General features: G+C 38.8%; 1 protein-coding gene across 1 annotated transcript; it reads left to right on the plus strand.

Annotated features, from left to right (window-relative positions):
* The first annotated feature begins 17,283 nt into the window (after positions 1-17,283).
* ODF2L (outer dense fiber of sperm tails 2 like) lies at positions 17,284-64,953 on the plus strand. The gene is made up of 17 exons (XM_043999631.1): positions 17,284-17,400; positions 20,790-20,891; positions 22,197-22,369; positions 24,456-24,588; positions 26,627-26,686; positions 26,816-26,887; positions 27,552-27,668; positions 36,348-36,533; positions 38,198-38,307; positions 39,707-39,842; positions 41,381-41,491; positions 42,013-42,117; positions 46,798-46,956; positions 48,668-48,750; positions 48,842-49,004; positions 60,059-60,184; positions 64,338-64,953. The coding sequence occupies exons 1-17, from the start codon at positions 17,284-17,286 to the stop codon at positions 64,464-64,466; spliced, it is 2,082 nt and encodes a 693-aa protein (XP_043855566.1). The 3' UTR covers positions 64,467-64,953.
* The last annotated feature ends 79,226 nt before the right edge of the window (positions 64,954-144,179 follow it).

Raw genomic sequence — 144,179 nt, forward strand, 5'->3', positions numbered from 1 at the left:
ATTATGCCCTTTTAACAGATGAGGACACTGAAATAGACAGAGGTTAAATGACTTGCCCAAGGCCACAAAGCTAGTATCTGAGGTTGAATTTAAACTCAGTTCTTTCAATGTTAACACATGGTTAAGAGCTTTGGAGATTCTGTCACACACTTAACTGAAGGATGTCAAAAATATAAGATTTTTTACATTTAATGTGTATTTTTTAAAAATAATATTACTCAAGATGGAAAAATAAAGCCTTGAAATCTATCCTCAATCATTTAGACATGCATACGTGCATAATATAGGCATATGTTAAGACCTTTCAAGACTTCTTGCTGGATGTAGCCTCAGAGATTGCTTTGTTCAAGTCTTCTGAGTATCAATATCAAACCAGGAAATAGGGAGTTGTATCTTTGCTGGAGTTATTCTCTGTTGTCTCTGATGATATTCTGCAGAGTCTAAATAGTAAAGGGATTCCTTATAGATGATCAATCAATCAATCAACAAACATTTCTTAAGCACTTACTATTCACCTGGCACTGTGCAAGGTGTGGGGATGGGAGAGCAAACAATGAAAATAATCTGTATTCACCATTCTAATGCATAATGGGGGATAGGGATGAAGTACACATAAAATGTATCCAGAATCAATATAAAATGATATTCTGGATCAAATATATGCCGAGTAAATACAAAATAGTTTGGAAGGGAGACCTCTGGCAGTTGGGGGCATTAAGTAAGACTTTGAGCCAAAGATGGCAGCCGAGTTGTATCTCAGAGGAAGAGAGGGAGTCTGATGAGGTAGACCTAAAGTGGGGTGGGGCAGGGGCTACATTTAAATCATGAGGGAGAGTTTCTGTATGATGCTACTTGTGAATGGTATCATGCTGATTTCCTAGTGCTCCCAAAACATTGCAGACCCTTCTCATGTAGTTATACAAAAGATCAGCCAAGTGTCATGATCCACCTTGTAAACATCAAGTATACCTATAATCTAATTATGGGAGGCATCAGGGTCAGCAGTCCTTTTAATGAGTCACTCTGTACTCTTGGACAGGCACTGAAGATGGACAATGAGCTGAATTTCAAATTGAACAGGAGAAAAAATTTGGGATCCCACGTTGTTCTCTGCCTAGTCTTTAAACAAAAGGCTTTTCCTGGTGGATTCTGTATATAGCTGTGAATCATGGAACATCATGTTCTAAGAAAAATCAGACTAGCACGTAACTCATCAGGAAATGGAAACTTGCTTGATGTGTGTAAGCATGCGGCAATGTACAATCCATGATGACTCAAACTTCATAAATGATACAAACAATTCTCTGATACCTATGACTTGAAATGAGGGTAGAAGTCAGTAATGTAGTATAGCTAAAGTAAAGGATACCAAATGCATTGTGATGGTGGCACTGGCATATGCAAATTATCAAAAAGAATTAAGTCAGTATACATTTATTAAGTACCAACTATATTCTAGAGATTGTGTTAAGTGCTAGGGATAGGAAAAGAGGCAAAAGACAGTACCTGCTTTCAAGTTAATAGTCTATTGAGGAAGACAACATGCAAACCATTAAGCATAAATAAGATACATAGAGAATAAATTGAAGACAACTACAAAGGGAAGGTACTAGCATTAAAGGGAGTCGGGAAAGTATCAGAGGAAAAACTATAGTACGCTGGAGTAAGATGAGGGATGATGAAATTCAATAAAATCCTTAATGATGTTTTATTGACAAAACTTGGGACTGGATGAGAGAGCATGGCTAGTGTATGTAATATTGGAGGAAATGACCTCATTAATGAGATCACTGGCTCTGTTAAAATATTGAATTGAGACTTAAGAGAAAATATATTACAGAGGAAAAAAAAGGAAAATTAAGTGATACTAAAACATTGGAAGGTTTTAAAATTACAAAATGGCATTGTAAAATAAGTTTTAAATGACTATTAAAGCCATGTCGGACAAAAGCTTAAATAGCTTTCTTTTAAAATCTGAAGTTTAAAAAGGAGGAGGACAAGGTGATTATCTTTTGCTTAAGTTCACGTGAATGTGGATAAGTTGGACCAACTCTGGACAAAGTTTGGTTCCATTAAATTTTGGAAGAATTTGTCTTAAATCTGCATCATAGTGAAGTTGGTATAGTATTTCTTTTCTGAAAAATAATTTATTTGTTCATTTATTTATTTTATCATAAAAGTATCTTATTATTTTCCAATTACATGCAAAATAGTTTTCAACATTTGTTTTCATAAGATTTTTAGTTCCAAATTTTTCTCCTTCCCTCTCTTCCCTCCCCCCTCCCCAAGACAAAAGGCAATCTGATATGGGTTATATGTGTACAATCACATTAAACATATTTCAGCATTAGTCATGTTGTGAAAGAAGAATCAGAAGGGAAAAACCTAAAAAAAGAAAAAAAAAACAACAAAAATGTAGAAACAGTATGGTTCAATCTGCATTCAGGATCCACAGTTCTTTTTTCGGATGTGGAGAACATTTTCCATCATGAGATCTTTGTATTTGTCTTGGATCACTGCAAAGCCAAGAAGAGCCAAGTCTATCATAGTTGATTATCACACAATGTTGCTGTTATTGTGTACAATGTTCTCCTGGTTCTGCTCACTTCACTCAGCATCAATCCACTTAGGTCCTTCCAGGTTTTTCTGAAATCTGCCTGTTCATCATTTCTTACAGCACAATAGTGCATATTACATTACAGTCATATATTACATATTACATTACAGTCATATATCACAACTTGTTCAGTCATTCCCCAATTGATGGGCATTCCCTCGATTTCTACTTCTTTGCCATAACAAAGAAAGCTGCTATAAATATTTTTGTACATGTGGATCCTTTTCCCTTTTCTATGATCTCTTTGGGATATAGACTTAGTAGTAGTATTACTGGGTCAAAGGGTATGCACAGTCCCATGGCCCTTTGGGCATAGTTCCAAATTGCTCTCCAGAATGGTTGGATCAGTTCACAACTGCACCAATAATGCATTAGTGTTCCATTTTTCCCCACAGCTTCTCCTTTATTATTTTCCTTTTTTTTTATCATATTAGCCAACCTGATAGGTGTGAGGTGGTACCTCAGAGTTGTTTTAATTTGCATTTCTCTAATCAATAGTGATTTAGATCATTTTTTTCCCAAGCTGATGGCAAACAGACACCCAGTGCCCCTCCCCACCCATACTTTGGAATCCTGAAGGTGATGACCTCAAGCCTGGCCCTAAGAGAGTGGGACTCCACTCAACAATGTTACCTAGATAAATCTCGCTAAAGAACAAAGTATGAACATATTTCAATACTTGGGGGTGGGGTGTTCTATAATTTCATCAGTGTAGGTACTCCCATCGCTGTTGAAAATTGTAGCTCCCTAAAAATGTAGCAAATGGTCTTAGAGAGTTGCTGTGGCTGAAAAATTCATTTGCTGCCAGGCTTGTGAGGAGCCTCTAGCCCCTTAACCAGGCTGCATGATGGAGACAGGGTCCATCACCAGGCCCACAACTTGAACCCTTCTATCGTGACAACATCCTAGACTTGGGCTATACCATAGCAGAACCTGTGTTCCACTGGTGTGGCCTCCCAGAACCCAGGATCACCTCCATGCCATGGCAAGCCAATGGAATAGGATTTCAGAGGAGTTGGCTGCAGGCAGCAAAAATGAGGTCCAGTCGAAGAAATTCAGTTTGAAGGTTGGGCTTAGATAGGAAAGGGTTATTTATAAATCACAGCATTAGCAACTCTTATTCAATTTCCTAAAATAAATTATTCACCCTGAGACATCCTCTGGTTGTATTCAAATGGCCTCTGGGTGAATGTCCCATAGGACACTATGCTTTTGAATGGACTGAAATGTTGTCTCCACCAATGGGATATAAACTCAATGGCAGATTGTTTATTTTTGTCTCTGAATCCCTAGTGTGTGGCACATAGGAGGTGAATATGTTGATTAGAAATAATGATAACAATAACATAAATACACTTCATAATAATAACTAACATTTATATAGAACTTACTACGTGCTAGGCTCTGTACAAAGAGTCTTACAATTATTACCTCATTTGATCCTCACAACAACCCTGAGAGAAGGAGCCATTCTTATTCCTACTTTATAGATGAGGAAACTGAGGCAGAGATAAAGAGACTCAAGTCCAGCACTCTATTCACTGTGATGCCTAGTTACCCTTATCCTAAGATAACTCAGCATTTCTCCCTCCTTCCTATATTTTCTGAAGATCGTTAGAAATAATGAAGGTGGGAACTTGGAAGGGAGGGGGGCAGAAGCAGATTTCACTCCCCTACAATTTCTCTTACAAAGTTTTGTTCTGGCCCATTCGTTTTCTGGCCTAGTAGATATCTGGCGCAAACATATTGCTAAAGATCTCTTTCTTTTCCACAGTTAAGCCAGAGCTGGAGGTAGGAGCCTCAACTTGGATGAAGCTTCTTATTTCCACTATAAAATCTGATTGCTTACATTCCAAATCCCAATAGCTTGTTTTCGACGGCCAAATCTTGTTAGTTTAATTTGCACAACTAAATCTCCTATGACTTTTTAACTTTTGAAATTGGTTTATACCTTGGCTACATCTTACTCTTGGTTACTGAAAAAGCATGATGCAGATATCCTGGAAAGGACAAGATTCCGTTGTCCAAGTTTACTAAAATGGAAAGGTAATCTCATCTGCAGTGATCCAGATTGTAACTCATTCATTCTCCTTTATGCTTTAGGATTCCTAGTCTATGTCCTTCCACAAATTCACCACAGGGTATCCGCCCAATGTGCTGGAGGCCTCTCTCCTGTGAGGGTGTGTGACAAAGCCCTTTTCACAGACATGGAGCAGTTTGATTTACAGGATATTATGGGGCCAGTAACAGAAACAATGAAATGTAAAGATGTGGCACTTTTAGACATCTAGTGGCCATGTTTATGTAAGAAAAGCTCAGGAATGGGGTTAAAAAGTTAGTAGAAACAATGAACTTGCCCCTTGGACATACATGGACTGTATCTTTTCTATACATATTCATTTTCATGGGTGGAGAGACCAAGAGTTGAAAAAATTAGGGAATCTTCAAAGCTATTTGTTAAATTTGGGGCCAATGGCCACTATCGATTTTATTATCCAGCTTGCAAAGATGAGAATTTAGAAAGTCACCCTACTTCCTGGGTGAGTCATTAGGGAAAAATGCTAAAGTCCAAAACCATTAACTTTATTCAGAAAGAGCCTGGCTCCTGGGGCTGAGAGTCTTGGCTGAAGCCAAGACTTTGAAGGAACAGAAATAGGGAAGCTTTTGCTAAAAATCAGATAAAGAAGGATTTCTACTCTTTGTAGATGAGGAAAACGATACCAAAACTAAGCCAAGGATTTTAGCTGAGCTGGCAGCTAGAGATGGTAGTAAATTGTTAGCTCCTTGAAGGCAGGGACTGTATTTTGCCTCTTTTTGTACACCTGGTGTTTACCACAGTGGATGGCACATAGTAGATGCTTAATAAATGTTTATTGACTGGTGAATACGGCTAAGCAGGGAAGTAGCAACCATTGCAGCATCATCTTGGAGAGATAGTGGGAACAGTACAAAGACATCAAGTCTTGAAGCATTGAAGGCTGTCACTTTCTTCTGTTAGCATGAGGAAATCAAGTCGTAACTGAATGTCACATATCTCACCAGGACCCATGATGTTTTTCCAATCCTACATTTCTCTAACAGCGTTCTTTAATCCTAATCTTTGACGTTCCTTATTTGTTGTAGGTTGGAACTTGCTTTCACCTAACATGCGCCTCTCCATTGCCTTCTGTGTGATACTCATTTTCAATTCTCTAGAGACTATACAGCGCTCTATGCTCCATGCTCCATGCCTTACAACAAAGCTGGTAGAATACTGATGTTTAAAAAAATAATAATAAATATGGACTTTTGTTTCTAGAAGAGGTTTAGGGTCATTGAAGCATTTTTGCATTTTGCTAAAGGTGATCCAGTCTGCTCTTTTTTTGGGGGGGGGGCAAGGCAATGAGGGTTAAGTGACTTGTCCAGGGTCACACAGCTAGTAAGGGTCAAGTATCTGAGGCCAGATTTGAACTCATATCCTCCTGAATCCAGGGCCAGTGCTTTATCCACTGTGCCACCTAGTTGCTCCTCCATTTGCTCTTTTGTTTAATTCTGAGCCCCTTACATATGTGTAGCATTTTGACAGTAGTGGTTCTCAAAGGGTGTGCTGCAAAAAGACAATTTTAAGCAGTATTTTTAATGTAAAATCTTTGTTCAGTTGTGTCCAACTCTTCATGATCCCATTTGGGGTTTTTCTTGGCCAACATACTAGAGTGGTCTTCTGTTTCCTTCTCCAGTTTATATTACAGATGAGGCTGAGGCAGAGTTAGGTGTCTTGCTGAGGGTCACACATCTATTGTCTGAGGCTGGATTTGAACTCATGAACATTCCAAGCCTAACACTCTACCATCACACCACCTACCTGTGCCTAATTTAAGTTCTACTTAACCAGAATATGTAGTATGGTGAGCATACTAGTCACAAACTAAATAATAAAAGTTGCCTTCTACAAATATAATCTCGAAACATTGCAGAACCTGAATTTGCAGAGAACTCAACAAAAACACCTGCACTTATTAAAAGGAAACTGTTCATACATAATTCTGATTCTCCTATATTGCTGCCAAGTTACATATTCATTGTGCCACAATTCCTTATGGCAAAGAACATTTTACCATGAACAAGACATTTGAGAACCACTGCTCTCTAGGCTGTCCATCCAAGTACATCTGTGCAATGATATTCTTCTCTCACTTTGTTTTTCCTTTTGGACACTATTGAGTGGTTACAGATTTCCTGCATCAAGCTCCATGTCCAGAGTTTGATTATCCTTTGCAGAAAGGAGCATGCAGAGGACCTGACCATGCACAAGGAATGAATCTTCAGCTTGGGCTTCACATCAGATCTCCTCCTTAACAGTGGAGAACATCTTTGGCTACCATTTGCTTCAATGATTCTGATGTGTTGATGGGATATCAATACTGTTAGAAGAGGATCTTCCAAATTTATTAGCTGGGACTCCCCTTTTTAATAGAGCTAGCTGGCCTCACCAATTTTGAATTAGGTACATTTTAAAAAATTGAGTTATGAGATCTTTAAACTGAGAGCCCTCCCTTCAGCTTCACATATTTCAATTTCTTTAGTTCCCTTCTAAACTGAAGCCATGGCTATGGGGTTACTTCTAGAAGAATCCCAAATGTTGGGACAATAGCAATGTCCCTGCTGCCCAGGCCAGTAGGTGGCACAGCAGATAGAGCACTGGGCCTGGAGTCAAGAAGACTCATCTTTGTGAGTTCCACTCTGGCCTGGGCAAGTCACTTCACCCTGTTTGCCTCAGTTTCCTCATCTGTAAAATGAGCTGGAGAAGGAAATGGCAAACCACTTCAGTATCTTTGCCAAGAAAACCCCAAATGGGGTTACAAAGAATGGGACATGACTAAATAACAAAGAGGATCTTATGGTCTGCAGCAATGAAGTCAAATTCAAATATCCCCATGGAATATGTGTGTACATGCACACGTGTGTATGAGTGTGTATCCCTCTAGACTTAGAGACCCACAAATACAACTTTTAAAAAAAAATACAAATATTGCGTTGTTTTATTGTATCTTTACTGGAGTTTACAGGGCCATGCTGGCCTGGTCACAGGAGTTTGACACCTTGTGCACATTCTAGACAGTTCAGTTCTGAGGACCCCACCCCCCAAATATCTAAGTGAACCTGAGGAATATGCCTATCTACCCAGGAATTCTCTTGGTAGGAGCCTAGAGTAATGGGGAGAATTGAGGGAATAGGAAGCCATTCATTTTTTATTTAGTATTTCCAGTACACATAGTAAGTGTGTAATAAAGGTTTGCCTAGTTGTTTGTTGAAAGAAAGAGTAGCTTACAACTCCTTGCCAGTCTCTGCAAAGAGGAAAGATGATGGCTTATATAAAGGTATGGTAGCCCTTAAGGCCAAGCAGGGAGAGGATCCCCTGGGAAGGTCATCCCAGGACTGAAACCTAGATGAAGAGGTGATGATTAATTAACAAGTACATATTCATCTTAAGTTATTAGTCTTTGATAAATTTTGGTGGTAATGGGTAGAAAATGATTCTGTATATAAACATATAACAATTAATGAAGCACTGAGGTGTGTACAGACTGCCTTCTTATCAATCAGACTTGGAGTAAGAAGACCTGAGTTGGAATCCTACCCCAGATATTTACTAGCTGTGTGCCTCAAGGCAAGACACTTAACTTCTGCCTCAGTTTCCTTATCTATAAAATGGGGATAATAGCATCCACTTCTCAGGGTTGTTGGGAGGATCAAATGAGATATCATATGTAAACATATTTACATTGTATTTCAAGGCCTATTAAGCCTCTTTCTTCACAATGCACCTGTGAGGGTGGCAGTATTATCATCACCATTCTACAGATAAGGAAACAGCCAGCCAGTAAGACAACTAGCATTATTAAACCTTACCACCTATTATATGCCTGGCACTGAGCTAAGTGCTGGGTACACAAAGGCCAAAGAAAGTCAATAGTACCTGATCTCACAGAGCTCACAGTCTAAAGGAAAGAAATACCCAGAGAAGTTGCCCCCAAGCCAGCAAACATTAGAGCTTAGAAAATGGGTGTGTAATAAGTTAATCATACTGTAGCTAGTAACTTTACAAACTCAAAAACAGACCATCTGTCTCATGTCTGCTTTTTATGCCTTGGTTTGCTACCTGGCAAACATTTCTTATAAATGAGAAGGCACCATTTGAAGTTTCTCTTCTGTCCGTTGAGGCACTATAACTTGTCTGTGTGAGGTGAGGTGAAGGGAATTGTGGAACGATGAATGCTTTATGTACAATTTGGAACATTTTATAGGGGCAGAATCAGTGTTTACTAACACATGTAGCATCTGCAAACTTTTTGTGAAAGTAGGAGAAAAGTCCAAACAATGCTGCAAATGAAAATTTCCCAGAATCAAAGAACCCTCAAGTTTGGATGGGACCTCAGAGGCCATTCCACACGTGAACAAAACCAATCTATACCTCAACAAAAATCCCTTCCAGGACATACACATACCCAACTGGAAGACCCAGGGGTGGGGAAGTGCTCAGGGGTGCAGAAGTGGGGGGCAGTGTGTGTGAATGTGAGTGTGCGTGCGTGCGTGCGTGTGTGTGTGTGTGTGTGTGTGTGTGTGTGTGTGTGTGAGAGAGAGAGAGAGAGAGAGAGAGAGCACTTAAAGAACAAAACCATTTGAATGAGTGCATTTGTAAATGAGTACACTAACTACCTTGACTTGCTTGAGCTCCCTAATTATCCAGGTAACCTAGGAGAGCTGTATGGGGACTGGTTGTATTGATTAAGGAGCATAATTGCTTGAAAATCCTCTGTGGTGAACCAGAGTAAACCTAGCTGAACATGCAGAAAAATAGTGACTCTGAAGCCAATTAAGCTCATACCAGCTTTGAAGCAGATTCTGAGCCATTTGGTGGTGGTTGGTTGGTTTATGGACCTTCAAGAGTCATCCCTATCTTAAAGACCTACCTGACTGGAGCAGCTAGGTGGCACAGTGGATAGAGCACTGGGCCTGGATTCAGGAGGACCTGAGTTCAAATCCCACCTTGAGACACTTGACACGTACTAGATGTGTGACCTGGGCAAGTCACTTAACCCTCATTGTCCTGCAAAAACAAAACAAAACAAACAAACAAACAAAAAACCCAAATGCTTATGGGGCAGCTAGGTGGCACAGTGGATAGAGCACTGGACCTGGATTCAGGAGAACCTGAGTTCAAATCCCACCTTGAGACACTTGACACGTACTAGATGTGTGACCCTGGGCAAGTCACTTAACCCTCATTGCCCCCACACACACACACACACAAAGACCTACCTGACTGCAAGTTATGAAACTATGCACATATCCTATTTATGATCTTTTTGGAGACAACCTTATCTTCAGCAACTCCCCTAACTTTGGTTATGGGGCTCTCAGAATTACTCTACTTTTTTGAGAGCTCTCCTTATCAAGACATCTCCTAATTCAGCCTTGGACTGTGAACTGCTTATCAGTGATTTGGGGTTTAGGATAACTCAGAAAAAGTTTCTCCCGTGAGAAGCAAAACTAAAGATAACCAGATAACAGGACAGCCATAATGAGGAATCAAGGGATTATTAAAGTTTGGACTGACCAACTAGATATCAGAACAGACACACCTAAGAAGGGGTGATAAAATTCTATAGCAGGAAAGTCACTTAGGTGTGGCTACTACTGGACTTCATCTAGGAGACAAAGATAATGCCAGAGGTCAGGACCATCACCGCCCCGCCCCCCCAAAAATCCCTGACTCTCAGGAATATGACAAACATCCAAGATTTCCCCACCCCAAAAATGAACTTTCCATTTTCAGGTGGTCATCCCACCTATCCTCTATAAAAGCTTTTGCCTTCCTTCTGTTCTGGGAGGAGGATGTTTCTAAACCACCTTCTCCTTGGGAGTGAAGTCTTTGACTTCCCACTTGGTCACTTTCTCTAGAACCAAATGAAAGACCATTTTAATTCTAATTGGACTGTGTGCTGCAGTCTAATTCTTTACAGAGGAATACCTAAGGACCCTCACCATTTTCCCTGTGACATCACCAAGGATGCCTTCTGATTTGTGTATCAAAGGTGACTTCCTTGACTCCTGGAATTCCTCACTCCCCTTCTCCTTGGGAATGGGACCCACTGACTCATTCCTAAACCCATCTTTCCCTCCCCAATTCCTTACCTGCCTTTGCTTAAAATGTGCATAAACCCATGCAATCTATTACTTGGTGTCCTATTCAGCATAGGCTGGATAGTACCCAGGTACACGTTAAATTTTTTTCTTTCCTGCTTAATAAAACCTTTAATTTCACTGATGTCTTTCTCTAGTTTCCTTCCCTTTTAGAGAAAAAGGGATTTAAATCTCAAGAACTGCTCTTTGTCTTCTCTGGTATCTAAAATCCCCCAAGAGAGCATCTGCCTCGATTTACACATTATATCCCTCTTCTAGGGGCCAGCTAGCTCTACAAGTTGTTTTAGACAACCTAACTCCATTCTTTAAAACCACATACTTTTCCCCCTGTATTTACTTATAACTGCCATCCTTCAGGGATTTCAAGATGGTGCACTATTTTACTCTTGTTAATTTCTTAACTTACACATTCTCCCATTTGGTTCCATAAATCTTTGGCTCATGGTCCTTATCAAATTGTTAGAATCCTATCAGATTTAAGAGGGACCTCAGAGACCACCCAGTATTACATATCACACTCTCCCCTCTGAAACAAGGGGTTATGAGCCTTTAATTATAGACTCCAGTGAGTTGGGAACCCATCCAACCATTATGTCCTGAAGCAATTCTTTTGAATAGCTTTAATCATTATTTATTTATTTATTTATTCATTCATTCATTCATTTATTTATTTATTTTTCGCAGAGCAATGGAGGTTAAGTGACTTGCCCAGGGTCACGCAGCTAGTGTCAAGTGTCCAATGTCAGATTTGAACTCAGGTCCTCCTGAATCCAGGGCCAGTGCTTTATCCACTTTGTCACCTAACTGCACCCCCCCTCCCCCATTGAATAGCTTTAATTATAATCGAGTATTTCCTTACAACAAAGCCTATATTTGCTTCTTTTCACCTTGTTCCTGGTTCTGCCCTCTAGGATGAAGTCTTCTTAAACTTTTCTCACTTGTGACCCTTTTTCTCCTGAGAAATTAACACTTTATATAAAATAGGTACATAATCTTTTACTGTTGCCACATTTTTCTTAACCCCCACATTCAGTTACTTGACCCCATCTGGAGTTGAGACCTACTGTTTAAACGACTTTGCTCTAGGATAAGGAGAACAAGTCTAGTTTGCATATTTAGATCCTTCCTTCTATGGCAATCTTGAAGACTATCCCTTGGTTGTATTTTCCTGAAAACTCTCCAGTTTTATCAATATCAGTCTAAAAAAAAGTGACATTCCAGATGAACACAATAGATGTGAGCTGATACAAGTGGGATTATTTACCTGCCCTAATCCTGGATACTGTTTCTCTTAAAGCAGTCCATGATACTTAAGATTTTTTTGAATGTCTTAATCACATTGCTGACTACTCACTTGGAGCTTGCTAGAGTCCCATCTTTTTCAAACTTGTGTATCTTATGCTTCTTCCATTTTGTACTGGGAAGTACCATAATGTACTAGATCTAAGAGTTTGGTTCTTCCTTGCATTCAAATCCTGCCTCTAACACTTACTAGCTGTTTGACCCTGAGCAAGTCATTTTACTTTTAGTCTTGAAGTTTACTACCTGCAAAATGGTGTTAGCACTTGTGGTACTCAGGATTGTAATAAGGATCAACTAAGATATGTAAAGTTTTCTTCAAGTCTTAAAGCATGGTGTAAATTTGTTAATATTTCTTGTGAATTTAAGTTTTGAACCCAAGTAAAGCACTATATTTATTCCTGTTAAATTTCATCTTTTTCTAAAGTTCAGCCCAATATTTTAATCCGAGGTCCCCCCACCTTTTCCCACCCTCTCCCATTTCTGGTGTCATCCAATATAATTGATTATCCCTGCATATACATATTTGATAAGGAGATGCTCTCCATCTTTATCCAACTTGATAAGTGTGGGGGCCAAGATTTGATATACTGAGCATTATTTGGGTGACTCGCCTTAATATTGGGATCCCGGAAATATGAGGGACCTTTAAGGTTTATTCTCCCCTCTGAACTACCCTTTTTAGATCTTTCTCCCACTCCAATAAGAAAAGAGCCTCCAAGCTTTAGTTCACAAAAGGATCAGATTTTATTACTTGTTAATTAATTAAAAAACAAAGGTGAAACTAATAAAAAATCAAAGATAAGGAAATAGGAAAATAGAAATACAGAGAGATGCTCTTAACTCTAAACTTAGCTTAAGCTGGTTCAAAGGAATTTAGGGTTTTCAGTAAGTAACTCAGCAACCTGAACGGCCCGCCAGTCTAAGGTTGCTTGTACATCACCAGGACCTCTGCCACCAGCCAGAGAGAGCAAACTTGAGTTCTGGAAGTCACTCTAGAGTTGGCGTTCTGGAAGTGCCCTTTAACCTCTCTTCAGGGAGCATTCAATCTTTTCTCCCCCAAAAGGGGAGGTCCTTCAAAAGCTGCCTATACCACAAATAATTTTTACCACAATAAGTATCAAAACCAATTCCTGCACTTCTTAGTTTTGATTTATTTCGTCTAATAAGTAATTACAACTACACCATTTATTCCCCTAAGAACTACTTAAGTAAAAACTACTTTAAAATCTTTAGAAAGGCCATAGCTCTTTTATTTAAAACTTAGCTTCTTATGTAAACATGGCAAGACTGGTTCCCTGTCCCCAAAGGGTGGGAGCATGTGGTTAGGAACTTAAATGAATGTATAAGTATAAACTAACACACTCAAGGAATTTCTACCTGGAAAATGAAGGCTTTGGTCCCTCCCAGCATGGTCGAGAGGATAACAGCATTTGTAAAGTGTTTTGCAAATCTAGTTATTACTATTGTGATCCTTTAGGCAAATCACTCATTTCCTTATGGTAAAATGAAGATGGGTGCCTTTGAACTAGTCAACTTTCTAAATGCAAGGTGCTATCTAATGTAATCATGGTGGTTGTATACAAAAGGTGTCAGCGCTCTTAGATCGAGGCATTTAGAAAAGCCAGGCTTTCTTCACTCCCCTTGCCCTCCTAGTAAGTTGCTTCCGGTAACTTTTCCATCCAAAGCTGTCTCTTCCCAGGCCATCCCTGGCTCTGCGCCAGTGGTTCATGTCATTAGGTAAGCTCTTTGAGGTCTGCATTTGTACTGAGTGTGCACCTCCAGCTCTTGGCACGTGGCAGGCACATAGGCTACTAAATGCTTTTGCATTCATGCTTTTTCCATTCAGAAGCCTGCAGTTGGGGGCCAGGATAGTTTTTGTGGAACTTGTGCTACTTTTTTTTCCTATCAAAAGCCATGATGGATAGCTCTGAAAGAGATTGGTAAGTACATGCACAGGGTGAGGCAAAGTGCTACTGCACTAAAGACTTTGGGGACATCCTGTAGTACTTATGGAGGTGCTTTAGGTTCATTGCCAAAGTACGGACAACTGGGCACATGTACATTTTTCATAGGTGCCCCTCGGTGGTCCTATCAATGTGCATTTAAGGTGTGCATTTCATATGTGCAAGTTTGTTAATGTGCCATTTTTTCAAAACATTTTTTTCTACTCTTACTATCTCCATCTCACCATGTCAGGGAGGGAATGGGGGGAAAAAGAAACAGGAGAACACTCATACACAAGCTGATGTTAAATTTGTAAAAAACAGTTTTTGACTTGCTTTCACCTATATATAATCTTAACAATTCTCATAAGAATAGAGGGGGCAAGATGGTATTATCCTCGTTTTCACAAAGAAGGAAAATGGGGCTCAGAGAGGAAAGGGAACTTGCCCAAAATTGCCGTGTTAGTTATGGGACTAACCCCAATAATTTCTTCCAATTAACCAATTAACTCCTGGTACTGTACACTTTTTGCATGAATTAAGTTGTATTTCACCCTAAAGTACTTATCAAGTCAATAGAAAAGGCCAACACCAACCACTAAAAGTTAACTGCTATATTACCCTCCTGACATGGGGCTTAGGATAACTCAGACTAAGTTTCTTCCATGAGAAACAAAACCAACGATGACCAGATAACAGGACAGACATAATGAGGAATCAAGGGATTATTAAAGTTTAGATTGACCTTCTGGATATCATGACAGACATAAAAGAAAGGGGAGATAAAATTCTAGAGCAGCAAAGTCAATTAGGCATGGCTACTACCTGACTGGAGCTAAGAGACAGAGCTAACTCCAAAGGTCAGGACCATCATTTCAAAAAAATCCCCCTAGACTTTCAGGAATATGACAGCATCCAAGCTTTCCCCACCCCACCCCAAAAGGGAACTTTCCATCTTTCAGGTGGACACCCCATCTATCTATCCTCTATAAAAGCTTTTGCCTTTCCTCTGTTCTAGGAAGAGAATGTTTCTAAGCCCGCTTCCCTGAGGGGTGGTCTTTGATTTCCCACTCAATCACTATCCTTAGTGCCAAATAAAAGACCAGTTTAATTCTAATTGGACTGTGTTCCAGTGTGTAATTCTTTATTGAGGAATACACAAGAATCACCACTTCTTCCCTGTGACAACACCTCTTCAGGAAGCTTTGGGCATCCGGTAAATGAAAAAGCTTCAGCCAGAACCTAGACAAATTGGATTTGGAGTTTTATAACAGCTTCCCAAATTGTGGATGCCTTTGATAGAGAATTTCCAGCTTAGTTGTCAGTGATCTGCAGCTAATTCCAGGACTAGGGAGTCAGGAAAATTTCTGCTCAAATCTCACATTAGATACTTGGTAGTTGTGTGATTGTGACCAAGTCACTTAACTCTACCTGTAAAATGAGCTACAGAAGTGGCAAACCCCTCCAGTATCTTTGCCAGGAAAACCCCAATGCAGTCAGACAGGACTGAACAACAAAACTTCTAAGTGCCTCACTTTCTTCAATGGTTAAATGAAAGGCTTTGGTCCTGAGGATTCACAAATACAACTGACTGAGAACTGACTGATCCAAAACTGATTTCAGTGGCCAGGCTAATGAACTTCCTGGAGCTGACCAGACATTGCCAACTTTGGTCTCTGATTATTTTGTAGATCTAACCAAACTTCCCCCTCCTCAGATTCCCAAACTTTCCTCACTGACTCTTGCATGGTATGGAAAACAAATTATCTGGTTAAACTGTGAGACACCTAACCCTTCCCACAGGCAACCTAGTCATTCTCTCTGCTTTGATACTCTATATAAAATCTGTTCCCAGCCTCTCTCCTTGGGTACTCCAGTACTCACTTAATTTTTATGGGGCTGAGTTTTCTCATCTCTCAAGGGAAGGGGCTCTATTGCCTTTTAAGTCTCTTCCAGCCTTACATCTATGGCCCAAGGAGCTAATCACAGGATTGTGGTGTTAATGGAAGGACTGCGGGATTTCAAAATACTCATTCCTGGGGTCGCTCAAATCCCAGCAGTGCCATGTATATGCATGATCTCCAGTTCTCTTACTTGACCTCTCTGGGCCTCAGTTTACCGGGAATTAAGGGAGTTAGGCTGGACGAGCTTCAGAGAAGGGTCCCTACATCTGATCCTCTGAAGTGTGGTATCAACAAACAAGAGAGGGGGCACCCAAAAGGTAGAATCGATCTAAGTGGCCTGACCCATAACTTTTAGGAAGTTACAGAAAATCCCCGGTTAAAAACAGAAATGAAGCGGCGACCTTGTGAGAGAACGCCGGCCTTTCGTATCCAGGGCTTTGTAAGTCAGACTGCTTGCAGAAGCAGGGGGAAACTCCAGCTGGTCTGTCCCTATCACGGGGGTTTCACCTCCAACTCCACCCCCCTTTCTTTTTAACCTTCCTTCTCCCCAAGAAGAACAAAGCAGTGCACTCCCACTGAGACGGTATTACTGCCTTTAAGGTCAGGCAGCCATAAGGGACGAGGACGGCTTTTTCCCTACGAACACTTCCCCTCCACGTGGAGTAATTTTGACAGACACCCGGCTTCGCCCGGGCCCGCCCCGTTCCCCAAGCACACCAATAACATCAAGGCTCCGAGAGCCCGCCCCCTCCCGCTGTGAGCCAATAGGGTAAGGCGGCTACAGGCGCGGCGGAAGAGGCGGAGCCTGGTGGTTGCCAAAGGAGCCGCTTTCCTTCGGTCATCAACGTCGCTTGCGTTCGTCCTACTTTGTCCGGTAACGGCGACTTTTCTGCTAGCGAATCCAAGGAACACGCTTTCTCCCCCCGGGCCACCCACCAACCAGCCCTTAGTCCTCCTCACTCCCTACTTCCCGCCCGCTTCCTCCCTGCCCGCTGAGAGAACAACGGTACAGTAGATAGACCCTTCCGCTTCTGCCGGGGCCTTGGCGCCCGCCATCCCTTTTATATAGGGGCGACGCGACGTGACGTGACGTGACGTGCCGACGCCAGCGTTGGCGCGTTGACGTCCGTGGCGCCATTGTATCCGGGAGGCGAGATCGAGGCGCGCTGGTCGGGCTTCCGTTTCCGACCCCTTTTCCGAGCTTCCGCGGCCTGGGAGGGAAATACCCCAGCGCCCTCCCGGGACCGCGGCGTTTTCTTTTTCCTCCGTGTGCGTTTACGCCGTAGCCTAGGCCCCAGCTGACCCTAAGCCAAGGGGCGGACGGGGCAGCCTCATGCAGGAGCCCCCAGTGCCAAGCTCGCCTCTTTTGGGCGGTGCCGCGGCGGCCGCCCGCCCCTCCCCGAGTGTGCTGCCCTACGAAGGCTTCCCCAGAACCGATTCGTGGACTAGGGTACGGTCTCGGAGGGAAGGGACCTCGAGAGGCCACCGAGGCCAACCGCCCCATTTCCCGCCGGGGAAAATGGAATCCCAAAGGGGGTGGCCCAGAAAAGGAAAGCCTGAGTTCAAATTCAGCTTTCTAAAAGTCCTAGAGGTGTGACCCTGAACAAGTCACTTAACCCCGTTTTCCTCATTTGTAAAACGAGAATACCGTCTACTTCCCAGAGTTGTGAGGCTCAAACATGATAATTGTAAAGCGCTTAGCACGGTTCCTGGCACATAGTAGACAATATAAATGTTAGACATTATATTAATGTTATTTGTCATTATCATTATTGTTATTAATTAGCTCAAATTCAGGAAAGCACTTGGTACTCCGGGCCGCTACACATCTGCTGATCCTGGATCTCCTCAGTAAAATCCAGGGGCCTGGGGGGTCTTCACATGCCGCGACGGGAAGGCAGGGATGGGGAGTTGTTATTTCCCTGTCTAGGAGGACCCTAGGGGCCGCCTTCCCGAGCCTCAGAATTGCTTTGCCCCCGTGGAGTCAGCCAGGGAGCCCAAGCCCAGGGCCCGTAGGAGAAAACAAGCTCTACTTCCTTATAAACGAGCACTAGTAAGAAACATTCACCCAGGAATGGTTGAACTTTTTTGGATTTGCCTGATGCTGGTTCTTTTCTGTGGCCTACGCTTGATTGAGAAAAAAAAAATAGGATATTTTAAAAGTCGCTCGAGTGTTTGTTAAGTGCCTACTTTGTGCCCAGCCCTGTGCTGAACCATTCACAGATAGTCTGTGGGGGCATTAGGCCAAGCCCTTGAAATGGAAAGAAAAAACAGCCCCTGCCCCCTGGCAGCCTACATCTTAAGAGACCCTTCGAGTAACGATGTACATAAGGGACACCTCTATGGGGTCACTGCGGAGGGACAGCGCTAGCAGCACCGCTGCTCCGAACAAAAGCAAAAGACAGAGAAGATGAGGACAATCGATTGTCAGGTGCATAGGCCGGCCAGCGGAGCTGGTTATTCTTCCAACTGAGCTTGAGGTTTAATAGGACCATTCTCTGACCATGCTATTTTTCACCATTAATGGCTGACATAAACAATATGCTCCAACCAGCCTCTGTCCTCAAGCAAGTTAGCCCTTCCCTACATGATTTGGACTTGGTATAATGGTCCCAAATGCTATCTATCTATGTTCAGAGAGCTTTGGATCGATTGACACTGCAAGTAACTTAGGTGTTTTTAAAAGTATCTGGTACTATTTGGCTTAATCAAGGAATGTTACGTTTGTAAAGGAATTTGGAAATTTCTCCTGTATTTTAATTCTCAGGGGAATAAGTTCATAGATTCTAAGTTGTAAAAAGAGACATTGAGAACAATAATATCTTTTTCCCTGCCTGAACATCACTGTTTTTGGCCTAACACTGGAGTTCTGGGAATCTGTACCTCAGGGCAGAACATGTTAAACTCAGCTTTGAACAGTTCCATAGGAAAGCAGGTATAGGTTGTTAAGTTGAATCTGGCCTCATCTAAGGGAAAATAGAATTTCCTGCAGCTCTTCTTTTAATACTTAAAATTTAAACTAAAATATGCTGCGTTTTCCTGTATTTTAGCGGTAATAGATTGAACTAAGGAAATGTTGAGATAAACTAGTTAAGCACTCATAGTAATAGTCATTTTTGTAAATTAAAGTTGTATTTACTATTCAGAATATAAAGAATAAAACGAGTATTTGCCTGGAAGAAGCTAAAAGCAATTTAAAAAATGATTTTGGGGAAGTTCTGGACATGTGATTTTATTGATAAAGGAAACTTAGAAAAGCCCCTCTACTAATGCAGATAGGCAGCTAAGGATACTGGGATGTCAAATGACCGGGCCAAAGTTACACATCCATTAGAGAGAGAGAAACTGTGTCTTTCTGAATCTCTGGCCAGCTCTTTCCATGATGTCATTATTAGTGTCCATTAAATTATTAGTAAAAATCTAGCATTCTTTTTGAAAAACAACCTATTCAGGGCAGCTAGATGGCGCAGTGGCCCTGGCCCTGGATTCAGGAGTACCTGAGTTCAAATCTGGCCTCAGACACTTAATACTTACTAGCTGTGTGACCCTGGGCAAGTCACTTAACCCCAATTGCCTTACTAAAAAAACCAAACCAAACCAAAAAAAAAAAACCCAACCTGTTCTATGTTAGCATTTCTCTTTAGTAATGAACAACAAAACAGTATATTTAATTTTGATGTTTTAATTTTTATACTGTGGAGAGCCAATGTATTATAGTAAGAAAAGCACCAAACTGGGATTCAGTTTCAGATTACTTGCGTTATGACTATGGGTTGAGCCACTTACTCTCCTCTGAACCTGTTTCCTTATCGGTAAGATTAAAAAAAAATACTTGACTACTTAACACCATGTGTTGTTTCAAGGATTAGGGGGTCCTAAATTTACAGAAGGAAGGGACCTTAGAGTTCATCTAGTCTGGCCAGCTCTTGAACAGACTAAAGAAAGAAACCCAGACCTAGACAAGTGAAATGATCTGCCTGGGGCCAAGGTAGGGTTCAGTCCTAGGTCCCCTCCTTCCATACCAGATAAAAGAAAGGCATTGTTATCAGCGATCATAATGAACCCTTCGCTTATCTGGAGTGTATGGACTTGGCATCTACCCATCTATTGACTATTTGAGAATCAGGAAGCCACCCATTCTAGAAGTAGAAAACCGGCTCCTCTTGTCCTCCCTTAGAACCTATTCTTGCCTTGAGAATTCAATAATCTCACTTTGCTGACAGCCTGTCTGAGGACTCTAGAGAAGAGGAGTGGTCGGGAGAGGGCCTGTTTGCTCCAGGGACATTGCCAGGCACCAGAAGTAGCAGCTTGCTAGGGAGCATTGGGAAAGCTTTGGAAATCCGTGGTCTGGGGCCACCTAGTGTGGAGGCCAGTAGCCTTCAATAAACCTCATGTGCCTCAGTCCTCATCATACCAAAGACCCATTTCATTTGTTCCCCACAGTAATCCTTTAAAACAAGATATTATCCTCAGTTTATAGATGAGGAAGTGGGCTCAGGAGGGCATATATATATATATATATATAATTATCCCTATAACTTGGAGGCAATTAGGTGACCATATTCACCAGACTAGTAATGGTGCAAGCTGGAACCAGACCAGGAGGTTCTAATGCCTATTCTGGTGCTTTTTCCCTTGTACCACATTGAGTTACCTGAGACATGAAATTAGGGGATGTGTTCGCCACTTAAGGAGAGGGAATGCAACCGTATATTTTAAACATTTCCCTCCAAGAGTGTGAAATACATTTTTGGTGTTGGTTACCTTCTTTTTCTGACTTTCTCTGATGCCCTCATCTAGACACATGACAATAGTGAAGTTCCTTCACATTTTCTACAGGAGGAATGTACTGGGATGCCGGCACCTCTCTTTCAGTCTGACCAGGGTGATCCATCTCATTCCAGAAATCAAAGACAGGCATTTCATCCTCATCCTTTTCATGTAAGTTTGTGAATTTGTTGTTGTTTTTTAAAGAGGAAGGAGGGTACTAGGGTTTTACTAGAATGTTAGTATTGGAAAGGTTGTCAAAAACAATCTATAGCTTGTGTAGCAGAACTGTTACCTTCCAGATTGTCCATTTATCAGTCCAAACAAATATTTACTAAATGCTCACTATATGTCCAACAATGCAGTCAGACATTTATTAAATGCCAGCCATCTTCCAGGCCCTTTGTATTGTGAACAGATAGCAGGGTATAAACAAAATAATCTCTGCCCTTCAGGAACTTGAGGTGAAGACACAAGTATATTTAAATGGTTTAGTTGCTGTAGTAACCATACAATGTTTTGGTTGTATCCTTCTCTGTTGATAGTTGGAATCACTGGTATCAAACAACATTCCTTATTCTAGTTTAGGAAATATAAAATGTGTCAGTCTTTCCTTGGGTCATATCCCTATTTGCCTCACTATAGGGTACAGAATGAAATCCCAGACTAGCATTGTTTTTTATATTTTTATTTATAACTTTTGTTTTTTACATCATCTTTCCCAATATATATTCCTAATCCTTCTACCTTCCAGAACCATCTCTTAAAAGAAAGAATAAAAAAAGGGAGGGGGGAGGGAGCAGTTTGACAAAACTAACCAGTACATTAACAGAGTCCAACATTGTTCCACACTCATGCAAAGAAGGGAGGGAGGTACAGTCTTATAAATCTTATTTACAACAAAACTTGGTCATTATAATTGCAGTTTGTTTTGATTTTATTGTCATTTTAATTTACATTGTTGTAGGCATAGTGTGTAGTGTTTTGCTTGCTTATGTCATTCTGTATCAGACCATGTAAGTCTTGCAGTGTTTTCCTGTATTCTTTAATACTGTAGTATTCCCTAATGGTTACTTTTACAATCAATTTGGAAGATCTTTTTTGTTTGTTTGCTTTTAAAATTCATTGATACAGCTTTTCATAGTATTTCAAACCTACTTAAAGTTATTGAGTGTTGGACAACAATAACTGATTTATAATGCTTTAATGTTTCCAAGATGCTTTATTCACAGTTCTGAGAGGTAGTACAGATATCCTAGTTTACAGATGAGCAAATTGAGGCATAGAAAAGATAAATGGCTTTCACAAATAGTTAAGTGTATCTGCCTCTCAATTCCCTTCTTTTTCCACTATACAACTTTCTCATAAGGAATTACTTAGAATGATAATTTCTTTGGTCTAACTAGATTAGTGATAGAAGTCAAAAGTATATCCTAATTCAGAAGAAAGGCTAAAATTTAAAAATGAACTATTTTCAAGTTTGCAGCTTGCCTGGAAAAGGAACTCCCAAAGCCAAATCTAGATTCTATTATTGGGTTTATGGATAAGCCAGAAAAACATGAAAGTCGTTCTGAAGAACTGCCATCCCACCCTCCAAGTAAACCACAAGAAAATAATCATCCATGGAGTACAAGTGAAAATGACGTGAACTGGTACGCTACTTAATAGGGAATTTTAAATATCTGTCAATCTGTAGATTGTTATATAAATGATATGCAAATATAATTTCTATAACTTGTGTTGATAAACGTTTCTCTTACAGTTGTTTACTGCTACGTTTCCAGTAAAACACCCAATTTTATTCTGACAATCATGCATTCATAGCGGATTTTATGTGTTTTCATTTGCCAGAATTGGATTAGGTTTTGTAGAAACAATAATAAAAACCTTTCATAAAATGTTTATGTAGCAAAGGCTTTTGGCCTCTGTAAATATAAGCATGAGTACTTCAGATAAATAGAATCATAGTTCATAAAGAATAATTTATGGACTCCCTCCACTAGGGACCTTTCCACATGATTTGTTTTGGCAAAGGGATGATCCTTGGTTCTTAAAAGGCTGGCTGGTACAAATTTTGACTGTTCTTACCATGCTGAAATGTCATCAGGTGTGGAATGTAATCTCAGGACTAGCACTGTTAAGTTAAGAGAGACTTATCACTCAGAAGTTGGATAGAACAGGATGGGTGTTTCCACAGCAATTCAAAGGAACCTCTGAGGTTTGCAGTATACATTGTTTGAGGGGAAAACCATACCAATGAAATGATGGATCATGAAGGTTTGCAGTTACATAGAAAGATGAATATATATGATAATTATGATACTGCACAAAAATTATATTGTATGGTTTGGTAAATATTACTGGAAAACATTTAGCTTCATGGGTAATTTATTGTAAGTTGGAATCTGAGTTGGAAGGAATTGTTTGGGTGGAGGTGATGAATTCCAGCCCAAGACTTCCCTCTCTAGGAAAATCAGTTGGGCCGGCCTCCTGCCTGCCAAGGTAGCCTCTGCCACTTTCCAAGGCTCTGATAGTTATCATTTCCTTATAGCAAAAAGCCTAAATCTGCTTTCCTATTGTCTTCTGCCTGTTGCTCCTGGTTCTGCAAGACAAGTCTAATCCCTCTCCCACATGACAGATATTAACAGATTGATTATTTGGTCAACTCTTAAATTTATGTATTTTCTTTGCGACTCATTTTTATCTCAGCCATTTTTCACTTTGATTAGTAGATATAAGCCCATCATAGACAAATAGGAAGGATTTTCAGATGACTTTCATTAGTTGGAATGGTGAACAAAAGCCTATCAGTCTTTTGAAGATGAGCTCTAGATATTGTCAGGCTGGTCCTCAGATGATAGATCCATTGTTTGTCTCTGGGCCCATTTGAAAACCCTATGTAGCGTGGTAGTACCTTCACTGCTGGTGAGTATTCATTCTCCCTAGAGGCAGTAGACCATGTTGGCCTGTAATTCGGCTCCTCAAAATATCAGTGCTTTAAGGATATATGGATGGGGCAGCTAGGTGGCGCAGTGGATAGAGCACCGGCCCTGAAGTCAGGAAGGAGGACCTGAGTTCAAATCTAGCCTCAGACATTTAACACTTACTAGCTGTGTGACCCCGACAAGTCACTTAACCCCAATTGCCTCACTTAAAAAAAACCAAAACCCAAAAACCAAAAAAAAAAGGATATATGGAGACCAAAAACCTGTCGTGTAGTAATAAGGAGAAATGTCTTGCTTCAGGACTTACACAACACCTTCCTTTTTCTCTGATGACATAGTGGGAAAATGTCTTATTCTTATCTTCCTTTTCCATGTGAGCAAACAGCTTTAGAGAAGATCAGGGATTTGCTGCTGGTTACAAGTAATAAGTACCAAGGCAGGGTTTGAATCCAGCCCCTTGCAAGTTCTTGGTAATGAGTCCTGCTGCCTCTGTTGGCTGCTGTGGCCAAGAATTTCATGCTGTGGCTAACCAAGTGATGAACCTTTCAAGCTCATCTAGGTTTATTCTTGAATGTCAGAGACCAGGCTTATAACAAAAACACAACGTTTCTCTCTGAGAAATATGTTTTGCTGGCATAACTTTTTAGAATCCAGGGTTACTCCACACCCCAAAGAGGTACCAGGGCAGGTCTTCATTTCTGTCTATTGAAAAGAAAATTTAACTTCAGATATTTTTTTCTGCTTTTGTTGTGTGTGTGTGTGTGTGTGTGTGTGTGTGTGTGTGTGTGTGTAGGCTGAAACAAGATACGCTAAATGAACAGACTGAACTGGAGAGAAAACTTCAGGAAGCTGAGATTGCTGCTAACTCTGTAGTGTCACTGATACCATTATTTAAAGACTTCCTTGCTGGGTTTGATAGTGAAAGTGTGAGTAATCCGAATTACATTTTCAAAAGTTCTAATTCATGTGACCATTTTCATATAAACTATTTTCTTAAGAAAAAATAGGATAAAAAGCTAGTTTGGTAATTAGCTTGCAAATGTATAAAGACTTCCTGTTTGGCTATTTAAGCTGGATACTGAAAAGCAAAGTGCAGTTATTACAGATGTTATATATGGGAAGAGGCTGGGCTCATAAGTCCTTTAGATTCACAGGAGACAATCAAATTCCCTCATAGATAGAAATGAAACGAAGAACTAAGGACATAAGTCTTACATTTTAGCTTAATCTTTGGTGTCTGGCTTGGCTAACAATTGACATGTAGCACTTAACATTTTAAATTCCCTCTGGGGAAAAGTTAGACTTTCCTGAGATAATATGTATTCATACTTAGAATGTTTTATATCATTGATAAATACGTATCTTCAAATTTTCAGTATTTGCCAAAGCTTGAGTTGGGAGGAAGGTTTGACATTTTAGCCCATCACCTTTATTCTCCAACTTTAAGTATTGTAACTCTTAGTATGGGGTTATTAAGGTTAATTTAGGTTCACTTTTCCTTTATGATTGCTCTTGGAATGATTTATGCTAGAAAAAAAGGACTTTTCTGGTAGAACTGCAAAAAAGCATTGATTGTGGAAGAAACCCCAAATAAATAGGCCCAGGTAGTAGTAGTTATATGTTTTAGTAAAAGCCGTAGCTAATGCCACATTTTTAATGCCTTCATGGTTTTATAATTGGTCAGATAATAGAACCATGATGATCCCTAAACAGAAGCCTGTATTGCCAAATGATGTGGAATACTTTACATGTAAAATAAGTTTTGGACCACATTGTTAGAAAACCTCAGGATAAACAAGTCAGATAACTCCAAACATAGATAGCTAGTCTGAAGGTGAGGAATAATATAGGGGATCTTTTTTTGGGGGGGGGGTTGTTTGGTTTGTGTTCAAAGAGTGATTCTCATTGTTCTCATTACTGGAAGATAGTAATTTCAATGGAGACAAGATTTTTTAAAACTCAGTTTTATAGAACAAGTGAAGATGATTATTGCCATGGCAACAATTATGTCAGAGTATGAAAATACAAAACACTCCTGTAGAATTATATTTAATAGAAATGTTGTCATGGGCAATTTCAAGTAAGAAGAGAATAAATAAACTGGTTTTACAACAGCCTCAAAACCAGCAGTCAGTGGTCAATGGCCACACTTTGAAATGATTTATTTTTTTATTTTGGGTGATGGTCACTTCCTGCAAAACTGTGACTAAAGGAACATTAGAGAACCTAAGGGATGAAGATCAGAACTCAGTCTTTTGCCACTAAAACCATCCCATTGAGATTTCCTAAGAATTTTACATTTAAGTTAAGTTTCTATTAAGCTCATTATGGTTATAAATTACAGAAGATAAGGGATAGTGACTGGACCTGTGATTTCACTTATGTAGGGAATTCTTACAGGAGAACACTCCCTCTAGCAGTGCTTGTCTAGTACCTTCTCTGCAACCTAGAGTTTTCTGCAGTATAGCTGGGAAGTGTACTTTGCCCAGGGTCATTAGCCATGCTGTGGCAGAGGCAGGGTTTGAACTTATGTCTTCCAGAGATACATACATATGTATATGTGTGTCTAATTGTACAATACATTTGTGTACAAACATGATGCTTGTATATATACATATTGATATGTGCATGCATGTATATTCTATATACATACAGATCATTATATTTATATTTACCAATCACACGTCTCATTCACTTATCAGATAGAGCATGTCAATTATATATTACTAAGACATTTACATTAAAATATTAACTATGCAGCATTTTTGAAATAGGATAATTTGGAAACAATAAATGTCTATATAGATAATTTAGGCAGAAATAGATTTGTTGAAGAAACATTTAAAAACAACCAAATAGTCCTAACAGGTTATATGATAATTTATTGAATTAATTGCTCAACTTTCCACTACTGTTTGTGTATATTTATCTTTATCTTTACTTAAAATTGCCTTGAATTTGTAGGTGAGCAGTTCAATCGACATATTGAAGGCCAAGTTAGCTGATAATGAAAATGAAAATAATGTAAGTTCTTTTCTACTACCTTTCCTTTCCTATTATTTTTCTGCCTCGTGTATTATTTCATTTTAAAAATATATATATAATACTACCCCATTTGTGATATTTCTGATTTTCCAATTTTAATTGCTTTAGGCTCTTAGAAAGAAAGTTCTGGAAAAGGAGGACTATATTCAGGAGCTTTCTTCTTTTATCCAGAAAGAAAAAGTAAGTGTAATTTGGTATAAAACTCCAGTAACTATAGCTTTTTCTGGAAACATTTTAAAAAGAATTCTCTCCTTAATTTTCCTCTACACATAAATGCTAAAATAGTCTCAGAAATAAAAGCATGTATATTTTCAACTCTGGTTATTTGTAAATTTTAAGAGGTGTGTGTGTGTGTGTGTGTGTGTGTGTGTGTGTGTGTGCGTGTGCACGTGCATGCGCGCGCGCTCTTTCTAGTTGCCATTGCCCCTAAATATTTTAGGGAGGAAATGTTTTAGGTTTTATGCAAAAACAGAATTTTATGGTTTTCATATAAAATGTTACAAATCATGAACTATACAATATTTTTTCACAAATTTGAAAGTGTAATTGAGCAATGAAATAATTTTGTGGTTTGTCAACTGCATGTTTGCATAGTCTAGGATTATATTCTAGGGAAAGGAGGAGGTTTTGTATAGATAAGTATTTGAAGTCAGACATTAGGAAGCAAAACAAAAGGAAATTCCTATAGCATCATTTACAAGACACATTTAATAATGAGAAATAAAAGATTATGTAGTCTGATATGGTATTTTTACTACATTCAGAGAAGATTATAGCTGAATAGAAATAAGAGGGACTTATCAAATATTAATAAGCTCAATGTTTTTTCCATTCTTTTTCTTAGGCAAATACCTTAAAAACAAGTCAGCTTTCACATTCAGTGAAATCCGTACAATCTCACCTGCAGCTCCAGATTCAAAAAAAAGAAGCTGAGAACGATCAGTTGAAATCACACCTGAAGGTTAACATATATTTATTTTTTTCACTGTTGCTTAAAATGGCCAATTAAATGAGAGACTGTTGAAAATAGAAAGCCATTCCTTCATATTGACAGTTTTTAAAGGGACTGAAATCAGGAAATGTATTTAAACAAATCTTGAGTGTTGGGATGGTCCTGTCCAAGAGTGATTTCCATTCAGTATACATTAATTAAGTCTCTGGTCTTCTCAAGTGCTAGGTTAACATAACATTGTTAGCATAAAAGTTACTCTACTACCACCTTCTTGTGGAGGTACTTTAGTCTAGAAGAAGGGAAATCAAGATCTCACTTTCCTTTGTATCAAATTTAAGTGTTAAGTAGAAGCTGAAGTGGAAATCTATGAGAAATTTGAGGAAAGAGATTTCACATTAAGGCAGCAGAGTAACTCATTTTCAGGCAATTGGATTTTGTAGGACTTCAGCAAAAAAAACCCAAAAAAACAACCAATGGGAGAAAAGCAGTTAACTTTCAGACATAGTGATAAAGGACCAAAGAAACAGAAGAAAACTGTTTTGGAACAAAATGAATAGCCATTTAGTTTGGCTAAAACTTAAAGTATGTGAAGCAAGGTAGTATGAGGTCAAAGTGATATTTGACATTTACAAAGCACTTGACATGCATCAAGGAATTGATCTTTGATTTATTGAACTTCTCCATCTCAATCCACTGGATGAAAGTATAGGTTATTAGAGGCAGATCAGACACAATTAGATATAAGGGCATGGTCTTTTCAGATCTTGATTGGTCTATTTACACATATGGAAACTAAGCTGAGTTTGGGCCACTCTCTAGTGGGCTTGCTCATTCTCTTTTTTTCTACCTACTTATAGGCAGGGGCAAACATGAGGGGCCAAGACCGAGAGGTCAGCCCTGCTGGTAATCAGGCCTTAGTTGAGAAGAGGACCGGCTCTGTCCCTAAGAATTGAGCTCTTGGGAGTTGATTTTCCACTTTCTCGTTTTCATCTCCTGGAGGGCACAGTAAGAAGAGAACATATATTTCTCTCATATACCTGCCTAGTTGGGTGATCAGGGGATAAGACAATAGAGTGACATCTGGAGCTAGGAGCTCAGGAGATGACAGGCCTCAGAGCCAATCTCTTGTTGGTCCAGTAGTGTGGACTCTGGTTGATTACCTACTTACCTACCTACCTACCTACCCACCTACCTACCTTGCCCAGGGTCACAGCTTGTGTCAAGCATCTGAGATCAAATTTGAACTCAGGTCTTCCTGAGTCCAGAGCTGGTGCTTTATCCACTGCACCACCTAGCTGCCCCCTGGTCCAGCTACTTTGAATCTCTGAAACCTTCAGTGTCTGCTGCTTGCCTCCTGGACAAGTTAGCTCTGTAGGAGCTCTCCTAACTCTGGCTCCACTTTCTTCTTGCAGCTTTGTTTCAGTGATCGTGTGCAACCCTCTCCTACTTTGGTGCTTTTACTCTTACCCAGTGCCTGTCCCTTGGTTGGAATGATTCCGGGTCCTCCTTCCTCTCTTCCTCAATCACAACCCAACTTGGTGCTCTATTCAAATTGCCCTTGTGTATCCAATTCTTAACACACTGCCTGGCATGTAATAGTTTAATTGATGCTTATTGATTAATTAGCAAACTGCTTTATTTATCAATACTTGGCATGAAACATTTTTGTTCTCATTTAAAACACCTTTAACTTTAGCCTGATATTTACCAAAAGCATATTGATTATTGGTATGGAAATCATGAGTGATAGAAAATGTCCAGAATATTAGGAACAAATCAGACAGTGTTAAATGAATCTCTGTCCATTGGAGGAGGATAAAAAAGGAAAGGAAATATGCCATAGGTGATTGTTTCTTGAGTTTTACTACTGCTGTTATTCATGGAGCAGCAGTGACATCCTGTGGTTTATTAAAGGAATAACAGCTGTATTTCCCATGGATTCTCTAAACTATTTCAACATTAAGTATATTCGACATCTTAAACATAGAATAGGCTCCTTTCTTCTTTCTCCTGATTTCAGTCATGGAGATAGTTTGCAAATCTTGTTTGTGAGACCCTTTCCCTATTTTTTTTGTAATTTTAAAATACATTTACATGTAGTAGGCAACATACATGGTCCCCAATTTATTTATATCAAGGGGTTTGTTTTTGGTAATGGAATAGTTATGGATTAGTTAAAACTCAATTCTCATTGAAATGGAATTTAGGAACCACCTTATTAACATGTGTAGTTTGACAGAAAGTGTGTTTTTTTTGTAAAACTCCTCTGGAGGGTTACTCTAAAATAATTATTTGAGAAATGAGAGGTTAAAATCTAGTATTTTCATGATTATTACATAAATCCTCCTATGCTACTTAAGAGAAAGAAAAAGTAAATGACAGTATGCTTCATTCTCATACCATAACTAGACGAAAACGCATCTTGATTTTGTAGCTAGGCATAAACAAGGCCTGGATGACTGCTGAGTCAATCAACCAACCGTAGTCTTTAGACCGAGTGAGAAAAGTCCTTCATCAGTTGAGATACCCTTGAAAGCCATGGGATGACCTGGAGTGATGGTTGCACAGGAAGGACGTCAGTTCCCATTGGTTGAGGGACTCAGCCATGCCTTGCATGCTCCTCCAGAACCAGGGAGCTGGTTTGGAATGGGAGCTTGGAGTGTGGGCTGCCTTGGGGCCTGAGCCCCCGAGTGCTTGTGGAGGGAGAGGAGAGAAGCAGGAGGAAAGCTTGGTCCCAGCTGCAGTCTTGAGCTTCCGTGGCTGGAGGACTCCATCCACATCCCAGCCTCTCCTGGGATTGCAGCAGCCTGTGGCATCATCTGCTGAGGACTGCCTAGACCCGATGAGGAGAGGCAGGCTCGAGAAGGAGGCCAGCAGAAAAGCTGTGCCATTCCTCAGGGGAGTGGCTTGAGGAGTTTAGCCAAAGGACGTCCGGGAGCTGTGAAGCGCTCCTGACCACGTGTTCTCTCCAAGCTTAAGCCACGCTCCCCTGGACTCTGGGTGTGCTGCTGGGAGAGCAGGCCACAGCTGTAAGGGGGCAGGGTATACACCACCATAGCAATATCCCAATTCTAAAAGCTAATTGAGGCTGCCAAACGACAGTCATAGGGAGAGGCAGACCTGCCAGGGATCATGGCAATAGCACTGAAACATTTACCTCCAAGTGCTGCCCTGAAGGGAGATGTAGCAGCCTCCTTCTAGGGACCTTCTCCCCCCCCCCCCCAGGTGAGGGGGGTTTGGGAGAATAAGTTCAGAGCTGCGTCATGTGCCCCCTACCAGATTATAAATTCCTTGAAGGTTGGAACTGCCTTAATCATCTGAATATCTTCAGCACCTAGCATAGTGCTCTCTACATCTTGGGCTTGGGAAATGTTGCAATTAATTGGGCCAGCTAATTTGTGATGTGCATTTAGTTTTATGTTCTATGACTGCAACCCTAAGGGACTTAGGGTGGGGTTGTACCTCTGAACATTTAGTTTACCATCATAATGTGCTTTGAGTCAGCCACTTATATGTTTACTTAGACTTTTTTTGAAGTTATTATTTCAGCCTGTGTTATCTTAGTGGAGTCATTCATTAGTGCCTTAAGTTTTACTCCTTGCTATGTAAAACACATCTTCTTTTGTCCTAAACTTACATTTTTTCAGGTTAAAGAATGATTGTCCAAAAAAAAAAAAAAAGATTGCCTAGCCTTATTACAGAACCGTGTGGTGCGGTAACTAAGTGCATTTTCAACCTGTTTTTGATTTTGTCAACTTTACTGCTTTACATCTTCAGCCTTAATCCTTGCTCCATATTGTGGAAAGCACGATGAATTTAGAATTCTAAAATAGATTCAAATCCTGGCTCTACCCCTTATTCCTGCGAGACCTGGCAAGTCGCATCAATCCTCTGGGCTCCATTTTCTTCATTGGTAAAACGAGAGAATTGGACTAAGTAACTTCAATCCCAGTATCAGAAGCAGTGTGATCATTTTGTGACTTTCTCTCTATATATATTTTAAAATCAGAATTTAATGAACAGCAACAAAAGAACATTTCTGGGGTGGCTAGGTGGTGAAGTGGATAAAGCACCGGCCCTGGATTCAGGAGGACCTGAGTTCAAATCCGGCCTCAGACACTTGACACTTACTAGCTGTGTGACCCTGGGCAAGTCACTTAACCCCCATTGCCCTGCAAAAAAACCCAAACCAAAACAAACCAAAACAACAACAACAAAAAAGAACATTTCTGTAGCGAAAGAGGAGGAACTTATGTAAGAATCAAAAATATCTTATGCACAGCTTGCTTTAAAAAGTATGTAAAAAATTCAACATGCGAATTTCAAAGGAATCTTGCTTGCCTGTTTTTTTTCTGAATTTCCTTCTGTTCTTTTTTGTGCATCAAAACCAAACATAAACACAATCTTCCATGACCCTTTTATCTTTGTTTTCTTCTTTGTGGGGAGCAGCATTGCTATTGCTAGTTCCCTCTCCCTTTCAATCCTCTCCTGCAATAAAAAAAGAAAACACAGTCCTTGTAACAGATCAGAAGTCAAGCAAAACAAAGCTATTGACCTTCTCGTTTTCTCTGCTTTGATTTTGTTTGTGCAAAAGCTTTTGTTTTATCTAATAAAAAGTGCCCATTTTATTTCCATTGATCTTTTCTATCCCTTATTTAGACAAAACTCTTCCTCCATCAATATGTTGTTGTAAATGGTTCCTCTGATTTGTTTATGACGTTTGTGACCTTTTATATCCAGGTAATATATCCATGTGGAGCCTAGTGTGGCATTGTGGATGTTATGGTAGCATTGAGGTGTTGGGCTAAACCTAGTTTTTGCCCCTCTGATCTCTAGTTTTCCCAGCAACTTTTCTACACTTTTGTCTGATTGTTACCATGGCCATTGTCTCTTTGGGTTTATCAAACAGTATGTTACTATTGTAGCACATGTACTCTCAGGCTGGGTCCTCAGATCAGGAGGACAGATTCCTTGAGACTTTGATGTATATTCTTCTTCTTTTTTTTTTTTTTTTTTTGCGGGGCAATGGGGGTTAAGTGACTTGCCCAGGATCACACAGCTAGTAAGTGTCAAGTGTCTGAGGCCGGATTTGAACTCAGGTACTCCTGAATCCAGGGCTGGTGTTTCATCCGCTGCGCCACCTAGACGCCCCCTTGATGTGTCTTTCTAATACTCTAGAATTAACACTTAGAATATTATGTATTGTCCCTTCCCTCCATGATTATCAGTTTTCATCAGGCAGCCAGCCAGATTCAACTAGCTTTTAGAATTGGGTATTTATTTGATATTTACTACAGTGCTGTAATTGGTACAAAACAACCCCGCAAAAACCTGAGATAACTCTCCCTCCTGCAGATTGCAAGGGCAAAGTAGACTCAGGTTTATAGAGCAAATGCGGCCAAGGGGTTCAACAACTCTTGGTTGCTAGAAGTCCTTTTCTCCCTTTTATGGGGTAGCCTCTTGTGGTGTAGTCCTGAAGCCTTTTCTTCTTTTTGTATAGTTTATCCTGAGCTCCCAAGGAAGATACCTGACTTCTTAGTGATCCTCTTTGGTGTAAATCTGTAATCCTTTAAAGTTCTCAAGGTCGTCCTGTGATGAAGGGGGAAAGATGACTTTTCCAAAGTAATGTTTTCTTTCAGGATTTATCTAGAGGCTTCCACTGCCAAGGTGCTAAAAGCTTGAATACTTGATTCAGAATCATATTGCTGGTTTCTTATGAGACCCTGTGAGCTTGGCATGACCAAGTGACTTCTTTTTGTACCTTGTCGAAATGCTTGTAAGGCTTACTGATTCAAGCAGTTGAAATGCCCCTAACGTAGTTTTTCAGTGAGGTGGCCTTGACTAAACATCGTTCACACCTTGCCTTGGTTTAATTGCAATGTGTTCTCACCTGATAAAAGTATTAGGGCTAAATAGATTAGGACAATTGACAGTCAGCCTCCACCTTTATACTGTATTTCATTGTTTCTATGTGTTGCACCTCATCTTTTCTAATCAAATAGTTTTTATGCTGATTATTGCCTTACATTTATATATAAATATATTATTTAAATATATATTATATTTATTATTGCTCCCCTCTCAGTTTGAGATCTGGTACCATCTCAAGGCTCCATCCTTACCACTTTTGTTTTTCCATTAGTTCTCTGAAGAATCATGACATTTTGTTCCTCCAGATTCTTTTTCATTGGGGGGACAGGTAGGTTTGTTATCTTTTTCTAGCTCCCTAAAGTAATTCTTTGATAGTTTGATTGGTGTGGCAATGAATAAATAAATTAGGGGATATTGTTATATAATTTTAAATCATACTGGCCTAGATTAACTCTGAGCAATTGCTATTTTTCCAATTTTTTAGGTATGTCTTTATTTCTGTACAGAATATCTTAAGGTTGTATTCATTAAGTGCCTGTATTTATCTTGGTAGGTGGACTCCTAAGTATTTTATACATTCTACAGTTATTTTAAATGTAATTTCTCTTTATCTGTCTTCATGCTGGGTTTTGTTGGTAATAATATAGAAAGCTAGTGATTTGTGTGGGTTTATTTTATATTCTCCAACTTTTCAGTTCATTTTTATTTGACTCTCTAGGGTTTTCTGTTTCAGCTGCAAAACCAGATAATTTTGTTTCCACTTTGCCTATGCTCATTCTTTTGGTATCTTTTTCTTGTTTTATCGCTATAGCTAGCATTTCTAGCATAGTGTTAAATAATTATGGTCATAATGGACATCTTTGCTTTTCTCCTTAAATTTTTAGAAAGGCCTCTAGTTTACTTTTATTACATAGAACACTGGCTCTTAGTTTTAAATAGTTCCTATTAATCATATTAAGGAAAGGTCATTTTATCTCTGTGCTTTTTAGTGTTGATATCAGAAATAGGCATTGTGCTTCATTGAAAACCTTTTCTGAATGTTGATATTATCATGTGATTTTTTAAAAGTGGTTTTTATATTAATATGGTCTGCACTTTTCTTGATACAAAATAGCCCTCTATTCCTGGTGTTTTCTACTTAATCTTCACAGAATGGTAGGATTTAAAGTGGGAAAGGAATTTAGAGGTGATCTTGGTGTGGTCCCCTCCCTTGGGAGCCAGTCCCCTCTCAGCTGAGCAAGGCTTCAACTGAGCACCATTAGCTCCCATGAAAGTCAAGACCAAGACCTGGTGACTGTTGTAGTTGGAGCTGTGCTGGGGGTCTGCCAAGTCTGTGCATCTTTTTTTTTTTTTTTTAAATTTTTTTTTTAAAGTGAGGCAATTGGGGTTAAGTGACTTGCCCAGGGTCACACAGCTAGTAAGTGTTAAGTGTCTGAGGCCGGATTTGAACTCAGGTACTCCTGACTCCAGGGCCAGTGCTCTATCCACTGCGCCACCTAGCTGCCCCCCAAGTCTGTGCATCTTACAGGCAACCTTGTTAGAAGAGTGGTCACACACTCTGTTCTCTGTCTCCTCCTACTATTTAGGCCCAGTGCCTTGCACATCTGTAGCTGACAGCTCTTACTACATCTCAGGGTCGGCCCCAAATTCATGGTAGCAGTTCTGAGCTGCTCTTGGGAAGGCTCTCCCCTGAAAGAGAGGGAAAGCCACAACTCTGAAAAACCTGGTGTGTTGTGTGTGTGTGTGTGTGTGTGTGTGTGTGTGTGTGTGTGTGTGTGTGTGTTGGGGGGGGTGGGGTTGCAAATCTTTCCACACATCAGGGTCATGGTCTGACGTGGCAAGAGTAAAAGGCACCTCTGGGACACTAATGTTGTTAGTAAAGAGGCTGTTTATAGGCTAGTGTTAGGTACATGCAGGGATGAAAAAGACTTGGGTTCTGGGGGTGAGATTTGGTGGAAGGCACGTGGAAAGAGCGGCAGTGTGCCCTGAGGCACAGGCACCATTGCCATTATCTCTTTTCCCATACCAGGGGCAGAAGGGGTAGAATCCAAAGTTAGTGATCCTACTTTTGTTTCTAGTACTAGAGTATTTAAAAACGCTAGCAAGGGGCAGCTAGGTGGTGCAGTGGATAGAGCACCGGCCCTGGAGTCAGGAGGACCTGAGTTCAAATCCGGCCTCAGACACTTAACACTGACTAGCTGTGTGACCCTGGGCGAGTCACTTAACCCCAATTGCCTCCCCCCCCCAAATGCTAGCAGATTTTTTCTCCCCCTTCAAGTTTCACCTACAAATACTCTTAGGATGATGTGGTTTAGCTGATTCTCTGCAGCCTCATAAACTTTCCCTTGTTGCTAGTATTTATTTTTTGCATTTTAAAATTTATTTTTGAATGCATTGATTATCTGTCCTCCCATCCCCCACTTCCCAACTGAATAATAAAAATGAAATAAAAACAAACCCCTCATGATAAATATTCACAGTTCAGCAAAACAGATTTTCATATTGTCCATTTCCTAAAATGTATGTCTCATTCGACATTTTAAGTACTAGTATTAATATTTTTTCCTAAAGAATTTGCAGTTGATTGTGACTTTGATAATTAGCAGTAATTGAATTATGAAGTCATAAACATTTAACTATGTTTCTTTCATACTGTAAGCTAAAAATATTATTGAAATCATATTTCTCCATTTGAAGTTGCTTTTGTAGTGAAACTTTTAAATTGAAGTACAGCCAGACTTTTCCCCATGCTTTGAATTATTTCAGTTGTTAAATATTGATATTTTGTGTATCAGTTATTGATCAACCTTTTTGCAGAGCTTAAAAGCTAAGATAGCTGAGTGGAAGCTACAACTGAAAACATATGAGCAGCAAGTTGTTACCCTGAAGCAGACAAATGAGCAAAAGAAAATTGCCCTGAAAAAAGCATCTAAAGTTTGCAAAGAAAGAGCTGACTCTTTTACAACAAATATTGAAGATCTGACTTCTCAGATTAGAGATCGGGTAAGTGACAGTGATTTTTAAAAAATTCAGTTTACTTCTTTAAAACCATGTTGAAATTGCTTCATGGTGATGACCCTTCCTTTTTGATGAGCTGGTTGGATTTGGCCATCTTCAAGCCTGGAACAGTTTGCATTCATGGAAACACAAACCATCTTCTGGCTTTTTATTTCACCATTTCTTAACAATATGAAAAACCAGAGTACTTCAGTATTTTTCTTCAAATTTTCTGTCTTGGTCTTTTTTCTTTTTAAAAACTTGCCTAAAAATCCAGGCTAATTATTGACTGACCTTTTTAGATTATATTTCACACACGGTAGTTCACTTCATTTGGTCTCTAGATCAACATAATATTATGCAGACATCAAAAACACCACAATAAGAAAGGTTTCTGTGAAGAAATGGACTTGGGACTGGGCAGTTCTTTTGTTTGTTAGTATGTTTAAGCATTTGTTATTTAATATTTGTAATTTGTTATTTAGTATTACAAAAGTTTCATGATGTGTTCAGTCCCTCTTTTCAGTGATTAATATTAGAATCATAGTTCATGAAAATTTGATATAGTGGGAAAAGTCGGCAGACCTGGATTAGATCCTGCCCTTTACCAACTGTGTGGTCTTGGGGAAGTTCTTTTACCTCTTTGTGTCTCAGTTTCCTCATCTATAAAATAAAGCAGTTTGACTGTATGATCTCGAAGGTCCCTCATATGTACCTCTGTTTCTGGTAAGGTTATAAGGATAGGGAGATAGTGCATGATAATCCTGATTAGCGTCATTCTTTATGATGAGATAAACCACAGCCCCTGCAATGGACAAAAAGATCCCTGTCTGTTTAGTGTTGCTTGGCCTTTAGTTGATATTTCCTGTTATTACTACAGCAAAGCTGAAGGGACTTCCAGTGGCCTGGGTTACTTGCCGGCTTCTGAGAAATGCAGTCATAGAACTATATTGCTGTAATGGCAGGTAGATCAGAGATAAGCTCACCAGCCACTCCCATGACCTTTCTTCCCGTGGTAGTCTTAAACCATGGGGCACACAGGGTGACAATAGGACAAAGTTTGAAGCCAAAAGAGCTGGAGAATATCATCACGTATACAGACCACTGCCCAGTCTTCCCTGTGCCATAGGAGGTTCCTACTAATTAAAAAAGAAATCCAGGTAATTATCTATTATTTATTCCAAAAGAACATTTATATATAGTTCTTTACAGTTTACAAAGCACTTTGCATATGATCTCAGATGATCCTCATAACAGTCTGATGAAGTCAGTTCTGTTATTATCCATATTTTAGAGATGAGCAGTCTGAAGCTCGGAGAGGCCCCAGGTCACCTGGCTGTTAAGTGTCTGAGGCAGGATCCTAACACTTCTTTAAAATGTGATTTATTATCTGTGTTAACATAAATAAACATTGACTTTTTAAATGATAGGTCTACACTCAGAGGAAAATCCCAAGGTAGATACTTGTGTTGTATGGTGTTTCTGTTAAAGTTGGTTTTAAAACCCCCGTCCAAAGATGATGTATACTGAAATGGATAGTTTTACATTCTAAAGTTTGATACTTCATAGAATGAATTTATTTCCTTAAATTATATTTCATTTGTGTTTAGGGACCTGAACGAAAAACATAGTTCTTAAATTACATAATGAGTACTTTGTGCATTTTTTAGGAAGCCAAATTGTCTGAAGCACTTTCAGCTTCCCTTGCCTGGAAAAGTCATTATGAGAAAGCTATAGAAGAAAAGACAGATTTGGAGGTCCGGGTTGAGACTCTGAAAAAGTAAGAAAAATGTACTACTTAATAAGACATTTTCAGTTCTTGTCCATTTTAAAGGATTTGTAACTGATTTTGTGGGATTGCATGGGATAAAGATTTTTTTAAATCTTTGACATGTATAATGTATTCCCCTGAGAAAATTCATCACAATGCTTAAGTGAATTAACAGTTGCATGCTTCCATACTTTCAATTAAAACAATATTTATCCTTGGATATTATAATTGAAAATAAATGTATTTGTGTTAATACCCTATCCAATAGAGCTGGAATAATATTTTCCCTTTATGACAATATCAGCATATTATAATTTATAATTAATAAGTTGAATTCTCTTCACATGAAAACATTTGAAATATTTTATACAGTTGAATAAAACTAAAAGAAAAATACATGATGGATATTTTTTATAATTTTGGAACATAACTAAAATTAATAAACTAATAGAATTTGAAACCAAACATTATAGCTTTTTCATTTAAAATTTTTTCCTCTGTGTTCCTACTTTGTCATATCACTGAAATTAAGACCATATCACTTTTATAGACTATAGTGATCAGTTGTTCTATTGTTATTTTACATATTTATATTTATCAAATAGTGTTTGGGGAAGAAACTGATCCAAGGATCAGTGTATACAGGCATGGAGCCCATTTAGGTACTTTTTATTACATAGAAAAGGGAGGGCCATATATATTCATTCTGATGTCATACAGGATTAATATTCTCTAGTCCCTCCGTGATATTGGTTGGGTTAAGCTATACTTTGGGGTATTTTTGGTAGTTTTATGACATAGGCAGGAGAGAAGGAAAATAGGGAAAAGAAAAAGAAAGGAAATTGGAAGAAGATAAGGAGAAAGGAAGAAAAGTAGAATTTAAGTTCGATAAAAGAGGTGCCCGTGGTTGGGTGTAGTCATGTGTTGCCAGTATTTCTTTTAGATGTCTCTCCTTGACCCCTGTTATTGTCATTTCCTGTGTCTCCTATATAGTCCTTTCTGTTCTGACTATCTTGGTATAGGGGATGGAGAAGCACACAGACAGTGGGATGGTGGATGGAGAACTGGTCTTGGAGTCCTTGAAGACCTTCAAGCTCTGAGACCCTACGCAAATCACTTAATTTTTCAGTGCCCCAGCTCATTCTCTTAGAATATAAGCTTCAGGGCTGGTGTCAGTCTGTTTTGTAGAGAGAGTTTCTATACTGAAATCCCTACAACAATAAAACCACAGGTCTGATTCAGAAAGTAATTCTCAATGTTCAAGATTGCTACAATTCTTCATTATCTTCTTACATTTTCATATTTTAAAGCAACACAACTTATTGAATTGTTTTAATTAGTTAATTTGAACTATTATTATAATCTACATACCTCTAATAATTTGTATAAAATTGATCATTTTATAAAGGAAAATCATAAATCTCTTGGAGGAACAACAAAAGAAGGAAGATCCTGGAAGGAACTCAAGTAAAGATTTTCTTAAAAAACTTCACTCTAGTGATTCAGAAAATGAAAACATTCTTCTTGAGAATGAAAAATTAAAGGTACAGTAACACACACAACTAGAGTTAGGTTACATATAGATAAATACACTTATCCCATTTTTTCCTTTGTGCATATGAACAAAAGAACTGATAAACAGATGGCTTTCTGTTGATTAAGAAACATGAATGTAGTTTACACACATGTATTGATACAGAGAAAGCTGTGGTGTAGTGGAAAGACACATACTAATTTGTAGTCAGAAGAGAACTGAGTTGAGTCCTGGTTCTGTCACTGGTTCTGTGACCTTGGTTAGGTCAGCCAGCCTCCCTCCACTCCTATATCCTCATTTTAAAAATGGGGATAATAAGATTTATAGTGTCTCATGACTTATAATGAGAATCAGATAAAATAATACATATGAAGTTCTATGCAAAGCAAAAAGTACAATATAAAGTTAGCTCTTGGAGCAATTTATACTCCAAGATAAATATTCCTCAAGAGCAATTCGTCCCTGGTTGTATCCCATACCCTGCTTATATTTATGTGGTTTTCCATTGCCCTCTGGGAAACTTGCAATTCAGAATCTTCCAAGAGCCTGTTCCATGATTTGTAATAACATCATTAAGAAACAAGAAATCATGCTTATTGCTAAAAAAAATGCTATAACCTCCCCACAGTATTTAAATCTATATTGGGGTGCAGCTAGGTGGCGCAGTGGATAGAGCACCGGCCCTGGATTCAGGAGGACCTTAGTTCAAATCCGGCCTCACACACTTGACACTTACTAGCTGTGTGACCTTGGGCAAGTCACTTAACCCCAATTGCCTCACTAAAAAATAATAATAATAATAATAATAAATCTATATTGAAGGTAATTTTTTATTTTTAGTGTGGGTTTTTGGGTTTTTTTTTTTTTTTTGGCGAGGCAATTGGGATTAAGTGACTTGCCTAGGGTCACACAGCTAGTAACTGTCAAGTGCTTAAGGCCAGATTTGAACTCAGGTCCTCCTGAATCCAGGGCTGGTGCTCTATCCACTGTGCCACCTAGCTTCCCGGGTTTCTTTTTATATGGAAATTTTTTTTAAAGAGAAAATAGTAACACCTAACTTTATAGTGAGGCTCAAAGATGTGTTTAAGCACTATATTAATAACAGCTAGTATTACTAGGTGTTCACATTTTAGTTTTTTTACAGTTTACATTTCCCCCCAAATTTCTCCTTGATGGGTCAGTATTTACTACTTATAATTAATTGGCCATTATATTTTTTATATCACATATTAACTTAAGGTGTTGCTATATTTGTTGATTGGGGAGAAACAATGATAGGCATTTTCATAGTGTTATCTGCTATCAAAGACAGTCAAAAAATAAACCACTCCATTTCTATTTTTCTATAACATTGGCAATGTGTACCTTGGCTTTTCATTTCAAACATCTCTACCCAGCAAGTGAAAAAGCCATTCACTAGGCCAATGAAATCTCAGATTAATTTTAAAAACCTTCATTATTGAGTTATCCTTTTATTTTATATTATCCCACATGTACAGCTATAAGCTGTCTTGGTCATTTATGAGTTATATATGTGTTCCTTGGTAGATCACACTTGCTGAGTTGGAGGAAAAAATTATTTCAGTTGAAAATGAACGCTTGGAATTACAAGAAGTGGAGAAAAAGCAGAAAGCCCTTGTTGAAGTGTATAAAACTCAGGTGATTACTGCATGTATTTAAGTGTTTGTGGAAGTTGTCTGTCTGATATGTCAGAATACACCAAATAGCCAGGGCTGTCATTAAGAAATGAAAAAAGATGAGAATACTTGATTCATTACCTATTATTTTATTTATTTACTTTTCTGTTCCCTAACACCCAGGGTTATCATCTAGGTTAGTCTAACTGTGACTCAAAGCCCAAGTAAGCAGCAGATGGTGAAAGTATAGATTTAGGAGTCATCAGCATAGAAATGAGTTTAAAAGATGAACTGGTGGGCTTTCTTGAGGGAAATCAGTGGATAAAGAGCCACATCTTAGAGGACTATGTTAACTGGAGTGCCCATAAGAGATAGTCCATTAGGTCAGAGGAAGACTATGATTGAAAGATGATTTATCACCTGACTAAGGTTAGGAATTCTTATTGTAATAATGATCCTGATTATCATATAATTATCAGAATTATGATGATTCAGAAAAGAGGGGACAATGCTGGTGGCATAACTAATATAGTATATCTTTAGGTACAAAAGTTACAAAAGGCAGTCGAAGACGTGAAAAGCAGATATGAAAAACTAGTTTATGAAAAAAAGCTAATAACGCAAACCAAAAAGTCAACATTGGAGGAGGTAAGCTTACCCCTCTTAAATATAAAGATAATACTGCATCTGTGGGAGGCACGTGGAACAGTGTGGCATATAAAATCACATTTTAAACGATTAGTCTTTTTTCCAACCTTTATCAAATTGTCTGTTGCTGAAATTTGTAGACTTTTTCCCAGAATGGATATTATCCTATGTAGGTCTAAATTATATATTCCATCAATAATGATTTTTTTCTTTGTCGTTAATATTCCTAGTGGTATATTGTATCATAAATATATCTGTCATTTGATAACTGGCTTAGCTTCCTTTGGAGGGGCTTATCACCAGATTAGCCACAGGTTGATCCCTTCTCCCAAAGCCAATCATGATGACTGCCTACTAAAGCTAAGAAGAATTATAGTTGGCAGTGATGGAGAGTGTCCGCCCTGAAAGAATCCCAGATCTTTGAAATACTGTGAAAACCACCAAGTCTTATTTTAAGTTTTCTTTTGCCATTTGTTAATAACACCTCAAGCATAATGACCAGTATGATTTGAGGAAAATAGGATTTTTTTTGTTTTTGCTGAGATATCAGATCAAAATATAAGAATTTTTTAAAAATTACCTTTTATTGATGTAAATTAGATTATTTCACTATTAATACATCTTTGACTTATTCGGCAAACACTTGCTAAGCACCTACTCTATGAGGCATTGTGTTAGAATAATATCAAGTTAGTCTTTTGCTTTATGGCTTTAACACCAATGATGAAAGCAAATTAAGTCACCTGTTAATCTTATAGACTGGGAGTGCTGTAAATCTGTATTTGAAAAGCATGGCCCAGAAAGCACACCTGAGCCCTCAGGAATCTCCTGTGGAAGCAGGATCAAAACATGTTTTCATGGGGAATGTGCAGCCCCACTTTCTTTTAACCGTCCAGAGCCCTGCCCCCCCCCCCCCCCCCCCCGCACTTCCATTCTACTGGGTGGAAACTTGGAGTCAGGAGGACCTGGGTTCAAAAGGGGCTGTAGACACTCACTGGTTATTCCATGCTAAACAAGTTGCTTAAGCTCTCTTTGCCTCAGTGTTCCCATCTGCAAAATGGGGGTGAGGAGAGTGGGTTTGATGTCCTCCAGGGTTCCTCTCAGCTCTACCTCTGTGACCCTGTGGTCCCTTGAATCCAGATAAGCAACTACAAAATACAGAGTGGTTTTGGGGAAGGGGCACCAGCCACTGGGAAGTAAGGAGATCCTCCTGTAGGAGGTGTGATCCTTCCTGGAGTAGAGGACACACTGTCAGGATGTGTGGGGGGACTGACTTGTCATCCGCCTTGAGAGACGGCTGTGTCTTAGAGGGAGTGGGGAGGCTCTGAAGCTGTCAGGGAGGGGAATGGCACCATGGTCTGGGACAGCGGGAGGAGGGCTGGATTCACATCCAGCACGTGGCCATAGGCAAGTGGCTTAGCCTCTCTGCCTGCCTCTGAGGCCAGCCTCTAGGCGCTGTCCTGTGGAAGATGTGCTTGAGTGGGCAGAGGCTGGGTGTGGCTGGCACTACAGGCAGAGGGGATCCTGGCCTGAATCAGGGAGGCGGCATGCGAATGGAGAGATGGTAGAGATGACAAGACTCGGGGAACACCTTGGGCCTGGAAGAGGGATGAGGCTGAGAAATGGAGAAGTTAGGAAGTTGGGTGGGGAAGGGTTACTAGGAAAGTAATACATTCTAATTTGGACACAGGTTGCATATGAGTCATCTAGATGAAAAAGCCTGGCAAGTGAGAGGTGGGACCCGCCTCCGAGACATTGAAGTGGAAATGTGGATTTGAGATAGGGATCTGGATGGGCATCATGCTGATACCTGACAGAGAAGAAGAGAAATGGGCTGAGGGCAGAGCCTGGGGGCAGGAGGGGCCCGAGGAGGCTGTCCCAGCAGCTGCCAGACACAAGGAGAACCAGAGATGCCCACGTGGTGGGGTGTAGGGGGAGGCCAATTAGATGTTTTGGAGAGGACAAGAAGGGTGAAGTTTGGAAATCGAGGGGCAGGGAGGCAAGAAGGTGGGGGTCACAGAGAGATCTGGGAATGTTTGTAGGCAGCAGAGGAGAGACCAGGGACAAAGCAGAGGGAGAAGGATAAAGACAATCAGAGGCCAGAAGGAATGAGCAAAGGGGCGAGGAGATCCCAGAGGAGAGAGGAGGACGGGGGCTTGAGAGGAGGAGGAAGAGGAGGAGGCCCTTTGCAGCCTGGAGCAGCTGGGGGGGGGTGGTCATGGGGCTTGTCATGGGGCTTGTGGCAGACAAGCCTGGGGCTCCGAGATCACGTACCAGGGCTTCTCCATCTCTGTAGCCTGGTCACACCGATCGTCACGCACCCAGTGTTTCTGCCCAGGCGTCCTCCTGGCTTCTCCATTTCCAGCGTCTGTGCCTTTGTCTAAGCTTTCTCCTTGAGTCATGAACACTTGCCCCCTCCTCTCTGTCCCTTCTAAGAGAACTTTCCAGACTGTCCTCTCACCCCCCCCTACCACCTCTCCCTGTGACTTAGCATTTATGTTAGATCTCACATCAACTTACCAGGGAGCCTGTACCCCATGTGGTCAGGTATCAGCCCATTCTCTCGGGCCTAGCCCAGTGCTCACGTCAGCTCGTTCATACTGTGGATTGACAGCCTCACTTGGTTCAGGAACTTAGGCCAAGAGAAGGGCCTTTTCTGAGGGGAGGGGACTCTCAGGGGCTTGGAGAAGTGCCTTGAGGACAGAAGAGGCGATGAGAGGATTGGACAAGCTCTGCTAAGTGCTTTCTCATGAAAATTCCGTAGTTCCTGTTGGTTGGTTGGTGTCCTGCCTTCTAGGAGAGCACCAAAACGGCCGTGCTGTGTTGGGGTCAAGGCACAGTGTGTCCAACTGGCTGGTCAGACCTTGCACAGGCCGGGCACAGAAAGCCCGTATGAACGTTAGGAGTGGATATGTCTGTAGATCTGCACATCTCTCCTTTCTTTTGAGCTCCTGCAGTTCTGCTTTGTTCAGAGAGCACAGCACCTTCTTTGAGGAGGCCATGCCATGCTGCGCGGTCCTGGCCCAGGGTCTCCAGTGTCACAGTGGCTTCCAGGGTTCTTCAGAAAGACCTTGAGTGTGTCCTTGTATTTGTTCTTCTGACCTGCGTGTGAGCACTTGCCTCGTGCGAGTGCTTCACAAACAGTTTGGCATTCAGACAGCCTGGTCAGCCCATTGGCACCGCGCTCTCTGCAGAGTTTGAATGTCCGGCAGGTCAGATGCTGTCATGTGCACAGAAAACCCTGTGGTCGCCGTGTCGTTTCATACCAGCTGCTGCTTCCTCTGTCCTCACCAACTTTGAGTGACCTTTGACATTTGCTGTGGTTTGAAGATAAGGAACTTCCTAAACCATGTAGACCTCCCAAGACGGGAGGATGATCTGCCATCATCTAGCCTAAGGTTTTGCATATAACACCAATTGAACAAATACTCATTGAGCTGATTCCAGCTGTGTTCTTGATGATGGTTACAGGGTGTTTGACAGGGGCTCTGGGGACTGCAGAAATCCCTTCCCCCGATTGGTGAGGCTGATGTGTTGGAGAAGAGAAACCAGCTGGCCATCTTCCTCTTTGTTGGTTCCTAAATAGCATGGCCATGCCATGGTCTCTTTTTCTTTAAGTCACAGTGTTTCAGGCACTGCCCCTGTGGGGCTGCCCTTATTGTTTCTTGCTGCTCCTGGCCTGCCCACACAGGTGCTGAGATCAGCCACAATAACATTTACATCAAATGGCAGCAGGTGGGTGGGTTGTGGTAACCTAAATGGTGGAGAAACGGTGCCCTAGTAAAGGTTATTGTTAACCCCCTTGACAGCACACATCCCCAACTTCAGTAACCCAGCTGAGCGAAGGCTGATTGAATATAAGGACAAGTCTAAAGTAGAGAATATTTTTAAGAAATGAAATTTCATCACTTTTAATAGCTATCAAATAAAGGCATCCCAACCCATTGATGGAATGCCTAAAGATATTTTGTGATGATCATCTTTACCCATAAATGTGAAACAGGAGACATTTCTTAAATCCTTGCTAGTTCCCAGAGATACTAGCTATATGACAGTGCCACTTAACCTCTCCATGTCTCAGGTCTGCGATTTATAAAATATGAGTAGGAATATCAGCCTCACATGGTTGTCTATAAAAGGCTTCATAAGCTTTAAAACCAGTTAATGTCAGTCATCATTGTTGTGAGAAGAGCGCTTTGTAAACCTGAATGCCATCTATTAACATGTAAATAATAAGATGGAGACAGTGCCTGCCCTGGGACCTTAAAACAGCATTGTTGGGGGCAGCTAGGTGACACAGTAGATAAAGCACTGGCCCTGGATTCAGGAGGACCTGGGTTCAAATTTGGTCTCAGACACTTGACACTTACTGTGTGACCCTGGGCAAGTCATTTAACCCTCTTTGCCCCGGAAAAAAACCAAACCCCCCAAAAGACCATCGTTGTTGGCATCAGGCAAGATATCTTTGAAAGTATATTGAAGAGCTACAAAGCATTATATTCTTTAATGGAATTCAAATTAATAAATTTTATTGCGTTTGTATTTATGGGCTTATTTCTTTTTAAAATGAAATGCCGTAACAAAAACAGTGTGTTTATTATCTACATTTTGAGGGAGACAGTAAAGTTATTCATGCTCAGCATGTGTTCTTTCACTTGCTTTCTCAATGCTGCTGCTCAGGTGAGGGGCCAGATGGAGTCACACTCGAAGGAGTTAGCACATGTGCATGGTCTGCTGGAGGGGGCTGAGCTGAAGCTGCTGGACTGTCAGCAGAGGCTCCTCTACTGCAAAGGCAGATACACAGACCAGTCCCAAACCATCCAGGAACTTCGGACTCAGGTGCGGAGTGAGTGATGTCATTGGGATGGGAACAAGGGGGACCTGGGTTTGGGAATGAGTGCACCAGAGGAGGGCTCTCACGTCAGGACTTCAGAGCTTACTGCCAGCCAGGATCTACTTGTCTTCTAGGTCCTGTTATTTATTTAGAATTCCCTTTTGAATAGGGGAACAATGAAAAGGTATTATTTAGTCATTAGAGCCATTAAGTTGTTTTAGTTTATAAATTGAGAGGCTTGGGGAACTTGTGATGGTATAGGAGTAGAACTTTGATACTGGTCTAAACCTTTATTTTAAGTAAAGTCTTTAGTAGTCTAGATTGCTTCAGCAGATGATCAAACTTAAACGTTTTCAACAAATGAATTGATTGTGCCGAAGAATCAGATTACACATTTTATTTCATCTTTTAGCATTATTATTTCTCACATGGCTGCTGTAGTAACAGTCTATCTTTATTAAATTTTAATGACATTATTTGAAAGTCATAGTGACTATTTTCCAAATATAATTTAAAATTCTGAACTACCTATTAAAACACAAAGAAACTTGTTTGCTTATTTGAATTAAAATTTCAAAACTAAATTTTTGTAAAAGGAAATTACATTATCTGAAACTGATAGTAGGATATATCAGGTGAATAACTGTAAGTGTAGGACAAACTATTTACATTTGTCCTGGTAAATAACAGGAGGAGTATACGGTGTTGTTGTTACTGTTTTCTGGACAGCAGAAAGAGGGGACAGACAACTTGAGGGTTGGTTTCCTATAGTAATACTGACTGATAATTGAATTGTTTGGGATTTATCCTTTTAACCATAAAAACGATGATATGATTAGTAAGACATTCAAACAATGAAATGTTTTTTAGTTCCTTATTCTCATGAAGCACCTGTGAAAGGCAGTGTGATGTAGTAGACCGAAAACTGGGCTGGGAGTTGGGAAAGAATCATCAACACAAAGATCTGTGACAGTGGGTGAATCATTGATCCTTTGTGAGTCAAATCTTCCTCATTTGTCATATGGGGATACTTCCATTTTCGCTAGGTGGTTATGAAGAAACTGTCTTAGAGACCTTAAGGTGCTGCTATAAGGCATAATAGTGGGGAAGGAGTGAGGGAAAGGGACTAAGCATTTATATAGTGCTTACTGTGTACCAGGCACTCCACTAGGTGCTTAACAAATATTCTTTCATTTGATCCTCTCAATAACCTCAGGAGGTAGGTGCTGTTACTATCCCCACTTTGAAGTTGAGGGAACTGAGGCTGGGAGACTAGAGTTGTCATCATAACTGAACACACTACTCCGTATGTGGTCTAATGAGGGTACAGTATGGTGGGGTCATCACTTTTCTCTTGTGGAGGTTGTACTTGTCAGCACAGCGCTGTTGCATTAGTTTTGTTGGCGGCCACATCAGGTAGCTAAATTAAGTCACTTGTAGGCTGGATTTGCACTCAGGTCTTCCTCGACTCTTCCCTACTGTGCTGTCAGTATCCTCAGAGAGCTGAGTGACAGAAAACCTGAATTCTAGAATAGCTATTTTGCTAATTGCACAAATCCTTTCTCAGAAACATTAGTTTCCTTTCTGTGAAGCTGGGATGATACTAATCTATTTCATAGGGACATATTGAAACTTTTTGTGAAATAGGTTGGACTCACAAGAAGTTCATGAGAAAAACAAACAGATGTAAACAGTAGGTTTCTCCCCTTTTTGTAGATTGATGATAATCACAGCCTTTTGAAAACATTCTCTTTGGAAGAGGAAAATAGTTCCAAATTGAAATGTGAAAACCTTAAACAGTAAGTATGAAACTGATTTGTAATCAATTTCAATTTTTAATCAGTTTCATTTGTACTATAATTTCATAAATGTGTGTTTTCTGGAAAAAAGAAAATTAGAACAGATGGATGCAGAAAATGAAAAGCTTGAAAGGAAGGTGGCAAGTCAGGAAGAGTACCTGAAGAAGAACAGATTCAAATTTAAAGAGAAATCTGCCGAGTACAATGCCTTGGCCAGGCAGCTGGAAGTTGCACTAGAAGAAGGAAAACAAAAGGTACAGGTGGAATTTCTTCCCTTTTTTGTATATTCTTGTATGGTTCTTATGCTGATGACAAGGTGACAGACACAGTTCCTTTCTGTGTTGTACCTACTACACACCAGGCCACTTTGGGAGTGCATTTGGGCAGGTGGCAGTTGGCAGAGTGATGCTGTGGCCAGGGGAAGGTAAAGGGAAAACTGCAGAATCTGGAAGCATTGGTCACTATGCCAGAATTGTCATTTGCTATAACTGAATCTGGACTTTCTAAAGCTCTGTACCCATCAATGAGGTTTTCTATACACGTCCAAGTCTGTACTGTATCATGGGAGAATTTGAGAGTTAGAAGGGACCTCAGACCTGAAAGGAATCCTCCCCGACAGCCCTTCCCGTACCTGGTAGTACCTCATGTCTTCTCTTCTTCACGTGAAACATCTCCAGTTCCTTCAGGCAGTCTCATATAACTTGTCACAAGCTCCCTCACCATCCTGGTTGCCCTTCTCTGAACATTCTCCAGCTTCTTCTTAACTGGTGCCCAGAACTGGACACATACTCCATGTGTTTGCTAACGAGGGAAATGTGTGGTGGACTCATCACTTCTCTCATTGTGGAAACTGGGCCCGTTAATGCAGCCCAATTGTATTAGCTCTTTTGGTGGCCACATCATGTTGTTAACTCATTATTGAGCTATCTTGGTGATAAAGGAACTTGGAAAATTATGTGCATATTCAAATTGTTTCTTTAAATAGCTTTGTAAGTAACTGATTATAGATTATGAGTTATAGAGGAATTGAAAAGTAAACTGACAGTGTCTTTCATCTGAAAAGAATTTACTGATCCCTAATGTGCCAACATTGCCATCTAGCGGCAACCTCTCTAATTACAATCATGTCTCTGCAGTTTCCCATGTGGTAGGTTAATTCAATAATAACAATAATGATAACATTTATAGAATGCTTTTTGTTTTGCATCACGCTTTACAAATATTATTTCATTTTATCTTTAAAATAACTCTGGAAGGTAGATGCTACTATTATTCCCATTTTCTAGATTGAGGCAAACAGAAGTTAAGTGACTTGCTTACAGTAACAGCTAGTAAGTAACTTGCAGCATTTGAACTCAGGTCTTCCAGACTCCAGGTTCAGTGCTCCATCTCCTGTGCCATCTCACTACCTCTAACTCTGCATGAACAAATGTCACAGACATTGTTACATGTTAAAGAGCAACTGCCAATATCAAAGCAAAGATATGCTTGCTAGTGTGAAATCTGTTTTTTAAAAATTATCATTAATTTTAAATAATAATTAAAAAATAATTTTGAGTTCCAAATTCTCTTCTTCCCTCCTGCCCCTCCCCCACCCATTGAGAAGGCAAGCAATGTGCTATCAATTATACATGTGAAATCATGCAAAACATATTTCCATATTAGCCAGCACACTCCAGTGACTGATCTCATTGATTCAGGAATTTCTTCCACGAATGCTAATTACAGCCCATCCAGGCCTAGCTATCCTATGGTGCTTTTGTCCATGTTCTCTCAGAAGTTCTGCAGTTTGTCCCCATGGTGAGCCAGAAAGAGGCCCCTCTTGCTTTTTCCTGACATTAGGAGGGTACCATTGCCATCTGATCAGGCCATTTTTTCTTCCTGCCATGGTTTCTGGATGAGAGGTTCTACCTAGTGTAAATGATGAATCCTATTGTGAGATTTAAAATTGGATATTAGATCATAAATCTCCCCTACTTAACCTTTCCCTTAATTTATCTCCCAAACTAGTAAATGGAAGCAGGTTTTGGTTTTCTAGATAGACCTTTTTATTTATAGTTATGATAGTCACAAGGTGATGTTGGTTAGAAGGATAGGAAAGTAGAAACACAATACAAATCGTCTTAAGTCTAAGCTTAGTCTATATTCCTTATAACAACTCACCAAACCGACAAGGCCACCAACCGACAAGGCCACCAACCGACAAGGCCACCTTTGGAGAGAGAGAGTCCGTGCCGCGCCGTCAGGAGTCCCGCCAAGCAGGCAAAAAAAAGGCCTCTCTCCTTTTCTCCACCCCGGAAGTCCAAAAAAAAACCCGGCAGGCAGTCTGACATGCGCAGCAGGCGCACTGTACCTGGCAGGCAGTCTGACATGCGCAGCAGGCGGACTGTCCCCGGCAGGCAGTCTGACATGCGCAGCAGGCGGACTGTTCATCTCCTCCCCAAAAGGGTGGTCCTTGAAAAACTGGCGTCTTTCAGTTATCCTAACCGACTGTTAAAAACTTTCATATTTTACCACATTTCCCCCCTTTGCTTCCTCAAGAAACGGAATGTTTCCTTGATGGAACAGTAAAAAGAATATAATAACTTTTGCTGACTAATAATATGCGAACAACAATACAGAAAAGGAAGAGAGGAAAGTTTTGTCCAGAGGGGCGATTTTTTTTTTTTCCTCATGAACCGACGCTTTGACATTAGTCTTGCAAAGGGAGAGCCTCTGCAGAGAGTACATGTTACAGATAGTATATAACAGAAAGGAGATAGTAAAAGCTAATAAAGCAAAACAGTTCATATAAAGTCTCTGAGTTCTCTTGTCTTCTTGAAGTGGTAAGATGTCATCAGGAGGAAACTGGATTCTGGTCTGGAAAACTGGATTCTGGACTCTGGTCTGGAAAGCTGGATTATCTTCTTTAACTGTTTGAATTGCTGTATTTTTAAAACCTTAGCATAGCATTGTCAATGATCAAATTAATAAATTCCATTACATTCCCTCCTTTATATGGTTAGACTTGTAATAGAGGGTTGAGGTAGTTATGCAATGTGTAACACTTTTTACCACCATGTGTCTGGATCAAAGCCAAATTTAGTATGTGTTCATGACACCTGAAAATGTTATGGAAAGGTTATCATACCATATCTCATGGTTCTGAGACAGCCAGTGATTGTGCTAGGCCACAGGTGAATTCAACTGAGTGAGATAAAAAGATAAATAAGTTCAGTTAAATTAGGTTAAATTAGGAGGGAGAGAGGATGAATACTGGACTGTGCCTAGTAATTGTGCTCTACATAGTCACCATCATAAGCAAACCATGGACTTACGTATACCTGTCTCTCCTTTTGTTGCACATATATTCTCTCCAGGGCCTGCGTCAGAGTTCACAGCAAGTTAGTCTCTGAAATGATAAGTTTCCATATTTCTGAAATCTCATTAATTTCACCAAAGACAATATGATGGTAAAAATGTGTGCTATGCTGCATAACTGAGAATATATTAGTGATATATACAATAATTCCAAACCATACCCAGAGTATAATGACATATAAATAATAAACGAATGTAAATAGCTGATTATATTAGACATTGTTACATAATCTTCTTTTAGACATTATTACATAATCTTCTTTTAGCAAGTAGACCACATCATCTTATACATGAATTCTCTGGTATAACAGTAGCAGATACTTAAAGTGGTGATTAATTCATCAAAAAGAAATAAGACTTCAATTAGCAAGATTCAATATTCAATGTTTTCAGTGAGGTATCAAGCAATTTCTGGTACTTTTTAGTTAAACAGAACAACATACAAGAGAAAGGAGAAAAATAAATAAATAAAACAAAACTCATTAGAACTCATGGTTCTCTCAAAAAGAAAGAGTAAATAAAAAAAAAGAAGAATTCTGGTAGCTTCTGAGGCCCGATAGCCTCACCCACAGCATATACTTAAAATGTCTTTGAATAATCACTTAGTTTACAAAATTTAGTTTTAAAGAAAAGCAAAAGAAACAAAAGTAAAAAAAAAACCAAAGCAAAACCAAAAATAAAAAAAGCAAAAGATTCGCTAAGCACCCTTTTGTGCTCTTAAAGAACTTAAAGGTGCAGTCAATTCCAGGTCTTTTCAGTGCCTTTCAAAAGTCAAAACAAAAACAAAAAAACCCAAAAATTAATAAAAAAAAAATAGTTGAGGTAGGCCAGAAAACTAGGCCATGTACTTCAGTGCTTTTGCCTGTAGAAGGAAATGCTTGTTAAATTATAAGGTATTTAAGCTGCTAGAGTTTGGGGTATGCCACATTGTTTTAACTGGTTCCCCAATTCTCTGCATGCCAAAGTGGCAGGGGTTTCTGAATTGTCATTGATCTTTCTAATGCTGTCATAATGTTCTTTATGGTAGAAAATGTGGAGTTCTGTAGCATCAGTTTTGTCTGTGCCACTGATTTTCAATAAAGGCTGATTTAATTGATGAACCACAACATTCAGCTGATGCTGCTTAGCAAATGCTACAATTGTATCATTTCCTCCCCACTTTCCAAATTTCTTTAATTCATCAACATATTCTTCAAAAGGGGAGTCATTTACTATAAAAGACTCAAACTCTTGTCTATGGTTAATCATATAAGAAGCAGCTTCTTGTCTGTGTCTGAGATGATTTCTACAGTGACCTTCTAGCTGGTCTGCTAAAGCCCTAAAAAGGCAATTTCCGTCTCCTGATACTTTACGAAGACTGAGTCCCAAAGCATTTAACTGATCAGTGGGATTCTTAAATGGGAACTTCCTGTTTCCTCTGAACTTTCTTTGCTCTTTAACAGTTGCTATCGTTAGGGTTTTTACCTCTTTAGCGTCTACCTCAGGTCTATCTGAAATCTCTTCACCTATGAATGGTGCAGGCTTTATATGAGAGCAATGAATCCATGAGTCTTTTTCACCAATTTTAATGGCGGTAGGAGTTGTCAATAATACCTGAAAAGGTCCTTCCCAGGCAGGTTGAGTTCCACTGGTTCTCTGAAAATTCTTTACATATATTTTATCTCCTGGGTTGAAGTTATGCAATGAAAAGTCTAATGGTCCTGCCTGGACCACAGCTCCTGCCTCATGGAGTTCACGTAGCCTGGTCTGTAATTCCTGTATATAGGAAGCAACAGAAGTATCACCTCCCACCAGTGATGTATAAACTGGGGAAAAAGTTTTAGCTTGGATAGGAGGGTGACCAAAAAGCATTTCATAAGGAGATATATGAAGTTCTCCTCTTGGTCTACTTCGTAGATAGAATAATGCCAATGGTAGAACATCAGGCCATTTCAAATGGGTTTCAGTACATAATTTGCCAATCATACTCTTAAGCTCTTTATTCATACGTTCGACTTGGCCTGAACTTTGTGGATGGTAGGGCGTGTGGAATTTTGGAGTCACTCCCAAGAAAGAGTAGATTTGGGATAAAATCGAATCAGTGAAATGTGTGCCTTTGTCAGAATCGATGCGGGCTGGTGGGCCAAAACGAGGTACTATCTCTTTAAGAAGAATTTTGGCAACAAAGGCAGCTGTGGCTCGGGGGCTGGGAAAGGCCTCCACCCACCGAGTGAGCTGATCAACTATAACAAGGCAAAATTTATAATGTCCTGCTTTTGGCATAGTAATATAATCAATTTGTAAGTGCTCAAAAGGTGTATATGCTAGAGGACGCCCTCCATAAGCTTTGGCCTTAAAAGCATACTGATTATAAGACTGACATGTGGAGCAGCCCGAGCAGATTCGAGATGCTGTATTAGTCACACCTGGTGCTATCCAGGTTCTCTTAATAGAGTCTACAATGCCTTGTGTACCAAAATGGCCTTTTCTGTGAACAGAGAGGCATACCTGGTGGTAGAATTTCCGGGGAAGAAATGGCTTACCTTCCGGAGACACCCAGATGCCATTGATCTGTTTCGCCTTAAATTTCTTTTTCCACTTTTCTACTTCAGAATCGTCATAGGTTAGGTTGGAAGGAATATCCTCAGAAGGTGAAAGGTTAAATACATGTTCAGGAGCTTCTAATGCAGCAAGCTTGGCTGCAGAATCGGCTCGTGCATTTCCCTTTGAAACAGGGTCACTATTCCCTGTGTGGGCAGGGCAATGTACAACGGCTAGGGAAGAAGGCAGTTTTAGGGCATCTAAGAGGTCCTTGATAAGGTCCCCATTGGCAATAGCCTTGCCCGAGGATGTTAGAAAGCCTCGTTGACGCCAAATCATACCAATAAAGTGGCATATGCCAAAGCCATATTTCGAGTCAGTAAAAATGGTGGCACTCTTATCTTTAGCTATATTACAGGCCTGTGTAAGAGCCACAAGTTCAGCAGCCTGTGCACTAAAATGGGAAGGCAGAGAAGCTGCCCAGAGGGTGTCATAATCAGAAACTACAGCAGCTCCAGTAAAACGGGTTCCCTCTCTCATAAATGAGGAACCATCTGTATAGAGGACAAGATCAGGATTTTCTAAAGGTGTATCAAAAAGATCATCACGGGGTTTTTCAGCCATATCAACTAAAGAAGCACAGTCATGCAACGGTTCCCCCGAGAATGGTAAATTAGGGAGTAGTGTTGCTGGATTAAGAACTGTGCAGCGTTTTAAAGTGATATTCTCATTACCTAACAGGGTTATTTCATACTTAGCCAGCCTTTGATCTGAAAAGGCTTGTGTCCTGTGACGTAGTAAGAGAGCCTCCACTTCGTGAGGGCATTGCACAGTTAGAGGGTTACCTAGGACCAAATCAGAGGCTTTTTCTACCAAAAGCGCTGTGGCCGCCACTGCTCTAAGGCAAGGTGGCACTCCAGCCGCTACAGGGTCCAGCTGAATTGAATAGTAGGCTATAGGACGCTGGTTAGGCCCCAGTGACTGAGTCAGGACTCCAGAAGCCACCCCCCTTTGTTCATGCACAAAGAGAGTGAAAGGCTTACTATAATCTGGCAGTCCTAGGGCAGGTGCTGATAACAAGGCCCGTTTTAATTCTTTTATGGCTGAGAGATGCTGGGGATCCAACTGTAAAATGTCTGGAACAGAACTTTTTGTAAGAGCTATGAGGGGTTTAGTAATTTCACCAAAAGAGGGTATCCATTGTCTACAGTACCCAGCTGCTCCCAGAATGGCTCTCAACTGCCTCTTAGTAGTGGGGGCAGAGAGTTGTTGAATGGCCTGGACTCGCTTAGAAGAGACAGAGCGAGTTCCAGCAGCCAAAATAAATCCTAAATATTCTACCTGGGGCAAACACCATTGTACCTTTGTCTTAGAAACCTTGTGTCCTCTCTTGTGCAGCTCCAGCAGTAAGTGACGGCTATCTTCCTGACAAATTTCAGCATTAGGAGAGGCCAAAAGTAAGTCATCAACATATTGTACTAGTGTGGAGGCTTTAAAGGTAATAGAGGCCAGATCCTGCTGTAAAATTTGGGAAAATAATGTGGGACTGTCTACAAATCCCTGTGGGAGTCTAGTCCAGGTCCACTGTCTATTTTTCCAGGTAAAAGCAAATAAATATTGGAAGTCCTCATGTACTGGTATGGAGAAAAAGGCAGAGCAAAGGTCTACCACTGTGAAACATGTAGATTCATAGGGAATTGAGGAAATTATCATAGCCGGATTTGCGACTATAGAATGTCTAGGAATAACATAATTATTAATCGCTCTAAGATCTTGCACAAAGCGATAAACAGGTTTACCATCTGGCCCAGGCTTGGGTTTTTTAACTGGCAAAATGGGAGTATTGCATGGAGAGTGATGACATGGAATAATAATACCCTGGTTTTTCAAAGCCTCAATTATAGGGGTGATCCCTTCTATTGCTTCCCTAGACAATGGATACTGTGGAATGGAGGGGGGTGGTCCCCCCTTAACTTTAAAGGTAACAGGCATGGCAGACTTAAGGAGCCCCACCTCATTAGGGGATGAGGCCCATAAAGACTCAGGAATGTCAGAGGGGATTTTGGATACCTCCCCTGCTGTTCCTTGAGCTTCTGTAAGTAAAATTGGTAATAAATGAACAGTATCCTCTGGCAATTGTAAGGAGACAGCCCCATCTGGAGCACAAGATATGGTTGCTCTAAGCTTGCAAAGGAGATCACGACCTAATAAATTTACAGGGGCATCAGGCATGAGTAAAAATGAATGTTCTACTGTTAAGGGCCCCATAGATACCATGCGAGGATTCAATTTTGCCACTCTCTGGCTCTTTCCTGAGACTCCCACTACATTCAAATATCCTACAGGTCTACACCCAGCATCTGGTTTGCTTACTAATACTGATTTAGAGGCTCCTGTGTCTAGCAGACAATCATAATAAGTCTCCCCCACTTTTAAGGTGACATGTGGTTCATTACTCTGGGGAGGTGAATGGACTGGCACAAGTGCATTCAAAAAATCCGGATCTGGGAATATATGGCTTTCATTATCTATGTTCCATTCCTCCCCAAGACACCATCATTCCTGTGTCCTCTTCTGAGGGGGTTCTTGGTTACCATTATTCTGGTACTGCCTTTCTGTATTCCTCCAAAAAGATCTATTTCTATTTTGATTTCGCCTGTAATTAGAATTAGAATTTCTTCTCCAAGTCCTACATTCTCTCAATTCATGCCCCTCCTTACGACAGTAACAACACACCTTAGTGTCCTTGCTCCGGTATCCACATGGCTGACTAGTAATCGCTGGTGCCAGAATGCTCTGTTTAGGGTGATCTGGATCTTCCTCACGTGAGTCAAAGACATAATTTGCAAGTTCCTTAATTCTATCTACTGAGAGATTTCTCCAGTCTGGACATTGTTTCAGAAAGTATCTGCGTATTTCTGGCAGTGAATTATAAACAAATGTGTTGAGAATGATACAGGAATCTCTTAAATCTACTGGATCCAATCTGGTGTACTGTCTAGCGGCCTCACAAAGTCTATCATAAAATCTGTTTGGTCTTTCATTAGCCTCCTGAGGTAGGCTTAAAAATTTCTGCCAGTTTTCTGGTTTTCTAGAGCAAGATTCCATTCCCTTCAGAAGTGTTTCTCTAGCATCTTTTAATCTTTGGAAATCCCTATCATCATTATAATTCCACTCTGGATCCTTTAGAGGCCATTCCACATCGGCCTTACCTTTCGCAACAAGGGCATTTCCTGCTGAGATAACATCTGTAATCTCAGTTGGGGACAGTAAAGTTTCCAAAAGGCAAGTAACATCAGCCCAACTGGGTTGATATGCATTAAATATAGTCCTTAACTGTGAAATTACAGTGTTAGGATTTTTCTCAAAACTAGGGATGATTGATTTCCATGCGCTCAAGTCACTTGGTCTAAAGGGGCTATATTTTCTGACTTGAATTGGCACTCCCTTCTTACTATGTTCTATAGCTTCCTGCAGAGGGAGTAGTTTCTGCTGATCTGATTCTGAACTTGGATCATCTCTAGTAGAAACAGCCATTTTGAGGTCTCTCTCCATATGTGAGAATTTCATTTCGAGGTCTCTCTCCATATGTGAGAATTTCCCCCATATCATAACAATGATAATAACAAAAACAATGATAATAACAAAAACAAAAAAAAACCAAAAAAAAATAAAATCCTTAGTCGTATGAACTATGGATGTGGTATTAAAAGGTATTTCAATTGCAGGCATAAAATTTCTACTTATATTAAACGTATTTTCCCAAAGATTCTCACGTATACTATTATACAAAAAACTTTTTGCTGCCTGAATGAGGAAAAAACCAATAATGTTATGAAGGACCATTGAGTAAACTATTCCTCTAAGTCGGGATGTTATGCTGTCCCAATACATTCCGATGAGAAAAATCAAAGGGATAGTAGAATATTCGAGCATCTTGCCCTTTAAACTGGGCTGGCTTTTCTGTTTAAAGCAAGACTCTTAGAGGCTTAAAGTCTTTAAGGGAGATTAGACAAAGGGAAAGTCCGTGGGGGGGGGGGTAATTTGGAAAATCCACCGAATTGGCCGGCTTATGGCCAAACTAGGGAGGGTGGGAGGGTCCTTAAGGTCCCTTCGGGGTCGCCAAAACTGTGAGATTTAAAATTGGATATTAGATCATAAATCTCCCCTACTTAACCTTTCCCTTAATTTATCTCCCAAACTAGTAAATGGAAGCAGGTTTTGGTTTTCTAGATAGACCTTTTTATTTATAGTTATGATAGTCACAAGGTGATGTTGGTTAGAAGGATAGGAAAGTAGAAACACAATACAAATCGTCTTAAGTCTAAGCTTAGTCTATATTCCTTATAACAACTCACCAAACCGACAAGGCCACCAACCGACAAGGCCACCAACCGACAAGGCCACCTTTGGAGAGAGAGAGTCCGTGCCGCGCCGTCAGGAGTCCCGCCAAGCAGGCAAAAAAAAGGCCTCTCTCCTTTTCTCCACCCCGGAAGTCCAAAAAAAAACCCGGCAGGCAGTCTGACATGCGCAGCAGGCGCACTGTACCTGGCAGGCAGTCTGACATGCGCAGCAGGCGGACTGTCCCCGGCAGGCAGTCTGACATGCGCAGCAGGCGGACTGTTCATCTCCTCCCCAAAAGGGTGGTCCTTGAAAAACTGGCGTCTTTCAGTTATCCTAACCGACTGTTAAAAACTTTCATATTTTACCACACTATGAATTGCTCATGTTATCCACATTTACCCTGCATATTTCCAATGGGGTAGAACTAATCACTATATTTCATATATATTATAACTTTGAATAGTGTGAATTTAAATAATAGAAATACATCATGGAATTTGTTATTTGCACTAATCAAAAATTATAAAATATCAGAAAATTAAAATTTGAACATGTAGTTCAGAATATTCAGAAAATAATTCAGTTAATAGAAAGTCATATCATAGGTCTAGTTAGACTTATTTGGTTATAAAAGTTTATCTATTCCCCACATGTTCAATTCTGTCAAATTGTAGAATTCAATAAGTTTGCTTGTATAAATGGAGTTTAAAATGTTTAAAATTTTAAAAAATAAATTGTTATGGGGAAATTGAGTGTTTATACTATCTATTATATATATTTTTTTGTTAAAACATTTTGAGGTACAAAATTTATATGTCATGATTCCAGCCCATAGGTGGCTTAAAATCTCAGTATGACAGCAATATGTAAGTCATAACTCAAGGAAAAATAATATTTGTCTGACTGTTTAGCTAATATTGCTTTATACTTTTCCCTGCTAGGATGTAATTAATATAATTCATTTAACGTTCACATAATGTTGAAATCTAATGAATAATAATTAATACAACAAGGCTTTTAAATGGTTAGAAAGTAAGCATAAATACATATCTATAGTTATTTTGTTTTATTATCAAAATTTCAGGTTTCAGAAGAAATAGAGAAAATGACATCCCGAGAACAGGCTTTACAAACAAAAATATCAGACCTGGAAAGTGAGCTTAGGAAAAAAAATGAAGAACAAAACCAGCTTGTTTGCATATTGAATACTGTGAGTGTGGCATGTTTTAATTTCTTATTGTAGAAAAACAATAAGCTTTTCAATGACCTTTGTATACTTTGCTTAAACATTTAATAATGTATTTCTAAGTAATGAAAAGCATATGGGCTAACAATATCATAATTTAAACAATACGTTAACTCCTGTAATAAGGTAGCATGCAATGTCAAGGTCTTGCAAAAGTGACTGTGCTATACTTCCTCCTATTCCACTTTCTCATTACTGAGAAAACTGCCCAGTATACTTTTCCCATGTCTGTTCTGGGCTTTCCCTTAGTGCTTTTTTATTTTATGTTAGCCACTTCATGGTATTTATAAACTTAATATAATTAATTCCATATTAATTAGCTTTTTTGGAAACCGTGCTAAGTTGAAGATATTTAATTACTACATGAGCAAGATAGCCCAATATACCTCTAGTATGTATGTTTAATTTTGGATATTTTTACTTGGCTTTATTTCAACCAGATATCTAGATTAATACATAGGTTGCCTTTGCTTTGCCAATGAAATAACAAAATCACACTAACTTTGTCCAGTCAATCCTTTTGTTTTCTTTGAAATATTATTGACGCCGTTCATATGAGACCCTTTTATATCTAGGATAGTACATGATTAACTTAACTAAAAACAAGTTATCTAGAGATGACATAGAGAATGCTATTGCATTATTTTCTTCTAGGAACCAGAGAGTCCATGAAATCGTAGAATCCCAGAATTTTAGAGGTAGAAAGTACCTCAGCGGCTGTCTAGTCCAACCAACCCCTGGAAAAGAATCATCAGCACAACAGGCCTGACAAGTGATTATCCAGCCTCTGCTTGAAGACTTCAAATAGGGGCATCCTACTGCCTCTCCTGGCAGTCTCAGCCCCTTTTGAATGACTCTGATCATTAGGTTTTTTTCTGCATCAAGCCAGAATCTGACTCTGCAACTTCCTCCTGTTGGTTCTGCCCTCGGGAGCTCACCAAAATCAGTCTATTCACTAGTAACCCTTCAAACACTTGAAACCATCTATCATGTTTCTCCTGGGACTTCTCCAGGCTAAACGTCCATTTCCTTCAGCTGATCCTTGTGTGGCTTGGATTCCAGGCCCTTCCCCATCATGGTCGCTCTCTTCTAGGTACTCCTTTCCCTTCTCATTGTCCTTCCTACAGCATGATGCCTGTAATGGAACACAGCACTGCAGATGCGGTCTGGCCAGAGTGCCGAAGCACCATCCACCTCATTATTTCTAGAGGCCTTTTAAAGTGACACAAGATTAGATCGTCTCTATCGACTGTCATATCACACTGCTAACTCATATTGGCCTTGTAGCCCTCTTCAACTACCAGATCTTTTCCATTCAGAGCATTCCTAGCCATTCCTTCCTATCTGGAATATTTATTTAGTTGATTTTTTTTAAACCAAGTGTAAGATTTTTCATTTATCCCTATTTAATTGCATCTTATTCAATTCACTTCAATGTTGTAGACTCCTGAGATCTTGACTCTGCTATCCAGTGTATTAGGAATCTTTTCTAAGTTGGCATCATCTGCAGGGTTGGTTAGCATGTCCTCTATGTCTTTTTCAAGTCACTGATAAATACAGGTGTTACATAGCCTAGAGCCAGACACAGAGCCCTGCAGTTAGACTTCCTTCTAAGTTGATATGGAATCATAATGAATATTTTGGGGGTCTGGGCATTCAGCAAGCTCTGAATTCATCTGACTTTGTCATCAGCTAACCTACTACTTTCCATCTTTCCCACAAGAAGATCTTTGTTAAGATCTAGGGAAATAATATCTATGGCACATAGTAGGCACTTAATAAATGTTTACTGATTGATTTCCATGGTCTTCTTGTTTTGCAACCCTGTGAAAAAAAGAAATAATTGTCATGACCTGTTCTTGATGAAGACATACTGATTTTTGTAATAACCATTTTCTAGATGTTTACTAAATAAATATTTAATGATCTGTTCTCAAACTTTACTAGAAATAGTCAAAACTCATTGGCTTCTAGTTTGCAGACTCTGTCTAGTGTCTCCTTTTTTGAAAATTGGGACATTTGCCCTTCTCTGGTCCTGTGACACTCTGATATCACTGCAAATCCCTTCTTCATAGTCATGCCTGAGGATGTGGTTGATCTGGGCTACCCTCACTGGGCTTGTTTTGAATATCAACTCTTTGTTTCCACTTTTGTTTGGTCATTTATTCCCTTAGGCTAGTCAAACACCAAGTGCCAATTGGGCTGCTTCATCTTCTTCCCATCTGTCATCAAGTGACAGTCTGTTCCTTTCTTTAGTTGTCCCTACAGGCCTTTTTTGTCGTTTTCTTTGTCTTTAAGTCTTCTTTCTTATTCTGAATCATACCTAGTACTGGAAAAATAACATTGTTCCTTCCCTTCCTTTTTCCTTCCAGAGGGAAAAGATGGAAAACTGAAGAGTTCAAAAGTTAAATGATTGAAAAAGGATTTGTCATTTATTGAATCATCAATAAAAATGTTAATAACATTTTCATCATGACCAAGGTTCTACCCTTTTTGATCATTTTAACATTGTTGTGATTTTTAAGTTATTCTTAATATTAATTTGATTTTCTAGTTACTACAAAATAATGATTAGTTTTGTATAAATGAAGCCACTAAATAAAGCAGAAAATATACTGAGATGAACTAAATCATGTTTTCTATTTTTTTCTAGGCTCTAGGTAAAGATTTTGATGCTAAAACATTTCATATTTATTTCATCATTTGTTATGAATTAAATATCTAGATATGTTTAAGAATTGTTTGTTAAAAAGATTACCCTCCTCTCTTATTTCTCACTCTGGTGGACACATAGCAGACGACCAATGATTGCTTCCTTAACATTTTTACATGTATTTCCTACTGCTAAACTCTTTGAAGGCAGAGACTCATTCTTGTACTTAGTCCTGTAGGTATCACCTGTGCACAGCACCTTACATGCATTTATTGATGATTTGACCATTCAGTAATTGAGTGCTGGTCACTACAATCATGGACACAGGACGGTTGAGAATTAGAAGACAGTGGTTTCTTCCAATAGCGCTAACAAGGACATGCGCCTCCGAACCTGCCCTGAGCCTTCTTCTGACCAGTAAATTAAAGCAGAGAAATCTATATCCCTTTGTCCTGATTTTCCTAAACTGACCCTTGTGTGCTGTGGCCAGAGTTCACAGGAAAACCCAGGACCCAAGTGAGATTCCTTGCGCGGAGCAGTGTTGCTCGGAGGATCCGGTTAGGTTATAGAGAAGCCACTTTACAAAATACAAGTAAATGGCACTTGATTCCTTGATATGCTGTAGAAGCTGTGGGCTTTATGTCACCATTGTCATAGCTCGCATTTATATAGCACTTTAAGAGTTGGTAGGTGTCCAAAGTGACTTGCCAAGGGTCACACAGCTAGTGAAGTATTAAGTGTCAAGGTAGGATTTGAACATAGAAACAATGCCTAGCTGTTCCTGCAACTTGCTCTTGTTCTGAAGTACGTTCAGTAATCACATATAGTAATAAATATGTAGTAGATAATACAAAAAAAAAAGAGTTCTCTGATCTGCTCAAGAATGAAGGGTGACTTTCATTTTGAAATTTCTCTTATAAAGTGAGGATACTAAAAAGAAAATAGTCTTAGTGTTAAGAACAGGTAACTAAAAGAAGTATGTAGTTTTATTATATGCTAATTTGCTCTTGTGGTAGAAAATACAGACTGAAGAAAAGTGAATAGACTGGTTTTGGCAATGTATGAATTATGTTAAATGGTAATGACACAATGTCAAATATGCAGTGGACCCTATTTATCATGCAAGTGTCAGAGAACAGAAATTAAGCCTCTCTTCTTGAACAGCTAGGTGATATCCAGACTGTTTCTGCCTCATTTCATTTTGGGAATGTAACGAGAATCCAGGTGTAACTGAGTGTTTTAATGAATCCTATTATAGTGGGCTTCTACATATAAATAAACAAACTATAATGAGATTAATAGGAAATAAGTCAAGTCTTTTCTCCCTGCCACCTCTTCTCATACTTACCCCCCGATACCTCCCACCACCACCAAAAAAAATTATATTTTGCTGATAAAACCTTGTTCCCTTTTTTTTTTTGGTATAAATTGTATCACTAATGCATCTTTCACTTTTTTATTTAGAAGGAACACCACCAGGAAATATGTTTGAAAGAAATACAACATAGCCTTGAAAAGACAGAGAATCAGAATGAGAGTATACTGAATTATGTACAGTTTCTTAAAAACTCTTATGTAACCATGTTTGGGTGAAATAATTTCTATTTCATTTGATTCCAGCTTTTCTTTTGATTTTTATTATGGATCCCAAAAGTGATTAGGTTAAAAAAAATTACCATTATGCACCAATAACATCAGTATGTTGTGAGTTTTGGGGGAGACCATGCACATGATGGGTAATTGATGATTCAGCTAACACTGGATAAAACAAGATGGATGTGACCAATTTTTTGTGATCGGAGAATACTTGTTGAAGTACTTTTGGCTTCAAATGTTTTGGTTATGTTAAAGAAGAAACCTGAATCATATTATTTCATGAATGCATAGCCCAGTTCCTTTTCAGGCTGTAATGATTCTAGGCCCAGTTTGTTCCAGACCTGCTATAAATTATAAGGCTGAATATATTGATAACAAAAAAATATCTGTCTGGATTTTAGTTTTTGGTAGTTGTAGTATAATATACAGATAATTGAAAACTCCTGAAACACTTTGGTTTAATACCTAGTTTTGTACATGTGCTAAAAATGTCATTATAACCCCTATTTTATATAAAAAACTTATAATTGTCATTAAATAGTAATCAATGATAATAAATGATACTTTGTGTTGGAGTCCATTTTTTATGGAAATTAAACATTTGTACATGCATTATCCTCCTTGTTTTTTAGGTATGGAAGGAAACCTCTCCCAGAGAGACAGGTAAAAGAGACTTTCTGGTATGTGGCTAAAGCAGAACTTGAGTCCAGGTCTGCTAGCTTGAAAACCCAGTATTCTGTCTGCCCTATTGTACTGTCTATCCCTTCTGTTTTATAAAATCGTTTATAGAGTGCTGTCTTCCACTGATCAAGTTTCAACCTACTTTAGTAGGTTATGCTCTTGAACTTGTTTTTCCCATAATTTGTTTGATGCCTTTCACCCTGTGAACAATCTTATACTCTCAGAATCTGGCTTGTTGAGACTAGTGATGCTTTTTGTTACAATGGGAAAAGTTCACTTGTTCATTTAAATTAAGCCTACAGTAGCCATTTTATCCTTTAGGTAACAAACAAACCTGAATTCTTGAGTATATAGGGGGAATTAGGATGATGTTATTTAGACCTAATGGGGACAGTGGATTCTGGCCTATTTCTTCCCTTGGCCAAAAGAGGTTCATGGTACATCACAGAATTGTGGAGCTTCTCCCCCAAATCCATCTTTTTTTTTTTTTTTGGTGAGGCAGTTGGGGTTAAGTGACTTGCCTAGGGTCACACAGCTAGTAATTGTTAAGTGTCTGAGGCTGGATTTGAACTCAGGTCCTCCTGAATCCAGGACCAGTGCTCTATCCACTGTGCCACCTAGCTGCCCTGAAATCCATCATTATTAAATGACTGTGAGACTTCTTTCTCCAAGTGACCTCCCCTGTGTTCTTACAAGATTTTTGGCCTCATTTTTTTTCTTATAGCCCATGAAATATTCAAAGACACGTTGCCTGAAGCAAATTTGTTACAGAGCATCTTTGCAAAAGTGAAGAAGACACCTTCAGTCCCAATCTCAGTATCCCTTCATTGGGTAAACAGAAGGCCTAAAAACTTTTGTAAATAGGCAAAAAGAAAGAAAGCAGTTCCTTACGTATTCTTGTTTCAGATTATCTAAAAAAGAAAAAAAAAAACTCAAACCAGACTTTAATGAAAATCATTTTTAGAAGAAAAAAAATTAACGAAAATTCCATGTGTCTGTTTGGAATAAGAAATATTCTCCTTTTAGGCTACTCTTGCAGAGAAAATCGAAGTTTCTATCCAAAATGTAATTTAATATGTCTAGTTCGTTATCCAAGCTAGCTGTGGTGATTTCAAATGACAGTGCCAGAAAGAGAAAAAGTACATTATTAAAAGCCTTGTATATTTCTTTCCTTAGGATTTCAACAAAGATTTTATTTGTAACGTTTGAAAACAAGTTTGTTCTTGCTTTTGAGAATCCCACCATTTTCTTCTTGCATTGGTGTGAGTTTAGTCCAAATCTATGCCAATGTCAGCATGTTGGAGTAAGCTCTGGGTTTGGACTCCAAAGAGATTTGTATCTTGGCTCTGACATTTACTAGCTGTGTGACCTTGGGCAAGTCATTAAACTTTTAATTCTGTTTCTCCATACATGACAAAGATAATTGTATTATTTACTGTATTGGGTTCTCATAAGGAAGTGTTTTTATAAATTGTAAAAGACAGTAATTGTGAGTTATCTGTATCTGCCTTTCATCAGCATATAGCTGTTGAAAAATAAAATGGGATGCGTTGGCAATCCTCTTTTAGTTTTCTAAGCAACAGCTGGATGAGCGTTTATCAGATATATTGTAGTGGAAATTGTTGTTCTGATACAGGTTGAACCAGCCCCTGCCTGGTGTTCTGCAGACATCTTTAGGACGTGTCTCCTTGCTTCAACCTCCATCTTGGATCTGGTCCTCCAGCTCCCACCCTGGGGCCTTGGGCTCCTGACTGGGTGAGAATCCACTCTCTCTAGCCTGACCCACTGTCTGCTGCTCTTTTCTATCTGCATGCCTTTCCTTCCTGCCTATTTCTCCTCTATCCCCACCTCTGCCCACACACCCTTTGTACCAGAGGGTGCTCTAGGTAAATCCATACTTTCATTCCTAAAAGGAAGTGTCAGTTACCCTAGGCCTGTACTGCAATCTCTCTGACTTCCTAGGTGATAACACACCTCCATGCCCCTTCTCCTTTTATATGTGTTGTTTTTCCTAATTAGAATGTAAGCTCCTTGAGAGTAGGGACTTGATTTTTTTCCCAAGATCCACAGCACTTAGCACAGTTTTAGGCACATAATAAACACTTAACCAGTAAGGTTTGTTTTTTTTTTCCCCATTCATTCATTCATTGCTTAAGATACCTAGGAATTCTGAAAGTAATTCTTTAGTTCTTTGATTTTGTGAGCATTGTAACTCTAAAACCCACATTTCCTTCTCTTCATTTTTTTCCCATGGAATTTTCTTACTCCATCAGGTTATGATTCTTTATAAATTATATTTAAAAGGCAGCTCAAGTGATAACCTGGTGGTCCATAGACACTAAAACAAAAGGAAAGGAAAACATGTATGAAAAGTGAACTCAAAAAGACACAAAGGCGTGGCAATCTTTGTTGGTGTTTAGAATAGATCAGGATTCTTAAAGCCTTCAAAATATGAATCTGTTTAAGTTAACTATAATCACTTACTCCAAATACTTCAATGGATCTGTGATCTCATTACTGTAATTTCTAAAGATGTTGGTTATTTATGTCTTCTCATCAACCCATCTATATCTTCCCATAAATATAGGGGAGGTGAGGCCCTGTTACAGTGGGTCTACTAAATTGCATGGGTACAATAATAGCATTGGTTATCCTATAGTGGCTATTATTCCTTGCTTTTGCTCCATGACCAGCCCACTTCCCCCCCCCACCCCCCAATCCAACACCTTTTATATTATAGTTTGTATATCACTACCTGCAAGTCCGTGGTTCATTTATGCTTATGCCCATGATAAGTTATAACATCAGCAAACTCTGCACAACAAAGTTTAGTAGATGAAAGTGGAATGGAAATTGAAATTAAAACCAAACTTCTTACTCTGTCCTTCTCAAAGCCTACTCCAGGGCCCACCAAGTGGTATCCAATGAAAGTTAGGCATATTCATGTGAAGGAATGACAGGTCCAGAACTTTATTTTAAATGTCTATTTTGGGGAGTTTATAATGAGTTACAACACTGGAAGTGACTCATATGACCCTAGATAGAGACAGATTCTCTAACATTGGGTCAGAGAGTGGGATTCCCATCCCAGTACCAGGGGGAAAATCCCTGTTAGTGTCCTCTCAAGTGGTTAAAATGACCAGGGCTCTTGTGATTCATGAATAAAGAGACATAAGGAAGTACCTATGTCTGTATCAGCCAGTGCAGCTCTTCCAAGTCCTCCCAAACACTTTGTTTTGGGGGCGGGGCAGGGCAATGAGGGTTAAGTGACTTGTCCAAGGTCACACAGCTAGTAAGTGTCAAGTGTCTGAGGACCGATTTGAACTCAGGTCCTGAATCCAGGGCCAGTGCTTTATCCACTGCACCACCTAGCTGCCCTTTCCCAAACACTTTCACAGAGTGTCTATCCTCTGAGCTGGAGGATGTCTGCTAGACCTCTTGACATTGCATGCATATGTCAAGAGCATGCAGGGTGCCTGTTACTTGGCCTTCTTGTTGCATGATCAACCCATGTTGATTTTTGATCATGCTTCTCCCTGAAGACCGCCTACAATCTTTATTGGTCATACCATGTGGTTCCCTGTGTCTACTGTACACCTTTCTGGTAACAATAGCAACTTTAATTCTTCAGAGGTGGTTGTATCCCATGTCATGGCCGTGATATTTGAGATCATATTTGTAAAGTACTTGCACACAGTAGGCACTTAAATGTTTATTCCCTCTCCTACAACATCAGCAGAAGAATTTTGAGGTTAAAAAATAAGTCTTTGTTTTAAGGTAAAGCTTATTTACTATGGGACTTCCAAAAGGCAATTCAGTCTATTATCTTCCCTCTATTCAATTCTAGTCTAGCCATTGTCCTCACCCTCCTCATTCTCCTCCCACTGCAATGGTGGACTCTTCTCTTCCAGCTGCCACAGGCCTTAGCACCTTTCTACATCACTTCCTGACCATCTCCAAACCACACAACAGCGGCTCTCAAAAGTGTGGTCTGGGAACCTGAGGGGGTCCTTAAAACGCTTTCAAGTAGTCTTTGAGGTCAAAACTTTTCATAATAATACTAATCCTTTTTTTTTTTTTTTTGTGGGGCATTGAGAGTTAAATGACTTGCCCAGGGTCACATAGCTAGTGTCAAGTATCAGAGGTCAGATTTGAACTCAGGTCCTCCTGACTCCAGGGCCGGTACTCTATCCACTGTGCCACCTAGCTGCCCCCCTGTACTAATCCATTTTAATGTCTAATTCAGTAAACACCAATGGATGTAATCCACAGCAGTAAATCAGGTGGGGACCTTCTCTTCAACTTAGGTAGAGCCCTGTGACTTGCTCGGGGTCACACAGCCAATATGTGTCATGGGCAAGGTTTTGGACCCAGGTCTTCCTGGCTTTGAGGTTAGCTCTCTATCAAATACATCTGTTCTCTGACAGCCTCCACCAGCTGCACATACAGAAGGAAAGCACAGGGTTATAAAACAGTTGGTCCTAGCATAGATCTAAGATTATCATCCCTAAACCAAGCATGAAGGGCCCTGGAAGACAACAAAAAGGTTTGAGAGGGGGCAGCTTTCCCAACCTACTTTTTCATCAAGAGACCCAGCCTTGGGGTCCCATTCTTAGGGAGGGGTCCTCACTTTTAAATGCGTGTGGAAATTTATTTTGATTTGGGGACCCTATCTTTAGGCTGAGATTAAAAAGCCTTAGGCCCTCAGGGTCTCTTCCCCTTCCCCTCTGCTTCAGCTGAGCCGAAGAGCCCCGTGGGCTGTGCAAGACGCCAGGTCAGACAGCTGGGGAAAAAAAAGCCCCGAGCTCCCTCCGACCTGAGCAGAGCTTTCTGAAAGATCCCGGCTAGCCTGTGCTGAGGCACGAGCTGCTCGAGCACCCCCCCCCCACCAGCCACAGCCCTGGCTGGCGGATTAGCTTGGTCTGTGGGGGCGCAGGAAGCCTCGAGATTTGAGTGGAGAGAAGAAAAGGTATTATATAGACCTGGGAGTGAGATTAGAAGGGATCTGTCAGGGGGGACAAGACGAACAGTAACGCAGGACTAGGAGCAAGGAGGAAAGGCCAGCAGACAAGATTAGAGGGGCGACAAAGGCGGCAGAGGACGGAGCAGACAGAACAGGAGGCAGGTCAGCACAGGGCACAGGTTGGAGAAAGTGAAGATTAAGAGGAGTTAGAAGAAAGGAGCTGAGCAGGGAAAGTGTGACATGCCCTGAGGCCGGAGGCGGCTAAGGCCCTTATTGTATTCAAGAAGTTTGGCACAGCAGGTGGGAAAGAGACTGCAGCAAAGCAGTCAGGTTGTACATTTTATTTCCCTGTATTCTTAATTTGAAATAGTATCTCATAAATAAACTCTGCTTTGATTATTTAGTTAAGAGGCTTCTTAATAGTTTGCTTATCAATTTGGGAGTGGAGCAGTGTGGTGGAACTTTATAAATGGCTCACATTAAATTAACGAAGTCAGATAGCCAGTTAGTCAACAGTCCTAGATTAAGTACCCCAGTCAGGTTAGCCCCCCAAATTAGCGACTAGTCATTTAAAATCTTTTCACATGCGTAAAGGGCTCATGCAACCAAAACATGAGAACAGCCATACGCATGTCCCCTCTCTTCCCTCCCTCTTGTAAAGCTTTTTGTGTTTTTTAAATGCGTTATCAAATGCCTGCTTCTCGGAGGTAGAGACTTTCTAGCCTTCTTGTATCTGTCTATCCAGCGGTTAGCATGGTGCTTCATGGATGCTTTATCATTCATTCATACATCGTCTTTCCCAAGTTATACAAGATGATAGGTTAGTTCTATGGGTAGGCCACTCAAATGGCATATCATGTGGCAATCAGGAATTATTTACATACTTTGTTTCTCCTGTGTGGATAATTTTGCCAAACTTTAAAGTGATTTCGAGTCTCCTTTAGGGGGCTCAGTGATATTCTGTGGCTTGATGTTATCAGCATGATCTCATTCACAAGCGGGGGTCTGGTGGGCCTTGCCATATAAAGAAAATCTCCATTTCATTTGCACTCTGGGCTAGAGGTCCTTCATGACTTTGGTATGTATCTCCTTATTTTCTGTCTTCATGAAATTACTAACCAAAGGGTTTTCAGTCATCCCTATTGAGAAATCTTTCAAGGAATCTGATAAACATTCCTAGAAGATACTTCGTTGGAGGAAACCCCTCAAGGCAGCTTTTGGCTTACTGAATCAAATACATTATTAAAAATTATTTAAAAAATAATACACAATGAAAATGTTGAGATCTATATTCTCTGACCTTAAAAATGGGGTTCCCTATTAAAAATTGTTTGTGAAAGATTGATTGTTCCCTTCTCTTTTCCTCTGAATACCCTCTATACATAAGTAGGATGTTCATACAATGATTTTGTAGCAATGAGAAGGTAGGCAGATGGGTCAATAATTGATGTTCTCTTAATTCTCTTTTTCAGTAGTAACATTGTCCTTGATTTTCCCCCCTCCATATGTCTATCCCTTCCCCTCTTTCAGCCATCCTGAGAATTGATGCTTTAATACCCTCAGAGTTATGTCCTCTCCAGAAGAGACCTCCTCTGTGTGTCAGACCCAGCCATTTTTCCTGCTGAATTCTCAAGTGTTAGCTTCCACTTCCTCAGCTGTTGCCATCCAATTGGTGGTTCTACTGCTGTTGATGGTGAAAACAATATGTTAGAAATGCTGACAGATCCTATACATTTTGTGTTTATTGTTATCACCCAGTGTTCTCCTTAAACAATCTGTTTTTTAAGTATTATTTTCCAGTTACATATAAGGATAGTTTTCAACATTTGTTTTCACAGGATTTTTAGTTCCAAATTTTTTTCTCCCACCTTCCCTTCCCTCCCTCCTCCCCAAGACAGAAAGCAGTCTGATACAGGTTGTATATGTACAATCACATTAAACATATTTCTACATTAGTCATCATGTGAAAGAAGAATGAGATCATAAGGGAAAAACTTCAGAAAAGAAGGGGAAAAACAGTCCAAAAGTAGAAACAGTTTAGTTCAATCTGCATTCATAATTCACACTTTTTTTTTCTGGATGTTGAGAACATTTTCTATCATGAGTTCTTTGAAACTGTTTTGGATCATTGCACTTCTGAGAAGAGCCAAGTCTATCACCATTGTTCTTCACACAATGTTGCTGTTACTGTTCACACTGTTCTCCTGGTTCTGCTCCTCTAGGTCAGCATCAGTTTACGTAAGTCCTTCCAGGTTTCTCTGAACTCCTCCTGCTCATTGTTTCTTACAGCACAATAGTATTCCATTACATTCATATCCCACAACTTGTTTTTAGGTATTCCCCTATTGATGGGCATTCCCTTGATTTCCAATTCTTTGCCACCACAAAGAGAGCTGCTATAAATATTTTTGTACATGTGGGTCCTTTTCCCTTTTCTATGCTCTCTTTGGGATACAGACCCAGCAGTCTTCAAGGTACCACTGGGTCAAAGGGTATGAACAGTCCCATAGCCCTTTGGGCATAGTTCCAAATTGCTCTCCAGAATGGTTGGATCAGTTCACAGCTCCACCAGCAAAACATTAGTGTTCCAATTTTTCCACAGCTTCTCTAACATTTATTATTTTCCATATTAGCCAATCTGATAGGGGTGAGGTGGTACCTCAGAGTTGTTTTAATTTGCATTTCGCTGATCAATGGTGCTCCTTAAACAATCTCAGAGTCATCTAGGAGCTTCGAGATATTCTTCTTGCTGATTTGTGAGGCAGTGCTGCTAATGGCTTCCCCCTCTCCTCTTCAATAATTTTAGCACACTTTGGGGGTTCTCATCTAGTTTCATTTTATCTGCTTCTAAATCTGTCAGGGAGATAAAGTGTTAGTTGGTTAATACAGTTGGGGGTGTGGGGGTTGGCCTTATTGTGGCAATTCTTTTTTTTTTTTTATCAGCTCCTGGAAGGCAGGCACTAAATCACTTTTGTTTCCACATCTCTAGGGCCTAGAACAGTGTCTGGCATCTAGTAGGTGCTCAATAAATGCTCATTGGCTGATTGACTAGAAATATCAATGTCTGCTTGTAATGAATGTAATTGGCAGATAATACAAATCAGGGCTCGATTTATTGTTTTATTGATTTCTAGACTTACAAAAGTGATAGAGGATATATCAATACTTCAGAATAAACAGAATAATGCAGAATAAAATGAATCCTGGGTCCACCATTTTTTCCTTCAGAAGAAAACAGGCTGACCATACCCCTTGGTGTAGGTAAAGTTGAATGAAGCATAGAAGCTGGCCTAAGGCATCCAGTTAAGACCTCAGTAGATGTCTCAGTCCTTAAAACAGTAAAATGCCCCTTTGTTTGTGAGCATCATATGTCCCTTAAGCTGTTTTTAGTTTCCTCACTTTGGAACTTTCTTTCTGACAGGCATTTCAGGAAGAATTAAAATTCAAAGGAATTGAGTAAAGTTAAACAGGGAGCTGGTCTTTCTCATAGACATATTGTGATACTGCCCTTTAATGGGAAGAGAAGCTGAGTGGGTCTCTTGATTAAAGCTGCCCTCTCAGTATATAACATGTTTGTAGTCTTCTGAGGTCCTCCTTGTTTGGTTTAGGAATGATGATCTTAGACCTATGCTAGGACCAATTATTTTATAACCCTGTTATAAAATGGGAGCTGTTAGAGGCTTTCAGGGAGCAGATGTGCATAATAGAGAGAGAGAGCTAACCTCAAAGCCAGGAAGACCTGGGCCCAAAACCTTGCTTGTGACACATACTGGCTGTGTGAGCCTTGGGAAGTCACATCACATCACATGGCTCTAAATGAGCTGCAGACAAAGTCCCTGCTTGCATTCATTATTCTTCATCTGAGAATTCCTTGTATTAATAAAATTATGTGGACCTAGCTATTTATCAAATGTCAGTCACCCCTTTATCCCACTAACTCATCTTTAATTTCACATATTTACTCTTAGTTTAAGAATTGTACTTTCTTCACTCATTTTTCATTCACCCATTCATCCATTTAATTATTCATTCATGTATAGATATCTGGATGTATTTAGTCAGTTATTTTAGGAAAAGGGAATTTGTTTTCACTTTTATTTTTATGAACCAAATGATAATGGATGGATAGATACCGGGTAGCAGAGGAAGTCTTTGTCACAGCAGGATTATCTCCCTTGAATCATGTAAAGACATTTATATATTTGTATTTCTTCATTCATTGTTTAATTTTTTTAAAGAATAAGAAACCCTGTGTAAAGTTTTCTTTCATCTCTCTCGAACAAATACTGTAAGTTTTGCCATTCATTAAAAATCTACTTTCAGTTTTAGTGGGTCCATTTCTAACTAAAGAAAGGGAAAGGTATAATCTATTAGGAGCATTTCAGACATTTCATTTTAATTTTAATGTAGCCCTTTTAAGGTCATACATTCCATCTAATTCTTAGAGTAGTTTTTGTTCACCCAGCAACCGAGACCATAATGTTAATCATTTCCTCACCAAGACTTCAATTATGCCAAGCACTTTTTAATTATCCTCCAACCCACAAGTCTATTCTTAGCAGAAAGTCTGACTTCAGGAAAAGCAGTGTACTCCATCCACTGTGGCAGAAATTGACTTACCACTTTGCAGCCCCACCCGCAAGGAGGCCTCTGTGAATTAAAAGCTACCAAAGTCAATGAGTATTTTTAACTTCAATTAAAGTCATGTTTGGCATAAAAATGGAAGACTTTTTTTTTTTTTGAAACAAAAAAAAGGCTAGGTTGGGATTTCATGTTATTTTCAGAATTTAGTTTATTCCATGAATCCTCTTTGAATTTCCAGGAAATCCGTGGCACCTATCAGTGACTTTGTTCTAAAGGAGGAAACATTTAGGCAGCTTTGCTTTCTTTCTTGTTTTCATATTGGTTATGTTTAAAGAATGTAATATTGTTAGCGATTCCCTACCACCACACCCAAATTATTTTGTATTTACTATGGATCTAATTTGCAATTATTTATCTGTGGACTAATTGCCCCAAGAGCCTCCCAACTCCAATAGAATATAAAATCCTTGAGGGCCATGATTGTTTTAGTTCTGTCTTCTAGCCCCAAGAACTAATACTACGCCTGGAACATCATAGAATCTCACTAAATGCTTGTTGAATTGAATTGAATTTGAAAGTAAATGTTTTGAAAATAAAGAAGGGGAAAGGATATGGACAAAAAACTACAGAAGTAAAATGAGACTGAGCCCAACTTCTTATCCAGGCAGAAACAGGAATGTAAATCCCTACTTTAAGAGAAAAAAAATAAACTTAGAGGAATCATTTTGTGGTTTTATAAACTATTTGTATTTACCAGTGACTGATGAAGATAGCATGTTCAATGGTTTCAGGAAATCTTGAGTAAAGTTTACTCATAAAAACTAACAAAAATTCTGTACCCTAATGTAGAGGGTCCCCTCTACTAATATTGTAGTGTTTAATTGAATTCAAGAAATATTTTAAGTGTCTCTTTGCAAAGCCCTGTGCCAGGAGCTGGCTTTCCTTCAGATTACAAAGTAATCAAGATAAATTATTCCAGATTTCATGTAAGAAAAAAAACAAACCTCTGATCTTATTCGTGCCAAAAAAAAGGGAACCAAGAAAACGTGAACAACTACCAATCTATGTACTGGCCTGCTCTCCCATCTGTATACAATTTTTATGGGGGACTACTACATATAAGTGGACGGCATCCCTCGGTGAGGGCACTGGGGGAACAAGAAGGTTTTCCCTAGTAATAGTCTACAGCAAACTACATCTTTACCATTTTGCAGGATATAAGGTCACGTTTGTGCTCAGTTGAAAAACATTTGGTAGAGTAGTACAGTCCTTCATCCAGGTGTGCTGTTGGACTTGGTGTAAGGAAGACCTGGGTTCAAATCTTTCTTCAGACACTTATGAATCTCCTAACCTCTTTAAACCTCAGTTTCCTAATTAAAATGAAGGAGATGTACCTGATGACCTCTAAGGGTTCCCTTCTGACTCTTTTGAGAAGCTGCCTAAACTGATAAAGAGCTTGAGAGTTGTATGTCTTTCCCCTTTGTGAAGAGAAGAAGCTATTGAAGGATCAAAATGTTGGGCAGTTTTCCTCTATAGTGACAGTTTTTTTTTAAAAAATAGAACTTTATTCATATCTTTTTTTTTTCATCACCTGTATTTGCCCTTATATTCTCCCCTATCCAGAGGATTGGTGAGAGGTGTTTTTTCATCTTATCTCTTGTTTGGGACCATACTTGGTCTTTTATTTTCACAACCTTGTTTGTAAATAAGGAAAAAAAACTACATTTTATAAAGGCAAGAGCCTTTTCCTATACTTAACTCACAGTTTGGAACATTAAAAGAACCCATCGGGGGGCAGCTAGGTGGCACAATGGATAAAGCATTGGGCCCTGGATTCAGGAGGACCTGGGTTCAAATAAAGCCTCAGACACTTGACACTTACTAGCTGTGTGACTTTGGGCAAATCACTTAACCCTCATTGCCCCACAAAAAATCAAATAAACAAGCAAACAAATAAATAAATGAAAATAAGAAGAAATTTCTAACAGGCATGTGATAGGGTCTTGAGGATTATAGTTTGTCATTGTCCTTCTAGAACTCAAAGTTCTAGTCAATTCTTAACCCTACTGCATTTCTCAGTCTTAGCACATCACTTAGCCCTTCAATTATTACAAATTCAAATAGTTTATTTTAGGAAAGCATGGTGACATCTAACAGCAACAAGTTTAATATTCTCCCATGGTCAAGTTTGTTATGGGGGAGGCAAGGAGATAATTTAGCTGTCTTATAACACTTCTGTTCTTTCATTTTCTCCCATATGCCCAAGATATTTTCCCCAGGGCACGAATCCTACTCTCAAACCTGAATGCAGTTGGTTTCACTTGTTTCTAATGAGAAGCCTTATTGTAATAGAAACTCTTTCAATTGGTCTCCACCCTCCTCCCTGATAAAACCAAACAAAACCTGTGCTTTCCGCCTTCCTTCTTAACTCAAAATAAAAGGAGATTCACGCTCAGGTTAGAGGTTCAGCTAGTTGGTTCCTGAAGTCCTTGTCAGTTCTGAAATTGGATGATTCTTTGGAGCAAGAGTCAACAAAGACGTGAACGAAGGCAAAAAAAAAAATAAGAGCAGAACAGAATAGTTATCCATATGAAATGCTTCAAAGAGGTTGAAGAGGACTGAAAAGTTATTGGTGACTTTTGAGAAGATAGTTGTAGTGATGGGAGAGGTAGGAGCCACATTGTGAGAGTTTGTGGAGTGAGTAGTGAAAAAATGCAAGCAGCGAATTAGATTGGCAAGGTTGGCAGTGAAAGAATGGAAAAACAAGACAGTAGCTCAAGGAAATAATGGAACTGAAAGAATGTTTATTTCATATAGTTTTTTTTAATTTAAATTTTATTCTATTTTTTCCTACAACAAATACTTCCCAGCAAACACAAATTCCTTTAAAAACTACATTATGTAATTAGCACCAAAGAGATTACTGTTTAAAAAAAATTTTTTTTGAGATTACTGACTATTAACAGAAAAGGGGGATATGTTCTTTAAATTTGATGGTATATTACTTACATTGATCTTTTTAATTGACCAAATTTTAGTCAATTAAAAAGGCCTCTCAAGGATGAATTTTTATAGTTGTTCTCATTGCTTTAATTATTTCTTTCAGCTCTTTCTTCACTGTATCACTTCATGCAAGACTTTCTATAATTCTCTGAAATTCTTAATATTTTCCATGCTTTAAGAAACTATATATGAATTAGTGTGACTATCTACCCATAGCCTCTTCAACAAAATATCTGATCTTTTAGAATTCCTGTTAACTGGATGAAAGTAAGGTAATACTCTATGATTGCTTTAATTTTCATTTCTCTGATTATTAGTGATTTTGAACATTGTCAGGTGGCTATTGCTAGTTTGTATTTCTTCTTTGAGGAACTGTTTTTATGCCCTTTGACTTATCTACTGGGAGAATGCTACACACACACACACACACACACACACACACATAAATAAATATGAATGTGTGTGATTATATATGTAAATTCTTTATAGATTTTGGATATCAGACTTATCAGAGATATTTAATGCAAAGATTTTTCTATTTTTCATATTTTAATGGATTCTAGCTGAACTTTTTCTTTTTTTTTCTTCTTTTTGGGCAGGGGCGGGGGGCAGGGCAATGAGGGTTAAGTGATTTGCCCAGGGTCACACAGCTAGTGTCAAGTGTCTCAGGTCAGATTTGAACTCGGGTCCTCCTGAATCCAGGTCCAGTGCTTTATCCACTGTGCCACCTAGCTGCCCCCCTGAATTGCTTTTCTTTCTGCAAAAGCATTTAACTTTGTATATTGAAAATTCAAAGAAAAAGGTTCATAGTACATGCCTTTGGAAGAGGAAGAAGGGGGGAACAAGGACACAGTTGGAGGTATCTGGAAAAATAACTAATTCTTATTCTGAAACAAGAGGAAAAGGAAAACGTATAAAACAATCCATGTACCATATCACATAAATATAATTGATTTCAAAAAGTTATTTTGTCATAATTAATTTGATGTTAAATCATTTCAGTCATATCTTACTACTCTTTGTGACCCCATTTGGGGTTTTCTCTTTTTTTTTTTTTTTTGGCAGGACAGTGAGAGTTAAGTGATTTGCCCTGGGTCACACAGCTATTAAATGTCAAGTGTCTGAGGCTGCATTTGAATTCAGGCCCTCCTGAATCCAGGGCCAGTCCTTTATCCACTGCACCACCTAGATGCCCTTCATTTGGGGTTTTCTTGACAAAGATCCTGGAGTGGTTTGCCATTTCTTTCTCCAGCCCATTTTACAGATGAGGGAACCATGGCAAACAGTTAACTTACTTCCCCGGGATCACACAACTAGTGTCTGAGGTCAGATTTTAACTCGGAAAGTTGAGTCAGGCTAACGCTTTATCCTCTGCACCACCCACCTGCCCCTATATAAATAAAAACTATGAACAAAATCCAAATAACCATAAAAATAAAAAGGAAAAATCCTAAGTATACTCTTAGCATTAAAAAAGGTAGGATGAAATGCTTCATTTTTCTTCAATCTAACACAGCCACCAAAGTAACTCATAATTAAATACTTACTATTATTTGACCATGTTCCTAAAACTTCAACGGCTCCCTATTGATATAGGATACTTTACAAATTTCTGAAGCCCTATACAATTTGTCCATCCCCTACCTTTCGAGACATTTCATATTACTCTCCTTTACTTCTTGGACATTCTGTAGCCAAAATGGCCTAATAGTGACTTCCCACAACTCAATATTTGACTGACCACTTGCATACAATTGCACTGTCTACCTCCCATGGCTGCAATATATACTCTCTCCTCACCTCTGCCTCTTCAAAAATTCTTGAACATAGGGACTATTTAATTTTCTTCTTGGATCCACAGGCCTTCATAGTACCCAGAATACAGTAGGCATCTAATAAATGCTTTCTAGCTTCCTTTAAGCTTCAGTTCAGGCACTACTTGCTGCCTAGATGAATACTCTCCTGATGTCCACAGATGCTTGGGCTTTCTTTTCTCAAACTATTTGTATTTTCTTATCTGCATATATGTTATATCTCCCAATAGAATGCAAACTCATTTGGGGTAGGGATGGTTTTGTTTCTGTCTTTGTACTTCCTTCACCAAGCCTTTAAACCGTGGAGGTCATGTAACTGAATTTGGGGGTCATGAAAAATTTGGCAATGAATGTTTGCTTTGTACACCTGTTTTGTATACCTATATGCTTGGGGTGGAGCAAAAATTTCTTGGGTGAAAAGAGGTCACAGGTAAAAAAAGTTTAAGAAGCCCTGTCCTAGAAGACAGAAGGAACCCTTGAAATTAGGGGAGTTTATTCATACTAGAATGGGCATTCCAATGGGCAAAGTGGAAACCTCCAGAGGGCTAGGCAGGGGAGGATTTGACCTGGGAAGGGATGGGGCTCAGCTAAAGAGGGATGAGAGCAGGGGACTAGGTAACAGGGTGAGGGGATTTTTGCCTATGGCAATAATTCAGGGTTGTCTATTGAGTGAACAGAGCTTACTGAATTAATCAGCTAAAGCTTCCAATTAGAATATTGGCCAGTCAGGACATTGGTGTCTGTGTCCTGACAAATAAAAGCTTTTTTTTTTTTCCACTATTGCCTACAATCCAACAAACCCAGACTTGGTCAGAGCAAGAGAATTCACTTCTCCAAACAGAAATCATGAGTTGGACCCAGTTAGGGCGATGCACTTGGCTGTCCTCGGCTATTTAAAAGGACCTTGGTATGTTTGTTGTTAATGAAGAGAAAAACAATCCTTGAATGTTTCCAAAAGAAGACAGTTTTGAAGAATGTTCACCATATGGGGCATACACTCTAGAAAGAACAGAGCATTCCATCTCAACAACTTTGTCAGAGCCTGTTTATACTGAAGTCTTGCCCTGGTGGAATTTCCCACCTGACAGCCTCGATACAATGCTTAGTTTAAGGGAAATGGAGGACGAGAAGAGCAATGTTACCGAGGGAGACTTTGCATTTGATCTGAGTCCAGAGAATGCTGAAATCCTTCTTTTTGGAAATGGACTCATGCAATTATTTCAGCCCTAGCTCATGGGAGATAAGGGTCACTTTTGGATATGGCTCCAACTTACTTTTCTAGCCTTATTTCACATCACTTTCTTTTGCCCATTCTATGTTCCAATCAAACTGGGCTACATGTTGGTTCCCAATCTTAGCCTATTCTTTCTTTACTCTGTATATTCCTGCTGGTTATTATTCCCCATGCATGGGATGAACTCCCTTCTTACATCAACCTATTGGCCTTCTGCTTGCCCATCAAGACCCAATTTAGGTACAACATTCCCTGAGAAGTGTTCCCTTATCCCTACAGCTGAAAGTGTTTCCCCCTACCACAGGTTTACTGAGATATCCTGCTTTTGTCCATACCTCTTCCCACTCTCCCCATTTTCTCACCCTCTACAAGGTGTGATCTTTGCATATGGTACGTCTTTTCCCCCAAACACACCCCTCTTCTGAACTTCCCAATCACCACTGAAGTCCTCCATCCAATTAATCACGCATTCATAAATCTGTGTTACCTTTGATTCTTCACTCATCCCATATTTCAGTCAGTTGCCAAATCTCATCATTTCTATTTTAATCAAAACACCAACTCATTAAGATATAGACCAACCTGCCACAGTAAGTTTCTAACTTCTCAGCCTCTCTCATATATATTCTCTTATCTCCAGTCACATAGTCACCAGCCTATTTCAGGCCCTTATTACTTCTTGTGTGCACTATTGCAGCAACCTTGTTATCTATCATTGGTGGAAGGGAGTTTCCACACTAGGATTCTTCTTCCAGGAGGACATCCCAGATCTTGATGTGCACAGACATCAAACATCTTCCTACCACCAACCACAGGGCCCTGAAAAGAACAATTAGTTACCAAAATGTGATCCAACAGAAGAAAACCAATTCTCATGGATTGTTTTGATTTTAGTTTGAGGGTTTTTCCTCTTTCATTTTAGATAGCACCTTTCCCATTGTAGCCTTCAATGTTGATACATGAACACAAATATTGAGAGAGATGCTAAAAGGAAGGCACATTTTTAAACATGTAAACATCCCAAGAGGCAGTGTGGATACAAAACTGGCTTAGAATTAAGAATTGCTTCTGTGTCATTGTTTAGTTGTTTTCAGTCATGTCCAACACTACGTGACCCCATTTGTGGTTTTCTTGGCAAAGATAATGGAGTGGTTTGCCATTTCCTTTTCTTTTTACAGATTGAAAAACTGAGGCAAACAGGGGCATAGCTAGTAAGTGTCTAAGGTCAGATTTGAACTCAGGAAGATGAATCTTCCTGACTCCAGGCCCCGCTCTCTATCCACTGTGCCATCTAGCTGCCTAATGGCTATATAACTTGAGGAAGTCACTTAAACTCTTGATGTCCTAGATAATTCTCTAAGACTTGCAGTTGCAGAATTGATGCTTATATGCACTAGCTGAGATATTTCTTCACCAGGAACTCTCTACACAAATGAAGTTACAGATTCGTTAAAAACAAAACAAAATGACATAAAGCTTTGACCACATTCTATGAATGTAAGAAGTGGGTCTTGCTCATGATTTCAACTGGACTTAATCTTCTAATTAGCAACCTAGAAGGAGGCAGTATAAAAATAATTATGTATGTAGATGAGTTCCACATAATGAAACCCTTTTTTTATGCACACGGTCTGTGACTAATAAAGTTTGGTGCCACATGTCCACTGCATTAAGCAAATCAAATCAGTAGCTATGCCAGTATCAACACATTTGTTACGTGTACTTGCTACAGAAACCACCAATATGAAAGAAAACACATTTTTACTAGTCTCCACCTTTAAATTTTCACGAACTGGAATTAATTTCAAAAGGAAGAAAGACATCTGGTTGAAATGTCTTAAAATGGGGTAAACCACAAGCTATTCTACAAAAAAGGTAGTTTGATTGGAAACAGGGACAACCTGAGCTCAATCAAACCTATTTTAAATGTTTTAACTCTTCTCTAAAGTTGAAAGAAAGAGACAAGAGGTGAATAGTGTAATGAAGAGTATGGGACCTGGAATCAGTAGAGATGTTGTATTCAATACTCTTCTCTGCCCCTCCTCCCTGAAAAGAAAAAGAAAAAAAAATGTAATAGTTGTATGACCGTAGGCAAGTCACCAAACTTCTTTGAAGTTTCTGTTTCTTTATCTGCAACATGTGGATAAGAGCTACAGTACACCACACCCCCCCATCCTATACACAAATGACATTGTGTTACCTCGCTCAAGCTTGGAACACTGCAGATTCTCTTAAGATCCATAATCACCTGAAATAATTCAACCATCTATGTTTTTTCTTTAAAGATAGTGGATAATAGTAGAATTTCTCTTTTCCAAGATGAACCACGTGGTTGAATGGACAACTCATTAGTACATGTACCTTGGAAAGACCCTTTGAGTAAACAATTAACCTGGCCCAGAAATGAGCAGGGGAGCAGGCTAGATTGCATTTGGAAAATAGGGCAGTGTTTTTAATGATCCCAAGTTTCTCTCTAAAACAAAGGCCCATCTTTTTAACATCAGCATAGGTGCTGCTGTAATACTATGAGTCATGGAATACTATGGTCTATAAAGAATTAAAGGTGACAATCACGTTGAAGGGCAGTGGAAGGGCTGTGAGTAGCCAGAAGTATATTACCAATAAAGTAGTCAGCAAGAGATGGAAAGAGAAATTCCATTTAAAATAACTTAAACAATATACCTTCCAAGACAAACTCAGGGACTGTATGAACACAATTACAAAATGCTTTTTACACAGATAAAGTCAGATCTAAATAATTGGAAAAATATTCATCTCTCATGGGGAGGCCAAGCCAATATGATAAAATTGCAATTCTACCTAAATTAATCTACTTATCCAGTGACATACCAATCAAACTACCAAAAATTTTATTTTATGGAACTAGAAAAAATAATAAAATTTATCTGGAAAATAAAAGGTCAAGAATATCAAGGGAATCAATTAAAAAAAAAAACACACATGAAGGTAAATGACCTCACTACCAGATCTTAAACTTTATTACAAAGCATAATCATAAAAAAAGAATATGGTACTGGCTAAGAAATAGAGTGGGGGATCAGTGGAATAGATTAGATACACAGTACACTGTAATAAATGACCATAGTAATTTAGTGTTTGATAAACCCAAAGATTGGGACAAGAACTAATTATTCAACTAAAACTTCTGGGAAAACTGAAAAACAGTATGTCAGAAACTAGGTATAGACCAACATCTTACACATTATATCAAGATAAGATCAAGATGGGTCCATGATTTAGACATAAAGGGAGATACAATAAGGAAATTACTAGGGGAAGAATTTAAGAGCAAACTAGAGATAATAGAGCTTTGCTAGACATAAAATGGATAATTTTATTATATTAAATCAGAATATTTTTGCAGAAAAACCAATACAATCAAGATTAGAAGGTATAGAAATTTATTTTGATTTGGGGACCCTACCTTTGGGCTGAGATTAGAAAGCCTTAGGTCCTCAGGGTCTCTTCTGGGTGGGAGGTGCTGGTGCCCCTCCCCCTCTGCTTCAGCTGAGGCAAAAAGCCCCATGGGCTGTACAAGATGCCAGGTTAGACAGCTGGGAGGGAGCCCCAGCTCCCTCTGCCCTGAGCGGATCTATCCAAGAGATCCTGGGCTTGTCCAGGTCCGGCTCTGGTGTAGCCTGTGCTGAGGCATGTGATGCTCAAGTATGCCCCCAGCTGCAGCCGCAGCCCTGGCCGGCAGATTAGCTTGGTCTGTGGGGGCACAAAAAGCCCCAAGATTTGAGTGGAAAGAAGAAAGATATTTACAGACCTGGGAGTTAGATGGCAAGGGAGGCTGGCTGATGAGAAGGAAGGGGAATAGAGAAAAGGAGAGACTGACAAGATTAGGAGAATAGAGAGGCCAAAGGACAAGATTAAGGGGGCGGACGAGATTAAGAGAGCAGAAGGGCTGGAGCACTAAGAGAGGGGAGAAGGAGAAAAAGCTAAGAGCAAGAAGGGACTGAGGCCTGCTGACAAGATTAAGTGGAGTTGAGGAGATTAAGAGAGCAGGGGGATAGACAAAGTGAAAGGGGATTGCAGCTAGAAGAAAGTAGCTGAGCAGAGAAAGTGGAACATACCCTAAGGCAAGAAGCGGCAACAGCCCTTGTATTAAAAAAAAAGTTCCAGGGGGCGGAGCCAAGATGGCGGAGAGGAAGCAGCAAACTGCTTGAGCTCTCCCATCTGTTCCCTCAAAAAGAACATTAAATCAAGCCTCTGGACGGATTCTGAAACTACAGAACCTGCAAAGGGACAGAGAGACACAGTCCTCCAACCAGAGATAATTTAGAAGACTTCAGGAAAAGGTCTGTCTGACTCAGGCAAAAGGGAGGCCCAGCGCAGGGCAGCAACCCAGCACCTAGGGGGTCAGGGCAAGTCAGCAGGAGCTGCGGGCCACAGCCGAACAACTGAGGCCCCTGGAACCTGGTTCAAAAATCTGGTGGCCAAGAAGGACAGTGGAAAAACCTACCTGCACCGGCCGGGAGGGCGAAGAACGGGTCAGGTGGGAACGGACGCCAGGAGCGGGCGCCTGGCTGGCCGAGCGCACCCAGACAGGAAGTGCAGGGCGGGGGAATCTCCACACACCATAAAGGCCTCAGAGTAAAAACCCGGGTCACACAGCACCTATACCCCTGCACAAGAAGCCCAAAACAGGGACTCTGGTGCCCCGAGAGCAGACCTCAACTTAAAAAATAAATAAATAAGCTGCAATAATGAGTAAGAAGCAAAAAAGAACCCTCTCCATTGAGAGCTTCTGTATCAATAGGGAAGAAGCCAACGCAAACTCAGATGAGGACAATACCCTCAAATTGCCTACATGTGAAGCCTCACGAGGGAAGTTGAATTGGTCTCAGGAACAAAAAGCCTTCCTGGAAGAGCTCAAAAAGGATTTTAAAAATCAATTGAAAGAGGTAGAAGAAAAAATGGGGAGAGAAATGAAAGCAAAACAAGAAAACTATGAAAAAAGAATCAGCATCTTGGAAAAGGAAGCACAAAGATTGACTGGCCAAATGGGAAAAAAAAAGTGCATAATTTCACTGAAGAAAACAATGCCTTAAAAAATTCAGTTGGCCAAATGGAAAAAAGGGTGCATAATCTCATTGAAGAAAACAGTGCCTTAAAAAATTCACTTGGCCAAATGGAAAAAAAGGTGTATAATCTTACTGAAGAAAACAATGCTTTAAAATTAAAATTGGACAGTTGGAAGATAAGAAATCCATGAGACACCAGGAATCAGTCAAGCAGAATCAAAAGAATGAAAAAATAGAAGAAAATGTGAAATACCTCATTGGAAAGACAACTGATCTGGAAAACAGATCGAGGAGAGACAATTTAAGAATCACTGGACTGCCTGAAAGCCATGACCAGAAAAAGAATCTAGACACCATATTCCAGGAAATTTTTAAGGAGAACTGCCCTGATATCATAGAATCAGAGGATAAAATCATCATTGAAAGAATCCACCGATCACCTCCTGAAAGAGACCCCAAAAGGAAAACTCCAAGGAATATTGTAGCCAAATTCCAGAATTATCAGGTGAAGGAGAAAATACTCCAAGCAGCCAGAAAGAAGCAATTTAAATATCATGGAGCCACAGTCAGGATTGCTCAGGACTTGGCAGCTTCAACATTAAAGGACCACAAGGCTTGGAATATGATATTCCGGAAGGCAAAGGAGCTTGGATTGCTGCCAAGAATCTATTACCCAGAAAAAATGGGCTTTTTCTTTCAGGGGAAAAGATGGACATTTAATGACATTGGGGACTTTCAATATTTCCTGGTGAAAAGACCAGAACTGAATAGAAAATTTGATCTCAACATACAAAACTCAAGAGAAGTTTAAAAAGGTAAACAGAGGGGGAGAAAAAAAAAGGTTACCCTATTAGGTTAAACTGTTTATATCCCTACATGGGAAGATAATACTCATAACTCTTAAGAACTGTAAATGTATTTGGGCAGAGAGAAGGACTTTACACAGAGGGTATAAATATAAATTGTCTTTGATGTGATGATACAAAAAAAAATTTTAAGGGGTTAAAAAGGGAGTCTATGGGGAGGAGAGGAAAGGGGAGGTGGAAGGGGATGAATTATATCATATGAAGAGGTGAAAAAAAAAACCTATTACAATAGAGGGAAACAAAGGAGGGGTGAACATTGTTTCAACCCTATTCTCATTAGATTTGATTCAAAGAGGGAATAACATACGTTCATTGGGATAAAGAAACTTAACTCATTCTTTAGGGAAGCAAAAGGGAAAGGGAAAGGAGGGGGACTGATAGAAGGGAGGACAAAAGCAAGGGAGAAAAGGGTAAAGAAAAGAGAGGGGGGTGATAAAAAGGGAGGGCAGATTGGGGGAGGCAGGGGTAAGAAGTAAGGAGGAATAGGGTGAAAGAAGGGGAGGAAAGTACAAAGGGGGTAAATAGAATGGAGGGGAATAGACAGTAATAATAACTGTGAATGTGAATGGGATGAACTCTGCTATAAAACGGAAGCGAATTGCAGAGTGGATTAAAAACCAGAATCCTACAATATGCTGTTTACAAGAAACACATTTGAAGCAGAGAGATACACACAGAGTAAAGGTAAAAGGCTGGAGTAGAATATATTATGCTTCAGCTAAAGTAAAAAAAGCAGGGGTAGCAATCTTTATCTCAGACAAAGTGCAGGCAAAAATAGATCTCATTAAAAGAGATAAGGAAGGAAATTACATCTTGCTTAAAGGTACTATAGATAATGAAGTAATATCAATATTGAATATGTATGTGCCAAGTGGTATACCATCCAAGTTCTTAAAGGAGAAGTTAAATGAGTTACAAGAGGAATTAGACAGTAATACTATACTAGTGGGAGACCTAAATCTCCCCCTCTCAGAATTAGATAAATCTAGCCAAAAAATAAATAAGAAAGAAGTGAAAGAGGTGAATAGATTACTAGAAAAGTTAGACATGATAGATGTCTGGAGAAAATTGAATGGGGATAGAAAGGAATATACCTTTTTCTCAGAAGTACATGGCACATTCTCAAAAATTGACCATGTATTAGGGCACAAAAACATCATAGTTAAATGTAGAAAGGCAGAAATAGTAAATGCATCCTTTTCAGATCATGATGCAATAAAAATTACATGTAAGAAAGAGCCAGGGAAAAGTAGAATGAAAATCATTGGAAACGAAGTAATTTCATTCTAAAGAATGAATGGGGGGCAGCTAGGTGGTGCAGTGGATAGAGCACCGGCCCTGGAGTCAGGAGTACCTGAGTTCAAATCCGGCCTCAGACACTTAACACTTACTAGCTGTGTGACCCTGGGCAAGTCACTTAACCCCAATTGCCTCACTAAAAAGAAAAAAAGAAAAAAAAAGAAAAAAAAAAGAATGAATGGGTCAAACAAGAAATCATAGAAACAATCAATAACTTTATCCAAGAGGATGACAATAATGAGACAACATACCAAAATCTATGGGATGCAGCCATAGCAGTGCTTAGGGGAAAATGTATAGCTCTAAATGCTTACATGAATAAAAAAGAGAAAGAGGAGATTAATGAATTGGGCATGCAACTTAAAAAGCTAGAAAAAGAACAAATTAGAAATCCCCAATTAGATACTAAATTAGAGATCCTGAAAATCAAAGGAGAAAATAAGATTGAAAGCAAAAAAAACTATAGAATTAATCAATAAAACTAAGAGCTGGTTTTATGAAAAAACCAATAAAATAGATAAAATATTGGTTAATTTGATTAAAAAAAAGAAAGAAAACCAAATTACCAGTATCAAAAACCAAAAAGGGGATGTTACCACCAATGAAGTGTAAATTAAATCAATAATTAGGAATTATTTTGCCCAACTGTATGCCAATAAATTTGACAATCTAAATGAAATGGATGAATATTTACAAAAATACAAACTGCCCAGAAAAAGAAATTGAACAAGCCATTAATGAACTCCCTAAGAAAAAATCTCCAGGGCCAAATGGGTTTACAGGTGAATTTTACCAAACATTTAAAGAACAATTAATTCCAATATTATACAAATTATTTGGAAAAATAGGTGAAGAAGGAGTTCTACCAAATTCATTTTATGACACAAATATGGTGGTGATACCAAAACCAGGCAAAGCAAAAACCGAGAAAGAAAATTATAGATCAATTTCCCTAATGAATATTGATGCTAAAATCTTAAATAAGATATTAGCAAGGAGATTAGAGCAAGTGATCACCAGGATAATACACTATGACCAGGTGGGATTTATACCAGGAATGCAGGGCTGGTTCAACATTAGGAAAACTATTAACATAATCAACGACATCAATAAGAAAACCAACCAAAATCATGTGATTATCTCAATAGATGCAGAGAAAGCTTTTGACAAATACAACACCCATTCCTAATAAAAACAGTGGAGAGTTTAGGAATAGGGGGAGCTTTCCTTAAAATAATAAACAGTATCTACCTAAAGCCATCAGCAAGTATTATATGCAATGGAGATAAATTAGAGGCCTTCCCAATAAGATCAGGGGTGAAACAGGGATGTCCATTATCACCCCTATTATTTAATATTGTACTAGAAATGTTAGCTTTAGCAATCAGAGAAGAGAAAGGAATTAAAGGAATTAGAATAGGCAAGGAGGAAACAAAACTATCACTCTTTGCAGATGATATGATGGTATACTTAAGGAATCCTCAAGAATCAACTCAAAAATTACTTGAAACAATTAACAACTTTAGCAAAGTAGCAGGATATAAAATAAATCCACATAAATCATCAGCATTTCTATACATGACCAACAAAGTCCAGCAGCAAGAGATAGAAAGAGAAATTCCATTTAAAGTAACAGTAGATAATATAAAATACTTGGGAGTCTACTTGCCAAGACAAACCCAGGAACTCTATGAATACAACTACCAAACACTCTATACACAAATCAAATCAGATCTAATTAATTGGAAAGATATCAATTGCTCATGGATAGGCAGAGCTAATGTAGTAAAAATGACAATACTGCCTAAATTAATTTACTTATTCAGTGCCATACCAATCAGACTACCTAAAAATTATTTTATAGAGATAGAAAGAATAATAACAAAATTCATCTGGAAAAACAAAAAATCAAGAATATCCAGGGAAATAATGAAAAAAATTCACAGGAAGGTGGGTTAGCGGTACCAAACCTGGAGCTCTACTATAAAGCGGCAGTCATCAAAACTATCTGGTACTGGCTAAAAAATAGAGTGGTAGATCAATGGAATAGGCTAGGCTCAGGAAATGCAGTAGTAAATCACACTAGTAATGTAGTGTTTGATAAACCCAAAGACTCCAGCTTCTGGGATAGGAACTCAGTATTTGACAAAAACTGCTGGGAAAACTAGAAGATAGTATGGCAGAAATTAGGCATAGACCAACATCTTACACCTTATACTAAAATAACGTCAAAATGGACACACGTTTTAGATATAAGAGGTGATACCATAGGTAAATTAGGAGAGAAAGGAATAGTCTACCTATCAGATCTTTGGAAAGGAAAACAGTTTTTGACCAAACAAGAGATAGAGTATATTATAAAATGCAAAGTGGATGATTTTGATTACATTAAATTAAAAAATTTTTGTACAAACAGAAGCAATGCATCCAAAATTAGAAGGGAGGCAGAAAGCTGGGAAACAATTTTTGAGGCCAGTACTTCTGATAAAGGCCTCACCTGTAAAATATATAGGGAACTAAATCAAATTTATAAGAACCCAAGTCATTCCCCAATTGAGAAATGGTCAAAGGATATGAACAGGCAGTTTTCTGATGAAGAAACCAAAGCTATCTATTCCCATATGAAAAAATGCTCTAAATCTCTAATGATTAGAGAGATGCAAATAAAAACAACTCTGAGGTACCACCTGACACCTATCAGATTGGCTAAAATGACAAAAAGGGAAGATAATAAATGTTGGAGAAGCTGTGGGAAAATTGGAACACTAATGCATTGTTGGTGGAGCTGTGAACTGATCCAACCATTCTGGAGAGCAATTTGGAATTATGCCCAAAGGGCGATAAAGCTGTGCATACCCTTTGACCCAGCAATACCACTTTTGGGTCTTTTTCCCAAAGAGATCATGGAAGGGGGAAAGGGACCCACATGTACAAAAATATTTATAGCTGTTCTTTACGTGGTGGTAAAGAATTGGAAGTTGAGGGGGTGCCCATCAATTGGGGAATGGCTGGACAAGTTGTGGTATATGAATACAATGGAATACTATTGTGCTATGAGAAACAATGAGCACGAGGAGTTCAGAGAAACCTGGAGGGTCTTGCGTGGGCTGATGATGAGTGAGATGAGCAGAACTAGAAGAACATTGTACACAGTAACATCAACATTGAGTGTTGATCTACTGTGATGGACTATATTCTTCTCACCAATGCAATGGCACAGAAGAGTTCCAGGGAACTCGTGATGGAAGAGGATCTCCAAATCCAGGAAAAAAACAAAACAAAACTGCGGAGAATAGATGCTAAATGAACTATACTATTTCTTTTGTTTTTGGTGCTGTTGTTTTTTTTTCTATTTTGAGGTTTTCCATCATTGCTCTGATTTTTTTTCTCTTATAACATGACTAATGCAGAAATAGGATTAATGTTATTATGTATATATATATATATATGTATATATATATATATATAACCTATATCAGATTACCTGCTGTCTAGGGGAGGGTGGAGGGAGGGGAGGGAGGGAGAAAAATCTCAAATTGTAAAGCTTGTATAAACAAAGGTTGAGAACTATCTTTATATGTAACGGGAAAAAAATAAAATATTTTGTTAATTAAAAAAAAAAAAGTTCCAGGCTCAGCAGGTGGGAAAGAGACGCAGTGGAAAGAGATGTGCCACAATGCAGTCAGGTTGTACATTTTATTTTCCTGTATTCTTAATTTTAAATAGTATCTCATAAATAAACTCCGCTTTGATTATTTAGTTAAGAGTCTTCTTAATCTTTTGCTTATCAATTTTGGGAGTGGAGCAGTGTGGTGGAACTTTATAAACAGCCCACATTAAATTAATAACAGTCAGATAGCCAGTTAGTCAAAAGTCCCCAGATTAGTCCTCCAGTCAGATTAGTCCCCCCAAAATTAGGCCCAGCAACTAGTTAAAATATTTCCACATTTGAATGGCGACCACAAAGGGACTTACGGCCCAATTATAATTTTTCTGAACTTATAATTTTTCATAAATCCAATTATATATTTTTTCAGATTAGATTTGCTAGTAATAATTAATTTTTTACAAAGGAAAGCAGAAATCTGGGGAAATTTTTTTTTAACAGCAAGCATCTCTGCTAAAGGCTTCATTTCTGAAATATATTAGAGAACTGAGTCAAATTTATAAGCATACAAGTCATTCTCCAGTTGATAAATCGTCAAAGGATACAAGCAGGCAGTTTTCAGGAGAAGAAATCAAAGTTCTCTATAGTCATATGAAAAAATGCTCCAAGTCACTATTGATTAGAGAAATGAAAATTTTAAAAAATACAGCTCTGAAGTATGACCTCACACCTCTGAGACTGGCTAATAGAAAAGGAAAATGATATATGATGGAGTGGATGTGAGAAAATTGGGACACTAATGCATTGTTGGTAGAGTTGTGAACTGATCTAGCTATTCTGGAGAGCAATTTTAAACCATGCCTAAAGGTTCATAAAACTGCATACCCTTTGATCTACCACTAGGTTTGTATCTTGAAGAAATAAAAAAGGGAAAAGAACACATTTGTACAAGGGTATTTATAGCAGCTCTTTTTTGTGATGGCAAAGAATTAGAAATTAAAGGCATCAAAATGACAAGCAGGATGATTTTTAAAAAGACCTGGAAAGGCTTCCATGACCTAATGCAGAGTGAAGTGAGCAGGAGCAGGAGAATATTGTACACAGTAACAGCAATATTGTGCAATGAAGAACTGTGAATGACTTAGCTATTCTCAGCAGAGCAATGAGCCAAGACAACCCCAAAGGAATCATGGTGAAAAATAATATCTGACTTCAGAGAAATAACTGATGGAGTCCGAATGAAGACTAAAGCACAAAGCACACTTTCCTTCCTTCCTTCCTTCCTTCCTTCCTTCCTTCCTTCCTTCCTTCCTTCCTTCCTTCCTTCCTTCCTTCCTTCCTTCCTTCCTTCCTTCCTTCCTTCCTTCCTTCCTTCCTTCCTTCCTTCCTTCCTTCCTTCCTTCCTTCCTTCCTTTTTCCTTTATTTCTTTTTGAGTTTTCTTCCACAAAGTGGCCAATGTGGAAATCTGTTTTAGATGATTGCACATGTATACTCTATATCAGATTACTTATCATCTCAGGGAAGGGGGGAATGAAGAAGGAATGGAGAAAATTTGGAACTCAAAAATAATGTTAAAAAAATGTTTTCACATGTAATTCAGGAAAAAATAAAATATCATTGTGAAAAATAATTACACAGGAGAAGTAGTGCAAAAAGAAATGGATTGGGGCAGCTAGGTGGCGCAGTGGATAGAGCGCCGGCCCTGGAGTCAGGAGTACCTGAGTTCAAATCCGGCCTCAGACACTTAACACCTACTAGCTGTGTGACCCTGGGCAAGTCACTTAACCCCAATTGCCTCACTAAACAAACAAACAAAAAAACCAACCCCCCCCCCAAAAAAAAGTAATGGATTACTGGAAAAAAGGTGAGCCAATCATATAGCAAAAGAAGGGATGACCAGTGGGCAGCTCTTGTGCTCCAGTGGTTTCCCTAAAATGTAAAAAAGATTTAAAGGAAAGTCCTCAGTATATTGAATATTTCCTCCCTCCCATAAAGGATTTAAAGGAGGATATGAGAGTCACAAAAGATAAGAAGTTTGCAGTTAGCATCTTTGGAGGGGGTACCTACATTGGTGAGTTCCATCAAATTATTGAAGAAATTCCTTTCTTGCTAACTCTAGGGGTGTATACCTCTGATCCCTGCTACTGGAGAAGCTGAGTCTGGTGACTCACTTAAACTTAGGAATTTTGAGTTGCCACAGGGCAGGAGCTGATTAGTTATCCTCACTAAATCTGGCATCAATATGGAGAGACCCCAATCTTTGAATTAAGAGGTTGTCTAAGGAGGGGTGATCCAGCTGGTCCATGTCAGAAAGGGTTATTAAAGGTTAAAGCTTCCACGCTCATCAGTAGTGGGATCTAGCCTGTGAGTGGCCGCTATACTTCTGGCCTGGGTGACATTGAGAAATCCATTCTAAAAAGAAAACCCATTTCACAGAGTTGTTGGGAGGACCAAACGTGATGATGTTACATTGAGTGTTATATGATAATCAGTATTATCTTCCTAGAGGTGTCTTTAAATTGCATGTCATTAAAATATTTTAAATTATATCTTGTTTTAAAATATAGCACAAGGACATAAAGTCAGAAGCTGTGCCATTGGTATTAATCAAGGGACTAACTTCTTTAAGGTATATGATTGGACAAGCCAAATTGAAGTTGAATATTTGCTGGAAGGTTGGAGTCCTACGTGTCAAAGAAGGCCAGAATTACAACTTCCCCAAATCCTAGGCAGTTACCCAAAAAACATCAAGTGTAGTGAGTCAGCTAGGTGGCACAGTGGATAGAGCTCTGCATCTGGAGACAGGAAGACCTGAGTTCAAATATGGCCTTAGACACTATCTGGGGCATCTTGGGCAAATCATAGCTTCAGTTTCCTCAACAGCAAAATGGGAATAAAAATAGGACCCACTTCTCAAAGTTGTTGTAAGAATCAAATGAAATAATTTTTTGCACAGTGCTTGGGGAAAGGTAAGTGCCACCTAAATGCTAGGTATTATTGTTGCTGTTATCATTGAGCACTTTTCTCCAGTAGCACTCACCATGGTTTACCTCCTCAACTTAGCACTCAGTGGAGTACAGTTTCGGTCCCCAGTGGGGCAACTACTTCCTCCTCTAATCCCACAGGAGCATAATTCTAAAACTATAGTTTACTGGTCCCCATCAGTATACTTACCTTGAATATTCAGCCAGTCTATACAGTTAGCTCAAAACAAAAGTAGTTTACCAAGACTGCAGAGTATGAACTGTAACTACAAAACATCTTCCTTCTTAAACACTCCCTGATTCCTGACCATCCATCCTCTCACTAACCACCCTGTCACAGGACTGGAAACCATGCTGGGGAGGTTTTAATCCTTTCATTTCTGGAACTTCTTCCCTGAGGCTTGCTCTCCTACTTGGGGACAGCCTCACTCGGTCATTGATTTTAGGCAGTCCCCAGTCATGCTTTCATTTCATTCTAAAACCTGGTCATTGTTTCACCAACTCTTTTCATATATTCTCCAGGTCTGGAACCACGATCAAGTCAATTCTGCTAGAAGGGGTGTGTCAGTCTCTTTTTCCTATGGCCACACTCACTACTCCTATAATTTCCAGACCAAAGTATACTATAAATGTACTCATATAATGTGGAGGTTTAAGGAACTTATTTAGATAAGCCAACCCTTCTTACCCCCATACATCTCCCTTCTCTTTTTCCTAAAGGAATAGGAATAATAAATAAAATAATCACTATAATAATTATTATTGTAGAAATAGTAATAATATTATTGCTATAGAGATACAATATTATGATGTTATAATGTTATGTATAACATAACATAATAAATATAACACAACACAGCACAATACAGCATAACATAACAAAATGATATAATAATAACAATAATAATAGTAACCATTATTAATCAAGGCAATTAGGTGGAATAGTAGATAGGACACTGGACCTGCAGTGAGGAAGACTTGAGTTCAAATCCAGCCTCAGATACTTACTAGCTGTGTGACCCTGGGCAAGTCACTTTATGTTTGCTGCAGTTTTCTCAGTTGTATTATAGGGGTTATAATAGCATCTACATCTCAAAGTTGATATGAGGACTAAATAAGATAATCTTTGTAAAGTCCTTAGCATATTGCCTGGAACATAGTAGGCACTATATAGATACTATTCCCATCCCCTTCCATTCCTCCATAATATTAATAATAAAAGACATTTATAGAGAGTTTAAAATTTTTCCAGGTGCATTACATGTATTTTTTAGCACAAACTCTGAGTATACCAGTGGTAAGACATGCATACAGGGCATGCATGTGGACAAGGCAACTCACACCCCTGGAACTACAGGGAACTTTACTACTTCTCTGCCCTTTCCTTTCTAATGATCTCAAGTAAGCTAGTGGTGAGGGAGCTAGAATTTCCCACATTATTCTCTAAAAGATCTTTGCATTTGAAAAGATGAAATAGGTAGATGCGGAAATTTTTACTATAATGTTGGAAAATTTTCCTATTTGAAACAAACCCTGACCCAGTTGAATATAATCCAATCTCAGATAATTCAGAATAAACCAGTAGCACTCAGGGAACCCACTGAGGTAAATTCATTTTAATATCAAGGTAGAGTCTAGTTCTGTTCCCAAAGGAGGAAAAAAGGCATCCACACACTGATTCATTTATTCAGCATTTTTTCATTTATGCAGTACCTAATACATTGGCTTGTACCTAGTTGGTGCCTAATAAATGTAGAATGAACCAACTGCAAGGCTGGACTTGGACATGGAAAGACCGAGGTTCAAATCTTACTTTAGATGTTTATTAGCTCTATGACCAAGGGCAAGACACTTAAGCTCAGTTTCCTCCTTTGTAAAATGAGGACAAAATCCATAGGATTGTGAGCACCAGATGATAAATCCAATATCAATGGCCTTTGAGACTGGGGTTACTATAAAATATGTCATGTGTCTGTAAAAATTTAAGCATTATTGTTATTATTATTATCGTAAGAATAAATTGTCTCATCTAATTTCCTTAAACTTCCATATCTAATAAGTGTATTTATATAGCACTTAAAATTTTCAAAGTCCTCAACATATATGATCTAATTTGATCCTCACGACAATCCTGTTATTATCTACATCTTATAGATGAGGAAATTGAGGCTTATATACATATGTTACTTCACCTTGTAGGTGAGGAGATTGAAGATGAAAGAAAGTAATTTGACTGAGACCAATTAAATATCTGAGCCAGGTTTTAATCCAGGTCTTCCTGAGTTCAAATCCAGAACTCTAGAGGCTATGTTACATTATACCATCTTACCATCAATGTGTGACTTTAAATTTACCAGTGATTTTTTGAGGGGCTCTAACTAAATTTATTATGCATAAAGTGAATCCAAGAAATCAGGAATTCCAATTTTGTTATTAGACCAAGAAAAAAACATTCACAACATATAAAGGGACAAATAAGAAAATTATATTATACTGAAAGGAATCATAGACAACAAATCAATATTTAACTTTTATCCTCCAAATGATTTAGCATCTAAATTTACAAAGGAAAAATATGCTGAATTACAAGACAACATAGGCAACAATACAAGAATGTCAGGAGATTTTAATGACCCTCTCTCAGTTTTGGACAAATCCAATGGAGAGAGAAACAAATGGAAAGATATAGAACTGAACAAATTTCTGGAGCAAGTAAAACTAAAGGTATTGTGGAATATTCCAAATGGGACCACTAAAGAAAATGCATATTCTCAGCACCATATATAACTTTTACAAAAATTGCCCATAGATTAGAACACAGAGGGATTGAAAACGAGTGTAAATTTTCATCCAGCTTTACATTGTGCCTTTATTATGCAAATGTGTAACATACAAAGTTTCTAATGTTTGCTATAATATAGGCATTTTACTATGGTCAAAGAGAAATATATGGTTTGCAAATCAATGGAAAATACAGAGCTTTCTTTATAGATCCCCTCAGCTTCACATCTATGATTCATACCTTCTTTTTTTTTTCTTTTTTCTTTTTTTTGTGGGGCAGTGGGGGTGAAGTGACTTGCCCAGGGTCATACAGCTAATAAGTGTCAAGTGTCTGAGGCCGGATTTGAACTCAGGTCCTCCTGAATCCAGGGCTGTTGCTTTATCCACTGCACCACCTCGCTGCTCCCTGAATCATACCTGAGTAAATATTGAGCTATTTATATTTTTGATGTCACACAAGGACATCTGCTCAACTAGTTATTACTTGACATAAAAATGAACATGATAATTTAATATCCTACAAAATTCTGTATTTGTTAAAAAAAGAATCTACATATATTTGTGTTTCAACATTTACTCATTGGGAAATTTGATTCTGTGAACAAGTCATTGCATTTTAAATTAATTTCTTATGGGTTTTAATGTGAGATCACCCTTTTTAAAAGTTCCCATAAACCCCAGACTAGAAATGGCAATCTCCTTAAAATGTTTGGACACTTGGGATTTATCTTGATCTTAATTTTAAAAGAAATTCTTAGTGGACCTTATAAAATCATATTCCTGTATTAGCATAGATAAAATTGGGGATATGGGGGGGAACTTCTTAAAAAATGAGAGTTGCCATTTGGTAACATTGGAACAACAAAATTTTCTGCCATAAAATATTCAGAAGGCTAACTTAAATATAGAATCTGTTGAAATCTCAATGTGTCAAATTTCAGCTTATTTCCATTGTGGTTGTTTTGTGTGTGATTAAACTTCCTGAATTATCATAGCATTGCATGTTTTTGATCAGCCATGTGGAAGCTATAAGGCCTTGGGTTTAGAGTCCAAATTTCTGGAATGAATCATCTTTGTTGAATTTTTATCATTCTGGGATAGATTGGTCATGCCTTGTCCCAGACTACTTCCTTAATTCCATTCAATTCTACAAAGGCTTATTAAACACCCACTAGGCACAAAGCACTAACAGATAATTTGATGCAAGTCATCTGGTGTTTTAGAACCAGTTGAGTACTGAGCTAATGACAAAAAAAAATAATTGGAAAGATAATAATACCACTATTTAAATATTAGTCTTTTTGGTCATAACATTTTTGATAAGATGTGTTAATATGGGGTTTGGCAACCCCTCAGAATTTTTCCATGGAAAGTATAGCCATTAGATCAGCAATGGTCAATGACTGACTAAGAATCCCCAGATGTAGAGGAAGAAAATAGATACCTTAGAGACAACAGAGTCATCAAAGCATAGACTTAGAGGTAGGAAGGGCCCTAGAAAGTGATTCTATCCATCTTCTAGTGATTTCGTCCATTTTGTTTCATTTTATAGCTAGGGAAATAGAGGCTTAGACAGAGGGAGTGTCTGCTCAAGGACACACCAGAAGTAGGTAGCAGAATTGGGGCTCAAACTTCTGACCCCGGATCTAATGTGTTTTTCTTTTTTGTTGTTGTTTTGCGGGGCAATTGGGGTTAAATGACTTGCCCAGGGTCACACAGCTAGTAAGTGTTAAGTGTCTGAGGTCGGATTTGAACTCAGGTCCTCCTGAATCCAGGGCCAGTGCTTTTAATCCACTGCTCCATCTAGCTGCCCCATTCTTATTGGTTTTTAAGAGTTATTGGGGAAGCTAGGTGGTGCAGTGCATAGAGTACTGGCCCAGAAGTCAGGAGAACCTGAGTTCAAATTTGGCCTCAAATACTTACTAGCTATGTGACCCTAGGCAAAGTCACTTAACCCCAATTGCCTCAAAAAAAAAAGAAAAAGAAAAAGAACTATAAACATTTATCCCTTGAAACCTTGGAAATCAGCAAGCACTACAAATCGTGTACATTTTTTTTCAGAGAATCAGTGGTTAAACTTTTGCCAGCACACCCCTGGCTCTTTTGGATGACAACTAATGGAGCTATAGGGGAGTGTATTGGCAAACCTCTTTCAGTAGCAATGGCAGGATTGATTTGATTATTATTCCAGAACTGGAAAGAGGGGGTAGACACATGGTCAAAAGATGACTGGAGAAATAGCCAGGGAATAAAGTGCAGCATAGCATGGTTGAAGCTGACCTACATATAATGGGTCATGTGAGGAAGTTACTGATCACAATGAGAATTCAGGAACTGAGATGGTTGAGATCTTGAGAGCAGGATCTCAGGTCAAAGTGGTTGGTGAGAAAATGGGGAGTAAAGGAAGGAACTAAAACTAGATTAGCACAAAGAGAGACAAAGAGGCCTAGATGCTGTCAGGCAGTCAGTCAACAAGAGTTTATTAAGAGCCTACTATGCTCCACAATGTTTAGAGAGTTGAACCTGGAGTCAGGAAGACTCATCTTCCTGAGTTCAAATCTGGCCTCAGACACTGACTCGCTGTGGTCTGGGCAAGTCACTTACCCTGTTTGCCTCAGTTTCCTCATCTGTAAAATGAGCTGGAGAAGGAAATGGCAGACTACCTCAGTATCTCTGCCAAGAAAACCCCAAATGGGGTCATGAAGAATTGGACATGACTGAAACAGCTCAACAGATGCCGCAGGCATTGTGCTAAGTATTGGGCATACAAAGCAAAGCCAAAACATGGTTTCTGCCACAAGGAACTCCTATTCAAATATGGGAGACAACATGCAAGTAACTGAACATAAAAGACATACAGTATAAGTGGAAGACAATTTCAGAGGGAAGGCTCTGGGGTGGAGGGGACCAGTAAGATCCTCTGGTAGAATGTGGGACTTTACCTGAATCTTGAAGGAAGCCAGGAAGAGGGGGTGGGAAGGGAGACCATTGTAGGGATGAGGCATAGCCAGTGAAGAAGCTCAAAGTTGAATGATACAGTATTCCATGGGAGGAGTAGGAAGCAGACCAAAATGACTAGACTGTAGCATGAGGGAAGAGGTAGGAAGGGCTTTCAATGCCAAATAGAGCTTTTTACATTTGATTCAGGAAGTCATAGAGAACCACGGAGATTTATTCAGCATGTATATGAGGGCAACGTGGTCAGAGCTGTGCTTTAGGGAAGACTTTGGCAACTAAGCGAAGACTGGATTAGAGTTGGAAGAGACTTGAGAAAGGGCGATCAATTAGGAGGCTATTGCAGCGGTCTGGGTGTGAAGTGATGAGGGTTTGTAAAAGGGCAAGGCCTGTGGGAATGGCCAGAAAGGGAGAGAAGAACCACTGTGGAGGTGAAAATGATGAGATCTGACAACAGATTGGATATGTGGGGCAAGTGAGAGGAAGTCGTCTAGAATGACATTAATGTTAGCGTGTATTTCCAGTATAAGAGGTCCAGAGATGAAGTGAGTTTCCAAGGTGAAGAGGTTTCTATGTAGAGAAAACAGTCTAAGAGAGTAAGGAGTTTGGCCTGTGGAAGAATGAAGATTTTCTTTCTTTAAAATCTGAGCTAGAACTCCCTAACCCTCTCCCCCTCCCACCAACTGACCAACCTCATTGTCCCTTTCTGCCAAGTCCTAAAGTATACACTCACACCCTCTTCTTCATCAGGGTCTTTTGTGATAGTATTTTGTCAGAATTTTCTCTGTGAGACTCCCATCCCTCAGAAGCTCTCTTCCCTTTTAGAATTTAAGACTGTAAGGTCATACTTATCTTTGAATCAGAAATCTCCTTTTCTGAATTCTAGCGTCTAGGTTGACTCACAAGTTATTCCCCGGGCAGCAACATGGAATGCAACAAGAAGATGGCAACTGGAATGGTGAGGTGCCATGTCAGGACTGGTTGATAGAACCAACTGGAATGCTCAGCCTAAAGAAGAGATTCAAGTCTTGGTTGCATTGCCAAGTGGAAGCAGGGTTTAGATTTATTCTATTCAGCCCCAGAAGGAAGAAGTGGTTTTGGATCAATGTAAGAAAAACCTTCTTAACGAAAAGAGTTATCCCAAAGTATAATGGACCGCCCTGGGAGACAGCTGGTCTCCCTTATTGCTGAAGGTCTTCAAGCAAAACTCGGATGATTACCTGTTGGTTATGTTGTTGAGGGGAAACTTCTTGACTCTAAGTCCAAATACTTGCTGCATTTTGTTACCTCAATGTTACTAGAAGCAGCTAAGTCAAAAGGTAGTAAACACTGTCAGAGGTAGGCACACTGAGAATTAATAGTAGAGAACAGAAGTCAGAAAACTCAAATAGACACTGAAACACTGTGTGATTCTCCTACTTAAGCAACTTCCTTGATTCCCTATTGCTTTTAAGATAAAAGAAAAACTTCTCTGTTAAGTTGTTAAAGTGCCACATGACCTGACCTCAACTTATCTTTACAGTAGCATTTAATCTTTCTCTCTAAAACCCTATGATCAAGCCAAACTGGCCATTGCTGTCCCTCATTCATAGCAAGCCATCTCCTATCTCGGTGCCCCATGCCTGGAAGATTCTTCCTCTTTTAAGAGAGTTCTTATTTTCCTTTAAGATACAACTGCAGTACCATCTCCTCCATGAAACCTTTTCTAATCACCACCTCTGCTAGTGCCTTGCCTCTCAAATTACCCTTATTTAAATTTTGTGTATGTATTTATATTTTTAACTTTATATTTTTCCTGCATTTATTTTTAGATGTACTCATCTCTTAAAATATACATTTATTGCAAGCAGAGATTGTTTTGTTTTTGTACTTGTATCCTGAGCAACTATTGCAGTGTCTGGGACACAATGGGTACATCATAAATATTTGTTGATTGACTGAGTATAAAAATGGATAATCGTAATGACAGCAATGTCTTCCAGAAAAGGCTAAATTCTGCTCTTTATTCTTTTTTTTTCTACTAAAGTCTTACTCTGTTCTCTCATCATTGTGTGGTGTGATTTCTAAGGCTATACTAAGGGGAATTTAAGCTCTGGTGGGTCTTACCAGGCTGAAAGGGCTTCAAGGAACAACAACAACAACAATAACAATAATAATAATAAAAATAACTGGTACATACTGTTGTAAAGGTTGCATGTTTGCAAGCCTCAAAGCCTCACTCCCTGACTGGCTGTATCTGCATTGTCAGTCTAGTATTGAATAAATAAAGCCATAAGTACAATTAGCCAGGAGAAATGAGATCTTCTACCCTGGGTTTGACTTAGCTCTGTTCCTTTTCTAAACTCACTCCTTTACACAGGAGAATTCAAGAGACTTTAAATTTTGTGACTCCGTCAGGGTCACACAGCTAATGTCAGAGACAGAACTTTAGTCCTGGTCTTCCTGATTCAAGGCTCACTTCATTATGTTTCCTCTTTAATGTGGACCATGGGGACACAGTATATTTGCCGTTTGAGGTTCAACCTGGCTTGGACCAGGGAAACATATCAAGGTTGACCACTATGTGATGGAGGGTTTTTTTTTTCCAGCCAATGGAACTTATGGAAGATTTCTTTTGGGACACAAGTAATTTTAAATAATATGGTGGCACAGGAAGTAAAAAGGGACAAATCAGTATGAAGTACATTAAGAAAGAAGTTGTTCATGTTTAGGTCCTGTCACTCCACAAGTATAAGACCAGTGATTATCTAATTTTGGTGCCCCTCTCGGTGCCTAGTATTGTGCTATACTGTTTTTAACTCGACGTTGAGATTGAAATTGTAGAGTCAATCAGACAATGAATAACTAGCAGCCAAGAAAATCTACATGCTCTTGGGCTGTAATAAGGAAAGTATAGCATACAGGAAAAAGAAGTGATAATCCCACTGTGTTTTGTCCTGATCAGTGTACACCTGGATTATTATGTTTGGTTCTCAGCACCATATTTTAGAAGCACCTTGATCATCAGAAGATCGGTCAGTCAGGATGCTGAAAGACCTCAAACTCACATAATAGAAGAATTGTTTGAAGGGCCTGAATATGTTTAGTCTGGAGAACAGAAGAATTGATGGGGCATAAGAGGTGAATTTAAGTTTGGTGTCAGGAAAAGCTTCCTAATTCTTAGAAGCATCCCAAACTGGGATGGGTTGGAGGTAGTGGGTGGGTTCCTCCTCCCTTGAGGTCCTTAAGCAAAGACTAGATGACCACTTATTTGGTATGTCTTAGAGGGGATTCTATTTCAGGTATGGATTGGCTCACTGAGGTCCCTTGAAATTCTCTGATTTAGGCTAAATATAAAAGGAAACTAAGAGGTAAGAATCAGAGAGTTTGAGGTTTTTGAGCACGGGGAGCAGTGAGAATGATGATGTCATTGACATAAAAGGGGGAAGTAATAAAGGGTATCGTACCAAACCCAGTTCTTACTGGTGGTAGTTGGTGTTTATCTGTTTTTAATTACTAAGGGTAAGGGGATGAAAATGATGAGGTCATCTAGGAGAAGTATAATGTCCCAAACTAGGGTGGTAACAGTCCCAATGTACTCTGACTAGACTATATCAGCATTATGGTGTTCATTTCTAAGCATTACATTTTTTTGTAAGCATTACATTTTAGGAGGGGGCATTGACAGCTTGGACCACATAATAAAAAAGACCCACCAGTGAAACAATTCAAAATTATGTTATGTAAGAACTGGTTGAAGAAATCCATCATATAAGGATTTTGACGGAAAAATGCCAACTGGGAAAGAAGTCAATAGTGGTGTCCCATGCCTCCTCACTGTTGCTTGTACAGGATGGCGCTCCATACAGTCTCACTAGCTGTCTCCTATTCCTGGAATTCCCTCCTTTTGCACCCTGGATTTCTTTAAGTCCCACCCAAAATCCTACCCTCTACAGGAAGCCATTTACAGTTCTTCTGACTATCTTTCCTCCGTAGACATCTCCATTATGTAGTCTATAACTTGTTTGTAAATATTTGTAGTTTGCATGTCATGCCCTCTATTAGACCAAGAGCTTCCTGTGAACAGAGGCTACCTTTTGCTTTTCTTTCTATCCCCAGCACTTAAGCACAGAGTTTGGCATGTAGTAAGCATTTAATAAATGCTTGTTGACCAACTAACTGACATCGATCCTATCCTTGTACCTGCTCAGTTTGACATTTTTATCAGTGACTCAGATAAAGGCAGAAATGCCATGCTTATCAAATTTCCAGACGACAGAAAGGTGAGAGGAGTTGGTGATGTGTTGGAAAAACAAAAGAATCAGGATCCAAAAGGTCTTGGTGGCCTAGAACATTGGAATTAATTTGATAAGAAGAAATTTAATAGGGATAAGCGTTAATTCATATACTTAGGTTTGAAAATATAGCTTCACAAGTAAAAGATAGGGAAGCATTACTAGAAAAGTCACCTGAAAATGATCTGGTGGTCTTATTGTACTACAAGCTTAATACTCAGAAAGAATATAATTTTTCAGGCCCCCAAATTTATTGTAATTTTAAGTGCATTAAGAGAGGTAGTGTTGAACCCCAAGGAGGTGATAATTCGTCTGTATTATGCCTCAAATGGGTCATATTAGAGTATTGTGCTTGTGTCTATGTACCACATTTTAGGAAGGATGTTGGAAAACTGGACAGTATCCAAGAAAAAGCAACTAACATTCTCACAGGATCATGGATTTAGAACTAGAGGAGATGGAAAGATCATCTAATTCAACCCCATCTTCTAACAGATGAGGAAACTGAAACAAAAAGCTAAGTGACTTTCTCAAGGTCACACAGGTCAGTAACAATTCCTTGGTCCCTAGTAACCTAGTGAACCTAGTTCCTCTAAATCCAAAATCCTTCACTCCCTGATAGCATTGTAAAGGGGCTCAAAAATCATGCTTCATCAGCATTAGTAGAAGGAGCTGGTGATGTAGATCATGAAGAGAAAGCTTAGGGGAGAGATGGTATCTCTCTTCAAGTATTTGTAAAGCTATCAGGTAGATTAGGATTAACTATTCAATAAGCATTTATTAAGCACTGCCAAACACAGTTTATTATTTATAATAAGCACTTAATAAATACTTACTGACTGACTATGGTCTAGGAGCAAGCAATGAAATTTGACTAAGATTAGTAGACTACTCACCCCTATATACTATGAATACTTTCAAGATAAGAATCAGAAGGCAAAAGAAAGTGAAACCAGATGATAACATAAAAATATGTGTAGTGGTTTTTTTTGTTTGTTTTTTTGTTTTTGTTTTTGTTTTTGTTTTTTTTAGTGAGGCAATTGGGGTTAAGTGACTTGCCCAGGGTCACACAGCTAGTAAGTGTTAAGTGTCTGAGGCCAGATTTGAACTCAGGTACTCCTGACTCCAGGGCCGGTGCTCTAGCCACTGCGCCATCTAGCTGCCCCATGTAGTGTTTTTATTGATGTGAAAGGAGCCCTTTCTAGTTCAGCTATCTGTGTACAGAGACCATGCATTTTTAGAGCAAATAATTTAATCGATGAATAAAAGTGAGAAAAACATGGCATGTAATTAAAACAGCTCTAATTAATTCTATTTAAAGGAGTTTTTGAAGTTGAAAATGGGAAATATACAGAGGAGAGGACACTGACGCTGGGTATAACAATTTCATATAGAAGTTTAAGTTTAATGTAAATCAATTGCTTTAATGAGGAGACCAGAAAACTCTCAAAACTACCTCAGTCATCAAATACTTGATTCACTTATTAAGAAGAGGTATGTGGCAGTCAAAAACAATAATAGTTTATTTTTTATGTTCTTTTACCTTAGAATCTTTTACTTATTTTTATAATAAATATTTTTTATTTAAAGTTTTGAGTTCCAAATTCTATCCTTCTGTCCCTCCCTCCCCTCCTCCTTCCCAGAGGCAGCAAGCAATTAGATATAGGTTACACATGTGCAATTATGTAAAATGTTACCATATCAATCATTTAAAAGCAATGTTAGTTTATAATACAAATGTCTTTTAAAAGAATAATGGTGGGGGCAGCTAGGTGGCGCAGTGGATAGAGCACTGGCCCTGGATTCAGGAGGACCTGAGTTCAAATCCGGCCTCAGACACCTAACACTTACTAGCTGTGTGACCCTGGGCAGGTCACTTAACCCCAATTGCCTCACTTTAAAAAAAAAAAAAAAGAATAATGGTGGAAGTTATTGGGCAGTATTGTCTCAGAGTTTAGTGAGATGCAGTGGAAAGAAAAAGAAATTTAAAGAAAGCTTGGCAAGAGATCCAACTCGGCTAAATCATATCATAGACATTTGAGAGTGAAACTGGAGGTATGAAAACAAGTAGATTAAAAGGGAAAAAGCTCTACCAATATTTTTATTACAAATTCTTTTTTTCCATTAAGGACAGTACAAAATGGTCATACTTTGACTCTGACGTAACAGTCTGTGATATCTTTCTTAAGGATATGAAAGTGGCATTGCTTTGCCCAGGGTCATGAACCCAGTAAATACCCGAGGCAGGATTTGAACTGATATCTTCCTGATCCCAACTTCAGCATTCTATTTGTTGCAAAAAGGTCCCTTCTAGCTCTGAGATCCTGTAATTCTAGTGTGAATGACATTGCAATTATCATTAGTTTGGAATAAGTAGTCACTGTTTAAGAAGGGCAGGAGTATATAATACATTTTTAGAAATGTTTCCATCTCCAAATGGATAAAATAAACACAGTTTTGACATTTGTGCTGAATAAGGTTCAGTTACCTGGAAAATTCACTTTTGTGTGTTCTCATTCCCGGGAGATGTGGATCAATGAGGTGTTACTGTAATTCGCATTACAGAAAGTTTGGAAAGAGAGAAAGCACTGGCTAAGAAAATGAATGAAGTACTGGAAAGAACGTACAAAACATATCCCTACACTAATAATGGGATGAACTACTTGATTAGTTCAATTTTTTATGACTCTTTCGTTTCCTAAGGCACTTCTTGGTGCTTAAATCAATGGAGAGAAAAATAGATGACCCAATAATGTAGTGATGAAATATGGAGTCCATAACTACTTTCCAGCCATAGTTCAAATATAGCTTAGTTTGTTAATGGCTAAAAATATACATCCTTTGGTCATTTTAGGGGCCTTGTAGTTTAAAAAAATTGTATTTTGAATTCATCACATCAACAGGTATTAATTGTCTAATTTCAATTCGGCTCTCATGGATGCAGGGAAACTTTATTATTCCCTATTTACTCTTTTTTTTTTTTTTTTTGGTGAGGCAATTGGGGTTAAGTGACTTGCCCAGGGTCACATAGCTAGTAAGTGTCAAGTGTCTGAGACCAAATTTGAACTCAGGTCCTCCTGACTCCAGGGCCAGTGACAAGTATTAATTAAATACCAACAGGATTTTTTCTTTTTTCTCTTTCTTTTTTTTTGTGTGAGGCAATTGGGGGTTAAGTGTCTTGCCCAGGGCCACACAGCTAGTGTCAAATGTCTGAGGTCAGATTTGAACTCAGGTCCTCCTGACTCCAGGGCCAGTGCTCTATCTACTGTGCCACCTAGCTGCCCTTAACTGGCATTTGTTAAATATTTACCATGTGCAAAGCACTGTGCTAAGTGCTAGGAATAGAAAGAAAGGGGAAAAACATGGTTCTTGCCCTCAAGGATCTTCAAATGTGGAGAAGAAACATGCAAATATATATACATATACATATATATGCACAAGACAGATATATATATATATATAAATTAAAATATAATCTCAGGGGGAAGGCACTGAGAGAGAGGAAGGGATACCAACAAAGATGGGATTCAGCTCAATTTTGAAGAAAGCCAGCTAAGGAAACCAGGAAGCAGAGGTAAGAAGGGAGAGAATTCTAGGTATGGTGAACATCCATCATTACCTTGAAAATTATTTGGAATATGAAATGAGGCTCAAAATTCTGAGGGACTGATCTTTTTCTTCCCTTGGTAGGAGTAGTTTGCTATTTTTACTTTCTTTTAAAAAAAGACAAGTCATGGAATATTTCTCTCTCTCTCTCTCTCTCTCTCTTTGCAGGGCAATGAGGGTTAAGTGACTTGCCCAGGGCCACACAGCTAGTGTGTCAAGTATCTGAGGCTAGATTTGAACTCAGGTCCTCCTGAATCCAGGGCTGGTGCTTTATCCACTGCACCACCTAGCTGCCCCTGGAATATTTCTCTTGATAAAGAATTGAAGGTAAGGCTCACCCAAAAGGTGATGGGGAGGCATATGGTAGCCCTGAAATACTTTGCAAATGAGAAGTTATCCAAACAGGCTGCTATGAATGATGCTATCAGAGAAATGTGCTGTTAGAAAATAATGTGGGCTGGTCACTTAGGAAAAGCAATATACAACCAATGGAGAGCCCTTGTGTTCCATTGGTATCCTTGCAGAAAGTTGAAAAAAAACTGCCAGGACATTGGTTGTATCTACTATGATGAATTTATGGAACCATATGGAAGAGAGTTGCACAGGATGAACAGGCTTAGATAGGCTACACTCTAAACTGTTGGAGAGAATAGCCACATAAATGTGATTAAAATTAATTGCAACATTTTTATTTTATGCCTGAAGGTGTTTTTAGCATTATCATACTATAGTGGTAGCATTCTAGAAGGTCTGTCTTCTAGGGGAAACCTGAGTCTTAAAAGAGAACCTTAGGAGGGGCAGCTAGGTGGCACAGTAGATAAAGCACTGTCCCTGAATTCAGGAGGACCTGAGTTCAAATCTGGCCTCAGACACTTGACACTTACTAGCTGTGTGACCCTGGGAAAGTCACTTAACCCTCATTGCCCTGCAAAAGAAAGAAAGAAAGGAAGGAAGAAAGAAGGAAAGAAGGAAAGAAAGAGAACCTTAGGAAATGAGTGGAGTTGATAAGCTGTGCCAGCAAAGGCCCCACCAGTCATTGAACTCCGTACATCTCAGTAATCTGTGTTTTACAAAAGAGCTGAAAGCTTGAAGTTGTCTATTAAGCAAGAAACTAGAACATCTTCAAGGAATAAGCGAGAGTTTTCAAACATGAAGCAACATGAAGTCTGTTTTTAAGAACTGGAGAGGCCATTGTGGTGAAGACAGTCCCTAGGGAAAGATGACATTTGACAGGGGAGTTCACACAACCATTCAAGAGATAAATTGCGATGCTAGTATAACTGGTAGGGGGTGCTGTTTGGCAGGGTTTGAAGGTTTAAAGTCAAAGGGAAGAATTACCTGGATATCTATGGATAAGGGAAGAGTTTATGACTAAATAAGAAATAAAGATGATCAGGGAGATAAAGTGGATAATTTTGATCACATTGAATTAAATGTTTTTGCACAAAAAACCCAATATGGCCAAAATTTTAAGGAAAGCAGAAAACTGGGGAAGGTGGGAGAATTTACAGCAAGTTTCTCTGATAAAAGCCTCATTTCTCAAACATATAGGGAACTTCCCAAATTTATAAAAATAAGAGCCATTCCCCAATTGATGAATGATTAAAAGACATGAGCAAACAATTTTCAAAAAAATCAAAGCTATCAAGAAAATGCTCCTAATCACTAATATTTAGAGAAATGAAAAATTAAGATAACCTTGAAATTTCACTTCATACTTATCAGATTGACTAACATGAGAGAAAGGGAAAATGACAAATTCTAGGGGGGAAATGGGGAAAATAGGTATGCTAATGATCTGTTGGTGGAGTTGTGAAATGGCCCAACCATTCTGGAGAACTCTTCAGAACTATGCCCAAAATGCTATAAAAACTCTGCATATCCTTTGACCAGCAACACCATTGCTAGGTCTGTATCCTAAAGAGATAAAAAAGAGAAAAAGACCTATATGTAAAAGATATTTTTTGGTGCTCTTTTTTTGGTGCCAAAGAATTGGAAATCGGGGGAATGCCTATCCATTGTGCTATGTTTGAAAAATTTGTGGTATATGATTGTGATGGAATATTATTGTGCTATAAGAAATCACAAGGAGGATGGTTTCAGAAAAACCTGGGAAGACTTTAATGAACTGATGCAAAGTGAAGTGAGCAGAATCAGGAGAATGTTGTACATAGTAACATCAGTATTATAATGACGATCAACTGTGAATAATGCTATTTAATCAATTCAATGATCAACAAAAATTCCTAAAGATTCATGATGAAAAATGCTATTCACCTCCAAAAAGAGAACTGATGAAGTTTAAGTTCAAGTTGAAGCATTTTTTTTTGCAACATGGCTAATACAGAAATATGTTTTGCATGACTTCACATGCAAAATGGATATCATATTGCTTGCCTTTTCGATGTGTGGGGAAGGGGAAAAGGAGATGGAGAGAATTTAAAGCTCAAAAAAAAAAAAGAATGTTAAATAAATAAAAGGCTTGGGAGGAAAAGGAGAAAATGAAAGAAGGAAATACTTTCTCCTCTGACCCTCACCTTTGGAATACAAGAGTGACTACACTTTCCAAACCATTCCTTTCTCTTTCTATTCAGCAGATCTCATTCCTTCACCATCTTCACTCCACTGAGCATGCAAACAGTGTGAAAGATATCATGGCTTCCTAGCACCTTTCCCATTTACAAAGTTACCATGGCTACTGATGTACAAGTTTAGCCCAGGATAATAAAATGGAAGATCTAGATCTGTTTGATTTATTATTCTCTACTAGAAGAAAGTTTATAGGGTTCTAAATTAAAAAAAAATAAACTTCTAAATCTCTTTTATATAGCTTCAGCCCCTACTAAGACAGGGGAAAAGCCTTTCCTTGTGATCTCAACAAATCTAGACAGAGTTTTTTGTTCTCTTCCTCTCTCTTTCAATCACTCCACAAGCTGTTCACTGGCTCTTTTTCTTGAAGCCTCCCATCCATAGTTATATATATATATATATATATATATATATATATATATATATATATATATATATATATATATATATATACATATATATATATATATATATGTATGTGTGTGTGTGTTACAAAGAGATTATGATTTATCATAATTCTAAGTGAACAGCAAGACAGCTTTCAAGGTACTATGAAAAATCAGTACTTATAAACAGCTGAGATAATATCTGTAAAGTGCTTAGCACATTGCCTGCTGCATAAAAGGTGCTACATAAATGCTATTATTATTATTATTATTATGAGTAGTAGTAGTAGCCTTCAGAAATAGATACATCTGAAAATAAATTTCTGCCATTTGTGGGAGTGGGGAAGTGGGATACACAGAGGAAGGATTGTCACAGATTTCCAGGAGGGACAATAGCTTCAGCCTGTTCTGTTCTCAGAAGTCTGAATAGATGGAGGCAACCACTAATGAGAAGACCAATTACTTGTAGTTTCCAGGTTCTAGTCTCTGGACTTGCAGCACAAAATACCTACTGAAGCTTCTCCCTCTCCAACCAGGCCACAATTCTCTGTCCATGAGCTGACTTCTTTGAATCACACGCCCTATTCATTCATTTCTCATGATCTTCCCATCCTTCCCCACTCAATTCCTGAATACATATTCCAAATGTCCATACAGATAGGCTCTGGATATCTCCTCAGTTGTCTGAAAGTGGGGTGGGGGTGTCAGTCTGTCTCAAAGCCTAGTTACACTAGCTTAGAACAATAGTTTACTTAAATTAAATCTGACAAATATTTATTAAGGATTTACTATGTGTAAGGTCAGTGTGGGAGACTGTTTAGAAGACTATTATAAATACACAAATTCAAAATAAAGGACATATGATGAAAGATGCTATCTATAGCCAGAGAAAAAACTGATAAATATAGGTATGTATGGAATAATTTAACACATATATGTTATACACATATACACACACATGTGTATACACACATACATATATATACATATGCAGATACACATACACATGCATAAGTATGTGCATATACATATGCAGATGTATATACACATACACATATATACATATATATACATACTTCTTTATGTCTAATGGTAGCTATCTTTAGGGTGGGGGCAATGGCAAATTATATATGGTAGATTTACAGTTTCATGTGCAATCATCTTTTTTATTGTATTGTATTATGGAAATGCTTGTTTTATTTCATGAACTGAAAATAAAAGAAATTTTTAAAAAAGATTGTTATAATACAGCTTCTGCTTTCCAGGTGTTTACAATTCAGTAGAGGAATGGAGAAATACACAATACTTTATAGACTTTATTTATAGCCTCAGACCCTTACCAGCTGTGAGATAGGTGCTCTTATTATCCTCATTTTGTAGATGAGGAAACTGTGGTTAAGTGACTTGTCCAAGGTTACCCAGCTGGTAAGGGTCTGAGGCTTGATTTGAACTTAGGTCTTCTAGCTTCTGGACAAGTCATGTAAAGAAAAAAAAGGAAAAAAGAAAAGGAAGTTCCTTCCACAAATGCAGATCTTAAAATATTCAGCAACCTACAGTCTTAGACAATGTCCCGGGGGAAGAGTGACATGAAGTGACTTGTCCAGGATTGTATAGCTTTATAAATCAGAAGCAAGACTTGAACTCAGATCTTCCTTACTCTAAGACCAGTTCTTTATTTGTTTCTTCATGTTCCCTTTCTTGGCTTGCACATAGTAGACATTTTTTTTTTGTGGGGCAATGAGGGTTAAATAACTTGCCCAGGGTCACACTGCTAGTAAGTGCCAAGTGTCTGAGGCTGTATTTGAATTCAAGTCCTCCTGAATTCAGGGTCGGTGCCTTATCCATTGTGCTGCCTTGCTGCCCCCAGTAGACACTTAATAAGTGTGTGTTGACTGTGAATGAATCTAAATACAATATGAGGAGATGGAGCTGGCTATCTCGACATACCATCTATGGAAAATAGAAAAGGGAAAAATAATAAGCTGGAGCAACATCATTCTTTTATGAGTTGTTTTGATTTTCCATTTATCATTCTCTTTCCAACATATGAACCAATACTATATTAGCCAAGACATCAAAGCCCCAGATCCAAAATGCCATTAGAAATATGGTCTTCCCTCCACATGTGTTTTTGGAATATCACAGATCATAGAATCTTAGAGTTGGGAGAAATGTCAGCAGTTATTCATTCCAACCCCTATCTGGAAAGGAGTCCCAATGGTAACATGTATACAGACATATGTATATGTGAGTATATCAGTCAACCAATAAACATTTGTGAAATACCTACTGTGCCAGCACCATGCTGAGCACTGGGATACAAGAAGAGGCAAAAGACAGTTCCTTGGGGCAGCTAGGTGGTGCAGTGGATAGAGCACTGGCCCTGGATTCAGGAGAACCTGAGTTCAAATCCGGCCTCAGACACTTAACACTTACTACCCTGGGCAAGTCACTTAACCCCAATTGCCTCACCAAAAAAAAAAAAAAAGACAGTTCCTTCTCTCAAGGAGCAAAATATATACAATGTATAAAAAGAAATATAAGGAAAACTGTGGGGAGGGGGAAGGCTGGTAGCAGCTGTTGTTGGTGTTTGGTTGTTTTCAGTCATGTCATCCTGTTCGTGACTGCTTTTGGGGTTTTCTTGGCAAAGATACTGGAGTGATTTAACATTTCCTTCTCCAGCTCATTTTTACAGATGAGATGAGGGGATCGTGAAAGGTTTTATGTAGAAAAGGGTCCTTGATCTAGGTTTTAATGGATAAAAAAGATTGATCATAAGAGGCAGAAGTGAAGAGGGTATCTGTTCCAAGCATGAGGGACAGTTAGTGTAAGCACATGGAGATGGGAGATGGGTGTAATTACATGTGAAGAAAATCAAGAAAGCCTTTTTGGCTGGATTATCGAGCATGGGAAGGGGAGTAATATACTATAATACTGGAAAGATAAGTTGGGATTAGGTTGTGTATAACACATAGGTATTGGCTATTTTATCCAAAACCCAGAAAACATTTAAAGAAACTATACCTGGATTACTTAACCAAAGGTGCAAAGTTTTTATAGAACTTGATAATTTCATTCATTCATTTGTTCATTCACTCATTTGTTTGATTTGTTTAATTTAATGAGACATTCAAAAGAGAATTTGATTAGCCTTCATTTATGAAATTCTGAAAAGTCTGAATCCACAGTCTCATTTTGACTTGTTAGTTGACGCTTGTCTTGGGGTGCACCTTTAGAAAGCTTTGCTCATTAAATTTCTATCGATTTATTTTGATTTGTTTTTATGTCCCCTAATTTCCAAATATATCCATCCCACCTCCACACCTGAGACAGCCATGCCCAATGACAAAGAATAAAAATGAAAAATAGAAAAAAAGTCGTTTAATAAAATCAACCAATGCATCATTTGAAGCTAGCTATGTTATGTACCCATAGTTTCACACGTCTGCAGAGAGAAACTGAAGCATATTTCCTCATCTCTCTGAGGGCAAAACATAATTACTCAATAATGTTTGATGATTTTTCTTGTTGTTGTTGTTCTTTATATTTATATTGTTGCAGTCATTGTGTATATAGTTTTCCTGGTTCTGCTCACTTTACTTTGTATCAGTTCATGTGTTTTCCCATTTTTTTTATTCATCATATTCACCACTTTTTTTACAGTACAGTAATATTGAAGTGTAATCATTTACCATGATTTGTTTAGCTCTTTCCCACTTAATGGGCATCAATTTTGAAACCTTGACTCTCATCCACTATTCTGAAATATACAAATAACTAGATTGTAATCTAAGGGAAAGAGAAACAGATAAATTGTACAAATAGTCCAATAATTCATCAAGAAACCTACAAATGCCAGGTTTCTTTCAGAGTTAAATTTCTCCTAATCCATTCAATTAAATATGCAATTTATTATTTATTGTAGTCTTTATAATAATTCTGTGCACTTTCATCACATTCCTCTTGATAGATCTAAAAAGACCAAAATCTGAGTAATTTCATATTTTACAAATGTATATTTGTAAATCAAACAGTAACTAGCAAACATCATCCTCCCATTCTCACCCCCATCAGTCATTTATTTGCACAATTGTTCCAGTTTTGAGCATCTACTGGAGATGGGCCATGATCGAGTTATCCCAAGAACTTCTAATGGGTGATGACATCCCTCAGACATTCATCTTGCCCACAGACATGCTGAACTTGGGATAATGCCTAAAACACAAAATGCAAAAAGAGAAACCAACCCAAGCTGGGGCCTGTTTAATCTGTGGTCATTCTTTCTAATAGATGCCATGACTCCCGGTAACACATTACTTCAAGTGGAGGGAAACCCATGGAAACTTGATTTCTTAAAGATCAGCAGAAACTCCAGAATTACATGAAGACCAAATTTATGACTCATGCTATCTGGTCTGCTGTCATGACATTGAATGAAATCTCACCTGAGAAAGTTAACTTCTCTTTTCCCCAATTTTATCTTTGAAAGCAACATCATTTTGAAGATCATCTGGATATTTCAGTGTTTCCTTAAGTTTATGTTCTTTGCCTATTCCTACCTTGATATGGTTATAGTATCTTGGAAGGGAACTTAGGGGTACTCTGGACCACCCCTGTTCAAAGCATGGATCACCTTCTATAACATCTCTGAGAAGGAATCATCAAGATTCTGTTTCAAGGCTCCCACTTTTGACAGTATAGACTAATCATATGGGTAAATATAGATGTATGACACCTCCCATGTCTTATTCATGGGTCTCAGTAATCCAATATGTCATGATGCATACAATTAAATTATTTCTTCCTTGATGGGAATGTCAGAGGACATTTTTGTGGTACGTATATATGGTAAGTGATGGTATCACTCAGCATCTTCAGGAATGAAAACCTTTAAAGACTCATAATCATTTATGCCCAAGACTTCCCCAAACTATTGGTTCATGTAGCCCAGCTTCAACCTTTGGTGAAAGCCAGAAGATTACACTTTCTTTGGTGCATATTTACCCCAATCAGTATTTTCCCTTGGAAAAAACTCAGAATATACCCTGTATTTAGGTTTTATAAGTGATTGTAAAAGGATTCCCCAGATCCTGTCTAAGCATTCAAGGTAAAAAACAGTATCAGGTAAAGGGCAATCTTTATTTTGCTCCAAAAATGCAAAAAAAAAATAATACTCCAAAAGACTCATGGCAGAAACAATGAAAATGATCAAGTTAGTTGGGGAACTCTTTCAATTAATGATTTTTTTTTATTTAAGAGGACTATTATTTTCTTTAAAATTAAATATATTTTGAGTTACAATGGGCATAAAAGTAATATTTTCTTAATGTTTGACTACTGGAGAATTATGTGGTTACATAATGAAAAATCCTTCAGAAAAAAGTTTTGAACTTTTAGGAAAAAACATTTGCCACCAAAAAGTTTTAAAGTGATACAAACTACCCTATTAGATTAGAAGGGCAAGGATTATACCCAAAATATATAATATACATATATAAACAGATGTATATGCAATATATTTTATATATGTATAAACTTTATTATTGTTCAGTCATTTTTCAGTTTCATCTGACTTCATGACCCCATTTGGGATTTTCTTGACAAAGACACTGGATTTTTTTGCCATTTAAAAATTTTATAAATGAGGAAACTGAGGCAGTCAGGGTTAAGTGACTTACTTGCCCAGGGTCATGCAGCTAGTAAGTGTCTGATGCCATATTTGAATTCAAGAAGAGTCTTCCTAACTCCTGGCCCAGCACTAGATATATACATATACCAACTAGGTGGCACAGTAGGTATAATGGATAGAGCACTGGACTTGGAGTAAGGAAAACATGAATTTGGATCCAGCCTCAGACACTTATTACATATGTGACTTTGGGCAAGACACAACTTCTATTTGTCTCAGTTTCCTCATTTATAATATAAGAATAATCATAACACCTACCTTCCAGGATTGTTGTGAGGATAAAATGAGAGAATATTTATAAAGTGATTTGCAAACTTTGAAGCACCATATAAATGATAGCTGTTATTATTAGTAATCACCACCACCCTCACCAAAAGCCTAAAATCACCAGTTTATCAGTTCAGTAGATCTAATAATTAAGAAGATTTTCCTGACATCAAGCCAAAATCTGCTTCACTGTAAACCTCCACCCACTGCTCCCAGTTATTCCCTTGGAGCTAAACAAGACAAATGGAATCTCTCTTCCAAATATCACCCTTTCAGCTACTTAGATAATACTTTGTCAGGAGTGTGCTGGAGCCAGCTTAAACCAACTTGGGAGAAGAGATTATTAATTTCTCAGGGTGGATGTTTGTATCCCAGAAATAAACAAATGCTATAAATCATGGCTTGAGTAATTGGTTTTTGTTTGATTAGACTTAGGAAAGTGATGGAGAGAATGTTAATTATACAGATTAAACTTAAAAGTCTGTCACAAGTACATTCTCTGCCCCATGCCCCCAAAAGACAGTTATTAAACATTTGCCAGGATCTGTATTGTGTCCTGTGTCTTCTTTAGACCGACCATCTCCATTCCCTTTACTGAATCTATGTATGGAATTGTCTCTAGTCTTCTTATTTTCCTAGTAACTTTTCTCTGGATACTCCAGCTTGTAAGCATTCTTAAAATGCAATATCCAGAGCTAAACAAGATGCTCTAAATATGGCCTGATCAGATCAGACCACAGCAGGGCTACTACCCATCATGGTCTAGACACTATGCATCCATCTTTTAATTCAGAATAAAATTAACTTTTTTAGTTGTCATGTTATACCATTGATTTGTTATGAGTTTCTAGTTCACTAAAATACACAGATCTCTTCCCCGGCACTACTGCCTAGTCATGCTTCCAAAATCCCATACTTTGAAATTGAGCATTTGAACTCAAGTGTAAAACTATGTTATGTTATGTTATGTTATATTATGTTATGCCATGCCATGTTATGTTATGTTATATGTATCATATTATGCTATGCTATATTCCACTATATATTGCATCACATCACATCATCTTATATCATATTACTATATTACATTATATTTATTATTTTATAATTCATCTCACTCTATTGGAACAAACTTTTTAGTCCATTAGAGGTATTTTAAATCCTAACTCTTTCTTCCAAAGTGTTAGCTATTCCTCCCATCTTTGTGCCATATGATGTTAAGTGTATATTAAAGCCTTCTTCCAAGTCATCAATAAATGTTGTATTCTAGAGGGGCCCTTCCACCAAGTTAATATTTACCAGTCATACATTAAAGTAGTTGAGTGGCATAGAGGAGAGAGTGCTGGCTCTGGAGTCAGGAAGACTCATCTTCCTGAGTTCAAATCTGGCCTCAGACATTTTCTAGTTATGTGACCCTAAGCTAGGTACTGAACCCTGCTAGTCTCAGTTCTTCATCTGTAAAATGAACTAGGGAAAGAAATGAAAAAACACTCCAGTAACTTTGCCAAGAAAACCCCAATGGGGTCATCAAGAGTTGGACATGATTGAAATGATTGAATAAAGTCATCAATCCAGTTCTGAGTCCATGTAACTTTAGGATTATCTAGTCTACATTTCTCTTTCCTTCACCATAAAGATATCATGAGGACAGCTAGGTGGCTCAGTGAATAAAGCACTGTTCCAGGAGTCAGGAGGACCTGAGTTCAAATCTGGCCTCAGACACTAGCTCTGTGACCCTGGGCAAGTCACTTAACCCTCATTGCCCTTCAAAAAAAAAAAAGATATCATGAATTACTCTGTAAAAGACGTTGCTGATTTCCACATACTGAAAAAAAACTATGGCATCTAAATGCAGATTGAAGGATACTATTTTCACTTTATTTGTTTTTTGTTTCTTGTGGTTTCTTTCCCCCTTTTTTTTCCTTTTCTTCTTTCACAACATGACTAACATGGAAATATATTTAACATGACTGCACATCTATAACCTATATCAGATTGCTTGCTGTCTTGGGGAAGCGGGGAGGCAAGGGAAGGAGGGAGAAAAAATTGGAACTCAAAATCTTACAAAAAATGGATGTTGAAAAGTATCTTTACATGTAATTGGAAAAATACTATTAAGAAAAATAATATCTATTACTGGTATAAAATCCTAAAAAACCCACTTTGCTGAAAATTAGATGTGCTGTGTCTACAGTGTTCCCTTGATCTAGTAACTGTCAAAAAGTCATGAAATCGGGGCAGCTAGATGGCGCAGTGGATAGAGCACCGGCCCTGGATTCAGGAGAACCTGAGTTCAAATCCGGCCTCAGACACTTAACACTTACTAGCTGTGTGACCCTGGGCAAGTCACTTAACCCCAGTTGCCTCACTAAAAAAAAAAAAAAAGTCATGAAATCAGTGTGGTATTATTTGCTCTTCATGAAGTAATTTTTGCTCTTACTTTTGGCAGATTGCATTCAGATATAGAGAAAAGTTTCTTAATAAGTAAAACTGTTCCAAGATGCAGTGGGCTACCAGTGCAGAGAGTGAATTCACCTTCTCCAGAGCTTCAAACACATCTGGATGACCAGATGTCATTAATGTTGTATAAAAGATTCATTTGGGGGTATGGGTTGGACTAGTTGGACTTTGAGGCCCTTCATAACTCTAGGATTTGGTAATTCTGAGATTCAGTGATCACATAACATCAAGAGATGAAACCATTTGTGGCATTGTGCATCAAATTCCCTTCAAAACCCCATAAAAGACTCACCCATCATATTTCCAGTCTTAAACATTTTCCTTCAACAATCAGTTCCCATCAGAGGACACAGAATGGTGCTCATTGGATCTTCTCACAGAAAGTCATCTATGACTTCCTGCACATACCTTACAGGCCACAAGTTGGATCCCCACACCCATAGAGAAACCAATGAAACTAAGCAAACATAGTAATGCTGGAAAGGATGCTGTCTTTGTAGTCAGAGCAGCTTTGTCCAAATCTTACCTCTGATTTTTCCTACTTGTAGGACTGTGTAGAAGTCATTTAGAATTCCCTACCTTAGTTTTCTCATTGTAAAACAAAAAGGTTGGACTAGAAGATTTCCATAATATCTTCCAGCTTTAAATTGATTATCCTAAGACCCTATCAACCAAGTACCTGGTCTTTATGGTCCAGCAGTCTTGCAACTTTTTCCCTTTCCCTTCCCTTCCCTTCCCTTCCCTTCCCTTCCCTTCCCTTCCCTTCCCTTCCCTTCCCTTCCCTTCCCTTCCCTTCCCTTCCCTTCCCTTCCCTTCCCTTCCCTTCCCTTCCCTTCCCTTCCCTTCCCTTCCCTTCCCTTCCCTTCCCTTCCCTTCCCTTCCCTTCCCTTCCCTTCCCTTCCCTTCCCTTCCCTTCCCTTCCCTTCCCTTCCCTTCCCTTCCCTTCCCTTCCCTTTCTTTTCTTTTCTTTTGGCAAAGCGGTCAAGACTTGACTTTCTTATACTGGACAAGGAGACTGGATAATAAGATGCAGGGATCAATTAAAACTAGAAGAGACCTTACAGACCACCTAGTGCCGTCCCCCTTTTGTTATTAATGAGAACCTCTAAGGCTTAAAGTGATTAAGTGACTTGTCCAGCATCATACAACTAGTAAGTGCCAAGAACAGGATTTGAACACCTTGCACTGAAAGTCAGTCCATGAACATATTCTTAGACTTTAATCTTCTTGAGGGAAGTAACTGGTTTTTGCCTTTTTTGTATCTCCAGTGTACTTTATTACCGGCATTTAGAAACCACTTAATAAATTTTCATTGACTGATTCTATAGCAACTACTCGACCCAGTGATGTTATTTTAAATTACTTTTAGATTTTATAGATCATAGTATTATTGAAGTAGACCTGGAAGGGACCTTCAGAAGACAGTGAATCCAGTTCCTTCATTTTACAGACAAGGAAAATGATACTTAGAGAGGTTGACTGCTTTTTCCAACACCACATAGCTAGAAAACATCATGGTTGGCATTGAGATCTCCTAGATCCCCTGATTCCTGATCTAATTCCCCCCCCACACACTACATAACATTACTTAGCTAATGCCTGTCTAGGAGTAGCTTTGCATAGTCTGTTTAGAAACTGAATGAAGCATTTTGTGTTAATGTTATGTTGTAATCAAAGATGCCACCTTACACTTCCTTCACTTTATTCTCTAAACTTCATATCCTGTCATCTCTATCTCATGGGATAAAACATTTAATGAATGGTTATTGCATTTAAAAAAAAAACCCTCTCAGGCAATCATCTAGGGCCTCACTTCAAAGATATCAGCCACTACATGAGTTATATTTAAAATGAGTTAGAGTTGACTTATTTTTGACCAAACCACATTAAAAGGACCCCCACAAATTAAGGTAGCTAGCGTCAGATGAGATCAAAAGGACACTGGATTACTGTCTTATAAGTTTCTTTGCCTCTAAACTACATGTTGTTTTGGTAAAGACCAAGTCATTAGATTCCTTTTTCCAAGTCCCTGGCCTCTTCATGTAAATTACACTAAGCTATGTTGGTGAGCTTGAAATAGAAATGGAATGTGGCTGGCTTGTGTGAGAGTACCCATCATTAGTTCCTTCCCTCTTTTACATTAAGTTATCCTGACAGAGGACAATTTCTCTCCCCTCCATCTTAGACCCTCCCCAAAGTGTATGACCACTTGTTGGGCATGTTATAGTAGAGATTCTTTTTGTGTATAGGTGAGACTAGATGGCCATTGAGGTCCCTTGTCATTCTTAAATGTTGTGATGAAATTTTAGCGATAAGGTTACTAATATTCTTTTGGTGATATATAGCTATAAGCCTTGAGATAATACAGTTTACAAAAGAAATGGACATTAAGGGTCAACCAAAGTACAATGAAATGTCACATGGTGAGCACAAGCAGGATGCATAGTATCACAGCTAAGGAATTATACAAAAAAAGTGATGTAGAGTGCTTCACGGAGCAACAGATAACCAGAAAAAAAAATGATACACCAGTCACATGCTGAAAGTGAGTGACAACTGATAAACAGCCTGAGTACTCTTTTGGTATTCATAGAATATTGAGAGAATGAAAGTGAAGGAATTGTCAGATTGGGTAGAACCTCTGTGGTTATTTTATGGGAGTATATAGTCAGGCATCATGCAGGCTGAACTGACATGGATGGACTGCTATTGACATTGATGGAGAGAATATCTGTGTTGATGAAGCCACAGCTTCATGGGTATACTTAAGGATCAGGGAACTCATCACAGCTTCCATTCATCTCTTCCCTCTGTAACAGTCTTGTAAAGAAGAGTAGTTATAGTTGGTGATGCCCTCACCAATTCAGAGAGTAATGAGATGGCAATTTGTCAACCTGATAACAGAGAGATTTGTTAGCTTCTCAGGACATATATCTGAGACATAATGGAAAACTTATTAATATATATGTACACACATATGCACAAATAGATATACACACATGTAATAATGCACATACATTTATGTAAAATATCTACATGTATGTGGATATAATATATACATGTGTGTGTACACACACACACTTCTGGGTATTCACATGATTGCAAATGATACTGCCTGAAGAAACCTAAAAACTACTGCAAAACAATTATAAAATATTGGGCAGGAAATAAAAGATTATAGGGATTTTGTAAAGGGAAGGGATGTCAAAAATAAAGATTAATTTAGGAAGTGAACAACTTGTGTCTGAAGGTTGTGTCTGAGAATGAGAAGTAGAATAAGTGGAATAAGGATTAAAATACGGGGATGACAGTTTCCTGGCCATGTATGGAATTCTCTTATCAAAGGCTGGTAAAAATGTATTTGCTGCATGTCTTACAGATCCTATCCAAAGGGCTTTAAACTAAGAATGATAGAGGGGAAAAAAGCAACTGGTTATGTTTATTCACTCAGTTGAGGGTATATACAGTAGAAGTCGAGATACCCAGAAGTTCACAAGGGATAGAATAATAATGTAATAATGATAATAGCCAACTTTTATATGGTACATTAAGATTTGGAAAATGCCTTGCAAATATGATCTCATTTGATCCTCACAAAAACCCTAGGAGATAGGTGTTATTATTTTTCTCACTTTTCAGATGAAGAAACAAGCAGACAGAGGTAAAGTGACTTGCCCAAGATCACAAAACCAATAAGTGTCTGAGGCCAGATATGAACTGAAGTCTTCCTGATTCTAGATCTGAAGTTTTATCTACTATATCACCTAGGTAGACTCCTCGCCTTAAATACCTATACATAAATGGTTAAAGTTTGTGTAACAAATAAAAGGAAGTAGATCTATTAACATATGAAGGCAAATTTGAACTCCAAGTTTTATAGTGAGATTTGATAGTATGAAACTCATGACTACCATAACTCTAGGTAGGTATAACTTATTCAGAAGGTACAAGATAGGTAAAAGTATGTAACAAAATCCAGGAACCAGATTGGGGAAGAATGGTAAGAAGTATTTGGGTTAAGGTCAGGGAGAGAAACAGAAATGATCTTGTGATTAAATTATACTATAGACTGCCCAGACAGAAAGGAGAAATAAATGAAGAGTTTGGAAACCATCATGAGTCAGGCAGAGTCATGATATAGTAGTAATGGAGGAGATCAATTATTTAGACATCTACTACAGTTCTCTCTCTTCCTAAAGCAGTGTAACTAATCACTTTTTGACTTAGCTTAAATTATAATTTCATCTTTCAAAAAGTGGCAGAACCAAAGAAGATGAAATTACATTTTGGGTTTGATTCTCACTTCCAGGGAGGGGCTGGTTTCTGGGGATAGAAATGGTGGGAACTCTAGTGAGAAGTTACTATTCCCTCCTGGAGTTTGTAAAAGAGAAGGAGAAATCAAAGCCTTGACTCTGGGAAATCACATTTCTAAAGATTCAGAAGAAAAATAGGTACTGACCTATAGACTAAAATGCTTCAGGGTGGGGCAGCTAGGTGGTGCAGTGGATAGAGCACTGGCCCTGGATTCAGGAGGACCTGAGTTCAAATCTGGCCTCAGACACTTGACACTTACTAGCTGTGTGACCCTGGGCAAATCACTTAACCTGCATTGCCCCACAAAGATAAAATAAAATAAAATACTTCAGGGCAGAGAGACAAAAGGAAACAATTCTATTGAGGAGGAAAAATGATTTTTGTCGAAATGTGTGTGCATAAGGAATTCACCAGTCAACTTAGACTTTTTGTTTTGTGTGGTTTTTAAAAATTTTTTTGGTGAGGCAATTGGGGTTAAGTGACTTACCAAGGGTCACACAGCTAGTAAGTGTTAAGTGTCTGAGGCCAAATTTGAACTCACGTCCTCCTGACTCCAGGGCTGGTGCTCTATCCACTATGCCACCTAGCTGCCTCTAGACTTTAAAAAAAAAATGTACATAAGATGTAAGCAAGGCCAGTAAAAGAGAATAAATATAAAAGCATAACAAAGTCCTATATATTGTGAAGAAATTTGAAGCTCACAATGAGCTGAATCTAGTGAGGGAAATGAGGGCCAACAAAAGATATAGATAGGTTCAAATACTGGTTCTGACACTTAAAACTAAGTGATTTTTACCAAGTCACTTAACCTCATTTTGTCATCTTTAAAATGAAGGAGTTCAATTAAATAAATTCTAAGGTCCCTTTCAGCTATACTTCCGTGATTCCTTTGCAACATATGGCCAGAAAAGAAGGTAATTTGGTTGTGTGTTAAGCACAAGGATAGCAAATAGAGAGCCTGCGCAGTCCATTGGTATCCATACAATAGTCACAGATCCAGAAGAATGTGTCCAATATATTGGATATACTCTCTGTATAGGATTTATAAGAACACATGAACCAAAGTTGCATAGGACAAGAGGGTATATATGCATTATCTGCTTCATGAGACATAATATCCACATCAGTGCAATTACACTATTGAAGTATTAATCGATCTTGTGGTTTAATGGAATGAGCTTTTTCTCTGTGTGTGTGTCTATCTCTGTTTCTGTCTCTGTCCCTGTTTCTTTGTCTCTGTCCCTGTTTCTTTGTCTCTGTCTTTCTCTGTATGTGTCTATTTCAGTCTCTGTATCCGTCTCTGCGTCTCTGTTTTTTTCTCTCGATCTCTGTCTCGGTATCTTCCTCTGTCTTCCTCTGTTTGTCTGTCTCTCTGAATAACCTGTAGAGAAATATGGATGCTTATTCAGGTCAAAGTCAATGTCAAATACCAGCTGTTTTCTGAAGTTACTGTGATAGAAACATGGTAGACAGCCCTCACCAATTCCCTTGAGAGCAGAATTGTGATTCTTTCTGTAAACACCCCTGAGGATGAGTGCCAGGGAATTGGCAGGTATGGAGAGCAAAACAGACGCATCCAGGATGCTCCTTCCAATGTGTGACAACCTATCAGCTCAGCATAATTCCTTGGATCTGGCTGAGGTTTGAAAATAGCAACTCACTTTAAATGTCTTCCACCTTGTCTCCCCTATTTTCAATCAGACCTGAGATCCAAGTCAGGGATGTTGAGTGGCTCCTGCATGAATTGGAGAATCAACCTGAAAGGAAGCACAGGAATATTTCAGACTGGCAGGTCATTACTGAGCAGCACTCCATGTAAAATCATAAATCAGTGACAAATAAACTTCCATCCCACCTTGTAAACCTAATTATTTTAGTGCCTGCTATGTTCTAGGCTATAACTGCAGCCTTTGGTAGTCAATCCACTATAGGATTTCAGGCAATAAGTGTCTTTTTTATTTCTATTTTTTGACATGTGAAGGGTTACTTGCTGGGGTTTCCTTAAGCCAGGTCATATATTCAGCTCATTGCTCCTCAGTGACTAGTCATCTTTCTGCACAGCCCGTATTTTATGGATTCTGACTCCTGAGAAGGAATCGAGCCATCTCAGGGGCTTCACTGGTGATAGCCTCAATTTTTGGCGGTGGAGTCAGAGACTGACTCCTCATAGCTACGGTCTCTAGCAGCCTTTAAATAAAGTAGCTTGAGACTCATTTTTTCCCCCAGAAGGTTCTCAGGTTGAAAGCTGCCCCCCTAGGCTACTATATTCCAGGAGAACTTTCTAGGTTGTTCCATACAAATCAAGAGACTGTGTGACAGGCTGACTACCAGTAAACCTGCCCTGCTAATATCAGGCTTTCCAAGTCCAAGGAAGTTGGCTTTCAGATTGAACTTTATTTGTGGTGTCATCTTGAATTTTTTTTTTTCCTTTCCCTATCGAAGGCCAGTTGGAAAGTTTACGGGAAATGTTATCCAATTAAGAGTGGTAAGCAAAGGAAGCCTCCCAGTTTCATAGCCTGAACATTTCATTTTTACTATGTAAATGGGTGTTCTGCACTCAGTCAGACGGGAAATGGATCTGTCTTAAAAGTGTTAATGACAGAACACATGGTAAACATTAGGCCATAAACTCCAAACAGTTCTGAAGTTATAAACATTGCCTCCGTCCCTGCTCGCTTATTTTTCCACGATGCTTTGCTGTCTCTGGCATCATCTGGTGATTCCGGGCCATACTATTTTACTTGAAAGGAGGGATTTCTTTTCCAAAAAGTCTATCTAAGAAAAGCTGTCTACTGGCTTCCTTTCATAGACATTTACTCCCAGTGGCCTGTGTCATGTCTTGCCCAGGGGCTGGGCAATAGGAAGCAGATGGGAGATGTTATAGGATAAAGGGAAACTTCAGGCTTAGTCCTGACAGGGGCAGGAGGTAAACTGAAGTCACTAAGAGCCATGACAAGGGAAGGCTTTCAGGGCCCTGAGCCAAGCCAGTTCACCCAGAGAAGCCAGAGGCCATTCACTGAGTCTTGGGTCCCAGATCTTCCTTTCTTCTTCCTATCCTATCAACACAATTCTTCAGAGAGTAGATCGAGGCTGGTGACATCTAAGCACTAAAGAGAAGGTAGAGAAAATGGCGGAGTAGAGGCAACAGCCTAGCTGAACTCTCCCAGCATTCCTTTAAAAACTTTAAAATAATGCCTCAAGTTGGATTCTGGAGTGGAAGAGTCAACTAAAGTTCAGAGTGAGACATTATCCCAACCTAAGACAACTAGGAGGTCAACAAGAGAGGTCTATGACACCGTGGTGGGGGCCAGCCAAATCATATGTAGTGATAACACCAGCAGTGAACCTTGCAGGTAGCTACATCAATGGCATCAAAGGCTTCTGGAGTTCTCAGCTAAGAGATGGTTGTGGGGTGAGACAACTGGTCAGAAAGAGATTTTAGAGGACCCTGAGATAACAATGGGAGCAGGACTGGGAGCTGTTGGGCAATACCATTGCCCATATACAGTTCTGGGTTGCAGTTCCAAGGTGGAGAAGAGCACTAGCCTTTATGGCTTCGTGGCTCCTGGTCACAGTTCCAGCAGAGAGATGCACTAAAACCTGTGGCTACTTGGGAGCAGGGGCCCTTCCTGGGTAAAGACCAGAGTGCAGATCAGGAGAGCAGTGATTGCACTTCTCCTTAGATTACACCACCTTGGAAACACCCAAACTTTGTGGACTCCCAGAACTAGCTCTGAAAACAGCAGCATGAAAAAGTCTAAAGTTTTGGGACAGTTTATCCCCACCCCCCCGTCAGCAGAGCCAGTTTAAGTGAAGAAATGGCTTGAAAAAATGAGCAAACAACCAAAAAAGAATTTGATCATACAAAGCTGCTATGGTTGCAGGGAAGACCAAGACACAAACTCAAAAGAAGACACCAATGTGAAACACCTACAAGCAAAGTCTGAAAGAAAAATGCCAATTGGATACAAGATGAACAAGAATTCCTGGAAGCATTAAACAAAAAGATAAGGGATGACAGAGGAAAAGATGGGGAAAAATGAGAGTTATGCAAGAAAATTATTAAAAGAGAATTAATAGGTTGGTAAAAGAGGCACATAAATACTGAAGAGAATAACACCTTAAAAATCAGAATTGGACAGATGGTAAAAAAAAAAAGTCACAAAAATACACCAAAGAAAAGAATTACTTAAAAAGCAAAATTGCCCAAATGGGAAAAGAGGTACAAAATTTCACTGAAGAAAAGAACTCATTAAAAAGCATAATTGATGAAATAAAAAAGAGGGCACAAACCTCTCTGAAGAAAATAATTCCTTAAAAATTAGAATTGGTCAAGTAGAAGTTAATTCCTTCATGAGACATTAAGAAACAATTAAACAAAGTCAAAAGAATGAAAAAGTAGAAGAAAATGTGAAATATTTCATCAGAAGGACAACTGATCTGGAAAATAGATTGAGGAAAGATAACTGAAGAATTATTAGACTATCTGAAAGCCAGGATCAAAAAAGAACCTAGACATCATATTTTAAGAAATTATAAAGGAAAACTGTCCCAACATCTCAGATGTAGAGGATAAAGTAGAAATTAAAATAATTTACTGTTTACCTCCTGAAAAAGATCCCAAAATGAAAACTCCTGGGAATATTATAGCCAAATTCCAGAGTTCCCAGGTCAAAGAGGAAATATTGCAAGCATCCAGAAATAAGCAATTCAAATATTGTGAAGCCACAGTCAGGATCACACAATATTTATCAGCTTTCATGTTAGAGGAGAAGAGGGCTTAGAATATGATATTCCAGAAGGCAAAGGAGATAGGATTACAAACAAGAATAACCTGCCCAGCAAAACTGAGTATAATTCTTCAGGGAAAAATGAATATTTAATGAAATGCAGAACTTTCAAGCATTCCTGATGCTTGAGGCCAAAACTGAATAGAAACTTTGTCATTTAAACACAAGACTCAAGAAAAGCATAAAAAAGTAAACATGAAAGAGAAATCACAAGGGACTCAAGGTTGAACTTTGTACTTTCCGATATGGGAAGATGATACATGTAATTACTTTGAACTTTATCATTATTAGGGCAGTTAAAAGTAGTTTACATAGACAGAAGCCATGGATGTGAGTTGATTATATTCCAATGATCTCCAAAAAATTGAAGGCTTGAGAAAGAGGGAGGCACTGGGAGAAGGGGAAATGGGAAAGAGAAATTGGGGAAATTTTCCTCACATAAAAGAGGCACACAAGGTTGTTGTTGTTGTTTGTCCTTCATTCTTGAAGAGGACCATGACATCGCGTGATGTCATGACTTGCTGTGAATTGGATTTAAGTGAGGCAGAGCTGTGTAAAGTCACCAACATCACTCTCTCCTCCAGAACCATCTGGGTCCAGTGGCAATACATATATCAAGATGATTGGAAATAGCCACAGATATTTAAGGCAATTAGGATTAAGTGACTTGTCCAGGGTCACACAGCTAGTAAATGTTTGAGGTGAGATTTGAATGCAGTTCCTTCCAACTTCAGGGCCACCTAGCTGCCCATGGCACACAAGGAAGAGCTTTTACAATGGAAAGGAAAATGATAGGGGGCAGGCAATGCTTGAACCTCACTCTCACTGGAATTGGTTCAAAGAGGGAAGAATATATATATTTCATCTCTCTCTCTATCTAGAAAGATATATACATATATACACATATATACAAATATACATATACACAAACACACACTCAAATTTGTGTATAAAAATCTATCTTACCTAACAGGTAAGTAGGAGGGGGATAAAAGAAAGGGAGGCAGTGGTAGGAAGCAAAACAGACTTTTGAGGAGGGAAAGGGGAGAAAAAGAAAGAGAGAGAGAGAGAGAGAGAGAGAGAGAGAGAGAGAGAGAGAGAGAGAGAGAGAAAAGCATAAACAGAAGTAAATAGGATGGAGGGAAATATAGTCAGTAATCATAATTATGAATGTAAATCGGATGAAGTCATCTATAAAACTAATGGATAGCATAATGGACTAAAAATATAACAATATTAATTATAATATTTTACAAGAGACACATTTGAAACAGAAGGACATACAGGTAGAGGTAGCAATCATGTCCTTAGACAAAGTAAAAATAGACCTAATTAACAGAGATCATCAGTGAAACCACATTTTTGCTAAAAGGTACCATAGATGATGAAGTAATGTAAAAAAAAAATACAGTCAGTTTATCTGATAAAGGGGGTGATTTCTCAAATATATAGGGAATTAAGTCAAATTTATAAAAATATTAAAAATAAAAATTCCCCAGGTGATAAATTGCCAAAGACCATGAAAAAGTAGTTTTCAGAAGAAATAGAAGTTATCAACAGTTACATTAAAAAAATGCTCTGGGGGCAGCTAGGTGGCCCAGTGGATAGAGCACCGGCCCTGGAGTCAGGAGTACCTGAGTTCAAATCTGGCCTCAGACACTTAACACTTACTAGCTGTATGACCCTGGGCAAGTCACTTAACCCCAATTGCCTCACTAAAAAAAAAGAAATGCTCTGAATCACTGCTGATTGGAGAAATGAAAATTAAACAACTCAGAGGTACTACCTCATACCTAATCAGCTTGGCTAACATGACAGAAAAGGAGAATGATAAATGCTGGAGAGGATGTAGAAAAATAGGTATATTAGGGGGGCAGCTAGGTGGCACAGTGAATAGAGTACCGGCACTGGATTCAGGAGGACCTGAGTTCAAATCCAGCCTCAGACACTTGACACTTATTAGGTGTGTGACCCTGGGCAAGTCACTTAACCCTCATTGCCCTGCAAAAAAAAAATACGAATATTAATGCTGGAATTGTGAACTAGTGCAACCTTTCTGGAGAACACTTTGAAACTATGCCCAAAGACTATAAAATTATGCATAGCCTTTGACCCAGTAATATTACTAGGACTGTATCCCAAAGAGATCAAAGGAAAGAAAAAAGGACATATGTAAACAAAAAGATTGATAGTAGTTCTTTTTGTGGTGTCAAAGAATTGGAAATTGAAGGGTTGCCCATCAATTGAGGAATGGCTGAACATGCTGCAGCATATGATGTTATTTTATTTTTTAATTTTTAAAACTAAATTAAATTTTATTTTATTGTGGGGCAATGAGGCTTAAGTGACTTACCCAAGGTCGCACAGCTAGTAAGTGTCAAGTGTCTGAGGCTGGTTTTGACCTCAGGTCCTCCTGAATCCAGGGCCAGTGCTTTATCCACTGCACCACCTAGCTGCCCCGTAGTGTATGATTATGATGGAATACAATTATGCTATAAGAAATGATGAGGGAGATGGTTTTAGAAAAACCTGGGAAGACTTATATGAACTGATGCAGAGTGAAATGAGCAGAACTAGGAGATCATTATATACAGTAACATCAATATTGTAAGGATGATCAACTGTGAAAGACTTAGCTACTCGAATTACTCTGATAACTAAATTCAATGATCTAATACAATTCTGAAGGACTCATGATGAAAATGTTACACCCTTCCAGAGAGAGAACTGATGAATTTTGAGTTCAAACTGAAGTATAGTTTTTTTCACTTTCTTTACTTTCTTACTTTTTAATGAAATGGCTAATATAGAAATATGTTTTGCATGACTTTATATGTATAATTGTTACAAAGCCTTTTCAATGGGCAATTTTTTTTTAATGTAAAAAAAAATTGAATTATAGAGGGGGTGAAAAGGAGAAGTAAATTATTGGAGACCACTGTCTATGGCTCCTCAGGAGGGACCAACTGAACCTGAGCCGTCCAAATTATGGTCAGTTTGATGGCCCAGTGGAGAGAGCATAAGACCTGGAGTCAAGAAAACCTGAGATCAATCCCTCTTCAGACACTTGTCTAGCCATCTGACTTTAGAAAAGTCCCTTAATCTCTGTATGTGTCAGTTTTCTCATCTGTAAAATGGAGGTCATAAAATAGCACCTACCTCCCAAAGTTGTTGTGAGGATAAAATAAGATAATATATAAAGAATTTGAAAACTTTTAAGTGCTATAGAAATACTACCACCATCATTACCACCATCACCACCACCACCATCATCATCTTATTGGGCCTGCCATTTGTTAAATGGTCAAGAGATTAATTTCACTTGAGCTTACTAAGCCATTAGCTAGAGTCCCATATTAAGTCAATTTAACAAGAAGCATTAAGCCTTTAGTAGGTGTCAGGGATTGTACTAGGCACACTGTATTCCTAGGAATACTAAAACAAAGCAGACATAGTCCTCTTTCATCAAAAAGTTTATGGAGGAAAATAGCACACACATATATACATACATATCACACTATATAATGCATCTGTGTATATATTTGACCTCAGGTCTTCCAGATTTCAGGCTCTATGCTCTATCCCTTGGGCCACCAAGCTGTCTGTAGTTTGGACAGATCATGGTTTCCTGAGCAGGTAGTAGGCAGGCAACCCTTTCATATATATGTATATATACACACATAAATATGTGTGTATATCCATGTGTGTGGTATGTATACACAAAAAGTAAATATATGTAGCACCTCTTCTTGGATACTCCCCGAACTTGCACTCTTAGGTTGGGATTTCCATAGAATGACTACTTTAAGCTTGAGGTTTCTGTAGGTCCATATTCCTAAAACTATAGGTCAGGAGGTCTTATGGGTTTGTTTGCCTTGATGGCTAGCCAGAGGATATAATCAATACCAAAATGAATTAATTATTCCAAAGTAAAGACAGTTCCTGAAATAACATTGTAAGAACAAAAAATAACAAAAATTTTCCCCTAAACCATATTCTCCCATAGACATTAGATAGAATTGATGGAAAGAGTGTATACACAGAGAATTTATGACCGTCCATGAGAATGCAGAAGGAATCTACCTTGCTACATTCTCCAAGAAGCACAAATGGATTAGTTGGGTTCTTCTGTCATAACTGATGCTCTTTCACATTCTCCTCCACAGTTCAGCTGCTAACAGAATCAGCTCATAACTTTTCAATTCTGAACCCAACCTATTCATCCTTGGCAGACTCTTTGTCTTTGCCAATATCCTGCCCTAGTTTGTGGCCTTTTTATATGTAAATGGGCCACTTGAAGGGATGCACTCTTACTTGCCATTGTCTCAGTTACTTTAGTCACTATTCTTTTATAAAGCAAGTTGGGGGACAGATCAAGGGTCTTTTATAGAATGATGGGTCAGGAGCCACTAAAGAGATGAGAAAGACTTTATGTAAAAATTGACCCTTGAGCTGACTCTTGAAGGGAGTTAGAAGTTGCAAGAGAGGAGGGAAGGGATTCTAGGTGTGCCAAGGTGTGTAGGTTGGAAATAGAATGTTGTGTATGGAGAACAGCTGAGATTGAGCCTAAGGTTTCAGATTTAAGCTCCAAGTGTAGTTGATGTTGCTTGTTTCATATCCATAAACTGAACCTTTTTTCAAAATATATCCTCTTGTAAAGGACAGAAATAATAGATTCACATTCAATTTCACAAATGTCAAGTGACATTGACACTGTGAAAAATGATGATACTCATCTAGGGAGTTAAATAGCAAGCATTTATTAGGCACTTATTGTGTGCTAGACACTGTGATAATTGTGGAGGATTCCAAAAAGGCCCTCAAGAAAGTTACTTCCTAATGGAGGGGACAGCATGTTACTAACCAGGTTCATGCAAGATATGTAGAATAGTTGGAAAGTAATATGGAATGGGAAGGCATTAGTTGAGTTGGGGAGAAAAGCTTAAAAAAAAGCCACCTGCAGAAGGTAGAAATCAGTGAAGAAACCAGGAATTTAAGTGGAGGGAATAAGGACAAAGAGTATTAAAGGTCATAGGGGACTGAGTACTAATGGCAAAGTCAGGAATGGTTTGCAAAGTACACCAGCATATCTGGATATATTGGGTTGTGGAAGACAGTAAAGTGTAAGAAATTGTGGACAAACACAAGATTTTTATAATTTGGGTGTTAGTCAATAGTGTATCTGGATCAACATTTTCAGATGAGAACACATACCCAGGAAAGTAAAAGGATTTGTCCAAATTCTCTAGTGGCAGAGCCTAGTCCTCAAACACAGGTCTGAATTTAAGTCGCATTGCTATTTCTGTTATCCCCACATTTCAGCTAGCTCTAGGCCATCCTAGAGAAGTCTCTTCCCTGAGGCCCTCTCTCCTGGTTGGTGGCTGGCTGGCCAACCTTGAATGCTATATACTCATTACTTGAGCACAAACATCACCAGAGAAGATAATTGGTAGCTTGTGGCCCCTACACCTTCTACAAGGAAGAAAAGCTTGGAGAAAAAGTCTAGTGAATGGGGTATTCAAATTCTTAAAACAAATAGAAAAAGCAGGCTCCTGCTTCATACCTGATTTGTCAGGCTTACTTGGTTTCAACATGAATGTATTTTAAAAGGTTGATTTCTCTCCCAGTTTTCCATAAATTTACTGTAATATTAAAAATGTCTATGAAGCACTTGACAAGAGCATATACATTGATATTCTGATATTTTACTGTTAAGTTGTGCAACAGGGAAAGACAATATGGCCAAGGATCAAGAATGAAAAGGGCCAAAGGTAGACCACTCGTACGACCAATGGAACATTGATTTAGGGCTATAAGGATGTTAGAAATGATCAGATCCAACTACTTCATTTTAGAGAGGAGGACACTGGAGTCCAGAGACATGAAGTGACCAGCCCGGGTGACAGAGAGTAAGTGTTTGAGGTGGGATTGGAACCCAGTTCTTCCTGGTTCCAATTCTTGCCACTCTTTTTACTCAAGCCTATACATAATAATTACTTTCCCCCCTTCTTTTCCTTCTTCTCCTCCTTACCAAACACCTTATATCCACACAGGTATCCCTTCTGCATTTGTTATTCCTCCTTTTTGACAGTCTCACTTGCCAGATCCCTGGAATATATTATCTTCTCTCTTTAAGAACGTAAGATTTATAGGGGCAGGAAGTCTTGTTTGTTTATAGTTGCATCTTCAAGTGCATAGGATAACACCAGCACACAGTAAGCATTTAATAAATTATCTATTTATCTACTTATTAATTCATCATCTGTTATCTATTATCTATCTACCCATCTACTTTCCGTCATGTATGTAGGTACATATTTATGTGTACATGTATATCTCTATCATATGTCTGTCTGTCTCTATGTCTGCCTATCTGTCTATTTATCTGTTTCTAGATTTATCTAGGTATCATATATTACCTATCTATCCATCTACTTTTCATCATATATATATATGTATGTATGTATGTATTTGTGTGTGTATCTCTCTCTCATCTGTTTGCCAGTCTCTGTGTAACTATGTCTATATATCTATACATTCATCATCTATTTCTATGTATCTGTGTATCTCTCTATGTATGTATCTATGTATGTATGTATCCTCTATCTGTTTATCTTTATACATCTATCTATGTATTGTGAGATCTAAAATTGGATTATGAGCATTAAACTCCCCTTTAACTTTTCCCTTATATATCTCCCAGATCACTGAGAAAAAGAAGCCTCTGAGCTTTAATCAGTGAGGGATTAGCTTTTATTGTTTGGGAATTAATTAGACAACAAAAAGGTGATACCGATTAGGGAAATAGGAAAGTAGAAATACAAATGAATAATCTTAGATCTAAGCTTAGTCTATATTCCTTTATAAAACTCACCGAATCCCCAAACTGCCTGCCGGGCCGAGAACCAGCACCTGACACCAGACGCGTGCACTGCCACAGCTAAGCTGAAACGCCAGAGAGACCGAACTTCCATTCCACCCTCAGTTTTTAAACTGCAATCCGGAAGTTGGTGCCCTCAGACACGGGCAGCAGCAGGCACATGGAGGTCTCCTCCCCAAAAGGGTGGTCCTTCAAAGCCGCTTCAGTAGCATGCGCTCAACTCTCAAATGATTAAGCTAAAACTTCCATTTTTTTACCCCATTCCCCTCTTTGTTTCATTTGAAAAACGAATGAGTTTGCTCAATGAACAGCCAAAAATAATATCCTATGCTAACTAATAATATGTTAATATCAATATAGAAAAAGGGAGAGAAAAAAGTTTTGTCCAGAGGGGCAGTCCCTCATGAATGCGAAGCTTTGACATTGGTCTTGCAGAGGGAGGGCCTCTGCAGAGAGTACATGCTACAGATGGTATATAATAACAGAAGGAGATAAGCAAAAACTAACAAACCAAACTGTTCATACAAGTCTCTGAGTTCTCTTGTCTTCTTGAAGTGGTAAGATGTCATCAGGAGGAAGCTGGATTCTGGTCTGGAAAACTGAGCTCTGGACTCTAGACTCTGATCTGGAAAACTGGATTCTGGACTCTGGTCTGGAAAGCTGGATTGTCTTCTTTAACTGTTTTAATTGCTGGATTTTTTACTAAACCTTAGCATAGCGTTGTCAATGATCAAATTAATAAATTCCATTCCATTCCCTCCTTTATATAATAGAGGGGTTGAGGTAGTTATGCAATCTATAACACTTCTTACCACCATGTGTCTGGATCAAAGCCAAATTTAGTTCATGACACCTGAAAAAATGTTATGGAAAGATTATCATACCATATTTCATGGTTTCGAGACAGCCAGTGATTGTGCTAGGCCACAGGTGATTAGACTGAGTGAGACAGTATCTATCTATCTGATTCCCTTAGTGGTTAATGCTTTTTTGCTCCTCCTTAAATGTTGCATATAATTATCTATTTCTATGTTGTATCCCTGACACTATAGGCTTCCTGAGGAAAAATACTGTTTTTCCTAGTGCCTAGTACAGTGTCTTGAACTTGAATGTTAAAGATACATAGTAAACACTTGTTAGACTGGATTGGAATGGATCGATGCTTTGATGTTTGACAAAATGTGAAACTCCCATTTATATTTTAGAGAATGGAAATTTGTCATTTCTACGGAGTTGGTGGTCCCATAGTAATTTCCTTTTTTCTTTTTACAGGTGTGGTTGAATTCAAATGGGCATTTGAAACATTTCATCTTGGCATCAACACAGAACCTTCAAATACACTCAATAGGAGATGAAGACTTAATGAAGGTCTTTTTAATGTGCTATATAAATTGTTATTAATCTATCTTCTATGTAAAATGTTATTAATACTCATTAAACTTGGTAGGACCAGTCAGAACTCCCTGGGCCCCTTGGATCTCTGGTCCCATTGGAGGACAGCGTAGGAATGATTAATATGTAATTCATGGTAAGAAGATGCTATGGAAAAGTACTTAGAGCCCGGAGACTTTGGAAATGGGAACTTCACTTTGGTTTATTTCACATTCTAAAACAGGTTGCTGAATAACATTCCCATTTTATGGTCCAATAGCCACAACATTCACTATTTAGAATAATGGATCACTTTCTTCAAAGATTAAGAACATCACCAAATTAAATAAGGAACTGGCATAGTTTGAGACTTTCCCCTCACTTCTACCTGAAACCTAAAACTGAAAAAAAGATCTTTGTAGAGAATATGGGATTTTTTTTTCCTTTTGAATGAGAAATTTGTGGGCCTAACCTCAATCCAAACCAAATTTTAAGGGTAGAATTATATCCCCTACCTCAGGATAGGAGGTTAAGATGGAAACCATCCATCCTCTCAGCCAAGAGTGGCAAAATTGGCAGCTTAACTTTGGTCCTAAAGGAAGAATTCAGCAGGATACCAACCAAGAAAAAGAATGGGGATGGAATATTAGGGGGAAATGGTGAAAACATCTGTCTGGGCATAGGTTGTGGGTATATGGGGGTGCTACTTGTCTATCTTAACTGAAGTCCTGTCTCCAGTGTGTTGAAGTGAAAAGAATAGAGCTATAACTAGGAATCTTTGTACCTGGAACAGACAGCATAAACCACATACCCATGGTATAGTGGAGGTAGAGAAAAGAAATAGGGAGCCTAAGACAACAATGCATACAGGTGGGTAGTTGTTGTTGTTTACCCATCATTCTTTTTTTTTTTGGTGGGGCACTGAGGGTTAAGTGACTTGCCCAGGGTCACACAGCTAGTAAGTGTCAAGTATCTGAGTCTGGATTTGAACTCAGGTCCTCTTGAATCCAGGGCTGGTGTTTTATTCAATGTGCCACCTAGCTGCCCCCTGCCCTTCATTCTATTTTATTTTATTTTTTCAATGCAACAAACATTTATTTTATTTTTTCCAGTTACATGTAAGGGTAGTTTTCAACATTCATTTTCATAAGATTTAGAGTTCCAAATTTTTCTCCCTCCCTCCCTTCCCTACCCCCTCCACAAGACAGCAACCAATCTGATATAGGTTATATATGTACAATTCACAAGTGCTCATAGAACAATACTGTTGTCACTATGCACAATGTCCTCCCAGTTCTGCTCACTTCACTATACATCAGTTCATATGAGTCTTTCCAGGTTTTTCTGGGATCATCCTGTTTGTCATATCTTATAGCACAATACCATTCCACTACAATCATATACCACAGCTTCTTTCATCATTCCTCAATTGATGGACATCTCCCTTGATTCTCAATTCCTTAGCCACCAAATAGAGTTGCTATAGAATATTTCCCCCCTTTTCTTTTTTTCACAATTAATTATTGTTAACTGTTTCCCTCCATCCTATTCCCTTCCTCATGATATTTACTCTATTATCTATCTTCTTTCACCCTATCCCTCTTCAAAAGGGATTTGCTTCTGTCTGTCCCCTCCCCAACCCCTGCCCTCCTTTCTTTTGCCTCTCTCTCTCTCTCTCCTCTCATCTCTCTCTCACTCTCCTCTCTCTCTCTCTCCTCTCTCTCTCTCTCTCTTTAAACCCTTCCCCTCCTATTTTCTTGCAGAGTTAGAGAGATTACTCCACCCAACTGAGTGTGCGTGTGTTATTCTGATGAGATTAAGGTCTTTGAGCCAATTCTGATAAGTGTTTAGGCTCATTTACTGCCCAGATTAAATAGATTACTCCACCCAATTGGGTGTGTGAAACATATTGACCACAAAATTTGGCTGTGGTATTTGAATACCCATGTAAGGAAGTCCAGGTTCAAAGATGAGATTTTTTTTCCTATACTGCAATGCTAGGCTAAAGTGGCAGGGGAAGGAAACAGAGATAAAGAATGCCTCATATTATCCTCTATAAACTCCACATGCTTCACACATGATGTTCCCAAGTCCAATAGAGAATTAGCCCCAGAGACTACATTCTGTGAGTCTGTGTGCTAGAAAAGCAAGGTCCTCTTGCTTAAAGAAAAGCTTAGTCTCATAGGAGAAGGGAGAACAAGGATGTGAGGTGCCTAATTGGAAAGCTTTGACTAACATGTACATTTACTATAATGACATTGTCAAACTCAAGATCAGAAGGCCCCTGCCTCATTCAGGAGCACTCCCTAATAGTTATAGCTGAATATATATGTGTAAATTATATATGTATGTGTGTATCTCTATATCGCTATATATGTGTCTCTATATCTATCATCTATGGATTTATGGATCTGTCTATGTGTGTATTCTATGTATTTATCTATCCATCCATTTATCTATCTCTCATCTTTCTATCTCTCATCTATCTCTCTATCATTTATCTATGTTTCTATGTATCTATTTCTCATCTATCTATCTCTCTTCTATCTATGTATCTATCTATCTCTCATCTATCTGTCTATCTATTGTAAGGAATTGATCATGATTTGGGGTTTCTATGACCCCATCTTTGGCTAAAATTAGAAACCCCAGTGCACACCTGTGCATGCTGACCTCATGCTAGACACCCACATGCCTACATGGGCCTGACCAAATTATACGGTAGGGAAGCCCCACCATGATGAGAAGCCTGGTGAGGATAAGTCAGGTGGTCTTCAGCATCTGGAAGCTGGCCGGCTTACATTTGTAGAGCCGCCTGTTAATTCTGTCAATCAGGGTTGCCAGCCAATTAGCTTTGGGCTGTGTGTGTAGATGGCCCTATTTTCCTGCGGGAAGGGGGGCTTCTGGAGAGAGAAGGGAGGAAAGCTCTCCAGTGTGCAAGAGAGAGGGAGAGGGATGCTGTGCAGCTGGTTCTCCTTGGAACTGCAGATTGTGGGTGGTGGTGAGTTTGTGTTGTTAAGGCGAAGCTAGCTGGGCTGGAGGCAGGTTGTTGGGGGTACCTGGGACACTTTTTACCATGGAGATTCAGATTCTAATCATTTGGGAAGCAGGTCGTATTTTTTTCCTTCCTCATTCCCTTTCTCATTGTCCCTAGTTCTATTAACCTTACTCATGTTTTAAATTTGTTTTCATTAATAAAACCTATTTTGTTTTTTGAAAGAGGCTGTTAATCTCCTTTCTTACCCCAATATCGTGGTGAGCCACCCAATTAACTCTCCCCATACTAAATTTGGCCCTTACACTATCTATCTATCATGTATGTATGTATGTATGTAGGTATATATGTATGTATGTATCTATTGATGATCTAGATCTCATATATCTATCATCTAGAGCCCATGAGGTCATGATGGGCACAACTGAATGACTGAATAACAACATATGTGTGTGTATACCAACAGCCCAATCCAGGAAGGACCTATGCTTAGTGCTGGGGGTACAAAAACAAAACAAAAAAACCCCCACATATTTTAAAAATTCCCTGACCTCAAGTAATTCGTATACTTCTTAGGACATACAACAAGTCAAAAGACAAGTATACAAATGACCATTTGAAGAGGGGGGGGGGGAAGTAATAATTAAGGGAGTCAGGGAAAGGTCCCCAAAGGACATGGTAATGATCTGAGCCTTGAAGAAAATAAGTTATCTTAAGAGGTGCAGATGAATAGGGAATACACTTAAAGCATGGGAGCAGCCTCTGCAAAAGTTTGGAGCTGGAGATGAGGAACAGCAATGGGGCTGAAGGGGGACTCTCTTATAAATAATCCATAGTCTTCAAAGGAACCTAACTTAACTGGCTCAATAACTGGTTTTATAAAGATATTTGCTATATTTATGGATTGTTTCATCCATTTTTCCATTTCTATGACCTCCCAATAGACCAATTTTGTTTGGTTACAGAGGATCTATTTCTCCTTAATTTTGTAAGATGAGCTCCAGCAGGTTCTCCAGACACATGTTTACAATGTGCGGTCAAACTGGCATATTTCCTTGGGAATGGCCAGTGGAAGCCGAATTTTTAAGTTTGTCTGATGATACCTCCAAGAGAATTAAAAAAAAAATGCAACAGTGGATCCTTGATTATGAATTGTTCCCACATTTCAAATCTGCCCAGTCTACTGTTTTTGTTATTCACTCCTAAGAAATACAGTATTCATTTTGGCATGTCTGGTTCTTTTTAGAAAAGCCTTTAATTTGGGAAGTTTTACCTGTGGAACAAATTGTGCTTCATAGTGAGAGGTCAATGAGACCAACTTTAAGAGAATCTATATTGACTGAGTGCTCAATTTATCTCTGACTGAGGAGATGCTACACTCAATGGACTCGATGAACCTTCCTTGTTGATATAAAATTAAAGTGGTATGGAACTCACTTTCTTTAATACTAACAAAGCTCCTTATCTATTAGAGTTTCATAGAATTAGAGATCTGGTTACCAGTAGTGGACTTCAAAGTCATTTAGTCAAACCCTTTCATTTTTTAGATGAGGAAACTGAGATGAAGTGAAATGAATTACCTAAGTTCCCCAGAAGTCAACCATAGCAAGTCTGTGGGTGGTTACTTGAGTTACTTCATAAAAGATGAGAGTGAATGTTATTGGAAATGTCAGTTATTGGAAAAAAAAACACCCTAGGAAATAATATTTAAAGAAAGAAATGATGACAAAATTCATGACCTCAATCTCAAGTTGGTCTCACTAACTTCTCACCATGAAACAGTTTGTTCCACAGATGGAACTCCCTAAATTAAGTTCCTTTCTAATGTCAAAACTCTAAGAGGAACCAACCAAGCAGAAAAGAATAGTGGATTCCTTAGTTAATAACAAAAACAGTAGATAACTCAAAGACCCACTGGGCAGGATATAGACTCACTTGGTCTATATACAAAAGCACAAATTATGGGTAATGACAACAAAAAATGACAGCACTACTACAGGGATTGCCTTGCGTGAAATTAGCTTACATGAAACTTCAAAATATTTTGATAAACATTTTTCCAATAAAATTGGTTTCTTTGGTAATACTATGTATTTTATTTTATTTGTTTAAAGATGTTATTCTGAGAAGGGATTAATAATTTATAAAGGGAACTATGACACAAGAAAAGGTTAAGAACCCTTGCCCTAGAGTAAAGAAACAAATCTGACCCCATAAATGTCATTTGGCTTTGCTGAAATGGAGCTAATAACTAAAATATGTCTCTGGAAGGATATATGTTGATCAATGGAAGAGACTAGATAAAAGTTAATGAAATAGCATGTAATGAAAATATATTCATATGAGAAAATTCAGGAAACAGAGAGGGAAAACATGGTGGAGAGAATTTATATAAGGATCAACAGAGGGAGAAAGAGAAGTGATATTGTCAGGAGATACTATAGATCACTTGGAAAGAAAGAAGGCATTGATGAGGAGTTTAGGAAAGATTTTTTAAAAGTGGGTAAAGAGGGGGCAGCTAGGTGGAGCAGTGGATAGAGCACCGGCCCTGGATTCAGGAGTACCTGAGTTCAAATCCAGCCTCGGACACTTGACACTTACTAGCTGTGTGGCCCTGGGCAAGTCACTTGACCCCCATTGCCCCACAAAACAAAAAAAAAAAAAAACAAAAAAAAAGTGGGTAAAGAAGCATGATATTATAGTGATAGAGAACTTCAGTTATTCAGATATATGTGGAAACTCTCTCTATCCCTCTTTTTCTCTCTCTCTCCTTCCATCCTTCTCTCTCTGTCTTTCTCTTTATCTCTCATTCCCTCTCTTCTCCCTTTCTTTTTCTCCTTCCTTCTCTCCTTCCATCCTTCTCTCTCTCCCCTCTTTCTCTCTCTTCTCCCAAATCAGAGCAGATAATTATTTCCTGACCTGCCTTAAAGAACATTTTGCCATTGAAAAGATGGAAGAAGGCACAAGTGGAATTGCTATTCTGGATTTTATTCTTATCACAAATGAGCAGCAGATTCCTCAAATAGAAATGATCAGATACTTAGAGATAAATATTATGGAGTTCATGGTAGAAGAAAGGCAGGATAAGCATAGTCCAACATTTATCCTAGAGTTTGGGAGAATAGGCTTCAAAGGGTTCAGAGAAAAGATAGATAAAATACTATGCACCAAAATTCTACAAGAAAATTCAGCACAATGGAGTAGGGAGCTCCTATGAATTAAATTATGAAAACAAAAGAAGAAATTTTCCTGATGGGAACAAATAGAGTAACCCAAGAGACCAAGATGGCAGCAAAGGGAGGTGGTCAACCAATTCATACTTTATGAAGACACATATTGAAGATGGAAGCAAGGACAATAACTGAAGATGAATACCAAATAGTGGAAGGGTCTTGTTAGAATTGTGCTAAAGTCCAAGGTAAACTAGGCCGAGTCATGAATGCCAAATACAATAAAAGGGGCTGTGGATTTTATAAACTAGGTTGGGACAAGGAGAGGGTCAAAGAAGGGATGGGATGCTGTTCAGAAAGATGAAATGCTCAACTCTTATTTTGTTCCTGTTTTCTCATCAAAGGAGAATGATCTTTAGACTAAAATTATTAGCTTAAATTAGTCTAATATTAGACCAAAAATATAACAATGGTTAGTAGGAATCAAAAAGCCAAAACATATGAGTCTATGTATGATATTCCAGAATCTCACTGCCCTCAATGAGTTCAATTAACCAGGCCTTGAAATGTTCTATTTTAGGATACTATAAGAAATGTTGGACATAATTTCTAACTACTTTTCCATATCTTTGAAAGATTTTGGAAATCATAATAGGTAACAGTATAGAAGAGGGATAAACATTCTAATTTGAAAAAAGAGAAGAGTTTAGAATCTTCAGACTTAAACTAAGTGACCTTCACTTCTCATCCTAATAAGTCTAGAGCATATTATTAAGGGGTTGGTTTGTGATCACTTAAAAAGAGAAGCAGTGATCACAAAAAGTGAAAATAGCTTAATCAAGAGCAGGCCATACTAACCTCTTTTTTTGACAGGGTAAATAGGATGGTAGGTGAAAGGAAAACCACACACATAGTTTAGATTTTTGTAAGGCATTGACACAATTTCTCACATTGACTTTCTGGACAAAATGGAGTGATGGAGGCCAAGTGTGGTTATAGTTAGGGAGATTTGGAACTAGTCTAATGAGCATAGTCAATAATGGGTTAATGTCCATTTGGAGTGATGATTCTAGTGGGGATCCCCTCAGATTGTGCTTGC

Source organism: Dromiciops gliroides, chromosome 4 (genome assembly GCF_019393635.1).
Source record: "Dromiciops gliroides isolate mDroGli1 chromosome 4, mDroGli1.pri, whole genome shotgun sequence".
Classification (NCBI taxonomy): Eukaryota; Metazoa; Chordata; class Mammalia; order Microbiotheria; family Microbiotheriidae; genus Dromiciops; species Dromiciops gliroides.

What these genes read in the sequence shown, in the direction of transcription:
- ODF2L (XM_043999631.1), top strand. Translation starts at nt 17,284, where the DNA reads ATGCAGGAGCCCCCAGTGCCAAGCTCGCCTCTTTTGGGCGGTGCCGCG. An exon ending in GAACCGATTCGTGGACTAGG is followed by an intron (nt 17,401 to 20,789) that starts GTACGGTCTCGG and finishes CATTTTCTACAG; the next exon opens with GAGGAATGTACTGGGATGCC. An exon ending in TTGAGAATGAAAAATTAAAG is followed by an intron (nt 39,843 to 41,380) that starts GTACAGTAACAC and finishes GTTCCTTGGTAG; the next exon opens with ATCACACTTGCTGAGTTGGA.